Source organism: Leptodactylus fuscus, chromosome 5 (assembly GCF_031893055.1).
Source record: "Leptodactylus fuscus isolate aLepFus1 chromosome 5, aLepFus1.hap2, whole genome shotgun sequence".
In the NCBI taxonomy this organism is placed as follows: domain Eukaryota; kingdom Metazoa; phylum Chordata; class Amphibia; order Anura; family Leptodactylidae; genus Leptodactylus; species Leptodactylus fuscus.
Window position 1 is genome coordinate 201,284,752 of NC_134269.1, and position 144,179 is coordinate 201,428,930.

Consider the following 144,179-nt stretch of genomic DNA (forward strand, 5'->3'; position numbering starts at 1 on the left):
CAGATTTGGAACAATGGAATGACTGCTGTTATGTTAATACATCTAATTATACCTGTGTCTATATGCCACTGGATGATACTCCCCTTCGTAACATTAATATTGCTACTTTTAATATAAAGCTATTATCCTGATGGCTTCTGATCCAGCAGGATCCTGAGATACGTGTATCGGGGGAGCGGAGGTCAGTCAATGACTGACACATTAGGTAGGAACGGGGAGAAGACATGAATGGTACTGAGAGATAATGAGCATGGCGGTGGGGGGACAGAGAAGATCTCGCTGGGGGCGAAGAACTTGCCAAGAGGGAATAAAAGCAGAATAAACAAAATGAAAGTTGTATCCAGTAAGGAGATGAACCGACTGTGGGTGTAGTGTTGTAGTGAGGATGCAGGTCTTCTGGAATAAGTCCACTATGAGATGGTTACTCTTGTAGATCAGAACACTTTATTCCATGTTCCATCATGGCTCCCTGTCTAACAACTCCTCCCCCTAAGCTCAGCTCCTCCTCCATTACTACCTCACTGTTGCTAGGCAGACAAAGCAGAATAAGTAAGCAGAACAGAACATACAGAACATACTTATAACAACATCACATCTCTCCCCTTCTTATAAAAAAAATAAATAAAATGCAAACATTATAAATGAACAATAAATAAAAGGTCCGAACTGAAAAGAAAATTTTACTGCAGAACGTAGTCCCTGAGGTGCGTTGGTGGCCTTCGACTTATCCTTGTCGGGTAGCGTTGAGACATCTCGTTATCAGAAACAGTCTGTGAATTTTCGGAGGTGTTTCTTGTTGGTGTTGCTGAACCAGTTGTACCTGGTGAAATGTCCTCATCATCTGTCTCCTCTGCACTTGCTCCTGGATTGTAGTCACGAAGCTTTTTAAAATGGGAGACATTTCGTGTCACTTGATGACCCTGGCGTTGAGCAGTAACCATGGTACCTTTGACATGTGTGACTTGAAAGGGTTCTGGATGATAAGGGGATGAGAACTTGTCACTGGGTCTCAGCCTTTTAACAAGGACCCAGTCTCCCACATCCAGCTGTTTGAAGCGACAACTTCTCTTATCTGCATATCTTTTCATCCTGCCTTTGGCAAGGGAATCATTGAGGACCAATGGAGTCTGGACGTGAACTACTGGGATGTTTGGAAGCTTAATGCGCAAAGGCCTGCCGAAAAGCGCAGTCGCTGGCGGAGTTCCTGTAGTAGAGTGCGGGGTGGCTCTGTACTGTCTAAGGAATCTGTACAATTCTTGCTGCAAATCCTTGTGTTCCATGGTAGCAATCCGAAGAGTTTTGTTGATTGATTGCATGAAGCGCTCCACTTCACCATTGGCTTGAGGCCAGTAAGGAGTTATTTTCCTGTGGTTAAAACCAAGATAAGTTGCAAAAGACTGAAAATCTGCACTATTGAAAGGTGGCCCATTGTCAGTCTTCACTGTTTAAGGTATGCCATATGCAGAAAAGATTTTGTCCAGTTTTGGTATGACAGCTCTTGCAGAGGTGGTGGAAACGGGTTCAATGACTGGAAACCTAGAAAAATCATCTATGACAACTAGTAAATAGGAATGATCTGGCAAAGTGCAGAAATCAACACTCACAGCAGTCCATGGATTGTCTGGCAGAGGTGTCATTTGTACTGGTGCTCGGCTATGGTCCACCGTAGTTGCTTGGCAAGGTATACATGTGGCAATAAGAGCTTCCACTTGTTTATCTAGTCCAGGAAACCATACTTTCTCCCTGAGTAATTGCTTTGTTTTAACTATACCTTGATGGGCCTCATGGGCCAGATCGATCACTCTACTCTGAAGTTTCTGAGGAATGACCAGGCGGTTGTCACGTAGTAGTATGTTTGAGTCAGATACAGAAAGAGAGTGTCTTGCATTAAAGAAGGCCTGCAAATATGCTGTTTGGCCCTGCGGTTGAATACGAGTCTCAGCTAGAAAAGAGTTCCAGTTCTTAGACCGAACAGTGTCAATTACCAACTGAAGTTGGGGATCAGAATCCACCGCATGTTTAATTTCTTCGAGGGTCATTGCTCTTGGCACAGAGTGAGTAACAATGAAATTTACATGCTCCTCAGCTAAGACAGTGGCAGGCAAGTCGTCTTTGGTAGACTGTGGTGAAGGGTGTCTTGAAAAATAGTCTGCAGGGTTCCCAGCTCCTGCCTCATATCTCAAGTGAAAGCGATAGTTCTGCAGGCGGAGTAGCCAGCGTTCAAGTCGTGGGGGTGGCTTTGATGAATGTTTATTGAAGATTGGAATGAGTGGTTTATGATCACTGACCACTGTGAATGGACGACCAAAGAGGTAAAGATGAAAATGAAGGCATCCCCATACAACTGCGAGAGCTTCCCTCTCAGTTTGAGAATAGCGCTGTTCCGTTTCTTTTAAAGCCTTGCTCGCATAGGAGACTGTGGAGATACTGCCAGTTTTGGACACCTGAGTTAAAATTGCACCAAGGCCTACAGGACTGGCATCCACAATGAGCTCAGTAGACTTTAGTGGGTCAAAATAGGCCATGACCGTGTCACTAGAAAGACTGGACTTTAGTGTATCAAAAGCTGATTGATGTTCAACTGTCCATGACCAAGGAGTATCCTTTTTAGTGAGTTGTCGTAGGGGTTCAGAAACAGTAGCCAGATCAGGTATGAATCGTCCACAGTATGTGACCAGACCAAGAAAACTTCGAACATCTGAGACATTTTGTGGCTGGCTAGCAGAGGTTATGGCTGCTACTTTCTCAGGGTCTGCAGAAACACCATTTTCAGAAAAAATGTAGCCAAAAAAATTCAATGACGTCTTGTTGAACTCGCATTTTGATGGATTAACAGTTAAATTGCAGGTTTGCAGTCTTGTACACAGTTTTCTGTAGCAGTGAAATACCTTTAGCTGATTATTCTTAATCCTCGTCGCCAACTGTAGTGTTGTAGTGAGGATGCAGGTCTTCTGGAATAAGTCCACTATGAGATGGTTACTCTTGTAGATCAGAACTCTTTATTCCATGCTCCATCATGGCTCCCTGTCTAACAACTCCTCCCCCTAAGCTCAGCTCCTCCTCCATTACTACCTCACTGTTGCTAGGCAGACAAAGCAGAATAAGTAAGCAGAACAGAACATACAGAACATACTTATAACAACATCACAGCGGGAAATCAATGAAATATGTTATTACTCATTGGTCCCCATAGCTGATATGTCTCTGGTAATATATATCACGGGAAACATCTACTAAATAGGCTACAAATAATATGTCTTCAATAAAAAAAAAATTATATATTCTTACGTGAGGATGAAGTTTTTATAGAACTTTTTATTCTACATGAAGCATTTTCACAATCTCCTCTGTTAGGCCCGGTTCACATTTGCATTTGATATTCCATTTGAGCATACATCCCAACTTTTGAAAAGCAGAAAGAGGGACAAAATTTGGCTCCGCCCACTTTTATGTTGACCCCGCCCATTCTCATTCATTTTTCACGTGCTGCCACACAGTATAATCCTCCTACAGTCACCCGAAAATTATATGTCCCCCCTCTATCTCTCCCCCAGTTTTATATATACCCTTCATCTGCCCCCAGTTTCATGTCCCCCCTCCATCTCTGCCCCCAGTTTCATGTCCCCCCTCCATCTCTGCCCACAGTTTCATGTCCCCCCTCCATCTCTGCCCCAGATTCATGTCCCCCCATCTCTGCCCCCAGATTCATGTCCCCCCATCTCTGCCCCCAGATTCATGTCCCTCCATCTCTGCCCCCAGATTCATGTCCCCCCATCTCTGCCCCCAGATTCATGCTCCCCCATCTCTGCCCCAGTTTCATATCCCCCCATCTCTGCCCCCAGATTCATGTCCCCCCCATCTCTGCCCCCATATTCATGTCCGGACGCAGATCTGAGTTGAAATCGGGACATACCTCCCTCCAACCGGGACCGGTGGACACGTCACCGAAATCGTGAATGTCCCGCGGAAATCAGGACGGTTGGGAGGTATGTGTTTGGGGAGTTGGCTTGGGGACCCCCTGAACGGATTACTGAACAAACTGACAAGTGGTGAGTTTATGAGAGCACACAGACCACAAACTACTGTATAATGGGGTCATGTTTTTTCCGTGCAGTGTCCGCACAAGTCATGTCAAGTTTTTCCTCTCCGCATGACTCGTGAGGACGCCGTGCCAAAAACACATGGACCCCATTATAGTCTATGGGGTCTGTGTGCTTTCATAAGCTCATGCTTGTCAATGCGTTCGGTATTCTCTTTGGAGGGTCCCCAAGCGGATTCACCAAATGGAATACCAAACACAGATGTGAACCAGGGCTTACCTCGATTACTTTAGCGGGTAATGGTCAATATACACTTGCTAGAGATGTGCAAACCTCTCAAGATTCGTTTTGGGTTTGGCAGCTTACCATTCGTAGCTGTCAATGGCGAATGCTGGCTATATAATACATCCAGCATCCACTGTGTATGGAGAGAGTTCAGCTCCTGAGCCCAATTCATATATCCCCATACAGGTACATCATTGGTCATTAAGTGGTTAAAAAATTAAAAGGGGTCTAAAAGTGAAGCTGGAAACTATAGGCTGGTAAATTTGACTTCTTTGGTGGGTAAGATATTTGAAGGTTTTCTAAGAGATGTTATAGTTACATAGTAGATGAGGTTGGATGAAGACATCAGTCCAAGTCCAACCTATAACCCTACAATCCCTACAGTGTTGATCCAAGGGAAGGCAAAAAACTCCATGAGGCTTATCCTGGAGTATCTCAATGTGAATAATCTTATAACACCCAATCAGCATGGGTTTATGAGGAATCGATCCTGTCAGAATAATCTGATCAGCTTCTATGAGGAGGTCAGTTGTAGACTGGACATGGGTAATGTGGTAGATGATACTGTACCACATAAATGAGAATGTTGGGGCTGGTGAACAACATAGGTGTTTGGGTTCATAACTGGCTCATTGATAGGAGACGGAGGGTGTAAATACTGGGTCACAGTCACCAATGGGTTGCCACGGGGGACCTCTCCTTTTTAATATGTCTATGTTGTCTAGAAGAGGGACAACTTCACCAGCAACATAGACAGAGATACCTCAAGTCTATAGAACGCACTGCCAAATGATGTGGCGATAGTGAATTCATTGTGCAAGTTCAAGGAGGACCTGGATGCTCTTCTGGAATGGAAAAATATTTCAGGCTATGGGTTTTAGATTTTAAGTAAAGACAAGATTCAGGGTTTTAATCTGATGGTTGGATGTGGAGTTAAGAAGGACTTTTCCCCTGATATGGAGCAATTGGGATCACCCTCATGTTTTGGTTTGTTTTTTTTAACTTTCTCTCTAGATCCACACTATAGATTTATAGCTTGGACTTCATGGACCAATGTCCTCATCAAACCTCATCTATTATGTAACTGTGAAACTATTTGGGGGCTTTATACTGTGTGGGGGCCAATAGGGGCCCTAGTCAAAAGGTTGCTATGGGGTCCGGTATTTCCTGGTAATTTTGCTACTTCTGAAGAGGTATTTTCTGCTGCACTGTAGTATTTGATCGGTGCTGCTGAGGGGGGTTTTGCATTGCACTTTGGTATTTGTTTGGTGCAGTTGCGTATTTGGTGGTGCTGGAGGGTATTTTCTGTGGCACTGAAAAGGTAATGAAGGATTATGAAGATAATCTTGTTTCCCTTAGTCCTAACAGCGGCACAAGACCCATATTGTGCCGCTGGTAGGACGACAGGGAACTTGTGTTGCACTGTGGTACCTTTTTGACAATTCCAGGGGGATATTTTGAGGTTTTTGGTGTTGCTATGACTTAGTGCCCTGCATGGTGGTATATGGTAGACTCTGCTATCAGTAATATTGCCAATAAATAGCGGTATTTGGACTGGAAGGGCTAGTGCTCCACAAACAGGAGTGGGTTGAGATCCCCCTTTGACTCCTAAGCTACTAGTTGGAGACCAGTTGACTTGACCTATTTTTTAGGCATCTTATCCCTTCCTTTGCGTAGTGTCCTCTTTTGATCTATAGTACTGCATATCTCAATATACAGAACAGAACTACATTCACATCAGCTACACGGTCACATTATGTAACGCACGACATTCTCCAGAAGGAACATGTACTTTCTCAAATTGGTTTAATTGTTATCTCGGTAAGTAGATCATTAAGTAAAAAATAAAGTGTGTCTTGCCTTAGGCAATGACATCTATAGACAATGTTAGTGTTTTAATGTATGTGTTCTAAGAAATGTAATACTTGTATCGCCGGAGGCTATAGAGCAATCTGTGTGGATGCCGTTCGGAAATGAGAAGGGAGCTAAGCATGCATAAGAGTCTAAGATTAGCGAAACGCTGTGGAAATCAACATTTATTTGTGGCGGATGCCCGAAGCCGTCAGTCATCTATCTGCACATTACTATGGCCGACTAGTGGGAATTGGAATCACCTATAAAATGAACAAGTGTATTCTAAGTATAAGGACTGAAATATGGCTAGTGAAAGTTGTAGAAGAACCACTTAGATTTTTCATAAATATGTATGCAAATATCTTTGAAGTTCCTCCACAAGTATTTATCATAGGGAAAGACATTTTTTTTTCTTCCTTTTCCCAATAATCCCATTGATGAATATTAAAGTCAGCGTGAAACGGCTTACAGCCATACGTAAAGGAGTTTTCACACGTATATAACCCTATTTACATTAGTAGCCCAGAAAAATCTAATGCAATGAAAATTTTTCGTCGCCTCCTAAAGGGTGACAGAATTTTGCAAATTAGTATGAGAATGAATACAGGAACTTTTTATGGTCTGGGGCTTTCATGATTTTCTTAGGTTCCATGCACATGTCCCGATGAGCCATCCAAGGGGGCGTCCAATGGTCTGATCAAATAGAGCAAGTCCAATTCTGATCGGTTTCATTAGAACAGACTTAGGACTTAGCATCCTTAGGGTGCCGATGTAGTTAAAATAGGACATGCAGACATGAAAAAGGACCCTTGGTGGATCTCCACCTGACCCTGGATGGCAAATACTTAAAGGGGACCTTTCATGTCCTCGGGCGCCTGCAGTTTTATATATATACCGCTAGAAAGCTGACAGTGCCCTGAATTCAGAACACTGTTGGCTTTCGTGTTATGTGCCCCAAGGGAAGAGCTATCTGTGCCGTTATTGATAGTTCTTTACTGTCAGAAGGGTGTTCCTGACAGTCTAGCTGGGATAGAGAGGAACACCCCTCCTGATAGTACTGTCCATAGCGCTGTACTGTCAGAGGGGGCATTCCTTACTGTCCAGCCATGACGATGAGCGGTGAGGAACGCCTCCTCCTCCTGACAGTACTCGTCCATAGACTAGTACTGGGGGGCATAGCTGGGTGGTAAGGACAGTATAGCACTATGGACAGTATTATCAATAGGGGCGTTCCCAGTTAGACTGTCAGGAACCTCCTTCTGCCAGTGAAGCGTTATCGGTAATGGAGCCAATAGCTCTTCCCCGGGGCACATAATAGGAAAGTCAACAGCGCCCTGAATTCAGCGCCCTGTTGACTTTCTAGCGGTATATAAAATCGCATGTGGTGCCTGAGGACACGAAAAGTCCTCTTTAACTAAGGGTCTACCCTTTATACATAGCACAACATGCAATCCTAGAGCCTACTTTCTTTTGCACCTCTATGGTACCTTCCTTCACATTCATGTTGCTGAATCAGAGGTCTGGTGGATCACTTGCTTCCGGGGCTTTTGCCTTAAATTTCATCTACAATGCAAGAATAGGCAACTTCACCCCTTTGTCCTAGAACATGACCTTCTGGTTGGGTCTTGTACCCCACGGACAATGAGTTTGTCCTCTTCCCATCTGGTTGCATTTTAAATCATTGTCCCCTCTCTCTCTATACATATATAAATATATATATATTGCATATAAAAATTTATATGACACCTCCATTTTCCCATAGAAAGTATTTTGGAAGAATAGATACTTGGGAAGAAGAAAAGTTGAGGTAATTAAGGAAGTGGAAAAACCTTCCGAGTCTCTGTTCTATTAATTGTTCATTAGTAATGCATGACTTGAGATTTTAACAAGTATTCCCATCTGCTATTTGACCCCCTACTTCGAGCATATCATGTCACATTTTACAGTAATTACGTTTTCTATATTGAAATTGTAACCTGGCCAATTATTGTTCCCAATTATATCCTCAGACACATATTGGTTACCCTGTATATCTCTGACATTACCATTATCTATGGAAGAAAATCATAATCTCGTCTTCAGGACTTCAAGAATAAAGATTTGGTATAAAAAGCAATGGATACGGTGTGTTACTTCCTATAAGGCAGTTTAGATTTATGCGGGGTTTTTTATACTTGGCTTGTTCTGCTTTTACAAGAATAACTTTTTGCTCAGGTGACTTCTCGCCACTGAATAATCTTACTTTGTGTCACATTCAATTTACCATAGAGATATGACCAGCGTGGAGTGTGTGCGAGATCCCCAAGGCTTTGTTGGAATGCAAAGAATGTTCTCTAAGGGATTGGTCAAGTCAAGTGTATTCCACAGGAGCAAGAAAGCAAAAAAAAAACAAAAACAAAAAATTGCCTTTGATAGGTTAATTGCATATGGCTAACAATCCTAATAAGAGATTAGGATTGTTGTGAAAGCACATGGACCTCAAAGACTATAATGGGGTCCATGTGTTTTATGCGCGGTGTCCGCACAGGAGATGCAGAGACAAAAATACTTCATGGACTACTCTCCTCTCCGCATGACTCGTGTGGACACTGCGTGGAAAACACACAGACCCCATTAAAGTCTATAGCAGGGGTGCCCAATACGTCGATCGCGATCTACCAGTCGATCGCGAAGGATGTATGGGTCGATCGCGGGATTCAGCCAGGGATCCCCGGTGTCTGCTTGTTCACAGTGCAGGCTGAAAGTCGACTCTCAGCCTGCGCTGTGAACAAGCACTCCGGACACTTTCAGGCCGGGCAGCAGCAGCTCCGGGGGATTACGCGCTCCCTACTCTTAGGGATGGAGGGAACCGGGGTGCTGCTTGTTCACAGCGCAGGCTGAGAGTCATCTCCGGACACTGGCACGCTCCGCCCAACCCCGGACACAGGCCCGGCCACGCCCACATGCCCGCCCGCAGGCCTGCCCCGGCCCCGCCCACAAGAAGTGGGTAGTAGATCTTTTGCCTTGGTCAGTTTATAAAGTAGCTCACATGCTGAAAAAGTGTGAGCACCCCTGGTCTATAGGGTCCATGTGCTTTCAGTGCTCACTGCTTGTCAATGTGTTCAGTGCGGACTCCCCTAATGGAATACCGAATGCAGATGTGAACCAAGAGAAAAGTATTACACTGAGCTGTGTTGCCACAGCACCACCTGCTGGCCAATTCTGGTTCTGTACCTTAACAACTTAATACAGCAACATTAATATAAACCACAACATGTGCTACCTTGCTTTGATTCAAGACTTACAAAAGAAACAAACACTTGCACATATGTAGTTTTGTTTCACAACACAAGCATAGTCCATACTAATGTGCACAACAGCCACTTAGTTGCAGTCCCTATTATCATAGTTGCCAACTTATGGTTTTTGTAGTACTCAATGATATAACGTAGACTTCTGGAACTTTCCAGGCTTTTGAAGCTTTTATCATGATGGTGCTATTTTCTGGGTGGCGATGATCCTGCCAAATATGCCAAGACATAAGAGTAATGGATTGGGTAGTATGTAGACAATGGTGATGGGGCACCCTGTGCAATGTAGGTGTCAGGAGATGGTATCAAAGACCCGAAAAATGATTTCATTAAACACGGTTCTTTATACTGGTAATGTTGCAGAAAACTATATATATATTCAGTTCATATTACTATGTCAAAGCAGTACAGTTCACTTTACACCACAGAGGGCTCTGAATACTCTCCCCGGTGACTACATTTTACTTTCATGCACTTCATGTGATTTGGCATCAATTGTATCTACTCCCTGTAGCCATATGCTTTCTAGTCTCTCACATCCACAACTACACAGGATACAGAGCGTCTCCTGTCCATCTTGATGCCTTGTGGTTTTGAGCTCAGTCTGTCAGGGCCTTATTTATAGCTCACACTGCCCTAGGCCTAAGCCTGACTATGCTCCACTGAAACACATCAACATTTGGCAATTCTATCATTTATTTGATTTGGTCTATCATAATGATCGACCAGTTTTGGGGAGCCTTTACATGTACTTTAGCAGGCATAGGTATACTATGTGATCAAAAGTATCCAGACACCCCCGAAAACATCCGTTTTTCCTATTAGGTGCATTGTGCTGCCACCTACTGCCAGGTGCTCCATATCAGCGACCTCAGTAGACATTAGACATTGTGAGAGAGCAGAATGGGGCGCTCCGCGGAACTCACAGACTTTGAACGTGGTCAGGTGATTGGGTGCCACACATCACGCAGGTCAATGCTAAACGACGCCTCGCTTGGTGTAAGGAGCGTAAACATTGGACGATTGAACAGTGGAGAAACGTTGTGTGGAGTGACTAATCACGAAACACAATGTGGCGATCCGATGGCAGGGTGTGGGTATGGCGAATGCCCGGTGAACGTCATCTGCCAGCGTGTGTAGTGCCAACAGTAAGATTCGGAGGCGGTGGTGTTATGGTGTGGTGGTGTTTTTCATGGAGGGGGCTTGCACCCCTTGTTGTTTTGCGTGTCACTATCACAGCACAGGCCTACATTGATGTATTAAACACCTTCTTGCTTCCCACTGTGGAAGAGCAATTCGGGGATGGCGATTGCATCTTATAACACGATGGAGCACCTGTCCATACTGCACGGCCTGTGGCGGAGTGGTTACACCACAATAACATCTCTGTAATGGACTGGCCTGCACACAGTCCTGACTTGAATCCTATAGAACACCTTTGGGATGTTTTGGAACGCCGACTTGGTGCCAGGCCTCAGCGACCTACATCCATACCTCTCCTCAGTGCAGCACTCCATGAAGAATGGGCTGCCATTCCCCAAGAAACCTTCCAGCACCTGATTGAACGTCTGCCTGCGAGAGTGGAAGCCGTCATCAAGGCTAAGGGTGGGCCAACACCATATTGTATCCAGCATTACCGATGGAGGGCGCCACCAACTTGTAAGTCATTTTCAGCCAGGTGTCTGGATACTTTACATCACATAGTGTATTGCTTGTATACTACCAATATTTGTGGGGGGGAAACAAAAAGACAGAGTCCAGGTATGGTTTATAACAATGAATGTTACCCATGGTGGGTAATGCCCTTGTACTAACACCCTTAAGGTAAACTGTAATCCTATCAATTGTGTCACCCTAAGAAATCATTGATAAATCTTGCTTGTTTAGGTTTTGGTGATAGTGGCGTGGACTGTGTTGCCCAAGAACCATGTCTTAGGCCAAGGCCCCACGTTGCGTAAATGCAGCTTCTTTAATTGCAGATTTTGCACAGATTAGCGTCATTGCTGAGCAGTAAGGAACGCCCCTTCTGACAGTACAGGGCTATGGACGGCTACTGTTGGAGGAACGTTCCTCACTGCCCATCTAGACTGTCAGGAACGCCCTTCTGACAGTGCGTAGACATCAGGACCGTTATAACGACACCGATATCTTCAGCCCTGGGGCACAGAACGGGAAAGTAGCAGTATATAAAACTGCATGTGCCCGAGGACATGAAAGATCCTCTTTAAAGGACACAAGGTGCACTATTCATAGAGGAGGAACACAAAGGCTTTACTAAATGAAGGGGGCACACAGGGAGTATTAATCTAAAAATGCACACAAAGGTCTTAATAATCCAGGGGATTTTTATATTATATATTTTATCATTGGGAGTAGCAGCAGGATGGGGACTTTGTGCAGGTGAGGACAAGGTGGGTCAGGTGTCTGAAAAAGTGAGGAACCAAAGATGTCTGGGTAGCAAACTTTACAGAGACAAGTCACAGCTGGAAGAAATGGTCAAGGTGGTCCAGATGGCGGTCCAGATGGCGGAGACGGAAAATGAGAACGATAAGTCAGAGACGTCACCTGTAAGCAACTACATTTTTCATGTGCTTGTTCACTCAGATAGTCTGCAGACCTCCACGTAGTACCAATATCTATCACTATATGGTCACTGTATGGGGGTAAGATTGGGCGGCCCACTTGGGTATGTTTGATCCCCCTGTGATGAACCTTTAGCTACACCTCTGATGTCAGGCACATGTGTAGTAATATGTCTCCCCGTCCACAGTGGCGTAACTAGGAATGGTGGCGCCCCAAGGCGAACATTTGACATGGCCCCCCAGCCCCTTGATCCATAGTGGCCCCTGCACACAGTATTATGCCCCATAGTGGCCCCTGCACACAGCATTCTCCCCCATAGTGGCCCCTGCACACAGTATTACGCCCCATAGTGGCCCCTGCACACAGTATTATGCCCCATGGTGGCCCCTGCACACAGTATTATGCCCCATAGTGGCCCCTGCACACAGTATTACGCCCCATAGTGGCCCCTGCACACAGTTTTACGCCCCATGGTGGCCCCTGCATACAGTATTATGCCCCATAGTGGCCCCTGCACACAGTATTATGCCCCATAGTGGCCCCCTGCACACAGTATTATACCCCATAGTGGCCCCTGCACACAGTATTATGTCCCATAGTGGCCCCTGCACACAGTATTATGTCCCATAGTGTCCCCTGCACACAGTATTATCCCCCATAGTGGCCCCTGCACACAGTATTACGCCCCATAGTGGCCCCTGCACACAGTATTACGCCCCATAGTGGCCCCTGCACACAGTATTATGCCCCATAGTGGCCCCTGCACACAGTATTATCCCCCATAGTGGCCCCTGCACACAGTATTATGCCCCATAGTGGCCCCTGCACACAGTATTACACCCCATAGTGGCCCCTGCACACAGTATTACGCCCCATGGTGGCCCCTGCACACAGTATTACGCCCCATGGTGGCCCCTGCACACAGTATTATGCCCCATAGTGGTCCCTGCACACAGTATTATGCCCCATAGTGGTCCCTGCACACAGTATTATGCCCCATAGTGGCCCCTGTACACAGTATTATCCCCCATAGTGTCCCCTGCACACAGTATTATGCCCCATAGTGGTCCCTGCACACAGTATTATGCCCCATAGTGGCCCCTGCACACAGTATTATCCCCCATAGTGGCCCCAGCACACAGTATTATCCCCCATAGTGGCCCCTGCACACAGTATTATCCCCCATAGTGGCCCCAGCACACAGTATTATGCTCCATAGTGGCCCCTGCACACAGTATTATCCCCCATAGTGGCCCCTGCACACAGTATTATCCCCCATAGTGTCACCTGCACACAGTATTATGCCCCATAGTGGCCCCTGCACACAGTATTATGTCCCTTACTGGCCCCTGCACACAGAATTATGCTCCATTTGGACCACCCATGAACAATTATTTTACTCGGGGGGGGTCTTTTCAAATATTTTTTTGACTTTTAGTAAAGTTATTTGGTAGGGGTGCCATGAGGCTTTTTGCCATGAGGAAGTGTCAACTTCTGTCCCAGACTTTGTTCAATACGGTTTATGCTCCAGACTCTTTAATGGCACAAGACATCTTGTCTTTCGTTGCTCTGTAACTGCTCGCTTCAAGTGAAGTCAATTATATTTCTTTTTCTGCATTTGTACAGTGCCCACAGTCTCCTCGCCATTCTCCACATGATTGTGCTGCCCTCACATGGTAAGATGTTGCATTGCATGGATGTATATACACAGTAGACTATTGGGAATTTTACCTGATAGGAGAACTATAACCTTCAGACACCTTTAAATAAAACACACAGACCTTGATGTGGTTAAGCTGAGGTTGGCCACAGCATATTTAATATTAACAATAATTTAACCAATAATAATACATTACAACTTTAACCCTCGCATGTCCCGCCCCTCTTCCTTGAAGTCCTGTCGAAGCAAGCCCACAGACGGACATCGGGCATGTGGGCAAATACCATCCTGGGGCGGGGCATGTACCTTCCGCCACGCTGTGACAAAAAACTGCGAAAACAAGAAAGAAAAACCAGCAAAAGGCAGAAAAAACAAAAGAAAAAACCAAGCAGAAGAAAAAACCAATAAAAAAACGCATGGGTAGGGTGGGAGGGAGTTCTTCCCACCGCGATCCGGCTGAAGGTGGCTGGCTCCGCCCACGTACCCAAGTTTTAACACTTAAGCTCCGCCTTCTGGGCACGCCCAGACTCCGCCTCCCCATCTTCCCGCCATTCGCGAAAAGAGCGCGAAAGGCAGGTGGAAGAGGATAGGGGGAGGTGAGGTGATAAAACACAAGATGTCTGATTAACCCCTTCTTTGCCAAAACCATCACCCAACAGTCTCTGCCCCTTTCCCTAGGCGGTTCACGGGCTACCAGACTATTGGGAATTTTACCTGATAGGAGAACTATAACCTTCAGACACCTTTAAATAAAACACACAGACCTTGATGTGGTTAAGCTGAGGTTGGCCACAGCATATTTAATATTAACAATAATTTAACCAATAATAATACATTACAACTTTAACCCTCGCATGTCCCGCCCCTCTTCCTTGAAGTCCTGTCGAAGCAAGCCCACAGACGGACATCTGGCATGTGGGCAAATACCATCCTGGGGCGGGGCATGTACCTTCCGCCACGGGAGAAGGCAATGTATGCCTACATTTGCCTGCGACCAACCCCACCAAACAAAACCAAGGCCCTCTCCACACCCTCCTGCAAGCCGGCTAGGAAAATGTCCGAGCCGATCGCATTCAAGTGAACTCCGTCGGATAGAAGCAACTTGCTATTATCCCCTTCAAGCTCCGTATGACGAATCGCGACACCCCCAATGGACTTAACATAACGGGAAACCCGGAGATTCAAAAGCCTCCTGGCCCTTTCTAGTGCCGCCATATCACGAGCACCCCTCCAGTATTTGCGCGGCACCACTTCCGACCAAACCATTACAACCCGATCAAAACAGTGAGAAAAACGAAGGAAATCTTGTTTGACTACCGCAATAAGATCCCCCAATTTAACCTGTCCCAAGTCGTTGCCCGCCGCGTGCACCACTAGAATGGCTCCCCCCGATACACCACGGCTTAGACGAAAAACTTGGGGAAGCACATTGACCCATCTCAAACCCCGAATACCTGTCCAAATGACGTCAACGCCGTCCAAACCCAAAAACAAGCCGCCAGGGCGAACGGCAGCACGCTTGTGAGCCCAGTATACGTAAGAATGTCCCAATATAAAAACCGGAACCGGGCCAGAACCTGCAAAACAAAAACACAAAAATAAAGAGAAACAAGAAACAGACCACCAGAGGAAGGAGTGGAGTGAAGAACTAGGGGAAGGAGAGGGAAGGGAAGGAGAAGCATACTTAGCCAAGCATCAGTCAGTAAGTAAATCGGGGCGTATATAAGAACGGTAGCATTCAGACCGCCATCTACCCAGTCGTTTCACACCATCCCCATCCATGCCGCAAGCATACGCAACAGTCGCAGCACCAATCCGGAAAGAGTGCGTACCGAATTCAGAGGCATTCAACCCAAGACTGACCAGACAACGTTTGAAAACAGAAGAGAACTGGAATTTAGTGAGCGCAAGACCAGACTCATGAGACAAAAAACGATCACCCAAAACACGCACGTTTAAAAAATCACGTACACACCTAAAAGGACAAGACATACCACCCACACTGTGCAACGTCAACCACGTACCCCTACCAAAAACATCCGTCTTCGACCTACGCACACAAATACGCACAGCGTCAGAACAAATCAAAACGTCCCCAAAACCAAGACCCCCGGTGCCTTTACCACTACTAGACACCAGCTCGCCTATACGCAGAGCACCATAGAAAGCTATAGAAAAGGCGGCCCTAAACAAAAATACCTCGTAACCATCACGACTGACGACGTCCAAAATAGCCATCAAACGCTCTAGAAGGGGCAAGGAAACCGGACGCCTAGAATCTCGACCCGCAACCTCTCTGGACCAGCCCTTAACGATTTGCTTGACCAAAAATTGCTTAGTCACATCCACACGTCCGTGCATCTTCAACATGAAAGCAACGCCAGCCAGACCCTTTTTAACCATCACTGCCGAGGCGCCCCTACGGCGCAAACAGCTCAGAAAATCCAAGGTGATTGAAAGAAGACAGGAATCCTCTGCGGGTACGCCACCGCCGGAGTAGGAAAGCCACTCCTCCCAAAATTTCTGATGACTGCTCCATGTGGAAGACGCTATCGAACCTTGTAATAAACTAACTAAACAGGATCTACCAGCCTCCATAAGTACTCCGGGCACTCCGTTCCCACCTCCTCCGCCGACGGATGCAACAACCGGAAATCCTGAAAATTGGAACGAGACAAGGCATCAGCAATTGAATTCCGAACCCCCGGCACGTGCCGAGACCTAAACCAAATATTAGCCTGTAAGCAACGCAACACTAGGTGACGAAGCAAAGCCAACACCGGCAAAGAAGAGGACGACTGACTATTAATGCATTGCACTACAGCCGAATTGTCCGACCAAAAACATACTCTACAATTACTGAAGAACTCGCCCCAAATTTCCACAGCGACTATAATCGGGAACAATTCCAGCAATGTCAAATTCTTGACAAGGCCGGAATCCCTCCAGGCAGAGGGCCAAGCCCCCCTACACCATCTGTTACCAAAAACCGCTGCAAAGCCATCACCGCCAGCAGCGTCAGTGAACAAGGAGAGCTCAGAACTAGAAACCTCCGAAGACTGGCAGATAGCGGAACCATTGAAAGAAACCAAAAACCGAGACCATACCAACAAATCCTCGCGCAGAGGCCTCGTAATTCTAATAAAATGATGAGGCGATTGAACGCCCTTTGTAGCCAAAGATAGGCGACGACAGAAAGAGCGGCCCATGGGAATGACCCTGCAAGCAAAATTCAATAAACCCAATAAAACTTGCATCTGGTGCAGAGTAACTTTCTTCGCACGGGCCGCTCCCTCCACCGCCCCAACCAGGCGAGACAATTTGTCCGCCGGAAGCCTGAAAACCATAAGCTCCGAGTCTATCTCAATACCTAAAAAGGACAGACGAGTAAGAGGACCCACCGTCTTTTCCTGCGACAAAGGCACGCCAAAACGCTCCATTATCACTCTAAAAGAATGTAGCAAATACGCACAAACAGTAGAACCCGAGGGACCAACAAAAAGAAAATCGTCCAGGTAGTGCAGTATTGACGAAAAACCCGTCTCATACCGCACTACCCATTCTAAAAATGAACTAAAAATTTCGAAGTAGAAACAAGAAATGGAACAACCCATTGGAAGACACATATCCACAAAAAATCTCCCATCCAGGCAACAACCCAAAAGATGGAAACATTCAGGGTGGATAGGCAACAACCGAAAAGCAGATTCTATGTCAGATTTGGCCAGGAGGGCACCAGGTCCCGCACTCCTGACCAAATCCACCGCCTTGTCAAAGGATGTGTAGGAAACGGCAGCATCCTCTTTAGGAATACCATCGTTCACCGAATCACCCCGGGGAAAAGAAAGGTGGTGAATGAGGCGGAACTTGCCTGTTTCCTTCTTGGGTACCAAACCCAAAGGGGAAACCCGAAGGTTCGCATAAGGAGGGCCATCAAAGGGGCCCGCCATACGCCCAAGCTCCACCTCCTTCAACACCTTCTCCCATGCCAAGTCAGGGCGTTCCAAAACTGATTTCAGATTAGGACACAACGAGGAAGCCGAGGAACCAGAGAAGGGTATGAAAAAACCGGACTCAAAACCATCAATTAACAGGCCTGCCTCCCGTCTCCTGGGATACAGGCTTAGCCATGGCAACATGGCCTCCCTTCTCACTGGCGTTCTCCGTGACACCGGCGGGACCCAGTTTGGATAACTGTTTTCCACGTCGGGCACACTTAAGGGCCGGGTGCGAACCTCCACAAATGGAGCATTCGTGCCTGAATTTACAAGCCGAAAAGAACCGGCAATGCCCTTCGTTATAGAGCCAGCAGGAACCCGTGGCTCTATGCGGAAGGGACCCGTGGGCCGAACCCCCTCCCGCGGGCCCCGACGGAAAGGAACGCTGGGGACGTTGGGAGAGAATCAACTGAATCCAAACGTCAGTGGCTTTGGTAGCCCAACCGACCGCCGGAGTCAGAGCCAGACGACGCCTGAATTCTTCGTCATAGCGCCACCAAGCCGCACCTCCGTGCAGCTTGTGGGCGCTATAAATGGTATCAACATAAGTGAAAAGGTCAGGCCCAACAGAAGGTGAATGTTGACACAAAATATGAGACAGGATGGAGAACGCCTGCAACCAGTTGCCAAACGTCTTGGCAACCTTCGGCTTGCGATCCGCACCCCGCTCAAAAGTCCTCTCTTTGTCGACGGTACTCATGTCCGGGGACAAAAGGGACCAGATATCAACGTACTCGTAACGAACAATCCTCTCACGAGCGTCCGCAGAAACATGCGTTCCCAGCGGAGCCACCCCGCAAAAGATTGAGTCACGAAACGTAAGACCCTGCGGCAAACCCCCGGTAGGGGGAGGAATATCACCGGACCCACTAGCTGAGGCCGGAGTACTCGCAGGGTTTTCCAAACGGGAAAGCATATCACGTAACAACACGGCAAAATCAGTAGGAGAAGCAGAAGTCGGTAAGGCAGGCCAAGGTTGAGAGCAAGAAGACTTACCGGCAGACCTGGCCCCTGTCTCAACTGGGATTGGCGGTGGAATCACATCGTCGACAGCGGGCTGTTCCGCAGGACCCTGGGGCGTCCCCGGAGAAGGGGGCCGGGGCGAGCGTGTGCGAAGATCACGGGAAACCACAGATGAGGAAGACTTGCCACGATGTCTGGAAGAAGATCTCGAATGCCTGGATAAGGGGCGAGAAGAAACGCTGGACGATTCCCTCAAACTTCTGCGCAAACGATGCGAAGACCCAGTAGGACCCCGGCTCCGGCTGCGTGAAGAACTCCGCTGACGACGTCTGGAGATGGAACGCCTCCGAGAGTGACTCGAGTGTCCGCGATGGCGGGGGCTCCGAGAGGGGGGGCGGTCACGACGTCCACGGTCACCTCTCCTCCCACTGCAGGAACCTGCCAAAACAGAAGAACGAGGGACAGAGACGTTGCGCGGAACATTGTGCCTAGAAGGAGGAACCCCTGCACTGAGCATACCACTCTGAACTCCTGCTTGCCTAGCCGGCACAGAGGAAACAACGGAAATTGGCACGGCAGAAACATCGCCAGTTAACTGAACAGACGGAGAAGGCAAAGAGGACATGCTCTGAGTATAAATAACTACAGGTAACAATTCCCCTCCCCCTCCCCCCATCACATAGCCGACAGACTGCAAAGCCCCACCCCCTACCTGCGAACCAGCAGCGGTAGCCACCGACAAATGGCTGTCGCCTGCCGGCCGCATCACGGCCTCAGCAGACGACGGAGGCCTAGCGTCATCAAAAAGCAAAGGGCTGCCGGGCGATGCCCCACGTTCCACAGCCGACTCACCAAGAGCGGCACCTGTCCCCGCAGCACCAGACGTACATGGAGGTAAGTTAGGCCCTGCAGACGTCTCCTCCACACCGGGCCTTGAGGCCGCCACTGCCCGGTCAGCTCCGACGTACTCCCCCTTTGAATGGACCGCAGCCCCCTCGCGCCGGGACTCCTGAGGGCCTGAGGGGACCCGGGTCACAGAATTGCCACCAACCCGAACACCGGATGAAGAACCCGGACCCTGCAGAGGCAGCGAGCCACCCTGCAGTGACCGGCGCTTACCTCCTCTGAGGGGACCTGGGCTGAGTCTTCTCGTAGGCCGCGCCTCCCGACGTGGACGCCGCGATTCCTCTGCCGCTTCACCCGACCGGTCCTCCCGCGGCACGGAACGCTGCTCCCTCGCTCTCCTCAGGATTTCCTCGATCCATCCCTCGCCGTCCTCGCTGATCTTCTGCAGCAGCATGCCTTCCAGCTCGTCCGCCATATCGCAGGTCAGCCGAAGTTCTTCCCACCGCGATCCGGCTGAAGGTGGCTGGCTCCGCCCACGTACCCAAGTTTTAACACTTAAGCTCCGCCTTCTGGGCACGCCCAGACTCCGCCTCCCCATCTTCCCGCCATTCGCGAAAAGAGCGCGAAAGGCAGGTGGAAGAGGATAGGGGGAGGTGAGGTGATAAAACACAAGATGTCTGATTAACCCCTTCTTTGCCAAAACCATCACCCAACAGTCTCTGCCCCTTTCCCTAGGCGGTTCACGGGCTACCATACTAGGCTGACACATCTGTAAACCACTTGACTGAAATCGCTTTGGTTTCCCGTGACTTTAATATAGGATTCTATAGGATGTTAGAGTAATGTGCTGAACTAGCGGCATCGTAGATTACTTTGGCTCCTTAGTGTGTGTTTTACGGGCTAGTTCCACTTTCCAGCTTTATACTGAATACTTGGAGATATTTTGCAGAAATGTAAAACGCACATTGGAGTTTCCGTGTGTCTCAGGTGGGTAAGTTTAGGGGTACATTGCTATCCATTGGCGGTTCTCTTATTCTTCCTTTGGCTTGGTTGCGCACAGCCTTTTCCTGTTGTCAGACACTGCGCCATTTATATGCATCGCAGGATGTGTAACTCTAATAGGTGTCGTGTCTGATCAGTGGGGTCCTAGGACTGAAATTGCCATCAATCACATACACAAGGTCCCATGTTCTTCTGTCGCAATGGATTGGTGTTGACGTGCATCGCCATTCCATTCAAAGTCTATGGGACAGATGACAACAGGTGACCTCTGACCTCCGCTACCGCCATCAGTTCCATCCACTTCGTACAGGGCAACAGTGCGCTCACTCATCCACCACATATTGAGATGGGAGAACATAGGACACCTGACCTAATGTGACACGCAACGTTTATGGCGGCTCCAGAAATGTGCCAGAAAACGGAAAACAACGTAATCTTTTAATCTCATCCACAGCAGGTTAATTTCTGGAGAATTACCACATTTTTAATGGGGAAATAAACTGCAGAGAAAAATGCAGCAAAAGCTCAATGCAAAACGCTGTGAAAAACTGGGTTTTTGCTGCTTTTTTTTGCTGTTTGGCCTAATCCTTAAAACAGTTGTCCAAAAATTTCAGTTTTCTGCAAGGAGGCCGGGGAAGGTGAAAAAATAAAACCCACTCACCTTTCCCTGGTTCTCCCATGGATGTCGGCTCCAGGGGGGCCCCGGGGCTTGTTCCAGTGGCCGTTCTAACAACACATAACCACTGAGGTCAATCAGTGACCTCAGCAGCTTAAGGAAAGGAATTGGGATGTCACTCACATACATCGCCTATGATGTCACGTATCCTTTTCTTAGGCCGCAGTGACTTGCGGTGAGGACTTCCACCAGAACAAGTCATCCCATCTGCCGCTGGACCGGACATCCACGAGAGACACCAGGGATAGGAGAGTATGGATTTTCTTTTTTCTTATTTTTCACCTTTCCCAACCTCCTTGCAGAAAACTGTAATTCCTGGACATCCCCTTTAACATCTCAATATACTGAGCATCACACTACAAAACAGAACTCTGGAATAATTGTCATTTTATGGACATGAAAATAAACCATCAATTGCACCGGGTGCAGAGCTTTGCCAAACACAGATACTACCAGATGTCATGGCACCCTCTCGGACCGTGAGATGAGATCGATGTCCCCGCAAAGAGATGTGCCAGAGGGATGGTGATCTTGCCCCTGAGACTCCATTGCATCTGAGCTGGGTTATAAGATCAGTATCCATCTCTTAAGCAAGGTCAGGAACCATCATACAATCAGTCTGCTCAGGCTGGGGACTGTAATACAAGTCCAAGTAATAAGTCACTGGGTGAAGAAACTGGCAAGGATTCCTTTGGAACAAAAACGCGATAATCAGGGAACGATCTCACAGATGGTCAGATAAGTTTTCCTCTTCCATGGAATGGGCCACAAACAGGATCTGTACGTATTAAAAAATCTGTGAAAATAGGAACACAAACAGAAATTTCTTACTGGAAAGTTCATCACAACCGTATCTTACAATGGATATGTGGAGGACCTGCACCGACATCCAAATACAGTCCTATGAAAAAGTTTGGGCACCCCTATTAATCTTAATCATTTTTAGTAGAGATGAGCGAACAGTGTTCTATCGAACTCATGTTCGATCGGATATTAGGCTGTTCGGCATGTTCGAATCGAATCGAACACCGCGTGGTAAAGTGCGCCATTACTCGATTCCCCTCCCACCTTCCCTGGCGCCTTTTTTGCTCCAATAACAGCGCAGGGTAGGTGGGACAGGAACTACGACACCGGTGACGTTGAGAAAAGTAGGCAAAACCCATTGGCTGCCGAAAACATGTGACCTCTAATTTAAAAGAACAGCGCCGCCCAGCTTCGCGTCATTCTGAGCTTGCAATTCACCGAGGACGGAGGTTTCCGTCCAGTTAGCTAGGGCTTAGATTCTGGGTAGGCAGGGACAGGCTAGGATAGGAAGGAGAAGACAACCAACAGCTCTTATAAGAGCTAAATTCCAGGGAGAAGCTTGTCAGTGTAACGTGGCACTGACGGGCTCAATCGCCGCAACCCAGCTTTCCCAGGATCCTGAATGGAATACACTGTCAGTGTATTCCCGTATACCCGATATATACACCCGATACCCGTTCCAACGGTGTGCCCCCCCACCTTCACCCCAGAAATACCCTGCAAGTCCCCTAGCAATAGGATTGGGGCTATATACACCCACAATTTTTACTACTGGTATACAGTGCCATTGTCTCACTGGGAATTCAAAGAATATATTGGGAATACATATAACTTCAATTCCAGGGAGAAGCTTGTCAGTGTAACGTGGCACTGACGGGCTCAATCGCCGCAACCCAGCTTTCCCAGGATCCTGAATGGAACACACTGACAGTGTATTCCCGTATACCCCATATATACACCCCAAATCCCCGTTCCAACGGTGTGCCCCCCCACCTTCACCTCAGAAATACCCTGCAAGTCCCCTAGCAATAGAATTGGGGCTATATACACCCACAATTTTTGCTACTGGTATATAGTGCCATTGTCTGACTGGGAATTCAAAGAATATATTGGGGTGACGTGCACCCACAATTTTTGCTACTGCTATACAGTGCCATTGTCTCACTGGGAATTCAAAGAATATATGGGGGTTATGTGCACCCACAATTTTTAATACTGGTATACAGTGCCATTGTCTGACTGGGAATTCAAAGAATATATGGGGGTTATGTGCACCCACAATTTTTACTACTGGTATACAGTGCCATTGTCTGACTGGGAATTCAAAGAATATATTGGGGTGACGTGCACCCACAATTTTTAATACTGGTATACAGTGCCATTGTCTGACTGGGAATTCAAAGAATATATGGGGGTTACGTGCACCCACAATTTTTAATACTGCTATACAGTTCCTTTGTCTCACTGGGAATTCAAAGAATATATGGGGGTTATGTGCACCCACAATTTTTAATACTGGTATACAGTGCCATTGTCTGACTGGGAATTCAAAGAATATATTGGGGTTATGTGCACCCACAATTTTTAATACTGGTATACAGTGCCATTGTCTGACTGGGAATTCAAAGAATATATGGGGGTTACGTGCACCCACAATTTTTAATACTGCTATACAGTTCCTTTGTCTCACTGGGAATTCAAAGAATATATGGGGGTTATGTGCACCCACAATTTTTAATACTGGTATACAGTGCCATTGTCTGACTGGGAATTCAAAGAATATATGGGGGTTATGTGCACCCACAATTTTTACTACTGGTATACAGTGCCATTGTCTGACTGGGAATTCAAAGAATATATTGGGGTTATGTGCACCCACAATTTTTACTACTGGTATATAGTGCCATTGTCTGACTGGGAATTCAAAGAATATATGGGGGTTATGTGCACCCACAATTTTTAATACTGGTATACAGTGCCATTGTCTGACTGGGAATTCAAAGAATATATTGGGGTTATGTGCACCCACAATTTTTACTACTGGTATATAGTGCCATTGTCTGACTGGGAATTCAAAGAATATATGGGGGTTATGTGCACCCACAATTTTTAATACTGGTATACAGTGCCATTGTCTGACTGGGAATTCAAAGAATATATGGGGGTTACGTGCACCCACAATTTTTAATACTGCTATACAGTTCCTTTGTCTCACTGGGAATTCAAAGAATATATGGGGGTTATGTGCACCCACAATTTTTAATACTGGTATACAGTGCCATTGTCTGACTGGGAATTCAAAGAATATATGGGGGTTATGTGCACCCACAATTTTTAATACTGGTATACAGTGCCATTGTCTGACTGGGAATTCAAAGAATATATGGGGGTTATGTGCACCCACAATTTTTAATACTGGTATACAGTGCCATTGTCTGACTGGGAATTCAAAGAATATATTGGGGTTATGTGCACCCACAATTTTTACTACTGGTATATAGTGCCATTGTCTGACTGGGAATTCAAAGAATATATGGGGGTTATGTGCACCCACAATTTTTACTACTGGTATACAGTGCCATTGTCTGACTGGGAATTCAAAGAATATATTGGGGTTATGTGCACCCACAATTTTTACTACTGGTATATAGTGCCATTGTCTGACTGGGAATTCAAAGAATATATGGGGGTTATGTGCACCCACAATTTTTAATACTGGTATACAGTGCCATTGTCTGACTGGGAATTCAAAGAATATATTGGGGTTATGTGCACCCACAATTTTTAATACTGGTATACAGTGCCATTGTCTGACTGGGAATTCAAAGAATATATGGGGGTTATGTGCACCCACAATTTTTAATACTGGTATACAGTGCCATTGTCTGACTGGGAATTCAAAGAATATATTGGGGTTATGTGCACCCACAATTTTTACTACTGGTATATAGTGCCATTGTCTGACTGGGAATTCAAAGAATATATGGGGGTTATGTGCACCCACAATTTTTAATACTGGTATACAGTGCCATTGTCTGACTGGGAATTCAAAGAATATATTGGGGTTATGTGCACCCACAATTTTTACTACTGGTATATAGTGCCATTGTCTGACTGGGAATTCAAAGAATATATGGGGGTTATGTGCACCCACAATTTTTAATACTGGTATACAGTGCCATTGTCTGACTGGGAATTCAAAGAATATATTGGGGTTATGTGCACCCACAATTTTTACTACTGGTATATAGTGCCATTGTCTGACTGGGAATTCAAAGAATATATGGGGGTTATGTGCACCCACAATTTTTAATACTGGTATACAGTGCCATTGTCTGACTGGGAATTCAAAGAATATATGGGGGTTACGTGCACCCACAATTTTTAATACTGCTATACAGTTCCTTTGTCTCACTGGGAATTCAAAGAATATATGGGGGTTATGTGCACCCACAATTTTTACTACTGGTATACAGTGCCATTGTCTGACTGGGAATTCAAAGAATATATTGGGGTTATGTGCACCCACAATTTTTAATACTGGTATACAGTGCCATTGTCTGACTGGGAATTCAAAGAATATATTGGGGTTATGTGCACCCACAATTTTTACTACTGGTATATAGTGCCATTGTCTGACTGGGAATTCAAAGAATATATGGGGGTTATGTGCACCCACAATTTTTACTACTGGTATACAGTGCCATTGTCTGACTGGGAATTCAAAGAATATATTGGGGTTATGTGCACCCACAATTTTTACTACTGGTATATAGTGCCATTGTCTGACTGGGAATTCAAAGAATATATGGGGGTTATGTGCACCCACAATTTTTAATACTGGTATACAGTGCCATTGTCTGACTGGGAATTCAAAGAATATATTGGGGTTATGTGCACCCACAATTTTTACTACTGGTATATAGTGCCATTGTCTGACTGGGAATTCAAAGAATATATGGGGGTTATGTGCACCCACAATTTTTAATACTGGTATACAGTGCCATTGTCTGACTGGGAATTCAAAGAATATATGGGGGTTACGTGCACCCACAATTTTTAATACTGCTATACAGTTCCTTTGTCTCACTGGGAATTCAAAGAATATATGGGGGTTATGTGCACCCACAATTTTTACTACTGGTATACAGTGCCATTGTCTGACTGGGAATTCAAAGAATATATTGGGGTTATGTGCACCCACAATTTTTACTACTGGTATATAGTGCCATTGTCTGACTGGGAATTCAAAGAATATATGGGGGTTATGTGCACCCACAATTTTTACTACTGGTATACAGTGCCATTGTCTGACTGGGAATTCAAAGAATATATGGGGGTTACGTGCACCCACAATTTTTAATACTGCTATACAGTTCCTTTGTCTCACTGGGAATTCAAAGAATATATGGGGGTTATGTGCACCCACAATTTTTACTACTGGTATACAGTGCCATTGTCTGACTGGGAATTCAAAGAATATATGGGGGTTACGTGCACCCACAATTTTTAATACTGCTATACAGTTCCTTTGTCTCACTGGGAATTCAAAGAATATATGGGGGTTATGTGCACCCACAATTTTTACTACTGGTATACAGTGCCATTGTCTGACTGGGAATTCAAAGAATATATTGGGGTTATGTGCACCCACAATTTTTACTACTGGTATACAGTGCCATTGTCTGACTGGGAATTCAAAGAATATATGGGGGTTACGTGCACCCACAATTTTTAATACTGCTATACAGTTCCTTTGTCTCACTGGGAATTCAAAGAATATATGGGGGTTATGTGCACCCACAATTTTTACTACTGGTATACAGTGCCATTGTCTGACTGGGAATTCAAAGAATATATGGGGGTTATGTGCACCCACAATTTTTAATACTGGTATACAGTGCCATTGTCTGACTGGGAATTCAAAGAATATATTGGGGTTATGTGCACCCACAATTTTTACTACTGGTATACAGTGCCATTGTCTGACTGGGAATTCAAAGAATATATGGGGGTTACGTGCACCCACAATTTTTAATACTGCTATACAGTTCCTTTGTCTCACTGGGAATTCAAAGAATATATGGGGGTTATGTGCACCCACAATTTTTACTACTGGTATACAGTGCCATTGTCTGACTGGGAATTCAAAGAATATATTGGGGTTATGTGCACCCACAATTTTTACTACTGGTATACAGTGCCATTGTCTGACTGGGAATTCAAAGAATATATGGGGGTTACGTGCACCCACAATTTTTAATACTGCTATACAGTTCCTTTGTCTCACTGGGAATTCAAAGAATATATGGGGGTTATGTGCACCCACAATTTTTACTACTGGTATACAGTGCCATTGTCTGACTGGGAATTCAAAGAATATATGGGGGTTATGTGCACCCACAATTTTTAATACTGGTATACAGTGCCATTGTCTGACTGGGAATTCAAAGAATATATTGGGGTTATGTGCACCCACAATTTTTACTACTGGTATACAGTGCCATTGTCTGACTGGGAATTCAAAGAATATATGGGGGTTACGTGCACCCACAATTTTTAATACTGCTATACAGTTCCTTTGTCTCACTGGGAATTCAAAGAATATATGGGGGTTATGTGCACCCACAATTTTTAATACTGGTATACAGTGCCATTGTCTGACTGGGAATTCAAAGAATATATTGGGGTTATGTGCACCCACAATTTTTACTACTGGTATACAGTGCCATTGTCTGACTGGGAATTCAAAGAATATATTGGGGTTATGTGCACCCACAATTTTTAATACTGGTATACAGTGCCATTGTCTGACTGGGAATTCAAAGAATATATTGGGGTTATGTGCACCCACAATTTTTACTACTGGTATATAGTGCCATTGTCTGACTGGGAATTCAAAGAATATATGGGGGTTATGTGCACCCACAATTTTTACTACTGGTATACAGTGCCATTGTCTGACTGGGAATTCAAAGAATATATTGGGGTTATGTGCACCCACAATTTTTACTACTGGTATATAGTGCCATTGTCTGACTGGGAATTCAAAGAATATATGGGGGTTATGTGCACCCACAATTTTTAATACTGGTATACAGTGCCATTGTCTGACTGGGAATTCAAAGAATATATTGGGGTTATGTGCACCCACAATTTTTACTACTGGTATATAGTGCCATTGTCTGACTGGGAATTCAAAGAATATATGGGGGTTACGTGCACCCACAATTTTTAATACTGCTATACAGTTCCTTTGTCTCACTGGGAATTCAAAGAATATATGGGGGTTATGTGCACCCACAATTTTTACTACTGGTATACAGTGCCATTGTCTGACTGGGAATTCAAAGAATATATTGGGGTTATGTGCACCCACAATTTTTACTACTGGTATATAGTGCCATTGTCTGACTGGGAATTCAAAGAATATATGGGGGTTATGTGCACCCACAATTTTTACTACTGGTATACAGTGCCATTGTCTGACTGGGAATTCAAAGAATATATGGGGGTTACGTGCACCCACAATTTTTAATACTGCTATACAGTTCCTTTGTCTCACTGGGAATTCAAAGAATATATGGGGGTTATGTGCACCCACAATTTTTACTACTGGTATACAGTGCCATTGTCTGACTGGGAATTCAAAGAATATATGGGGGTTACGTGCACCCACAATTTTTAATACTGCTATACAGTTCCTTTGTCTCACTGGGAATTCAAAGAATATATGGGGGTTATGTGCACCCACAATTTTTACTACTGGTATACAGTGCCATTGTCTGACTGGGAATTCAAAGAATATATTGGGGTTATGTGCACCCACAATTTTTACTACTGGTATACAGTGCCATTGTCTGACTGGGAATTCAAAGAATATATGGGGGTTACGTGCACCCACAATTTTTAATACTGCTATACAGTTCCTTTGTCTCACTGGGAATTCAAAGAATATATGGGGGTTATGTGCACCCACAATTTTTACTACTGGTATACAGTGCCATTGTCTGACTGGGAATTCAAAGAATATATGGGGGTTATGTGCACCCACAATTTTTAATACTGGTATACAGTGCCATTGTCTGACTGGGAATTCAAAGAATATATTGGGGTTATGTGCACCCACAATTTTTACTACTGGTATACAGTGCCATTGTCTGACTGGGAATTCAAAGAATATATGGGGGTTACGTGCACCCACAATTTTTAATACTGCTATACAGTTCCTTTGTCTCACTGGGAATTCAAAGAATATATGGGGGTTATGTGCACCCACAATTTTTACTACTGGTATACAGTGCCATTGTCTGACTGGGAATTCAAAGAATATATTGGGGTTATGTGCACCCACAATTTTTACTACTGGTATACAGTGCCATTGTCTGACTGGGAATTCAAAGAATATATGGGGGTTACGTGCACCCACAATTTTTAATACTGCTATACAGTTCCTTTGTCTCACTGGGAATTCAAAGAATATATGGGGGTTATGTGCACCCACAATTTTTACTACTGGTATACAGTGCCATTGTCTGACTGGGAATTCAAAGAATATATGGGGGTTATGTGCACCCACAATTTTTAATACTGGTATACAGTGCCATTGTCTGACTGGGAATTCAAAGAATATATTGGGGTTATGTGCACCCACAATTTTTACTACTGGTATACAGTGCCATTGTCTGACTGGGAATTCAAAGAATATATGGGGGTTACGTGCACCCACAATTTTTAATACTGCTATACAGTTCCTTTGTCTCACTGGGAATTCAAAGAATATATGGGGGTTATGTGCACCCACAATTTTTAATACTGGTATACAGTGCCATTGTCTGACTGGGAATTCAAAGAATATATTGGGGTTATGTGCACCCACAATTTTTACTACTGGTATACAGTGCCATTGTCTGACTGGGAATTCAAAGAATATATGGGGGTTACGTGCACCCACAATTTTTAATACTGCTATACAGTTCCTTTGTCTCACTGGGAATTCAAAGAATATATGGGGGTTATGTGCACCCACAATTTTTAATACTGGTATACAGTGCCATTGTCTGACTGGGAATTCAAAGAATATATGGGGGTTATGTGCACCCACAATTTTTAATACTGGTATACAGTGCCATTGTCTCACTGGGAATTCCACAAATAATTTGGGGATTCATTCACCCTACATCTCAGGCTCTTGCCATATTCACCCAGGTTGTCAGTGCTGCACCAGCTCGTTCCCAGACAGCTCGGCCCGAAAAACACGTTACCTATATAGAGGATTTGGACAATGAAGACAACATGTTCTAAATCTAATGTCTGCACCTTCTCCAGAATTAAAATAAAGGCAGCGTTTAACTTTCAAATAGCACTGCACAAAGGAAGAGCTTATCAGCTTGTCTCATGACATGCTACTGAAAAGTTTCATTTGTGTATCTTAATGTAAATATAGTTGTATAAGCTTTTTGGGTTTTAGGCACTGCCAAGTTATTTATTACCACCCGCTCCCTTATAATGATGATGACGCCAAAGTCACTGTGGGTGTTCAGAGCTCACAGCTTTGGGTGACATTTGTCTTGCTCTCTGTCGGTACCAGCTGTCTTTTTGGATACCGTAAAGTTATGTTGACTTTATTAACAGCTATAGAAGCTTTAGCCAGGTTGTGACGGTGTGTAACCCTAACAACACTAAGTGGGATACACATTAATAGTCAGTCTATGTACGCTAAACGTATCACTGAAGTAATTTTTTTTCCCTCTCCCCTAATATAAGAAAGGAACAGACATTAGACCTAGACCGGGGTTCGAGGCTTGAAAAAATCCAGTATTATTTGTTCTTCATGATGTGAAATATGTGTTGAAAAGCAACCCAAGATGAAGTCAGCCATGTGTGCCAGTGTGTTACTTGGCATGCCTTTGCTGGCCCCAACTGTAAGGGTCACTCTCCATTTCCTCCATTTTCCACTCCCCTTCACACCATTTGTGGTGAAGCAATGGGATGCACTGAAGTGCACCCTCTAGCCTCGTGTGGGATAGGGACATCAGATGCCACTCCAACCCCCTCGTCTTCCTCCGCCAGCCAACGGTGCGAAGATGAGAGGAGTGTGCTCTGAATGTTTTCTGCCTAGCAGAGGCTAGTTCTCACTTACGAAAATGGCCCCACTTTGACCTGTATATCAGGCACAATGGTGTAGGTTTCAAAGAAACATGGCACCAACAAGTTGGAAAACGTGGGCCATGCGTGGACCGTGTTTGAGTCTGGCAAGCTCCAGATCTGCTACCAGGTTCCAGCCATTATCACAGGCGCAAAAATGCCAGGCCCCAGGTGTAGCAGGGAAAAAAAAATGCCATCTCAGCCAGGATGGCATCCCTGACCTCGGAGGCACTGTGCTGTCTGTCCCCCAAGCTGATCAGTTTCAGCACGGCCTACTGACATCTCCCCATGCCAGTGTTACAGTGTTTTCCGCTAGTAGCTGGGGTGGAGGTTGCAGCTTCGTAGGGTTTCAGTCTACTCCTGCCATGAATTTTGGCCTGGGAGAGGAGATAGGCCACCCCAGTTTGCACCCGGGGAACAGACTCCACCACATTCACCCTGCCTGTCATTAAAGATAAGCACTGCAGCATCCCTGACCACAGGCGCTTGTCCATGTGTCGGTGGTCAAGTGGACCTTGCAGCAAAGCGCAGAGCTCTGGGCCCGACTGATGTTATGGGACACATGCAGGCGCAAGGCAGAGACAGCACACCAAGAGAAGTAGTAACGGCTAGGCCCAGCATAGGGAGGTGCCCCAGCTGCCATCTGCTGACGGAAGGCCTGGGTCTCCAGAAGCATAAACAAACACCAACATCTCCAGGGCCAGCAGTTTATCGATGAGGCTGTTACAGGCTTGGGCATGGGGGTGGGTTGTATTGTACTTCTGCCTGCAATGAAAAGCTTGGGAAATGTGGAGTGGCTGGGAAGAGGCGCATGATGGTGCAGGCCAAAAGGGCGCATGAGGGTGAACTCCCCAATGTGTCAGAGATAGGTGTGTAGGTGTCCTTGCATCATATACTTGCACCATATTTGGCTTTGGAAGTTAATTTTGTGCCAAAAAGTGGTTAAGACAGCGATCCCTCAGCTACTCCCGTTACACTGTCTATTGAAGTTACCATCTGTGGAAGTGGACCACCATTTCTAAGATCCCAAAGGAAGCAGGCAAGAGATGTGCAGTTCAGAAAAAAAGATGAGAAAATAAGTTTAGGCTGTAGAGCACAGAGGGATCGGAGAGGACAGAGCTGGTGTCGGCCAGGTATTCCCACAACATGCGCCTATACTTGTCCCTCCTGGTGACACTAGGCCCCTGAGTGGCAGTAATTTGTCCAGGGGGGCCATTAACGTGTTCCAGACCTAGGAATAAGTCTTCCAACAGGGTAGAGTTTTGCATGCCTTTGCTTCTACCCACTGTTTTTGCTGCTTAGCTTCCCTCCACATCTACTCTGCTTTCACCCCTAAACATCACCCCAGTTTATGCCTTTGCTTCTACCCAGGTTTTTTGTTGATTTAGCTTCCCTCTACATCTACACTGCTTTAGCCCCTAGACATCACCCCTGTCCATGTGGGGTCGGTGGCCTCGTCATCCACCAACTCCTCTTCCAATTGCGCACTGCCCCCTTACTGCAAACCGCACATGACCACAGCTTGCCTTGATGGCAACTGTGTCTCATGATCCCCACTTAGGTCCAGACAAGTCGGTGGCGGGTCCAAAACCCCAAAATTGGAAGGAAATGGCAGATGCTGCAGTATTTCTAACACCTGTTCCTGGTGCTCGGGCCTGGTCTGTGTTGTACCCTGCACCCTGCTTAACGCATCTGCCATATCCGAAGTTGTGCTGAGCGCATGCTAATGTTTCGTGTCCAGTGCAATGGATGGGATGGGATTTCACATAAGTCTGCCACCCATGGCCACTCATGGTTGAGCAACTGAGGGAGTTGACTTTGACGAACCCGAGGGTTTTGGAGTTGGAACTACATCAAAGGTCTGTGCTGCTCACACACTCTGCTCAACACATGATATGTTTAGTGCCAGCAGTGTGGAGACGTCGCACAACAGCCGTTGTTCCAGCAGGTACAGGCGTTGTAGGAGTGCATAGAGGCTAGCAGCGGCAACTATACACTTTAAAAACTATCCGCACAAGCGCCACACTTTCACCAGTAGCTCAGGAACATTGGGGTACCTTTTTCAAAAGATTAGCAGCAATGAGTTAAAAACGTGGCCCAGGCATGGAATATGTTGCAGGCTGCCAAGCTACAGAGCCGATCCCAGGTTACGGCCATTATCACACATGACAACATGCCTGGGCCCAGGTGCAGTGGCAAAAACCACATTGCCGTCTCATCGAGGATGGCATGACTCACTTTGTAGGCAGTGTGCTGTCTGGCCCCCAAGCTGATGAGCTTCAGCACGGCCCGCTGACGTCTCCCCACACCAGTGTTGCAGCGTTTCCAGCTCGTAGCTGGGGTCAATTTAACAGCGGAGGAGGGTGGTGTTTCAGCCCTCCTCCCAGGAATGTTGTGTGGGGAGACAAGTCAGGCCACCACATTTTGCGACCCGGTCCACGCCTCAACTACATTCAACCACTGTGCCCAAATTGAAAGGTAGCGTCCCTGTCCGCATGCACTTGTCCATTCGTAACTGGTCACATGGAACTTTAGGGCTAAGCGCTGAATTTAGGGACCGCCTCATGTTTGGGGGAAAGTGCTGGTGTGGACGGCACAGTGCGGTGGCGCAGTAGACACTCTGCCCAAAAAGGGCAGAGTGTCCCCCAGCCGGGATTCCAACATCTCCTGGGCCAGATTTCTTGAGATGAGGCCGTTGAAGCCTTGGGCATGTGGGTGGGTTGCGCTGTACTTTAGCATGAAATGAAAGGCTTGGGAGATGGGGAGTTGCTGGGAAGAGGCGCATGATGGCGCGGGCAAAAGGAGAAATGGCAGGAAAAGGTGAGGATAAGGGTGAACTCCCCAAAGTGTCAGAGGCAGATGTGGAGGTGTCCTGGCTCCTGGTCTGGACTGCAGCGCCAGCCCTGTCAACAGTGGAAGAGGCAGTGGCCGCCAGGCCAAACGACGATTATCCTGCGCTTGCTCTCACCCACTGAGCCCAGGGCTTGCCTTCCAAATGATGGCACCCGCAAGAGGTGGTGAGATTCCTCTCCGCAGATCTCCAAACCATCTTGGACTTGCAAATTGCACTAAATTTGTCATGTAACTGACATGTATATGATGAGTCTATCCATTGTCTGTTCATTTTGGTGAAAGTCAGCCTGTCAGCTGACAGACAGCTGTGCTTGTCAGTGATGATGTCACCGGCTGCTTGTACCCCCAGTTTTTGCTGCTTAGCTTGCCTCCACATCCACACTGCTTTTGCCCCTACACATCACCCCTATCCATGCCTGTGCCTCTAGCCATAAGTCTGCCACCCATGGAAACTCATGGTGCAGAAAGTGAGGGAGCTGACTCTGAGGAACCCTTGGGTTTTGTAGCTGGTACTCCATCAAAGGTCTCTGCTGCTCACACACCCTGCTGAACATACGGTATCTAGGGTTAGAGCGTGTGGTGACCTCGCACAACAGTAGGTGCTTCAGGCAGATGTAGGCCTTGCTGGAGTGTATTGCGGCTAGCTCCAGGTACTGTAGACTTGGGAAAGTGGGTGTCCAAGTGCCGCACTTTCACCCTTAGCTCAGCTAATTTGGGGTATGTTTTTAAAAATCATTGCACCACTACATTGAACATGTGGGCCAGGCATGGAACGTGTTGGAGGCTGGCAAGCTCCAGAGCCCTCCAACAAGCTAAAAAACCTGGCCCCAGGGGCAGCGGGGATAAACAAATTGCCATCTCATCCAGGATGGCATCCCTGACCTCAGAGGCAGTGTGCTGTCCGTCTCCCAAGCTGATGAGCTTCAGCCCAGCCTGCTGACGTCTCCCCACACCAGTGTTGCAGCGTTTTCAGCTCGTAGCTGGGGTAAATCTAACAGCGGAGGAGGAGGAGGGTGGTGTTTCAGCCCTCCTCCCAGGAATGTTTTGTGGGGAAACAAGTCAGGAAAATTCTTGAAACGGGAGAGTTTTGCATCTTTGCCCTTGCTGCCTATGGACATCCCTTTGCCTCTAGCCACCATTTTCCCTGCTTTGCTTGCCTCCACATCCACACTGCTTTTGCCCCTAGACATCACCCCAGTCCATGCCTTAGCTTGTACCCCCAGTTTTTCCTGCTTAGCTTGCCTCCACATCCACACTGCTTTTGCCCCTAGACATCACCCCAGTCCATGCCTTAGCTTGTACCCCCAGTTTTTCCTGCTTAGCTTGCCTCCACATCCACACTGCTTTTGCCCCTAGACATCACCCCAGTCCATGCCTTAGCTTGTACCCCCAGTTTTTCCTGCTTAGCTTGCCTCCACATCCACACTGCTTTTGCCCCTAGACATCACCCCAGTCCATGCCTTAGCTTGTATCCCCAGTTTTTCCTGCTTAGCTTGCCTCCACATCCACACTGCTTTTGCCCCTAGACATCACCCCAGTCCATGCCTTAGCTTGTACCCCCAGTTTTTCCTGCTTAGCTTGCCTCCACATCCACACTGCTTTTGCCCCTAGACATCATCCCTATCCATGCCTCTTCCCCTAGCCATAACTCTGCCACCCCTGGAAACTCATGGTGCAGAAACTTTGGTTGCTGACTTTGAGGAACCCTTGGGTTTTGTAGATGGAACTCCATCAAAGGTCTGTGCAGCTCACACACCCTGCTCAAGATATGGTATTGTAGGGTTTCAGCGTGTGTGAATGACGGACAACAGCCTGTGTTTGGACAGATGTAGGCCTTGCTAGAGTGTTTTTAGGCTAGCAGCGACTCCTGTGCACTTGCAAAAGTGGGCGCACAAGCGCCGCATTTTCAACAGTAGCTTCGGTACATTTGGGTATGTTTTTAAAAAACTTTGCACCACTAGGTTAGACGTGGGCCAAACATGGAACGTGTTGGAGGCTGGCAAGCTCCAGAGCCGCTACCAGGTTCCAGCCATTATCACAGGCGTAAAAATGCCAGGCCCCAGGTGTAGCAGGGAAAAAAAAATGCCATCTCAGCCAGGATGGCATCCCTGACCTCGGAGGCACTGTGCTGTCTGTCCCCCAAGCTGATGAGCTTCAGCACCGCCTGCTGACGTCTCCCCACACCAGTGTTTTAGCGTTTGCCGCTAGTAGCTGTGGTGGAGGTTGCAGCGTCGTAGGGTTTCAGTCTACTCCTGCCATGAATTTTGGCCTGGGAGAGGAGATAGGCCACCCCAGTTTGCACCCGGGGAACAGACTCCACCACATTCACCCTGCCTGTCATTAAAGATAAGCACTGCAGCATCCCTGACCACAGGCGCTTGTCCAAGTGTCGGTGGTCAAGTGGACCTTGCAGCAAAGCGCGGAACTAAGGGCCCACCTGATGTTGAGTGACACGTGCTGGTGCAAGGCGGGGACGCCACACCGGGAGAAGTTGAGACGGCTAGGGACGGCATAGTGAGGTGCCACAGTTGCCATCAGGTCCGGGAAGGCGGGAGTTTCAACAAGCCGGAACGCCAACCTCTCCTGGGCCAGCAGTTTAGCGATGTTGGCGTTCTAGGCTTGCGTGGGTGGGTGGTTAGCGGTGTATTTCTGCCGGCGCTCCAATGTCTGAGAGATGGTGGGTTGTTGTAAAGAAGCGCCTGATGGTGCCTTTGATGGTGCAGGAGAAGGAGATAAGACAGAAACAGGGGAGGATGAGGGAGAAGTCAACAAAGTGGCGGAGGCAGATGAAGTGATGTCCTGGCTCGTCCTCTGGAGTGCATCGCCAGCACTGTGAGCAGAGGCAGTGGCATGAACGGCGGGCGACGTTTGTCCTGCCGTTGCTGCCTGCCACTGATTCCATTGCTTGGATTCCAAATGACGGTGCATTGAAGTGGTGGACAGGTTGCTCTTCTCAGGGCCCCTACTCGATTTCGAGAGGCAAATTGTGTAGACGACACTATATCTGTCCTCGGCGCATTCCTTGAAAAAACTCTACACCTTCAAGAAACGTGCCCTCGATGGGGGAGTTTTTCTGGGCTGGGTACAAAAGGGAACATCTTCGGACATTCCGGGTCTGGCCTGGCTTCGGCAAAGCAGCTGACCTCTGCCTCTGGACATGTCTCTGCCTCTAGCTACCCTTTTTGGTGCTGCACCTGCCTCAACATCCACACTACTTTCCCAGCTTGACATCTGCCTTGTCCAGGTGGGGTCGGTGTCCTCGTCGTCCACCACCTCCTCTTCCAACTCCTGTCTCGCCTCCTCCTCCTGCACAATGCGCATGTCAACTGGCTGCCCTGACAGCAACTGCGTCTCATCATCGTCGATGAGGGTGGGTTGCTGGTCATCCGCCACCAAATCGACCGGAGATGGAATGGAGGAGACTCTAGTGTTTGAGCATCTGGACACAGATACTCGTCTGTTAGGTCCGTGGAATCGCGAAATGGAGGGGCAGGTTGCGGTACAGTCAAAGGAAGGGAGAACAGCTCTGGGGAGCAGGGACAGTTGGGGTTATTGTTCTGAGAAGATTGGGAATTTTGGGTGGAAGGAGGACAAGACTGTTGGGTAAGAGGAGGTAGAGGCTGACTGGCTGGTGGACAATGTGCTTTAAGCGTTATCCGACAGCCATTGCAAGACCTGTTCCTGGTTCTCGGGCCTACTAATCTTTGTACCATTCAGCCTAGTTAATGTGGAACTTTTGTGCAAAGCGCAGAACTTAGGGCCCGCCTGATGTTAAGGGACACACGCTGGTACAAGGCTCAACTCACCCTAAGTGCCAAAAACACTGCTGGTGCAAGGCTCTACTCATGCCAAGGGCCTCAATCTCTGCTGGTAGCTCAGCTTAAGGTCCTGTAACTTTGTTTGGAAGGGCTCATGTTAAGGGCTAGAAAAGTGAATTTTGGAAGGTCTTACCACATCACACACACACACACACACACACACACACACACTCAAAATGACAGTTAAGGGTGAGGGCTTTTGGAATTCCCATTGCCTATTCCATTTGTGGTTGTCATGGGGAACGTGATTTAAAGGGGTGGTTGTTACTGTTTGTTGAGCTTAAATTGGGGTTTGTGTCCATCCATTTGGGGAGTAAAGAAGGTTTCCAGGTATTTTCCCACTTTGATAGAGGTTTTTTTGAATGTGGAAAGTGTGTAGTTGTTAGGCAGTGATGTTGGGGTAATAGAGGGTCTTTGGTGTGTTAGATGCCCCCAGGCATGCTTCCCCTGCTGTCCCAGTGTCATTCCAGAGGTGTTGGCATCATTTCCTGGGGTGTCATAGTGGACTTGGTGACCCTCCAGACACGGATTTGGGTTTCCCCCTTAACGAGTATCTGTTCCCCATAGACTATAATGGGGTTCGAAACCCGTTCGAACACACGAACATTGAGCGGCTGTTCGAATCGAATTTCGAACCTCGAACATTTTAGTGTTCGCTCATCTCTAATTTTTAGTTCTAAATATTTTGGTATTTGCAACAGCCATTTCAGTTTGATATATCTAATAACTGATGGACACAGTAATATTTCAGGATTGAAATGAGGTTTATTGTACTAACAGAAAATGTGCAATATGCATTAAACCAAAATTTGACCGGTGCAAAAGTATGGGCACCTCAACAGAAAAGTGACATTAATATTTAGTACATCCTCCTTTTGCAAAGATAACAGCCTCTAGTCGCTTCCTGTAGCTTTTAATCAGTTCCTGGATCCTGGATGAAGGTATTTTGGACCATTTCTTTCTACAAAACAATTCAAGTTCAGTTAAGTTTGATGGTCGCCGAGCATGGACAGCCCGCTCTCAAATGATCTGAAAACAAAGATTGTTCAACATAGTTGTTCAGGGGAAGGATACAAAACGTTGTCTCAGAGATTTAACCTGTCAGTTTCCACTGTGAGGAACATAGTAAGGAAATGGAAGACCACAGGGACAGTTCTTGTTAAGCCCAGAAGTGGCAGGCCAAGAAAAATATCAGAAAGGCAGAGAAGAAGAATGGTGAGAACAGTCAAGGACAATCCACAGACCACCTCCAAAGAGCTGCAGCATCATCTTGCTGCAGATGGTGTCACTGTGCATCGGTCAACTATACAGCGCACTTTGCACAAGGAGAAGCTGTATGGGAGAGTGATGAGAAAGAAGCCGTTTCTGCACGTACGCCACAAATAGAGTTGCCTGAGGTATGCAAAAGCACATTTGGACAAGCCAACTTCATTTTGGAAACAAAGATTGAGTTGTTTGGTTATAAAAAAAAAGGAGTTATGCATGGCGTCCAAAAAGAAACAGCATTCCAAGAAAAACACTTGCTACCCACTGTAAAATTTGGTGGAGGTTCCATCATGCTTTGGGGCTGTGTGGCCAATGCCGGCACCGGGAATCTTGTTAAAGTTGAGGGTCGCATGGATTCCACTCAGTATCAGCAGATTCTTGAGAATAATGTTCAAGAATCAGTGACGAAGTTGAAGTTACGCTGGGGATGGATATTTCAGCAAGACAATGATCCAAAACACCGCTCCAAATCCTCAGGCATTCATGCAGAGGAACAATTACAATGTTCTGGAATGGCCATCCCAGTCCCCAGACCTGAATATCATTGAACATCTGTGGGATGATTTGAAGCGGGCTGTCCATGCTCGGCGACCATCTAACTTAACTGAACTTGAATTGTTTGTCCAAAATACCTTTATCCAGGATCCAGGAACTGATTAAAAGCTACAGGAAGCGACTAGAGGCTGTTATCTTTGCAAAAGGAGGATCTACTAAATATTAATGTCACTTTTCTGTTGAGGTGCCCATACTTTTGCACCGGTCAAATTTTGGTTTAATGCATATTGCACATTTTCTGTTAGTGGTTAGGGTGCCCAAACAGTCCATAGGACTGTATATCCCCTACCATGGAGACCTTTTGGAGGGTGGAACCGTACCCGATAGGACTGTAGTCTATTACAACAGGATAGCAATATTTCCCAAGGTAAGTTTTCAATTTCCCTATACCTGGGAGAAGGTAGAAGAAATAGTTTTTCTTGTAACCACACTCCTAAAGGTTAAGATTTATTTGAGGGCAGATCTGGAGAGTGAGAAGAGGCATCTGGGTCTGTCCTGTTAGGCCTGGTTCACATCTATGTTTGGTATTCCATTAAGGAAGTCCACATGGGGACCCTCCGAATACTGAACGCATCGGCAATCGGTGAGCTTATGAAAGTACACGGACCCCATAGCGTCATACGGAGAGATAAGTAGTAGAGATGAGCGAGTACTGTTCGGATCAGCCGATCCGAACAGCACGCTCCATAGAAATGAATGGATGCACCTGGTACTTCTGCTTTGACGTCGGCCGGCCACTTAACCCCCCGCGTGCCGGCTACGTCCATTCATTTCTATGCAACCGTGCTGTTCGGATCGGCTGATCCGAACAGTACTCGCTCATCTCTAATAAGTAGTTCATGAACTACTTTCCATTCTACATGACTTGTGCGGAGACCATGCGGTAAACACACGGACCCCATTATAGTCTATGGAGTCCATTTGCTTTCAGTCCTCACCGCTTGTCAATGTGTTAGGTATTCCGTTTGGGGACCCCCATGTGGACTCCCCGAATGGAATACCGAACGCAGATGTGAACCAGGCCTGACTGAGTCTGGTGAGACTGTGCCGATTTGTTCATGCGACTGTTAGTAAGCCACACGTATAGTTAGCTTATTATTATTGTTTAGTTAGTAGCTCGGACGAGCAGGTTTTTGTTTCTTATTGTTTTGCCAAAGTTAAGGCTGTATTTTATTTTGCTCATTTTGTGCCTGAAGTCAAGGTTTATTTATTTTGCTGTGTTGCAAATAAACCAGTTTGCTGCAAGATTTGTGTCTCTGTCTCATTGGCCACACGGTTAGCTTATTATTATTGTTTAGTTAGTAACTCGGACGAGCAGGTTTTTGTTTATTACTGTTTTGCCAAAGTTAAGGCTGTATTTTATTTTGCGCCTTAAGTCAAGGTTTATTTATTTTGCTGTGTTGCAAATAAACCGGTTTGCTGCAAGATTTGTGTCTGTCTCGTCGGCTCTGCCGAGCTACCTTTCCCACGCTACGTAGTGTCTTTTAAAGTCAATATATGCAATGATAGACTCCCTTTAACCTTCATTGCACTGTATTTGCCTGCTCCTGCCAGTATTGTTGTTGAGTCCTCGTGCCACTTTCCATTTTGGCGCTTTGGGTGTAGGATGGCATGAAGATTCTCCAAAAAGGAATAACACTGTTGTGGGCCCCATGCTAAACTTTAGTCTGAGTCTTTAGCCACACCAAGAAGAATACACCGTATAAGTTATACATTAACAACCTAAATTTTTTGTTTTTAGAGACGAGATCACATATTAACTTTATTAGCTTCCAAAACCTTGGTGCACACAGACCACAGCAGAAAGAAATATTGACAAGACTGGTATTTATTGCACAAGAGTTGCCCATAAAATTGGGTTTAGTAATATAATACAGTGCATATTATGGAAAAATATTTACAATACAGGAAGACGGCTCTGTACATTATACACATGATTCATTCGTATCATTTAAGTAAGCAAACAGACAATTCCACGAGTGCTTTCCTGGAGGAGCAGATATTACACACACGCAGCAGGAGCGGGGATTTTCTTACAGGAATTTAAGACAAATGATCCAGAATTTGGTCAAGGGCAGGAGCCTGTACAACCTGCGCTGAACGGGACTACAGAAGGTAAGATCTAGACTCGTTTTGCCTATTCATGTCTTGTTATTGGTTAACATAATCGTAGAATGCAAAAAAAAGAAGACAATAAGTGGTTAAACCATGTAGACCCATAACGCTCATCGTTCCATGGCGCAAAATATAAATTTCTATTCCAAAGTCTTATGTAGTAAACGGCAAGTAAAGGAGCTTGAGGAAGACCCAGGGATCAATCTGCATCTTATAAAATATACTGACGTCAGATACAGAAAAAAAAATAGAATAATATACGCACAACGCAATAACAACCAAAGACCTAACCTATGTAGGAAGCTACAGGGCTACAGGGTCAGCTAGCTACATGCAAGAAAACCGGCAGGACTGCCACGTTCTTACCTGGTATATGAATCACCAATGTTAGTTGAATGGGTTGGATGCAAATATTGGGGGCAGAAGAAGATGTGGGCTCAGCCATAGGCAATATGGGCACAAGTCCTGGTAGCATATAGATACCTTCAGGGTTACAGTGAAGATTTTATGGTTTTATTAACGTAGTAATAGCGCCGTTTCAATAAGAATGTTTCCACGTTGCGGAAACGCAGATTTTTTTTTGTAGCAGATTTTGCTGCGTTTTTTTTTAGCCAAATCCAGGAGTGGAGAAGTATAAGAAGATTCCTATATATGTCCCATTCCTTATGTAGCCATTCTTGGCTTTGGCTCAAAAAACTGCAACAAAAAAAGCTTTAAAGGGGTTTTGCCCACGTTTTACAGTAAGGCCAAAGTGGGCTCCGTTCTCATGTGCCTTAGGCCTGGGCCCCACTGGACGGAAACGCCACAATTTGCCCTCTGCGGGAAAAATCATGGCGTTTTACCGTAAGGGTAAAGTGAATGGGATCTAGTGAAGCCCATGCCCACTTTGCAGTAAAAACCACGGAGCGGACACACCACGATTTCCAAAGTCGGCGCGGTTTCGGAAATCAGAGCATGTCAATTATATCTACGGAAATGCCAGCGGTTTCCCCATAGGTATAATTGTAGCGTCCACAGAGGAAAACTCAGCGAGCTTTCTGTTTAAAGCGCTGCAGGAAGAACCGCGACGCGTTTTTCCCACAGAGCTTTTTTTTTTTTTTTTTTTTTTTTTTTTTTTTTTTTTTTTAACTGTGGGATGTCCCATGGGGCCTCAGCCTTAATGTAAAATCTGAGGCAGTAGCGCCGGCTTACTTAACCTGTAGATCTATGGGATCATTTCCTATAGATGTAAATGTAGATTTCGTATAGATGTAAACTAGTGACATGTCTTTTATGGTAGTTCAGAAAATAAAACTCCATTACTAAGAAATTATTCTTCCATTAAAGCTACAGATGTGACAAGTGAAGGGAATCCAATATTGTGGATCACTGGCGATCACAGAAGAGAATACCGATGGAGCGAACGTCAACTTGACAGACGACACCACAATATTAAGGTAACGCATCATTGTGTTAGTACAGAACGCCAGCTATAAGCTATCAATACATCCCTATGAGCTCGGCCACATCTTCTGTCTCTCGGTTTCCATCTACCGTAGGTTTAGCATCTATCCTAAGAACAAGTTATAGTTTATCGTTAAGAAATAAAGTAACTTGACTGATCTCCATTTTGTAATTTGTTGATATATCTGATTTAGGTTACCGTATATACCGTATTTTCCGGACTATAAGGCGCACATAAAATACTTCGATTTCCTCAGAAATCGAAAGTGCGCCTTATAGTCCGGTGCGCCTTATATAAGGCTTGAAGCGGCGGCACGCGAGGAGTTAAGCGGCGGCACGCGAGGAGTTAAGCGACGGCCGCCGGCAAAGTCTGCATGCCGCTTCCATACATTGCAATGGGAGCGTGCTATTCAAATAGTATTCGTTCATCTCTAACTATTTGAATAGCGCGCTCTCATTGTAATATATGGAAGCGGCATGCAGACTTTGCCGGCGGCCGCTGCTTAAAGAGATTCTACTAGAGATGAGCGAGTACTGTTCGGATCAGCCGATCCGAACAGTACTCACTCAACTCTAGATTCTACCATTAAAAGAACCTCTTCCCCCTAACCACGTTGGAATAGCCTTAAAAGACTATTCGTCTCTTACCTTTCCCATAGCCAGCGCCGCCTTCTCCCTGAGCTGTGTTCGCGCCTTCCGTGTCGTCTTCTTTGGGCCTCATGGATGACGCATGCACAGTCGGCTCTGGCTGCGAGAGCCTGTTAGAGCCGACTGCGCATGCGTCATCCATGAGGCCCAAAGAAGACAGAGACGGAGCTGCGGAAGAAGGCGGCGCTGGCTATGGTAAAAAGGTAAGGAGATTATTCCGACGTGATCAAGAAGGAAGTTCTTTAACTCCTCGTGTGCCGAGCGCTTCCATTCATTTCAATGGAAGCGTACCATTGAAATGAATAGAAGCGGCTGGCACGCGGGGGGTTAAAGTCTGCCGGCCGCCGCTTTCAATCATATAAGGCGCACCGGAAAGCGCTGCGCCTTGTAGTCCGGTGCGCCTTATATATGGACCTAGGCAGGACTATAAGGCGCTCATGGGTAATGCGCCTTATAGTCCGGTGCGCCTTATAGTCCGCAAAATACGGTACTCGAGTATAAGCCGAATTTTTCAGCACAGTTTCTGTGCTGAAAAAGCCCCCCCTCGGCTTATACTCGAGTCAATAAGTTTTCCCAGTTTTTTGTGGTCAAATTAGGGGCCTCGGCTTATATTCGGGTCGGCTTATACTCGAGTATATACGGTACAACAAAAAGGGTTAATATCACAAGTACATATATACTGTAAATGAAATATAGTCCATATGATATTCGTAAAAAAATTATAAAATATTGGATACAATACAAATCTGTATTATAAAGGAGACGCTTGTTGTCGGCTGAAAGTCACAGTTTCACAGCGCTTTTGCGATCGGTCTACATAGGGATTAGGTTTATTGCTGTATTATTATAAAATCATGACGGTATAAGGTAAGTGGTTTCCTTTTTGCTCCACGTTTCATTTTGTTACAATAACCGAGAATATTTAAGAATATAGGGTTAAAAATATAAAAGTTGGAAAAAAAAAAAAAAAACACTTTCGTTCAACAGAAGCAGATTATACCCTATAGCATGATATACTGGGGAGAGGGGTGTACGGCATATTATTGTTTTTTTTTTAAATGGGAAATACACATTTTATGGCGTACTTGCCCCCTTGTTACAGTTCCTCATTTATTCCTCCTGGAAATGTAAAAGCCCAACACCTCTGTGCGAGCAGAGGTAACGCGCCCTGGTTGTCAATCTATACATACATTTCTAGGAGGAATAACTGAGGAACAGCCCAAAATATGCCATTATTGACTAACGCAGAGACCCACAATACAGCCCCCCCTCGCTTTGTATAGGAAAGATGAATTTTAATGCGAGTTGATGGTGAAATCATCCCCCTAGTAAAGAGCCACCGATTACGGTTTGTTATAATGTCATTACATTTACGAGGTTACAATAAACCTCGCACATTTTTGGTAACGCCCTTTATTCGAGGGCAATATTTTCTTCTTTGCGTACTTGCTCGTCCAGCACGTGAAAAAAAAGTGAGACTCGTAATGTAGAAAGCAGCCGTTCAATCGCACGCAACGTTTTGTTCACTTCTCACCCTATTTACAAAAATAATTCTCAAAAAGTTCGTACAAAGTTACAAAGATGAAGAAAAAAAAAAAGTTTCTCTGGAGTCTTTAAAAATGTCTGAAATGCAAATTGTAATAAAGGACCCAAAAAAGGTACTTCTGTCTTCCTTCCATCTCGACTCCCCCAAAATGACAGGAGGAAAATCTCCCGCAATGTGATTATCTTCCTGAATATCAGAAGGGGGCGCTAGACAACTGTAGAGTCTGTTCCACTGCTACTACCAAAATCTGCAGTAAGACATTGTCCTCTCCATCATAGCTCATGGTGTAATAACGCGTTCCCTTTTACAGAAGGATCTGTGCGACATACGGAGAGTGGGTGCTGGCGATTGCCGCAAGTAACGGAAGATCATTGGATTCGATTCTGGAAAAAAAAAAAAGAAAATAAAAAAACATTTCACTTACTGCACTGAACCAAAAACATGAATAAAGATGCATAATGGCGGTCACAGTAAAGTCAGACATCTTGGCTGAAAGACAAGAAACTGCGGCGAGGGGTGAAGGGTCTGTTCAAAAGGAGTTTTTTGCAGGCGGATTTTCGGATTTTGAAGCAGAGTCTGCCTCAAAATCCACCTGCAAAACCATCCCCCACCATATGAACTCTCCGCGTGGCTAGCCCCTGATGCAGTGCACCGGCATCCCGTTCCTGACTAGGCCCTAATCGGGAGTGAGTCTCGTGCCGCAGATGCCGCAGCTGTCTCATCTATGGAAAGAAAGAGTACCGTATTTTACGGACTATAAGGCGCATTGCCCATGAGCGCCTTATAGTCCGTCTCGGTTCATATATAAGGCGCACCGGACTATAAGGCGCAGTCCGGTGCGCATTATATGTTATTGAAAGCGGCGGCACGCAGACTTTGCCAGCGGCCGCTTAACCCCCCGCGTGCCAGCCGCTTCTATTGGAAGCGCTCGGCAGGCGAGGAGTTAAGGGGCTCTATCAGCAAAATCATGCTGATAGAGCCCAACCGTAAAAGTTATATTAAACTACCCCCCCCCCCCCCCCCCCCCCCCCGCGTTTTAACATAAAACCCTGAAACAGAATGTGAAACTTACCGAACGGTGCAGGGTGGGCGGGCATTCAGGCCTCCTCTTCCTCCGGCGCTCGCGAACTGATAATGGCCTGGGCGCATGCGCAGTAGTAGTAGCATTATGATATTGCGCATGCGCCCAGGCCATTATCAGTTAGCGAGCGCCGGAGGAAGTGGTCAGGACATCGGAGGAAGAGGAGGCCTGAATGCCTGCCCGCCCGCCCTGCATCGTTCGGTAAGTTTCACATTCTGCCGGACACTTCCCACTCATTTCTATGGGAGCCGGCATGCGAGCGCTCCCCATAGAAATGAATGGACTGCTTTTTTCCATTCATTTCTATGGGGAGCGCTCGTATGCCGGCTCCCATAGAAATGAATGGGAAGTGTCCGGCAGCCCTGCTGTCACGCCGGCGTGTACGGCTGTGATACACGCTGGCGTTCCGTAGTGTGAATGCACCCTTACGGTGCCTTTTACGTATGTATGGAAGCGGCACACAGACTTTGCCACCGCTTCCATCCATATATAAGGCGCACCGGACTATAAGGCGCACTTACGATTTCTGAGGAAATCATAGGTTTTTATGTGCGCCTTATAGTCCGGAAAATACGGTATGTCACTTCAAACAAACAGGAGCCTTTTTTGCAGGCGGATTTTGAAGCGGATTTCACGTCAAAAAAACTCAGTGTGGACCTACCCTTAGATAGCCACCATTTTTGAGAAGAACTGATGGTGTACAACAGCTTGCCTCCATGTTGGAATCTTAAACTTTTACTTGTAGGGTATAACTGATGTTAGAGGTAACATTGTTATCTCAAGAACAATACGGTCTAGTTCTGAAGAAGCCGTGTCAATTGATGAGGGATCTTACCCTAACACCATGCTGAGCTCCTTCACGTGGACTCTGGTTTGTCCTTTCAGATATTCGGAAAGCATCCTGCTTTTGAAGTAGAGTTCCTGCAGGCGGTCTTCCAGGTGCATGATGCACTGATGGGGAGGAAAAGGTTAGGTTAATACAACTGTAGCTTCTCTTTTGGAGCCTTTCAAAGCAGGTCCCAACACACACACACACACCCCAAAATCAACGGAGGTCCCACCACACACACAACTCCACTAAAATCAATGGAGGTCCCACCACACACACAAAACTCCACTAACATCAACGGAGGTCCCACCACACACCACTCCACCCAAATGGCATTGACTCTACTTACGAAGTTTGCTGATAAGTTGTGTTTATAAAGCTGGAGCGTGGAATGAAGAAGGCTGGAGATCAGGCTGGATACCAGCACCTCCTTGCCTAACTTGTTATCAGTCGTCCTCCTCTGACTACTGGCCACTTGTACCGACCACTTATCCACGTCTGCAATAATGCAGACAGCCTCTGCAATGGGTTCATCCAAAACCGGATGCTGTGGAAGGAAACCAAACAATTGGCTACAGTAACAGGACATAGATGACCCGCCATCATCTAGGAGATACCCACAAGGTTCCAAGACATGCGCCATCAGCTCTTGGCCTCTTACATACCTGTACAGCGTGCGACAAGTCTGACATCAGGCACTGCCTTAACTTCTCCTCACTTCCTATTCCTTGCAGAACAAAGTCTGGTACATAGGACGAGCAATAGCCAGCTAACAAGGATCTTCCAAAGTTAGCGATGTTAGGCTTTACGGAGTTGACTTCCACCAGTTTCGATCTTTAAAAAAAACAAGAAAGCATTTATAAAAATGTATCTACCAACCAGGCCTTGATGTACGAGCCATAAATTTCAAGTGTTTTCCATCCAGTGACGATTGACAGTGCGTCATATCTTTATCTATCCAGTGCAAGGTGGTCCCTAAAGTCTGCGCTGATCACAGTTCATGGGAGACCTATCAAGCCCTGAAACTTTTGACAAATCCAAACCATTTCCAATAAGCCCCACTCAATTGTTGGACAGGGCAGACAAAATATCAAGCTTCAGGCCAACAGGTAGAAGAGATACGCTCCTTCTGCACTGCAAAATCACCCAGGAACCTCCCCCAAATTGCAAAATTTAATCCGGGTGATGTACTTTATTTGCGCGAGATGCCTTTAGGCTGGGGCTGCATCGAACTGGGATCGCCGGTCGAGTGACCGCTGGTCGTACGGAAATAAGTGGAATTAAGAGCATATAGCTGCTGTGCCCAGGGATGATGCGCTCCTCATATAGGACTTGATCAACACGCCTTGAAGTCTGGTTTAACAGGCTCTCCTTATATATAGATAATGCGTTTCGGGGTTTGTGATCACATACCAAGCTTCTACTCTAGGCGGCAGAGATCTGATGAAGTGGTGGTTATTGCTTGTATGCAATCAAACCCCGAAACGTCTTATCGATATGTAATAAGAGCCTGTTAAACCAGACTTCAAGGCGCGTTGATCAAGTCCTATATGAGGAGCGCATCATACCCCCCCCCCACACACACACACACTTCCTAGACTAGTATTGTAGAGATGCAGGAAGTAGGCGGGGCTTGGTGCGGCTGGAGAGTGTGGGCGGGGAGACGTGAGTGCATCACTCACGTCTCCCCTCCCAGTACGCACCTACACTCTAAGCCCCGCCTTCTCTATAATACTAGTCTAGGGAGGCGGGGGCAGGGCGCAGGGCACTCTGAAGCCACATGAAGGACAGAGGACCGGACCAGTAGAGGGCAGCGGCATCAGGTAAGTTGAGCGAAGTTCACGAGTACATAGACAAGGCAATGTACAGTAGTATCTATCTACTCATGAACTTGCCTCGTTGTCCTCACAGCAGCGCGGCACACAGTGATTCACCTGCTGCATTCAGACTATAAGACGCACCACCCCTATTTTCCTCCCATATTTGTCCGAAATATACGCACGCAAAAACAAAATGTTTGTGTTGCATTGGTATAAGGCCTCATACATAAGATTGACTTAGTGCCAATTTTTTAACAAGAGGTACTCCGCTCACACGGAGATGATATGAGAAAGCCTTCAATTATCTCTCTGGGGAGTTCTGTCCCATTCAGATCCAATATGGTGGAGCAGGATAGGACCTGCACTATAATTTTTGGATGTATCGGGGCATCTATCGGACAGCACACTTGGTCATGTGCAAGGGGCCTAAGTGACTCTCCTATACACACAGCCAATATACACCTGTCTGTCAAACATTCTCTGGGTAAATGGGGCCAGACTGATTTTGGACCTTTTATGACACAGGTAGCAAAAATGGGCATCTCCCATTATGCCAGTATTGGGTAAGTAACTGTGTGTACCATCATGTAGACATCTCCTCACCCTGGAAACTGGATCTCGTCTTCCTCCATCCATTCTTCTTGCTCAGCCCCGTAGTAGTTAATACTTGGTGTGAGAAGCTCCTGGCCCGTGTCCTCGCTTTCGCTGTCACCCAGGGCACTATCTGAGCTCTCATTCCTTGGAATGTCCCAGTCAGCACCCACTGCTACTTTATTTTCAGATTTCTCTTTATCCCCATGGGGGACAGATACAGAGACTTTGTCTCTTTGGTCCTGCTCAGCAAAGCAGTTTTTGCATAAATTCGGAAGAACTGAATTTGTTACGCCAGAAGACGGTTTAACGGTTTCGCAACGTTTGTTGGAGAACCCCGAGTCATTGTCCTGATCAGACTTTTTTGTACCTCCTTTTGGAATTTCCTCGATGATCTTTGCCTCGATCGAACCGTCGTCTGGAAAATATTCATCGAACATGCTAATATTTTCGGGATGAAAAGGATTCCAGTTCTGGATTTTGCTGGCCACTCGGGGAAGCTTCTCGGATGACCCACCAGTTTTTTGGTCCTCGGCGTTTGGTTTTGCCACACTGAACTGGTGATCGGCGGGCGTCCTCTGCTCCTGCACTGGATTTAGTTGGTGCTTTTGCATCTGGTCTGCTACATTTTGGATTTTTATCTCTATATCAGAGTCTGGTGACATAGAATCGCCAATCTGAAATTTCACCTTGTTTAGAAGTTGACCAGAGCCACAAGGCATTGCGGCGGACTTGTCAGGAGGTTTCTTCTCTATGCCAATTTCACTAGTTCTTATGCCTTTCACGCTTAGGCTTTCATCCTGTGGGTTTTCATTTTCCAAACCCTGAACTTCCGGCTCAAGGCTACCCACCGCCAAGACACATTTGTCTAATGGAGCTGTCCCAATGTTAATGACAGTCTCCACCTTGGCATCCAGACAAGGTCTTGATTTATCCTTGTAGACTTTGGAATAACCGTTGTCCTCCTGGCTGGATGACTGAGAAATCTCATTGCTGGCCTCAACGGATTCGGAAAAAGAGTCAGGATTGCTTTCCTGATGCAAGTCGTTGTTCTGCTGGTCGGTGAGGGGACACTGGCAACACTGACATCTGTTCTCAGTAGTCCGGGTTTCCTCGGGATCTCTGCTCAGTAAGCAGCCCTTATTCTTGTGCATTGTGATCAGCACATAGTCCGTCTCCTCCACCTCTCCTTTCTGCAGCATGGTCGTGATGACTGTACCGGGCATAACAATGGCTTCATCTTCTCCACTCTCCAAGAGGTGAGTCTCCTGGAGTTCAGAACACCGGATGAAGTAGGTAAGAAAATACAGTAACCTCTGCACCAGATCTTGCCTCTTGCCTACGACAACTGTTCGTGATGACCGTACAGGAGATCCAATGGCGCCATATAAGTCACCTACGCAGATGAGAGAAAAAGGTTCAGTAAACATATTACAATGCCAAGATAATAAAACCGCCTAATGTTTTTGTGATTCTGGACTCTTGCCCTCTGATACATTTCCTTATTACTTTACTTAGTATCAGGAGTTTACCCAGTCGTACAACAACACTCTTCACAAGGTCGCCTTTTCTTAGGACTGTAACCATTCTGCACCAATAACTTGCTAAGGTAAATGTGAAAACCCTTTATCTGGTCATACATATTAGATAGTTGTCAGCAGGGGTGTAACTACCGGTGTAGCAGCGGTAGCGGCCGCCACAGGGCACGGGACATCAAGGGCTCGGCGACAGCCACTACTGCTGTGGGGGTTTTTTTGTTTTAATAGGCAATTACCAGCTGGAGTTATTCCTACTCCTACTTACTTACCGATCCTGGCAGAGTCCGAGATTTGTAAGTGACGTCACGGACCCCACAAGCACTATTATACTCAGGGGGTCTTTTCAGACCCACGAGTATAATGATCAGAGGCCCAGGAGAGGAAAGGGAACATAAAAAACACTGTTACTTACCTCTCCAGGCAGGCTTTGGGCCTACTTGCTTGATGTCATGTGACCGGGACATGCGTCACGACACAGGTGCCCCGGTCACATGAAGTCCCGGACGTTATTGAAGATGGCCGACAGCGGCGGAGAGTGCAGCAGAGCCAGGGAGAAGTAAGTAACAGTGTTTATGTTTTTATCCCCCCTGGGTCTATGATTATTATACTCTAGGGTCTGAAAAGACCCCAGAGTATAATAATTGTTCATAGGTGTCCAAAATGGAGCATAATACTGTGTGCAGGGGCCACTATGGGGCATAATACTGTGTGCAGGGGCCACTAAGGGGTATAATACTGTGTGCAGGGGCCACTATGGGGCATAATACTTTGTGCAGGGGCCACTATGAGGCATAATACTGTGTGCAGGGGCCACTATGGGGCATAATACTGTGTGCAGGGGCCACTATGGGGCATAATACTTTGTGCAGGGGCCACTATGAGGCATAATACTGTGTGCAGGGGTCATTATGGGGGATAATACTGTGTGAGAAATGGGGGGGGGTGAAATCGGTTGGTCAAGGTGTAGGTCGGGGTGGGGGGGCCCCATATCAAAAGTTCGCCACGGGGCTGAATTCTGGTTTGGCCATCAGTTACCCCTCCCAACCTTCCTTAGGGGGCGTTCACACTTGCGCCCTTGTCCACCCGCTGGGTCTCCATCCTATTTCCTGGGAAAACTACATAGGGGACGGCCAGTTTTAAAACCCACCCCTATCCAGTTTACCCGGGAAATAGGACGGAGACCCGGCAGGCGAACATGGGTAGGGCAAGATGGTTGCCACCTAACCATGTATAGAAATAAAATAAAAAAAAAAAAAATAATAAGTCTATATCTGCTTTTAATTTCTAAAAAAAAAAAAAGAAAAAAATGCTAGAGGTATGTTCCCTTTAGCAAATTTGAATTCTCACACTGCCAAAAAAAACTAAGAAAATGTTCTCCTTCATGCAAAAATAAAGACAGTAGGGGGCAGCAGAATATAAGAAACGGCAGGCGCACCACACCCACGCACACCACTTGGCCGAAAAAAAAAGGGAAAAGAAATGGAGCAATATAGGGACTGTATGTCTCCGGTAGTGACAAATATAACCCTAGTGTCTCGTATACAGATTTAATACCTCATTTTCCGTCCGTTACGAGATTTGCTTCACAATGCAGCCGTCTCTTCTGCCAGTGTACCCACATAGTAATTATGCCCATGAAATCCGTGTGCCCACACAACAATTTCTAAGGACAAATCCTACACAATGGTGCCACATAGCGAGCCGGCCCACACAGTAGGCATGCTCACCAACTTCTTCCATTTACCGTATACCGTATATACTCAAGTATAAGCCGAATTTTTCATCACAGTTTTTGTGCTGAAAAAGCCCCCCTCGGCTTATACTCAAGTCAGCAAAAAAAAAAAAAATTATATTTGGGTCGGCTTATACTCGAATATATACGGTATACTCGAGTATAAGTCGACCCCCCCTAATTTTACCACAAAAAGACAGGGAAAACTTATTGACTCGAGTATAAGCCGAGGGGAGGGGGGGAATGCATAACATTGTGTTTGTGCTCCTGTTAATCCAAGCTGGCTTCAGGCCTGTATGGTAATATCCCAGATGCCACGTGGTCTGGGATATTACCGTATAGGCCCAAAGCCTGTGGTAGTAGTAATAGCCTGCCATACAGGCTTTGGGCCTGTATGGCAACAGGCTGCTACTGCTACCATAAGGCTTTGGGCCTGTATGATAATGCCCCAAACGTCATATATCCATGCGGCTGTAACACACTGAATTTCCCCACGATGAGACTTGTAGTACCATACTGTACTACATGTTCTATATTTCTCTCCACCTGTGTCAGAACTTACCCAGTTGTGCCCAGAGAGGGTTGTATGGATGAGTCTTTGCCAACATGTCTACACTTTGCGATGAGTGTTTTTCAAGGAAGATTTTAATGGGAGGTTGTCCATTGGGCATCACAGTAGGAACCCATGCCAGATGATTTGTGAGGATAGCGGTGATGAGAGCTGGAAGGAACCTGAAAGAAGAAACGCGTAGGTTTAAAATACATGTGAAAATATGCGCCAATGCACCAAAATAATGTCCTGTCTTGTAACAGTAAGTTAATGGAACAGATTTATTAATACGAAGATAAATTTGACAGGTCAACTTGTAATTTCTCTAAATTTAAGACAGTGGCTCGGGCTGGGTGAAATATTTAGCAGGTCTGCTATGCCGCCCCTTGGCTTCTGTGCAAAAAGTTGTTGCAGCTTTCCCGTACCGTAAACACTTGACCATGGCGGTAAATGGCATGGGCGCTAAAATTTTGCCTAACCCAACGATCCCAATATCTCACAACCGAAATGCTCTGCAATGTCCTGATTATTATACTGTTGTTGGTTTTAATCCAGGATTTTAATTTCGTTTTGTTCATTTTATAGAAAAGCAAATCGTAAACTAAGAACATTGTTTGTTTTTCTAAGTGTTTTCATGTGTTTACTCCCCTAAGGTAAGAATACGGCGGGTGTGCTAACAAGATGGTGAAGACCTGAGGCGAACACGTCCTACTAAAGTCATGTAATGTTGTTTAATCACATTAGCAATATGTGTCAGTGTTACGGGTGCCAATGAAATCGAGGCGTGAACCAAGTTAGACATTATTGTTCATGGGTAAGCTACCTTCAAACAACGTAGGACTGTGTCCTAGTCTTTACTGCATGCTCCGTACAAGGGTTACCTTCATTTAAACGAGTTGCATAGGTCGTGGATAGTCGATCAGTGGGGGTACAACTCCTGGTACCACCGCCGATCAGCTACTTACAATATTCCAGATCTATACAGCTCTGTAAAGTGTTGCAAGCAAAGACCCATTACTGGACAATTCTTGGGGACAACTCTTTTATTCTTTTGCCTTGTATACAGTCGACTCCTTGGTCAATCATATAATAATTGGATCTGACTGTCGGCATCTCCAGCAATCATCAATGTGGGTATTCTAGATGCCCAATATGAATGGAAAGGTAGGTCGTGCTCCATGTATCACTATGGGATCGCTGCACATCATGACCTGCCACTCCTTTCATACAGAGCACATAGGACCTCTGTTATAATGACCATGTAGCTGACCTACACAGTTTACATAGCCTCAGTGTTACAGAAACATCGTACCTAAATATGCTATGCTGTTTCTGTAGGTACCATTCTCCTCTATGGGTGGGAACAGTGTAGTGTAGGACTGCTTGCCTCTTCCTAGGCCTAGTGGTCAGGACTTGGAAGAAGTTATTCTCATCTCGGCAGTGATTTGCTAAGATGGTAATCAAGTTACGACAGCTGGATTTGTTACTGACTGTTGTAACTTGATCTAGTCACTCTGACAGGCCTGACAGAAGAGAGAAGCTGAGGAGTGCGGACAGCAGATTAGGTAGAAATTTGGATGGGATATTAATACGTATATGTCATGCGCTTGTATGTATGTATGTAGCGTGTTTGAAATGTATATACCTGTGTATAATATCTGTATCAATGTCTGAGCATGTACTTGTAGTTTCCAATACTCGATCACTAATGACAAATATAGAATTCCTATATTGGAGTAACATTGCCTCCATACAAAGGAATATAAAATATGGCAACCTCCATTGCTTAGCAGGGAATATAATCCGATCACCCTCCATAGATGGCGGTGGTAAATACTTAATAGCAGTGACCAACCACTACGAATATATCCAGCTATATAAGGCAACAATAACCACGCTGAGGGATGTGACCGGAGGAGCAAATATCTCACAAAATCTCACCCTGGTGCATGTGATGAGCTGTCCCGCTCCAAGATGACAGATAATCTGCTCTGGCTACAGGTGCTCATGGGAATATTGTAGCAAACATAAGCAAGCTTGATTTACAGACTATTTATTATAGCAGTCCGCTCCAAATACTCTGCCCTGACAAACAACATACTGTATACGTGCATCATATCAGAATATACCGCACCTTCTGACTTTTAGTAAATACGTAATGGTACGCCGCATAGCATATCAATTCTGCAGCGGCTTTTCTTAGAACTATGATGTTGCTGTTATTTCTATTGTAATTTCAAGAATAAATATATTAAAAATTAAGAGAAAATATGTTCGGGAAATACAAGTATTTACTAAACCAGACGTGTCAGGGTCGTCTTGCAAAAATAAGGATTTTACTCTGCACTATTTGTGTCTGTTTACATTGGACTCCCCTTCCTAGTCACAATGCTGAACTTTGGGATACGGTTTACGATGGGGAATATTTGTGACATTCTCTCTGCTGGAGACCTTCCCAAACCCTAAAAATAACTTTGTGTTTGGAGATCGTCTGGCACTCCAAAGTATTGGGAAAATAAAATTTTACCCGTTGCGTTGGGGCGTAAACTAAACAAAGGCTGCGGTGCAATAGGTCAGCTTGGGCCCACCAGCGTAACTCATCCTCGTGGCCATCAGCCACGTCCAATCCATACATTATAGCAGCATTCATATTTGTCTTCCCTTCTCTATCTGGGCCTAGACAGCTATGAAGACAACATTTCTGCGCACACAAGCTTCCCATCATGTCTGTGTTCTCACATACTATTCATGCCCCCTTTTGTGCCAAAGACCCCCTCAAAGAATCTCTCCTTGACTAGATCCTGCTGACCAACAGCTATTTTTCAGGGTTAACTTTTTCTCCTTTCTGACAGTGGAAGGCTATGCATCATAAATCTTCTCACTCCACTGCACCAGACAGTAAGGATAATACAATTATGAGGCACAGACTGCCAGTCATCAATGGAAATCAGAAAGGAGATCGAGGAAATTTAACTAGCCCTAGCGGATTGAGAAATTTTAGATGGATAATGTAGGCGATAAACCTACAAACAGACTCTTCTGTTACTGACTGAGGAGCCCAAAATCTTGTGTATGAAGAAACATGGAGTGGGAGAGGGAGTAACAAGAGAGCACTATATTATGGTGGGCACTGTCCTGTTTAGGGTATTATTCATGGAAACTCTCTCAGATCATTCAGAAGGGTGCAAAAAAAAAAAAAAAAAAAAGGGGGGTCACCTCCCAGAGTCCCAGAAGTGTGGACAAATCTCCTTGGCTTGTCGGAATACACCCATGGAGACCCCCTGAACGCATTGACAAGCGGTGAGCTTATGAAAGCACATGGACCCCATAGACTATAATGTAGTCCATGTGTTTTCCAGACGCTGCCCGCACGAGTCATGTGAAGAAGAAAGTACTTCCAGTTTCCTCTCTGCATGACTCGTGCGGAAGACACACAGACCCCATTATAGTCTATGGGGTCCATGTGCTTTCAGTGCTCACCGCTTGTCTATGCGTTTGATATTCCGTTCAGGGGTCCCCATGTGGACTCCTCAAACGGAATACTGAACCAGGCCTTAATATTCAACCAAAGATCATGCTGTCACATAAACAGTTTAGTCAGCTGCCATATACATGTCATGTAGTAATAAATAGGAGACATTACTGGTTTTTTGAGGTGTACTCCATTAGGAAGGCGAACTCTTTCATAAACCGCTGACACAGGTGATTCTTCTCTGGCGATCCTGACATCATAGTTAGCCATACTGGTTCGGATATCCGGGGCATGGTGTACAGGTTACAGATTGTTGTCCTGCAAATTAAAACACAAACTGGTTTTAGATCAAATGAAAAGACTGTATGCGAAGAATACCATACTGACTATTTCTCATTATTGACCTTGGTCTATAGTCTCTCACTCTGCCAAATCAGTATCCCTGCGCTATGCTGAGGAGGTCCAAAAGACCGAAACAGTGCTGTCCATAGCTGAGAATCTGCTCCTTTTGAAATAGAAATACAAATTTGCCAATAAACCTCGCATCATGTCAGTAGGCTTATTAACTGAGTCATGCATGATGTTAAGGGGGCTGCCCCTAGAGGGCGGCATACAGAGGCACTGTTCTCCTAATTACATCCTGGAGAATAGATTTGCATATTTTTTACCCAGAATCCCTAGCAGAGCAGGAATGACTTGTAAGTCTCCATACGCCTATGTAGGCAAACACTCTCCCTAATGTGTATGATTATCCCCTGACCCTCATTATTGACCAGGCAAGTAAAGGACAAGATCATGTGCAACAAAGACATCAAGGAGTATTAATAGCAATAAATGTAAAGAACTCACATAGGGCAAACCAAGTGCATTCAAAGTCCATCTTTTTAGAAGGTGTTAAAGCGTGTTTGCCCAGAACAGAAAGCCCGAGTCTTGTGATACATTATTTACTATTCTGGTAACCCTGGCTGAATCTGCTGCTGATAGTGTTTCCTCCAAGACAGATCAGATTCCGCTGGCCGCCCTCCAGCAGACATGTGACTGCAATAAAGGGAACCCTCGATACCAGAAATGAGAGCATTAATGGCTCACGGACCAAGGGCAGGGCGCACGGCTACGTGTATACTCGCTCACACCCTATTCCCCTGGATCTTTTAACTCTTTAAACAAACTTCTCCAACCTTCGCTTCACACGTTACATGGAAGGTATTCAAGTTACAGAGGGAAAGGATTATTCCGGGAACATTTCTATTTACACAAAGCGTGAACAATTGAGCCCTGCTGTCAGTAGAAGTCCCACCATGTTCTGCTATTTTTAATAGCTGTATGCCAGGGCGAAAACAGACCGAGGATTATGGGGTACGACATGAAAAGGCACTTATGGTTTCTTCTATTAAAATCAACTTCCCTTTTAGGACAGAACAGAGTCACAATGCAGCGATTATCATGTTAACAATAGAAACGTCACGCTAATGGTCAGGCGCTCACAAACAGCTGCCTTAGTATACGGTGAACGTACACATTGCAACCTGCTTCCTGTTATTGAGAAGCTTCAACACCTCAATATTAGACCCTTTACTGACTGGGACAACCAAATAAAGAAGTGGGTTCCAAACGGAGTCCCATGAAATGTTCTCAGTGGGTATCAGAGATGAGCGGTAAGAGTTAAAAGGGTTTTATCATGGTTAGAGAGGAGCGAACACTATTCGAAACAGCCATTTCGAACAGCACGCTCCCATAGAAATGAATGGAAGCGGCCATGAATGGAAGCGGGAGTGTGCTATTCGAAACGGCTAGTGTTCGCTCATCTCTAATCATGATCATTATTATCCTCTATACACCGTACCCCCCAACAAGCGGTATGAATGTCCCCCATGCATGCGAATATAACGCAAGCGCGTTCCATGACCGTACTCCATTCTATGGGTGTCTGGACTAGAAGACCCAGGTAGCACTGGAATGGAGAGCTGGTCAGTCTTGTGCACTGGCTCTTCACTCACATGACGTCGCATTGAGGAGTTTTAGGCCCAAGTGATCTGACACTTTGTCACCCCTATCCTGTGGATAGAAGATAAGTAACTTTATCGATAAATAAAAACCCTTTAATGGAAACGTAGTGTCTGTGTCATCAATACAAACCAAAAACGGACATGGGACTTGCCATACTGTACATGTTACTGTATCTGTGGGCAGGCTGGTGTAGGTCTCGAGCAATGCAGCGGATTGAGAAATCGTTTTGTGTAAAGGGATCCAGAATATCATTTATTTTTATTTAAGATTGAAATTTACTGTATAGGGCTGCGTACTGGGTACAGGCCTCATCCTCCAGTAGGCCGTGCGTGGAACTGATATCTACACAAGACTGTAGCTGCCTTAGGGTTAAGGTCTCTGCTTTGTGGGTTTCCGTCTTCTGCCCAAGAAACTGGACAGGAAACGGAAACCTGGCAATCAGTGTCCGCCCATGAGCGTCTTCTGCCTGTCCGCGGCGAAACAGGTTTTTGTTTAACCGGACACAAAGTCCTGCATGTCCGACTTTGTGTCCGGTTAAAAAAACGGTTTCACTGTGAAGAGGCAGAAGATGCTCATGGGCGGTCACTTTGCAAATCCATTCAAGTGAATGGGTTTGAAAACTGACCGCCGGTTTCCATCTCCTGTCTATTTTCTCGGGCAGAAGACGGAAACCTGCAAAGCGGAGACTGAGCACAGGTGTGAACCCGCCCTTAGATTTTAAGTATCACTTACAACAGAAAACTGTATACGATGATGGATCTGGTATCCCTGGCAGCCATGCCCACAGCAGCCCCAGTCACGCTTCCTTTTCAGAAAGTGGCAAGGGCGGTGTAAAAACTGCACTTGTAACTTGTCCAACCTGACAGGTTTAGTATTTCATTCTTTACACTGTTATTATGAGTCACCATCAATGGCTACTGAGACTATAGGAGCAACGTTACGATCAGCGCTATCAATAAAATTGTGAACAGGGCGGCTACAGATTGTAGACTAAGTGGCAGCACAACCTACGTGATACACAAGTCCAGTTATTAGGAGTCTTCAGGCCAAGGTAGCAATTGTACCCTATATTTTTGTCCCTTTCATGGTGGTAGGAAAGATCAGTCCAGGTCTTCACCATCAAGAGTGAAAGAAGTGTAGGTCCATAACTTATAACACCAAGGCCATAAAGAAACCTACACGTCTTGGCCTACCATCCCCAAATGGATGTTCGCTTCCTTGTTGTTCTGTATGCACTTCGGTCTGAATTCCTTCCATTTTAAGATACTCTTCTTTATTACAAAACGCTTGAGCGTAAGGGCCTTTAAGTGCCGCCTATCCTTATCCTAATCTCGCGCACTCGAGTCTTGGAGGATGTGACTTCTCCAACATTTTATGACCACTTGGCCACAATACGCAGTAGACCGTCTATGAAGTTTAAGCAGTCACCTTGCACAACTTTCCCGCTCAATATCTTTACGGACAATTTTCCTCCATTAATTTTTAAGCCTTTTTGGGCATCGCTCAATGTAGAACTGGACCAGCAAATAACAATATACCAGTGGTCTCACGTGCCAGGCCATTACGATACCATTAGTATGTAACCAAACAAGGTCTAGAAGTAGGTTATGGTTGTGTTCACATCTGTGGTGGAGTCTCTGTTGGTGTGGCAAGGACTTTTACCTACAATGGCTTCAGTTTAAAAACGACGAACTCACGACAAACCCCATCATAACCAACGGGGTCCACCGGCTCCGTGTGACTACTGTTTTAGTGGTACACCTCTCTGTTGGCAGAGTCCACCAATGACCCAAAAAACAGTGAGGCCACGTTATTGTGAATCTAACGTAAGAAGATGCACAAAGAGGAGCAAAAACAAAGTCTTCTGTCATGTTACACTTATATGGCGGTTATATGGACAATTTTTTAATTTCCCGATCATTTGATCAAGATGAGAAATCTAATTTTTGTGACTCCAAATATCGTATTTGTGACAAACATGGCTCTTCACAAGAAAACAGATTGAGTCATTCGCTCTGCCTTCACCCAGTAATCCATGAAACAAAGCATCTCAGACGGCCATGACAATGAACAGTAAATGTTCTGCTGTCCTGAGGAGCCATGGAGGGCATCTGAGGTTATTGGCCACGTCAGACCTCCTAAGTTATTTCTTGGTAGTTAAAGCCATCTGTCTGCATTCGTACACCTCGTGAGTGGCAGTACTCCATTGCCGATAAACAACACGTGGCGTGATCACTGCCGAGGTACGCAATCCTGCGCCTATACCTAGCTCCTCTTATGGGAATTTTAGGTAGCGCAGGTCGGTGGCCAATTGCCCTTGACCTTAATGAACGGAGTCAGCCAAAAATCAGATTGCAGGAGATTACGCTTTTGTCACCGTTCGTACGCGAAACTTAAATTTAGAGAGAGATTATAGGAAACCGGACTCCGTCTCCAGTACTTGCCAACACATCCGACTGTAAGCCTAGGACGTACGATGTCTACACCTGCTATCTGTTTTGTACAGGCAAACATGGGGCAATATAACGGCAAAGCAAACTTACAATTGTAAAGACCTGTTCAGACAGCGGAACATTGAGAGGTACAGAGACCCCAAGACTAAGACTCCACGTTGCAGAAAAGCTGATTTTTTTGCTGCGTTTTTTTTTTTTTCCAAAGCCAGTTGTAGATTGATCAGAAGGGTCCATTCACATGGAGTTTTTTGGCGAGGATTTTGGCACTGAATCAACGTGGAAAAAAACACCTCCCCATAGAGTTGTTTGGGTTCCGCCAGCTAGTGGGAAAAAAAAAAAAAAAAAAGCTTCCTTCAGGAGGATCCCGCCTGCAAAAACCAACGCAGTCAATGGGAGGCGGAAAATCCACATCGCGGAATTGGGAAAAACCACTAGCATTTCTGTACCGTAGGGCCTCAACCCAAGGGCGGTTTCGTACGTAGTTTCATACAATTTTGTTTTCCTAAATTCTACTGGTATGCGATTTTGGGTGAGCGGCGTTTCTTTCAAAAGGTGTCCTGCTCTGGTCAAAAATACATAGCAAAAATTTTAAAAAAATTCATAGTATTCTTCATACACAAGTATACAATTGCTCATACACTTAAGAGCTTATGCTGATACAACAGAGGATCACACGTCCAACGAGTGATCATATTACCACGTGGGTGTCTTGTTTGGGAATATAGCACTTGTTAATTGGCATAGCTTACCCCATATGATAATCTCAGTAAGAATTCCCTAATGTCACCTTCAATTCACAAGCGAGTGTGTGTGCGTAGCAAATACACGGATCATATTTTATATGAATGGCTTTTAGTCTAGCGCCTAACACATCTACACAAAGCGACAAAGGGGATGCAAAAAACAAGCCCATCCAGCACTATATAATGGAAATTCTTAGAAAAAAATGCGACCTTAAGTCAGTTTTGTCAACCTGAGGGCAGCACAGCCTAGCTACAGGTCCATATAAAGAATATCCAAAAAATGTTGTGTCGTTGGACATTCTTGTTGAAAGACACTTCGCGATAAAATTATTTTTCAAAGGGCCAAAATTTTACGGAAACATTTTTTCTGTCCTGCTACTAATAGCAAAAAATTGTCAAGTTTTGCAAAAATGTTGCTTAAGTGGATCTTTACAGAAGGAAACACAATTCACCATCACATGTCCTTAAAAATGTGACCGAGCTGCAAAATCTGAACATCTCATGACTTCGTTTAGTGCTGATATTTATGGCTCCGAAGGCACAAACATGCTGGAGAGGGGAAAAAGTACAAGACAAACAAAAGGCAGGTTAAGCTATTTTCCAGGCGCCTTTGCAATTCTCGTCTGCACCTGAAAGCAAAAGGCGACTGGAGACGGCCGTTATGGCCACGTGACATATCTTAGAGGAGATAAGAAAAGGTGCATGCGAGTAGAAGGGTAAGTTCACACAGGGTTTTTTTGGTCAGTATTTTGAGGCAGTACCCTTAGAATTGAGTTCAATGGGAAGCAGATTTCAGGAGGAATCTGCTCCGGATTTGGGGGCGAAATCTGTGGCAAATTTCTCTGGGTGAACACAGCCTAAGGAAAGGATATATACCGGGAAAATGAAAAAAAACTCTAAAAATATTACAAAATAAAGCGCCCCTTACCGGAACTCATTCAGAGCTTCCACTATTCTATTGTACGCCAGGCTTCTTTGACTGGCGTCAGCTGATCTGCGGCTCATTTTCATTGCCTTTAGGAAAAAATTTTAAGAATTATTGCAGGCATTACATAGAAGGTGCTTATTATTGTTCCTTGTATAACTTAATTCCTCTTTCATGTTACCTGCTCAATGGCGCACTTCATCTTGTTCATGTGACTCTCAAAAAGAGGAAAATGAGAAAAGAAGAACTCATGGAACTTGCTGGTTTCATCCTCATCCTTTGATAAGGAGAATATGACACCAATGGCGATCTTCTTCTTCCGGGTAACACCCAGGTTGGGCCCACAGCTTTCATCAGACATGTTGAAGCTCTCCTCTATCGACCTAGGATATAGGAATACTCATAAGCGGTCACCATTTTTAACTCCAAAACCTGGGTGAAGGAAGAGTCGATGAAAACATGGTGATTCCGAATATGTGATTTCTGTCTTGGTACTCGCTGGGCATTTCCCTGTACTTAGCTCACAAAGGGTCACTCTGCTGAAGCACTCGGGCATCCACCTCACTGTAATGCAGAGATGAGGAGTCCTAGGTATGTATTAGGAGTCCTGAAGCACCTGGACAGCTAAGGAGTCCTGGATATGTATTAGGAGTCCTGAAGCACCTGGACAGCTTAGGAGTCCTGGATATGTATTAGGAGTCCTGAAGCACCTGGGCAGCTAAGGAGTCCTGGGTATGTATTAGGAGTCCTGAAGCACCTGGACAGCTTAGGAGTCCTGGGTATGTATTAGGAGTCCTGAAGCACCTGGGCAGCTAAGGAGTCCTGGATATGTATTAGGAGTCCTGAAGCACCTGGGCAGCTTAGGAGTCCTGGATATGTATTAGGAGTCCTGAAGCACCTGGGCAGCTAAGGAGTCCTGGGTATGTATTAGGAGTCCTGAAGCACCTGGACAGCTTAGGAGTCCTGGGTATGTATTAGGAGTCCTGAAGCACCTGGGCAGCTAAGGAGTCCTGGATATGTATTAGGAGTCCTGAAGCACCTGGGCAGCTTAGGAGTCCTGGATATGTATTAGGAGTCCTGAAGCACCTAGACAGCTAAGGAGTCCTGGGTATGTATTAGGAGTCCTGAAGCACCTAGACAGCTAAGGAGTCCTGGGTATGTATTAGGAGTCCTGAAGCACCTAGACAGCTAAGGAGTCCTGGGTATGTATTAGGAGTCCTGAAGCACCTGGACAGCTAAGGAGTCCTGGGTATGTATTAGGAGTCCTGATGCACCTGGGCAGCTTAGGCGTCCTGGGTATGTATTAGGAGTCCTGATGCACCTGGGCAGCTTAGGAAGTCCTGGGTATGTATTAGGAGTCCTGAAGCACCTGGGCAGCTTTGGAGTCCTGATGCACCTGGACAGCTTAGGAAGTCCTGGGTATGTATTAGGAGTCCTGAAGCACCTGGACAGCTAAGGAGTCCTGGGTATGTATTAGGAGTCCTGAAGCACCTGGGCAGCTTTGGAGTCCTGATGCACCTGGACATCTAAGGAGTCCTGGATATGTATTAAGAGTCTTGAAGCACCTGGGCAGCTTAGGAGTTCTGGATATGTATTAGGAGTCCTGAAGCACCTGGACAGCTAAGGAGTCCTGGATATGCATTAGGAGTCCTGAAGCACCTGGGCAGCTAAGGAGTCCTGGGTATGTATTAGGGGTCCTGAAGCACCTGGACAGCTAAGGTGTTCTGGGTATGCGTTAGGAGTCCTGAAGCACCTGGGCAGCTTAGGAGTCCTGTTTATGCATTAGGAGTCCTGAAGCACCTGGACAGCTTAGGAGTCCTGTTTATGCATTAGGAGTCCTGAAGCACCTGGACAGCTTAGGAGTCCTGGATATGTATTAGGAGTCCTGATGCACCTGGACAGCTAAGGAGTCCTGGATATGTATTAGGAGTCCTGATGCACCTGGACAGCTAAGGAGTCCTGGGTATGTATTAGGAGTCCTGAAGCACCTGGGCAGCTTAGGAGTCCTGGGTATGTATTAGGAGTCCTGAAGCACCTGGACAGCTTAGGAGTCCTGGATATGTATTAGGAGTCCTGAAGCACCTGGACAACTTAGAAGTCCTAAGTATATATTAACATATATCGCAGAGGAATACCAGTGAGTACAGCGAGCAATATCAGATATTCGGAATCAGAATCAGCCATTACATTTAGGAGGGGGTTTCCATGGTGAGCTATTCTCTTTATTTTATGCATTGTGCAGTCGTAAGGGACAATGCAAATAATAACTGAAGGTTTCATAATGAGTTGAGCCAAATGTCAAAACTCAGCTTTACAACATTTCGGGTATAAGTAAAAGTGGTATACACTCATGTAACATAAGGAATTGGAGTCAAAATTCTTTCTAAGCCTCTCATAGACAAGAAGCAAGCTTTTCTTCCATTCCAGTTCAGAAGAACATCATTGCCTCAACCCAATGCAAACCGGGCAATACATACTAAAAGCACAACATTCACCATTTAATATTGTGTGTTCGCTTTTTTTCAGATCTTTCACATCCTGTACGGAGTCAAAGTTCTGTTTTCCTAATCCACCATCCAAAATCCCCTGTATAGCCATAGCGTTAAATTAGGAACTTCGCACTTCTGCCGCCAACAGGGGGAGGTAATGAGCCTACCACGTAAGCAATATGCGCACATACTAAGAATAATATAACAAAACCACAAGTACACCTCAACATTTTTTTCACAAGAGAATTCGAAAAGACAACGGGAATACAAAATGATTTCTCTCACCATCGTGGAAAAACTCCGTTCTCCAAGCTGGTAGTTTGGCTACGACGCCACCGTCGCTGGTAGCTGCTGGCACAGCTGCTATTGAGTGAAGAGCTTGGCGATGGAAACGGTGTGATCAGGAGACTACTCAGAGACGCTACAGACATAGAGGGTAGAGACGTCAGCCAAACAAACCCAACTCAAGCCGACATAGTCCACACGGCCATATGTTACATGCTCTCACCTGATCTTGCTATGCCACTGTCCCGGTCATCATTAAACCCACGTCCTGGCATATCCATCGGATTGCTATGGACTGGAAGAGAATTCAGTACTTGAGTTAGGTCAAAGAATTCCTAAACTTGGACACTTTCACCCAGCAAATAATCAGCATCACCTCGGGAATTCCAGGAATAACGTGAATACACATTGTAGATACCAACTGGGTGAGAGATCTGAGTGAAATCGCCATGCAAACCCACCACCAAAAGCGGCAGCCCAGCTGAACAAGTAGGACTTCTTCTCAGACTGAAAAATTCCTGGATATTTTAGGATATTTCTACGTATGTATTACATTATATATATATAACTATATCATACATGCTACAGGCAATGTGAGAACTGCAGGCATTGTATAGGATGTCTACGTAGTCTATAGAAATCCTAGTATTTTTTGTGGCCAAGGATGAAATAATAATAAAGAAGGGGAGGGGTACTTTACTAAAGAAGCACTCCAGCAATTTTTTTGGTCCATGTGTTTGAAAATATTCCTGTGTAGTGTAACGTTACTGAATAACTTTGTGAAGTTATATGCTCCCCTCTGGAGCGCTGACCTCCTCACTTCTCCTCCGATACACACTTTTTCTTCTAGGAACAGGAGGTCAAACTCACAATGCAGATCCATGGGAGTCAGATGAAGGCTCTAGTAGACTTGCATTGTGACTTTGGCCACCTGTTCATAGAGAAACGGGATCAGAGGAGCAAAGAGGAGGTCAATGCCTCAGATGGGAGCATAAAACTGTCAATGGGGACAAAAATAGTCGTGTGGTTCATAAATGAAATGAACCTTTGACAACACAAACTAAATAAAAAATTATTTCATGCCTGTTATCTCTGTTCCGCCTACACGTGGTAACGCCACGTTTGTATGTACAACAGCCTCTATGCTCAATATTTCTAAACTCTATTTTTCGCTTTATTGTCTCACGTCATACACAGTAAGCTAAAGCTACTTCGCCTGTTGTTTTATATTTTTATTTGATAGAATTATAAAATGTGTGCACTTTAATTTATTTTATGCATTTATGCGACGTTCGATCATTTCCCATACTCCCTATAACATATAGAATACTTATGTTGCCATACATTTTTAGATATTCTATAGAGTATCTAGGTATTCTACACCATGCCTGCATCACCCACAGCCTGTAGCACACATACTGCTTACCAAGGTCAGTTTTCAGGATATTCGGAGATACCCGTCACTCCACTTGGTGCTCAAGTAGGGTTTTACCCCTTTCATGTACAGTACAAGACAACTTGGCACTTAGAAAATTGTTGTGCACAATCTGAGCTCTGAGCCAAGTTTTCTTCTACTGTACAAGGTCAATTTTCAGATATTAAGAAAAGTAATTTTGGATAATAACAATAAGGGAAAAAAATCCCATTGTACATGAATAAAAAGTATAGTCTGTATAATTTGCGCTGGCGAATTTGCTACCATTTATGTTTGAGTCCTGTTCAGCTGGCCTGGATACATACAAAAATGACAGGTCAAGTGCTGGTGAAGGAATCTAGAATATCAAAATTGCAAAATTACCGTAAGCATGCAAAAGGTGTATTGACAAAATTAGCCATTGGCTGTGGAAATAAGGTCATCTTAGGTAAAAACTGAATTTGGAGGAGTCTATAAATCATGAGTTTATTGCCTTAGGATACAAATCTATATTTCTTATTTCCACAGTGAAGCCAAAAACTGAACATGCATAGAGACACACGGGCTACACTACACGTCACACGGCAAGCAGCACACCTGCAAAGAAAGAAGCACTCCGGATGAGTCGGAGCGGGCCCTGCTCAGAGAATGCCCGTCTGGGGCTGCAGAGCTGAGACAGACCTACATGTTGGAATGCAGAATACAGATGGAAGAGAAAATAGTTAATAGGGAAATGTGTGGCCTGCAGAAGAAATAAAACGGACAGGAAAAGGAGACAAAATTAAAAGACTGTGGCCAGTGTATGAGAATATCATGGAAGCCAGCGCACACTTTTCGGATGGTCTATTGGTTCTAGACTTGATGGCCCCGCACTATAGGACTGAGGTTTTGTGAAGGAGCTAACACAATATTTAGAATAAGGTTATGGGGCAACACGGTGGCTCAGTGGTTAGCACTGCAGCCTCGCAGCGCTGGAGTCCTGGGTTCGAATCCCGCCAGGACCAACATCGGCAAAAGGTTTGTATGTTCTCCCCGTGTTTGCGTGGATTTACTCCCATTCTACAAAGACATACTGATAGGGAAAAAAAGTGCATTGTGATCCCTATATGGGGCTCACAATCTATATTAAAAAAAAAAATTAAAAAAAATAGGATAAGGTTAATGTTCACATCTGCGTCGCAGGCTCCATTAGAATCCTATGGCCAAAATCCGGGACGAAAACGGACCTTTTTATCCGGCAAAAAAAATGGGTACCGTAATGGGTACTCAACAGACCCAATTATAGTCAATGGGATCGGAGTGTTGCAAAACCATGATCTGGTGCTGGTGAGTGGATGCCACAAATGTGTTTGCTACATATACCGTAATAGTGACGGTATCCATGATCATTCACTATGTACTGCATTTGGAAGTTATTTCTCCAAAAACAAAGTTTTTTGGTTTTTTTCCCATTATAGCAGATAGTGTTATAGGTATTCTTACAACCGGATGTTGTGCTCGCTCCCATGATCGTATAGCTACGATATTACTAATATTATACAACTGACCGAGCCGGAGGTTACAAAATAATGTTTGTATTCCAATATATAAATGAATAGTTCACTGACACAGAGCGACAAAAAGCACGGAATTACAGTACATGATGTATTAGCCGAGGTATGAGAGTATTTGGTCTGTGCTGTAGAGGTTCCCTTGTGAAAATTCAAAAACATGATCTATGCCATGGAAACAAAATAAATCTGATACTCTCATAACTTGGCTAATACAGAAAATGTTATTGTTGCCATACCGAAATTATTATAGAATCTGCAAAAGAAGGCAAAGCAAACAAAACATTCAGGATTAATACCATTCTCCACCCTTTGTTTCTACATGTACCATAGCAGGAACGTAACATTTAATCCATTTCATATACATTGTGGTCCTCGATCCCATCCCGGAGTAGGGTACGAAAAAGTAAAGGAAGTGATCTGATCTACTGGTGTGGGCGAATGTCGCCTTCTGCATCCTCTAGCTTTTATCCGCAAGGCCCTAGTGCTTTGCACCACAAATACCTAAGAACCAGTACACGCCGTGAACAATGGTGTTTGGCCTAGTTCACACGGGCCAGTGACCGCGTATTTTGGTCCTGATTTTGACATGGGAAGTCGCATCAGATACCTGCGACTGTCGTGGATTCCGACGGTTGCAGCTTCCCACTCTGAAGTAGGCCCAAATGAATGGGCCTAGTCCGGAGGGATTGTCTTGACGCGGACACGCCTCAGGATAGGGCAGCTCGCTTCTTTTTTCCACAAGCGGGAACAAACCGCTAGCGGAAAAACAGATTGCTAGTAGAGATGAGCGAACACTGTTCGGATCAGCACGCTCCCATAGAAATGAATGGAAGCAGCTGGCACGTACACTTTGCCGGCGGCCGGTCGCTTAACCCCCCGCGTGCCGGCTACGTCCATTCATGTCTATGGGAGCGTGCTGTTCGGAACGGCTGTTCTGAACAGTGTTTGCTCATCTCTAATTGCTAGCGGTCTACATAGACCTCTATGGCGAGGGGGCGGATTTTGAAGTGGATTCCGCGCCTTCTTGCCCCCTTAGACTTCTATTATAGACATTCACTGTAATGTTTTGCAGTCAACCAGTTACTACTCCAAGGATAAATGGTTATTCTCTGGTTTACCATTGACTGTATCTTTTAGGATGACCTACAACTCATAGTTTGTTGGAAGTGCATCCCCTCGTGTACAGGCGACAATCATGGGAACTGTATACTGTGTTCACAGCGGACCAGTCACGTGCTCAGCAAAAGGACCGTAACACTGCATTTAGGCAAAGCCTGATGAACATGGTGGACACCTCCAACGTTGTTCTCTTTCAATGCAATTGGACTAAAAATTAGGTATGGTTATCATCCCCCCCCCCCCCATACTCCGCTGAAAGCCCCTCACCTATATTCCCAAGGAGACCATTCATGATGCTGCTGTTCTCGGCCTTCAGTGTGTTTTCATGGCTTATGTTCTCAAAGCTGTCCTGAAGTCTGTAAGAAACAAACACATCGATAAAGTCATCTCAGATCATCCAGACTAGAATAACCCTGCAAAGGACTCTCTCTGCAAAGGTACAACACATAACAAGCCATGAGCGGTTGATCTTTCTTGGAGAAGGGGAAGGGATATAGATCACGGTTTTGGGGCATTCTTGTCGTTTTGCTAATGGTGCCACAAGTGTTAACAGTCCGGCTTGAGCTGGTGCCCGTGCCACCGCCGTGGCCTCCACAATAGAGAATGACATCATTCAGCAGCTGTTGTACTCAAATAGAACGACCCGAAAGCAGATAAACCCCTGTAATCTTGCGCACGTCGTATATAGAATTAGTAGGTCTTCCTTTAACCAATTTGTTCCAAGCTGAATAGGCATGAAGTCAAAATAAACTCACGTGTTGAGACTCCCGTAGATGCTGCTCCCTGTCCGTGCAGTGAAGACTTTGCTCAGCATGAGCTGGGGAGGCGAGCTGGATGTAGAAAGGAGAAAAAGCTTAAACTGGCTGCAATATAAAACACTATATGGTCTATACAAGGGCAAATTGCAATCTTTGAAGATATTGTCAAGCCTTCCACTGGGGTCCTGGGTTCAAATCCAGCCAAGGACAACATATGCATGTAGTCTGTATATTCTTACTATGCATTTGCTTTCCCCCTTCAGTTGCCTCCCAATGATGAGTATGGGTCAGAAAAAAATTGACAACTCAGTTTAGACTTACCGAATCTGGTGAATTTTGAGAGTGGAGCCTTTGTAGCTCATAGCCACAGAGCCAAACATCATTTCTCCGAGCATATTGGCATCTGAGAGACATCGAGAGCCCTGACAAACAAAGTGCAAAATTGGTAAACTACGAGGATAACTGCATTGTCATACACCAGGAAAAATAGCTGATTTACTAATAGCATGGCTGAACGATAAACCTGGTGACTCCTAAGAGTATGCGTTTGGTATTCAGTTCGGGGAGTCCACTTAGGGACCCCCCGAACAGAAACCTACACCGATTAAAAAGCGGTTAGCTAATAAACCACACGGACCCCATAGACTATAATGGGGTCCGCGTGGTTTCCGCACGAATCATGCGGAGAGAAAAGCTTTTTCTGACTCTGACCTAAAACTGTCCCCAACTCTGTCTCCACAGCCCTGCTTTTATGATAAGCCTAGAGCTGGCACCGGGTACCGGCTGTGATATAATGTTTGCGTCAGGTGACTCCGGAGGTTTCCATACGGGTTGGCGTTTTTCCATGGATCATTGGAGCAGAATAATAAAGGCAATGGGCAGACTCATTAGAAGACTTGTCACTCACCATTTAATACGTAATAGCTGAAACGACTCCAAACATAATAAAAAATCATCCCCGGGGCAAAGCAAGAAATGAAATTATACAAGCGCTGCGCCACTCTGGTATGCAGACGGCCAGTCACATAGCATAACTGGTGTTAAAGTGTAACCCGCAGTGGGGTGGCAGTCTGGGTTATAGCGGCAACTGCTGCAATGGGGAAGAGACAGAGTAATATATCCAGAAAGTGTGATGTATATAAAGTATATGTTCCTACGCAAGAGGTCTTATTAGGAGGATTTGCCTTCCCCACCTTGCATGTGTTCTCACTCATCCTTGCAGGCTGAGAAGTCATTCAGTGTAAAATCTGTCAGAATTGCTCACTGATGGCTTTACTATTTTCCTTAAAGGGATTCGATCATTAAAATGTTTTAATTCTGACCAACACGTAGGAATAGACTTAAGAAAGGCTAATCTTCTCCTACCTTTAGATGTCTTCTCTGCACCGCTGTTTGGTAGAAATCTCGGTTTTCTTCGGTATGAAAATGAGTTCTCTCGCAGCACTGGGGGCGGTCCCCAATGCTGCGAGAGAAATCTCCAGCAATGTGTCTCTTCTTCTGGAACGGCCTCTCCCCGTGTCTTCCGGTGCTGGGGTCAAACTTTTACGCATAAGTAGTCAGCTCTGCCATCGGGCCTCAGGCAGAGCCAACTGCACATGCGTGCGGCCATTTTCTTGTGGCCACTTACCCCAGCTTATTGTGTAAGCGGCCACAAGAAAATGGCCACTTACACCAGGCGGGCATGCGCCATTGGCCTAGAAGTTTGAAGCCAGTGCCGGATGAAGATGCAGGGAGAGGCCGTTCTAGAAGAAGATGGAAGTATCGCTGGAGATTTCGCTCACAGCATTGGGGACGCCCACAGTGCTGCGGAATGCCCCCAGTGCTGCGAGAGAACTCATTTGCATACAAAAGAAAACCGGGATTTCTACCAAATTGCGGCGTGGAGAAGACCTCTAAAGGTAGGAGAAGAATAGCCTATCTTAAGGCTATTCCTACGTGATATCGAGAGAAAAAAAATGTTTTAATGATAGAATCCCTTTAATACAAATCTAAGGTGTTAACCTTACCAACAAAAATATAAAATAAAGTGAAATCCAAAGATATGTCAGCATTATGAGTGTTCAGGAGATCAGTGAGAGGGGTTATAGACTGAGCCATCAGACAGCTTATCTGTACAGAATGGAACGGAGCAGCCTGCAATGTATGAAAATCCTATATTATTATAGGAACACAAAAAATGTTTTTTAAAAGCTGTTACTATAAAAAATAACAATAACATGATCGTTCCTTATAACGGTGTAAAACTAGGTAGATAGGCAATACAAGTAAATTTAGGTTAGCGGAGTATGATACGGTATGAGACATTGTAGACCGTTCTACTAATGCGAATTTACAATCGAGGGCTGGGACGACACTCACATTCAGTATCTTTAGGTTTGTTTTTTAACCTATCGTCTACTGGATAGCAGAACTATGCGCACTATCCATTTACGAGCTTACAAAGCAACGTCCACGAAAGCCAACCGCTAGAATAATACGGTACGGTAAGTCGCAGGAAACGTATCCCTTGTGTAACAATGGCTCGTTCCGCCTTCCTTATAGCGAGACAAACCTACAGCATTACAAAGAAGCGGCGGCGAGTTTACAGCACTATTTTGGGGATGTTGTAACCAGAAACTTGTGATCTCTGCAAGTTCACTTGACAGGAAGAATATTTATCTGTGTCAGATGACTGCCTTCTCCTCCAGCCAAAATCCCTTCTCTTATGTAAAATGTAACTCAAGCCAAGAGAGGAGATCCCAGACCAAGAGCCAGAGGAACAACTCAGCATTTAGCAGTCACATGCTCTTGTCATTTTTAACTCTTTTGGGTGTTGGGGGGAGGGTAAAATGCCAATCATACTTGGCGAGGCTATTACAGTCAGCACTTTGTGGCAGGTCTACCATGACACTAAGCTTCTGGATTATAAAAAAAAACAAAAAACTAACTAAACTATGGAAATTTTTTATGAAGGCATAGTGTTTTTCTATAGGACTTTCTCGGTCCATGTTCATTTTGCATGTGATTTTTTTAGGACTGTGATATCGGCCTCTTAACGCCATGGTAGTAAATAACATAGGACGTAGCGATTTACATGAAATCAACAGGCGGTGAACAAAACCCCGCAACATGCCGTTTTATGCGGGGGGGGGGGTTAATGATCCGTCAGAAAGGATTGCATTGTACGAATGGTTTTCTTCACTTGCTGGTAGATTCTTTAAATAAACCAGTGACGCCACAGAGAATTTTTTTACCAACCTGGTACTTTGGACATTGTTCCTTTGTGTCAGAAGCCAGTGAACTGGCTGAACTGTCCAGAGAAGTCGAGCTGTCTCCTCCAGGTCTGAGCTGGCAACACTTTCCAAACACCCGGACTGGAGTGTCGCTCACGAGTTTCTGCCGAGTGGAAAAACAAATGTTAGCTTTTCAGTTCTAAACATCTTTGCAGAAAATTAAAGATTAAAGAAAGAAAAAAAGGTCACCGCAAGGACTTGTGTATCTCCATACGACAGTGTGCTACATATACCACTCAGTAATGGCTCATGCGGTTTATACCGCTAGAAAGCAGACAGTATTCAGCGAACTGTCGGCTTTCCCTGTTATGTGCACTCGTAATGGAGTTATCGATGCCGTTACCGATTTCTGCCCACTGTCCGAAAGGCGTTCCTGACAGTCTAACTGGGCTGTGAGGAACGCCCCTCCTGACAGTACTCGTCCATAGTCCTCATAACTTAGCCTCGCTGGGCGGTAAAGAACATCCCCTCTGACAGTACAGGGCTATGGACGAGTACTGCCGGGGTGCCGTTCCTCACAGCCCAGCTAGACTGTCAGAAACGCCTTTCTGACAGTGGATAGAGATCGGTGCCGAAACTAACGGCACCGATATCTCCAGCCCCGGAATTCAGCGCACTGTCGGCTTTCCCCATTATGTGCCCCCGGAATGGAGTTATCGGTGCAGTTACCGATCTCTGCCCACTGTCAAAAAGCATTCCTGACAGTCTAGCTGGGCTTCGAGGAACGCCCCTCCTGACAGTACTCGACCATAGCCCTCATAACTTAGCCTCGCTGGGCGGTAAAGAACATCCCCTCTGACAGTACAGGGATATGGACGAGTACTGCCGGGGGGGATGTTCCTCACAGCCCAGCTAGACTGTCAGGAACACCCTTCTGACAATGGAGATAGATCGGTGCCGATATCTCCAGCCCCGGAATTCAGCGCACTGTCGGCTTTCCCCGTTATGTGCCCCTGGAATGGAGTTTTCGGTGCCGTTACCGATCTCTGCCCACTGTCAGAAAGGCGTTCCTGACAGTCTAGCTGGGTTGTGAGGAACACCCCTCCTGACAGTACTCGTCCATAGCCCTCATAACTTAGCATCATCGCTGGGCGGTAAGGAACACCCCTTCTGAAAGTACAGGGCTATTGCGAATACTGCCGGGGAGCGTTACTCACAGCCCAGCTAGACTGTCAGAAACGCCCTTCTGACAGTGGGTAGAGATCAGTGCCGAAACTAACAGCACTGACATCTCCAGCCCCGGAATTCAGTGCACTGTCAGCTTATTAGCGGTATATAAAACCGCACGTGCATGAGAATGTGAAAGGTTTTCTTCAACTATGTAAGGTGCAATGAGTAATATTGTGGTTCAGCACCTAATATAGCAATATATGCATTTTAACCGGCATGTTAAACTATATGCATGATATGATGTTAAAAGGATTTGACCTTTAGAATAATATTTTCACCCTCTTTCAAGTAAACACCAGCACTATTTAGCTCACACATCACCCACATAAGGTCCAGAAATAGAAGCTGGCTATCAGAATACTGAATAATGTTTCAGAAGCTGGCACAAGTCGGTGGATGATGCTTGCCACGTGCAAGCCGATAACATCAGAGCGTGGCACTAGCAGGGCAGTACAGGTTGGCAATATCTCAGGAGACTATGTTTTCTTCCATCGCCAATAAACCGCCTGAGACTAGACCAGTGACGTCATGTCCATTGGTCACCTGGCCAAATAAATGAAACGGAGGTGCAATGGAAAACCCCGCACCATCGCTCTACACTGCATGCAGCGAAGGGACTGCAACACTCGTCTGAACACCACGGCTCAAACTGGGCGTGTCGGGAGTAGGGCTCTAATACTGATGGCAAATTTAAAGTAGAGTAAAAAAAACAAAACAGAATCATTCTGTGGCGCATGCAAGGTCACAAAAAAGCAGCACTGACATGGTCGAATTAACTCTAAAGACTGGATTATGTGCCCTGACTGGTAAACAGGTGGTGGCAGCTCAGAGTCTGGACGCTACTTGGCCGGGGCTGTGGGGATTAAACGTGTGAACATTGCACAGATCATTTTATTTTAGGTCTTTTACATTCCACATAAACATTTTTATAAGATGGCATGATAGAAATGGCTGGAATATTAGTATCCCTCTATTACTATAAATCATCCATCATGTTATTCAATGTGAAAGAGCGAACGCGAGATACGCAGATCAGGAGATAGTTATAAATAATTAAATAAATAAATATCTATACACATATATACACGCACACACAATATAATATATTTACAGGAATCAGAGCCTTTCCATATCATTTTTATCAACCAGACAACTCTTTGAAACCTTCAACACCGTAGGGGTTATTATCTCTAGCCCCCACCATTCCTGAGCAATCATTTCCTTTTCGTTTCAACACCCAAGTGGACACCCTACTGTCAACTGGGTAGCCTCAAGCTATTTTCTCCAGACTACGCCCGCCCACCTGACGGCAAAGAGCATTGCTGTGCTGAACCTAATGGAAAGGATTGCTCAGGAACGGTGGGGGCAACAGAGAAAGAGGTTGTGAAAGGTCCTCATTTTAGAGTGAACAAAACTACTCTACAGGTACTGTGAATGGAAAGGTGGAACCGCAGTATAAAGCATGGGACAAGTCTTTTGAGAGAGGAGTTAGATCTTAGACTACCATAGCCTTACAAAAGACAATACACCTACGTTGCAGTCACGTTGCCACAATATTAGAAGAGGTCAGTATTATGAGGGCTATGGACTCCAGACAAAAATTACACTGTATAAAGTCATACAAGAATAAAATCCAGTATATATGATATAACTCATTTCACGTTTTGGATCCTCAGACATTGGCAGAGGTAAAAGAAACCCTCAAGGAGCAGAAACAAGAGCGTTTCCGTTTTTAAGTGGCCCTGGGTTTTATTTTGCAGGGTTGCTAAGAAAGGAATCCTTGACATTATTTTATGTAAGAGGAGACTTTCTGCATTTTTTTTGTGGTGTAATGAAAAATCCTGAACGGCTTTCTTCAGAAGCCTCATCTCACATGCTCCTATGACTCACAACCTCATATGACTATATCATGGACGCTTCCCCCTCTCCGTGATACAACTGGTGTCGCAGAGCCACGTTCCTCTTTCAGACAGGCAGTGAGTGAGTGATACCAAATGGATTGTGCAATGCAGAGAGGACAGAAAGTGTCTGTGATGTGTAAGAAGTGGCGCGGAGCAATGGTTACTACTCTGCTCCAGGGTGGAGTGTGTGCGAGCAGTCATATGATCACGCTGCAGGCTGTCAGCTACAACCGACACTTATCTCTGACCTAACAAACAAACTTTCTGGCCGGGCTCAGCAGGCATGTGACAGGCACCGCAATCATTCTGCTGGCTACAGAAAACTTGTACATACAAAACCACACAGTCCACAACAACAACAGCATGTAATAAATGATATAGATAGATAGATAGATAGATAGATAGATAGATAGATAGATAGATAGATAGATAGATAGGAGCTAGATAGATAGATAGATAGATAGATAGATAGGAGATAGATGGATAGATAGATAGATAGATAGATAGATAGATAGGAGCTAGATAGATAGATAGATAGATAGATAGATAGATAGATAGATATGTGTGTGTATATACGGCTAATCTCCTCGCCACCTCGACCCATGGGGGAGAAGGCTTGGACATGACCTAGATCTTAACCATTTTATTCCTCAGGTCTCCTGATATATATCAGGTATTTTATAACAGATCTATGTTAATGAATAGTTGCATCACCCATGAAGTAACAATCATGGGCAATCTTTTCTATTATTATTATTACTACTATTATTTATTATTATTATTATTATTATGTATTAACTTTGTTATTATATAATATTTTATAATAAATTAGTTTATTAATTATTTAATAATGATATTAAATAATAATAAAGTTAATATAGTATGTATTTTTTATTATTGTATAGTATTAAATATTATTAATATATTAAATAAAATTAATGATATTTATTAACGTTATTTAAAAATATATAATAAAAAATAACAAATAATAATAATAATAATAAATAATAATGAATATATATTATGACAAACTAATATGTATTAACTTTGTTATTATTATTATTAATATTCTATAATTTTAGTTATTTAATATTATTAAATAATAATAATAATAATAACAAAGTTAATATATTATGTATTATTCTTATTAATAATATTATTGTATTAAATAAAATTAATGACATTAACTTTGTGTATTATTTAAAAAATTATATATTAATAAATATATATTAATAATATGTATTAACTTTATTATTATTTAGCAAATATTCTATAATAAAATATTTGTATTTAATATTAAATAATAATAACAAAGTTAATATATTATGCATTATTTTTTATTAATAGTATTATTGTACAGTATTGTATAGTATTAAATATTTTTAATATATGAAATAAAATCAATAATATTTATTAACTTTGTTTTTTTTTAAATATCATTAAAAAAATTAAATAATAATAATAATAATAATAATAATAATAATCTTCTTCGAGGAAGTTATTCCTCCTCCCAGAAATATATATAGAAATAAATTGACAACAAAATATTTCACATCGTGAGATGTGTCTCTATACAGTCTGATACCGGCAGCACTGATTATATAATATCAGGTGGTTTAGGGACACAACACCCCATTGCCACTTTATTCAGAAATATTTTGGATGAATAAGGGTAAGTTCACACAGAATTTTTTGCATACGGATTGTTGAGGTGGAATCCATCTCAAAAAAACTCAATGGGGAGCAACATGGTGGATCAGTGTCTAGCACTGCTGCCTTGCAGCGCTGGAGTTCTGGGTTCTCTCCGTGTTTGTGTGGATTTCCTCCCATTCTACAAAGACATACTGATAGGAAAAATATAAAAAAATAAATAATGTGATCCCTATATGGGGCTCACAATCTACATTAAAAAAAAACTCAATGGGGGGCAGATTTTTTCAACTAGAGAAGGAGGACAAAAACACGCACAAAAGAAAAACCTAAAAGCATCATAACCCATCTGCAGACAAATTCTGAAGAGCCCATTGACATGAATGAGAAGCAGAAAAAGGGCACTAGTTTTTTTGGGGGGGGGTTAAAGTGTTTTTAGGGTTTGCAAGGTGGAATCTGCCTGAAGATATGGTACGTTCACACAGAGAAACCGCCCAACAAAGAGAAGGATCTAAATAACTGTTATACTAGGTCCTCTTTAAAGGAAGGTACACCAAACGCGTTGTGGCTTCTATCAGATCCTTCACACAAAGGATTACAAAACATGGCTACCTCTACCAAAAAACCTGCAGCCACGTTTTTCCAACCCAGAAAACCTCTTTAAGTCACTGAATAGAATATCAGTAATGCACTTTGAGGGGGGAGGGGGGGTTTATTGCTCAGAAAATGTACTTTTAAGGCCTAAACAAAATCCGCCAAGCACGATCAAGTGTCTTGAGAAGGTCACAAGATCTACTACTAGAGAAGTCGGTGCAGCAGGTTCACAGGAGTTCAGTCCACTGCCACATGATCCTTAGTGTGGAATAGTTGGAGTCCTGCGGGGCCCCAGTCAGCATATTCAGGATACCACATGTCAGCGACTTCCAAGCTACAAATCAACGCTAAAATGTAGAACCTTGGCAAGAAGTGATAACCCTGGGTTTTTTTTATATATCTTGGCTTCAGACTGGGCCTGATCTATCTAGAAATATCTTCACATTGATACCAACATGATTGACTACATGGTGTTTACAGTAGTCATCCTAAGCCGTCACTAAAGATGCCAAAAATGGAAAGTTTTTAGAGTCAGGGACTAACGTAGACGGGCTAATTGAAGTGCAATAACTTGTTTTTAGGCTAGGTTCACATCGCCGCCGGTATTAGTATAAACTGCTGTTTAGCGGACGGGGTCTCCGCCGAGGGGCCTGAACAGCAGAGAGCCCAACGCTAGTGTGAGCGTAGCATCCGCACAGCGATTGAGAAAATTAAAAATAGATAAATGTAAATGATAAACATTCCACTATGACAGCAAAACTAGAACTTTATTTGCAATTGCGGATAAAAGTGTGGACCCATACATTTCTATGGGCTCATAGGCACATCTGTAATGTTCTACTGGAGCCCGTAGAAGGGGCTCTGCAAATTTTGAAGCATGTCCTATACTTGGCTGCATGCCAGTGTAATGGATCTATAGAAGTTATTTTGTGGATTTGTGATTGACATGCTGACATGTTTTTGCAGATTGCTGAACAGTATTTGCAGACAGTAAAACCATTACAAGTCGCGTGCATGTAGCTACGTACAAATTATTTGGGCTAAAGGTTAAGATAACAGAACTGTGCCAGTGTGTAGGTGTATACTATCAGTGGAAGAGATGGCGGGGTAGTTACTGGTATGGTCTGGTCATGGCCTGAACACGTAATGGCCTAATGTGGGCACCAAAAAAGTGGGCAATGTACCATGTGTGGAGGGGGGGCTGGGCATAAAATGGGACAGTGTACTGTGCAGGAACCATAGAAAGGGCAGCGGATGAAATAGGGGCCATAAAAATTGTATTAGGCTGTGTGTGGGCAGTTATGGGGGCAAAATATTGTGCATAGGCCAATAAAGAGGACAATATACAGTGGGGGCCAATAAAAGAGGCAATATATTGTTGTGGGGGTCAATAAAAGGGGCAATATAGTACCGTGGGGGTCAATAAAGGAGAATTTTTTGACCTGCAAATGAGTGGGCAGTTCTGGTAAAGAGGAGGCCAGTGGCATAACTAAACTCTTATGGGCCCCGGTGCAATCTATTGTCCGGGGCCCCCTACCTCATCCCTATAGTGGATTCTTGATAGTGATGGTTACGGGGGCTAAGGAGTTTAATCATCCTTAGTGTGGTTAGGGTAATCTGTGGGTCTCCTTGGCTTATGGGCCTCCTAAGGCTCCTGGGCCACGGTGCCACTGTACCCCCTCAAATTACACCACTGGAGGAGGCATAGCCTAAAAATTGATTAGGGGAATGGGTTCCCAGGCATCTTTTTGCTTGAGGCCCTCGAAACGACAAGGCCACCCCTGGCTACCAGCTACGTTGGTGAAATTCTGATCCCTTTGCCAGTCCCCAGCCAAAGATGGAGCAAATCAACGGAAAAATGAATATCTTTTGTCTATTCTGAGTATCTAAAAGCGATGACAATTATATTTCTTGTTTAGTTGCAGCGTTCAGTTCTAGGTTTAGGGCTCCTTTAACAAACACTGTGGTTAGTAGCTTATTAGGTTTTATTATTTGCTTAGTGCCTCTTGCATTTGTACACATCCACTAAAGTCAATCGCTTTCTTCTTTTATGGAAAATATGATGTGCGTAAAGCTCACCCAAGTGGTAAACAGTCGAATAACTGCACCGAGAATAATCCAGAAAGTAGAATAATCTCAAAGAACCCCGTAATGATATAACCATATTATCAAAAGAGAAGGCGCTCACCGACACAGACAGATCCTCAGTCTTGCGTTTAGCACTAGAGTCAAACAAGACATTTCGTCCTCGCTTCTCGCAGTCCTGGTAGACGATGAGGCGGATCTGGCTCGGGTCAAATTCATATGATGGCCAGCTGTAAAATAAAGGAACGACAAATATTAATTTCAGTACGCCAACATTTTGGAAAAAAGAAAAGAGTCATGGACTGCACATGCCGGTATTATATCATATTCAGCTCTACTTCTTAGCAAAATCTACAAAAATTAACGCGAGGTTCTTAGCATGCATTTTGATCATGGGGTATCAGCCCACTGGCCAATTTGCGGCAACTTCTGTATAGAGGGTTCGGCACCATATGGCGTTTGCGACCACCACAAGACAGTACTAACAGAGGGAGCGACAAACCAGCCCAACACCACCCCTCTTGGCCCTGGGTCACACCACCCCAAGTAAACCATGGGAACAAGTCTCAAAATGTCCACCTTAGGTCCCCGTTCCATTCTGGGAGTCCACTTGGGCACCCCCCAGAATGGAAACCCATGGACCCCATAGATTATAATGGGGTACGGTGGTTTCTGTACGAAAAATGCAGGAAGAAGCGCTGCTTGCAGGACTTTTATCTCCGCATATTTCATGCAGAGAGGGGAACGGGATGGCCCCAACCCAGATGTGAGCCGGGCCTTACCATGTGGTTTCAGATTTTATTTGGTATTTTAATATAACCAGCCCAATCTAAGAGGCAACTCGTTGGCTCGTTGGTTATCACTGCAGCCTCGCAGCGCTGGAGTCCTGGGTTCGAATCTCGCCATGAACAACATCTGCAAGGAGTCTGTATGTTCTCCATGTGTTTGCGTGGATATATATATATATATATATTATATATCCAATCTATATACTTTTATATTCACAGTTCAAGGCGGATCATGCGAAGACTGGACTCAATGACTGCAGGGTGAAGGACAACATAAGACAATAAGATGAATCAGGTGATAGCAATGCGAAGGCCGCATACCCTTGTGTGAGAACGAAAATTACCAGTATATAAACCCCAGTCAATGGAAGAATTAAGCCTAAAAAGAAATTAAGCTTGAAAAAAAGAACGTCAGGAAAACTTGCTGTAGGAAAAGTACAGGTCCTGAAGTCATCATTACACGGGATTCTTATTTCATACAATGATGTCCTTGGTTTCTGGTCATAAGACCGGAGTAGAGCATCATTTACTGCCATAAAGAGCTGACATTAGCATTTAGCCTAAGTGTTGTGACTATATGATACCCCTGTTAAATACATTTGGAGAAGTCTCACGGAGGTAGAAACCTGTTTACTCCGATAGTGCTCGGATGGCTCATATGACCACGATGCAAATCTATTTAGAGAAGAAATGTTTCATGCACCAGATCCAACGTGGTAACGGTAGTACAGAATCCACTGATCAAAGTAGAATAATCCATAGCGTGAGATATATTCCATATTACATCTGCGCCTTCTGGTTGACGTACTGCTCCATATAACAGGAGACCCGACTCCTACTGCCGGAGATGAGTGACGATGAAACTGGTCAATCAACACCAGCTCGATTATCCGTCCATGTAAATAGGACTTCGGTCACAAGCGTGCAAGATACTGCCACTTGCTATATCCATTAGATGTTTCATTGGTTATTCCAGTGGTCTGAGTCAATGAGGACATAACTGGGGAGATCGGCCAAGGAACACTCATTGGCCTAGGTTTCCCAGGAACTATTGCCTGAAAGTCTGACTGTCATCAGTTGACCATCTACAAGGAGGAACCGAATTTCCAAGAACTTTGTCTAAGGGCCCACTGACCTATATTGGATGATGTAGATACAGGTGAATGGGGTTTCTTCAACCCAAACTGTACATCCATTGAATCAGCACCACAACGCCGACCATCAGGCTGGATTTCTCTCTGATTTTAAAGGGGCATTTTGAGAATTTTTTTCCGGCTTATCATTAGGATACGCCAAATATATCTGATCGATTGCAGAGCGCGACACTCAGCCCCCCCACACACACACCGATCAGCTGTCCGGAAATGCTGCCAGGCTTGATTCTATACAGTGTACAGAGCCAGAAGCAGTGTGTACAATTAAGCCACGCCATTATATCTCAGCCTCTACTCATTTCAATGGGAGCCGGGCTGTATTATTGCCGCACGACCACTATACAAATGTGTGAGGCCACCTGCTTCCGGCTCTGAATATTGTTTAGCATCGGGTTGGACTCAGTTTCCAACAGTGTTGCCCTTCAACTGATCAGTTATTGATGGTCTATGCTAACAAGAGGCCATCATAACAAAAAATCCCAGAAAACCGGAGTCTTTAGGCTAAGGCCCCACGGTGCGGAAAAGCAACTTTTTTTGTTGCAGTTTTTTGAGCCAAAGTCAGGAGTGGATAGAATTTTCTACACATTTCCCATTCCTTTTGTAACCATTATTGGCTTGTGTTTCCGCAACGTGGGGCCTTAGCCTAAATGTTTAAGCCTAGACAAGCAGAATCCTATTATGTACCGAGAAGCAAAATCTCCAAAACCCTGTTGCCTACAAGTATCTCTGATTTGGCCGATATCTCTAGTCAAATCTCAAGGTTCTTTTATGGATTGAGCACTTACCGACAAGATGGCTACCAGCGAGTCCTCAGAACACTTCCTATGCTCAAAATACGGCTGAAATAACCCAGATATGATAAAGACTGGCATGGATTTACAGAGGTTTGGCTGTACAGCAACCCTCGTGATCACGAAAAGACACCAAATCTATCGATGCATGTACGCTAGTCTTACTGACAGATGGTAACACCAATACAAGTGTGAACAGAGCGCTAACGCCTCTATATTTCCAACTAGAGAATGGAAAATTCTAATTCACGCTGAAAACAAAGACCTGGCACAAAGGTATCCCGTAAACTTCATGCCTTAAAATACTGAATAACTTGGTAGGCAAGTTTTGCCAACGTGAGGCCAAGTAGAGTTTATAGCTGGTCATAGTTGGATCCACTATTACTGTTACTAGTAATAGTCGATCATGGATTTATAGGATATAAATCGCCACACTAACTTGACCATTTACATCATTCCCATAGACCCTACATGGTTATGCTGTTTGTCCATATCTCAGATAAAACTCCTTGTGGTGGTTTTGAGGCTGGGAAGATGGAAACCAAGGCAAGAGAGACGCCCGTGAGTGGGACTACCATTCAGATCAGTCTAATATCAAGTCAAGGGCACTCTCTAAGAGCGTCCCAGTCTGCAGTGCATTATCTCTCGTGATCACATGAAGTAGCTTTATCATAGTCCGCCCATATGAACTCAATGGCAACGTGCTCTTCTGACTTCTGGGAATTCTTTCTAAAAACGTACTCCATGGTGCGTGCAGATAAAGCTATGGGATGTGTGAGTATTTAAGACTGCATTACTCTGGTTAGAGACACTTCTCTTGATGGACAAAGACTATTTTTATAGAATCTACGCACTGGCTATATTTATAGATCGCAGCAGCTTATCTACTTTCTCAGCACGGCAGGGTAACATTATTCTTGAAGTTGGAAGATCTGCTTTTAAGAAACATTATGCTGAATTTCCAAAAATGAAATTTCCATTGCAAAACGAGGTAATGTTAATACAATTAAATTACGAAGAGATTTAATGGTTAAACACGAAAAATTTACTTTATAGTCACAATGACATACAAGGAAAAACAGGGCATGGTATGAAATGACAAGTGACACAAGGTATAACTAACTTGTAGGATTCCCATTACCTGCTCTGCATTTCGTGGAGTTGGCGGCGTCACTTTCGCCTGAAATCTCTCGGAACAAAATCACCCAGACGTTAAAAATAGCAATAAGCTATACCCAACCGAATCAGAAAGGTTGGCATGTGGCGAACGGAGAGCTGTGGCTTGAACAATACGCTATCCATGTTGTATAAACTGCACAGCACCATCGAGATCAGAAGAGCCACCGAACACACATCTGCTGCAAGCGGCAAAGTCTTTACTTTAGCACCAAGGGCCATTGAAGCAGCTTTGAATCTTGAGAGGCTCTTCTCGGAGTCTGGTGGAGGATGCGGATGCCCTCGGACTGTAATAATTAGCAGGGGCACAACTCGATGCTGCCTGCACCGTGTGCCAGCTGAGCTTCTCTCTCGCTTCTTAAATGAATCTCATGTGTCTTCAACCACCTGACTAGGTTCTCTTGGCAACTGTGACAATGCACCTCCTCGGCCAAAAAGTGTCAGACGGCTCAAAGGGAAGGGAGTGAGGGGGCTGTAAGATGAAGATGCCTTTGCTGTAATTCTGTCCTCGCTGATTCCCCACCTTCATGGGTGACATTCTTGGGAGTAGCAGGATGCCTGCAGTCAGTGCTGCGGAGTAGCGAGCCAGACAAGTAGGAAAGCAGGCACTGACAGCTGCCATGTGACATGGAGCTGTCAGTGCTTGCCACCTGGATCCAAGGCACGACTGCCAACCAATCCCTGCAATGCTTTCTCTTCATTTCAGGCTCTCGATATCTGTTAGCTAGAAACTGGAGCTAGCGGCCACAGGCGAATATATTATTACTAGACCACAAGTCACACATTATTAGTTCACTGCACGGATATAGAATTATATACAGGCACCATATGATATTGTACAGCTTAACTCATGTACACACAATAACTTAATTATATATATGTAACTAGCAGAAGAACCCGGCTTCGCACGTTTATATTTAATTTTTTGTTTGTGTAGTAGCCCCATAAGAATTGCCCTGTACATTGTATGTTGTTTGTGTGTGTGATCATGTGTATTTCCCGTTTGGATATCAGTGAAAAACCTGCGATTGGTTGTTATGAAAACCTGGAGTAAAGCTGTGTGTATGTGACCTTGTGTAACAGTATCATCCACAGCGCCCTGCCCCTTTACAGCTGACATACAGCACTGAAGAAAAATGGCTGGGTTATTATGGAAACCTGAAGTAAAGCTGTGTGCATGTGGAGAGTCTATTGGCTGATAACGGACATGTGACCATGTATGACAGTTGGAATATGAGTGAAATATTTGCAGGCTTGTATTAGCTAATGCAGGTCATTGTTTTGGAAATGCTGTATCTGAGGAACGGTACATCCTAGAGAGTTGAGACCCGGTCTAAAACCTTCCCGGACGCCTGATGTACCAGTGTCCCACATTTGGTGAGGATCGGTCAAGTCGTTTGGTCACGCATAAAGAACAAGCAGACAGAAACTCATTTTTATCAATATTGAAGATATAGTATAATACCTATATGTCTATACAATACTGCAAGATCCCAGTACGTATACCTAAAACTCTTGTAGATGCTGACATTGCAGCTGAAATAACAATGTAATCCTTCTTAGTAGAAAAGCTACATTCCCAGCATAACTACATAATTCCAGATCCACACCTATACCAGTAGCCAGCTTTGTGACACCTATCCTATCCCATGAGACCCCTTCAGTTTTTAATAACATTCGGGGGTAAAAATCGTATCATAATTCAATATCAAAAACAAGCAAACCGATAATGTAGATATTTCCATATTTCCGCATCAAATCATTGTCATGGAAAATATCTGGTAAAACTTTACGCTAGATACATATAACTTACATGCTGGACAAAGGCGCTATAACTGATGCGAAGGGGGTTTTCTTATAAAGTGACAACATGCGACTCGCACAGGCCAACAGTTTAAGATCAGCGGGGCTCCTATTATTTCTGCAATTGAGTTGAGGCCTCTTTCTGGATGATTGCTGAAGTCAATAACTGCACATTTAGGGTAAGTTCATACGGAGATTTTTGGACCGAAACCTAGGGCGGAGGCCGTCTCAGGTTCCGGTCCAAAAACCGGGTAGCCGCAACTGCAAGCCGATGCACTGCACTGGCATCCAGCTGCGCACTCTGCTCCAGATTAAGGCCAATGAATGGGCCTAGTCCGGAGGAGGGAGTGTCTACAGGCCGAATTGCAAGGCGACTCGGCCTGAAAAAATGGGCATCTCGCTTCTTTTTTCCGGGAGCTCCCAGAAAAAACTCATGAGCGGCTCCCATTGATTTCAATGGGAGCCTCTTTTTGGTCAGGATTTTGAGGCGGATACGGCCTCAAAATCCTGACCAAAAAAACTCTGTGTGAACTTACCCTTAGAAAGATATGGTGTAATAGGAAGTCTCCATACTTAGCCTGTGAAGTAGGTGAAAACCTACAGTCCCACATGCAGTCCCGGCAAGTCCCAAGTAGTCCCTGTTTGCCACCATATAGTGACTCACGATCATATAAGGCAACATGCCGTGGCTATGTTGTATTTATAATCATATGGAATCGGTGGGAATAAGCTGTACCTATATACTGTATGAAAACAAAGCAACAAGGGTACAGTATGAGCCCATGGACATCAATGGGTGACATATCACGATTCAGTGATATAATACGCTACACAATATACTAAAGAGTACATGAAATAGTATATTATATTAATACAATAGGAAATTGTATTTTTATTAGACAATAATTAAAGAGTTATTACAAATAAGTAAATTTAGGGATTATCCAGTAAAGCCAAAAGTGGGTTAAATCCCACCTTCTTATGGCAATGCAACATATAAAATGTGGAACCATCAATCAGACATTTTGGCATGTCAATGTTAATACAATGGAATACCCCTTCAAGTTTTATTTACGCGAGTTCCGAAAAATCCAAGGACTGCTTTCTAGCTAACAAAAGAGTCACAGAACCACAAGCTATTACGTTCTTCAAGATGATACGTGGTCTTGTGTGTGTCTTGAGTGAATTTTATTTATTTGTGCTTCCCACAATGTCATTTTTAACAAGCGGATCATTAGTCCTTGTTGTCAGACAGTAGGTGATGCTAAATATAACAGAGCTGACAGTCATGTGCTGCCCTGACCTCTATCCCAGCTTGCCGGAAAAGAAGAGGAAGTCTTACGCTTAGATGGCTGCTACAAGCGCTGGAAAACCGCAGAGTGATCATTAGTGAACCCGAGGACAAAAATAAACGGACATTGCTAGAAACACTCGTGACACTCCCGATGTTCGCGTGCCTACTGGAAAGTGGTGGCAGCGAAGAAGAAGGACAGACAAGTGCACCTGCCTCTATCGCAACGCAAGCAAAAAAGCGAAGATTTATTCCAAAATTCACTGTAAAAAGGGACAAATGAGTAACATAGGAAATGACATTAAAAAGACAAAGTAAATAGAACATGTTAAAGGGGTTCTCTCAGGAGTAAATAATAAATTACCCTGTTAAAGGGGTTTTGTCATGATGTAGGATATGTATCAGCTTGCTAAGGAATGGACTGATGGGGTTCTAATAGTCCCCCAGCGTTCTGCCCAATGGGCACTCCATATACTTCTATAGGGCTTCCAGGACCACTAGTCTCTGGAAGCTCCATAGGCGTAAATGGAGGATTAGTCAGGAAAGTACAATGGTCCTTCATTCTTACGGAGAACACGGGGAAGCCCAAGCAGCCAGACCCCCACTTATTACCCATAATAGTGGATAAAGGCCTTTAATGTCAAAATCCCTTTAAGATTAGGCCAACTATAATAGGTCTTCAGTGATAATCACTTACAAAATGGTCCTCCTTTCTAGATATTATGGTCCCCCTAGTGTTCTTTTGATTCCATCTCAGTATGTCCATCTCGAGTTCAGGGCCTGTGGTCGCACATGCTCAGTAGCTTAGTCAAAACCACTGGTACAGTGGAGGGATTCTTGCAATTGTATAGGCCAGGCTATAAGAATTGGTGAATTAGGAGTTTACCTCAAATAAATGAGGATGGGCTGCAAACCCAGGAAAAGCCACAATAACATGAATGGTGATGTACTTGGTAAGCAGAGAAGAGGCTATAGGGCTCATCTGAGGCATGAGATCTTCAATCAGCTGATCGCTGGAGGAGTCACAGAAAATCCCTTTAAACTCTACGTAGTCCTCCTGCTCCAACAACTGATATCAAGGAACCAGTGGACAGGCAGAAAGTCCTTAATATAAAAGTTCTTCCAGGTCCCACAAGAAAAGGTCAAACATCATTGTGTTTGACCTTAGGTGAGGTCCACACGGGGTTTTTTGGTCCGGAACCTGAGGCGGAGGCCACCTCAGTTTCCGGTCCACAATATGGGTAGCTGCGACTGGATGCCGATGCAGTGCACCGACATCCAGTCGCGCACTCCGCTCCGGATTAGGCCCAATGAATGGGCCTAGTCGGGAGGAGGGAGTGTCTTCAGGCGAGGTGACTCCGCCTGAAGAATGAGCATGGCCGTTCTCGGTTTGTTCCGGCTCCCGGAAAAAAGAACTGACCATCTCCCATTGATTTCAATGGGAGCCGTCTTTTTGGTCAGGATTTTGAGGCGTATACGGCCTCAAAATCCTGAGCAATATACCCCGTGTGAACTCCTAAGCCTAAGGGAGCATTCACACGGCGTAACGTCCCGCGAGATTTGGCACGTGTACGCCGCGTGACCCTTTGCGTGCCGTACACGCTCCCATTCATTTCAATGGGAGCGGGGAGAGTATGCGCCGCGCTAGTTTGCGGCCGTGAATAAATGCACGGCCGCAAACTAGCGCGGCGCATACGCTCCCCGCTCCCATTGAAATGAATGGGAGCGTGTACGGCACGCAAAGGGTCACGCGGCGTACACGTGCCAAATCTCGCGGGACGTTACGCCGTGTGAATGCTCCCTAAGTCTACTAGACTATCCCATGGTAGGTCCAAAATATGGAAAATGGACCGATGCTAAAGCAAAATACTGTCATGTGAAATGGTATACGGAGACCAATAGGACAATACTTTGGCGTTAATCTGACTATATAGCCCTACGGACACATTTTCCAGCTTTTTTGCACTAAGCATAAATCACAAAACCCTGCCTTTAATAAAACTAGAAAACCCCTTTAAATCAAGACATTACACTGATTTTTGCTTTCCCTCTTGACATTCATTACAGTGAAGATTTATCACTTCCTTACAGGTCACACACAAGACAGTTATGTCCACGGCCCATTATAAATGAACAGACATACATAATACCAGCTGGTACTGGGAGACAATGGCGCCTTTATCCGACACGCTGAGGCAACCATTTAGCTGGACGGTCTATACTATGGCGAAAGAATAAAGCGTCTTTCCACGCAACAGATCCAACTCTACACAAAGAGTCTTTTCTTTCCAGAGCCCCCCAATACAAACACGACTTATTTGGGGGGATTAGTGCCTTCGACAAGGTCGTCTGATATGGTCTACGTTATGTGTTGTCTACCCAAACTCTTCCTAAACCGTGAGTGGAAGTGACTGAATAGAAAAGCGACCAAAGCCTATATACCAGGGGTCTCAAACTCAACTCAGCATGTGGGCCGCAGAGCAAGATCCCAGCCAGTCAGCGGGCCGCACCGCTGCAAATTTAGCTCCACCCACTTTTATGTTGACTCCGCCCATTCATTTTTCATGTACCCCCACACTGTATAATCCTCCTACAGTCACCCGTAAACTATATGCCCCCCTCCATCTTTCCCCCAGTTACATATACACCCTTCATCTGCCCCCAGATTCATGTCCCTCCATCTCTGCCCCCAGATTCATGTCCCCCCATCTCTGCCCCCAGTTTCATGCCCCCCATCTCTGCCCCCAGTTTCATGTCCCCCCATCTCTGCCCCCAGTTTCATGTCCCCCCATCTCTGCCCCCAGTTTCATGTCCCCCCATCTCTGCCCCCAGATTCATGTCCCTCCATCTCTGCCCCAGTGTCATGCCGTTCTCCCCCCTCCCTTCGTCTGCCCCCAGTGTCATGAGCCCCTTCATTCCACCTCAAAAAAAACACTTATACTCACCATCCAACGCTCCCCCGCCGCGCTCTGCAGTTTCACTAATAGACCTGTAGGCGCGATGTGATGATGTGACGTCATCACATCGCGCCTATATGTCCACTAGCCGGAACGTAGCGGCTAGTCACACTAGGGACGCCGGATCCGCGTTGAATACATTGCGAGATGATTATATCCGCTAGTGGATATAATCATCTCGCAATGTATTCAACGCGGATCCGGCGTCCCTAGGCTTGTGCAGGCCGCACAAAATTGTTTGGGGGGCCGCATGCGGCCCGCGAGTTTGAGACCCCTGCTATATACCCTCGCTGTCCCATATGCCACAACTTAGGACCTTATAGCCATATAGTGTCCATGATGAGTGCTGCACCCCAAGACATTGTAGGCGCTCAATGGAGGAGTCTTCATCTGAAGGCGCAGATTTCTGGCAACTTCATCGCTAAAAAACACGTCGGAAAGTGCTGATGCCTATTAGTAAATCTGGGCTATTGTCAAAAAGTGCGGTATTACTATGGCGCACTATGATGCTTATGTTTAGTGGGGATTTAGCGCACGAAATGTTGGCAAAATAACTTGTTTTGGCTTGTTCCATCTATAACTCACTTGTGACTAGATCAGATTTAACAATATGAGCCTATGCCAACAAAATGTTTGCCGCTGTCCTCAGATGCCAAGGCGCGTCGGCCTTGGGAAAACAGGAAGACCTTACGTGCAGATGAGGAGGGGTACAACGGACCTTAAATGCAGCTGGGGTGGAAATAAACACTAGTGTCTGGCACGGGGAGTCCATGTAATTGTTCTATATTCATTCACGGTTTGGACGGTTGCAGGAATTGTGTATTGTTCCTGTATTTCAGGGTTTACACTGAATATCTTAACACTCATGTATCCAGTTATGGTCCCAAAATCCCAAAGGGACCATGTGTGATAACAGAAGAGCAATGCAATCCGGGAAGAGGAATCTAGAAATACTAGACAGGCAAAATCCATTCAACTCAATAAGTTAAGGGGTTAACAGATCACTATTAAAGGGATTCTATCATTGGAATCCCTTTTTCTACAAAGGCCACGTTGGGATAGACTATTCTTCTCCGAGCTTTCTTTTTCTGATCCACCCCGCCGTTCCTGAGAATTTTCTTTTTTATTCCTTATGCAAATGAGTCGTTGCTTGGCTTATTAATGCGTATCGTTATTGAACAAGGAAAACTTTATTTGGCATAAAGTCTTGATTTGGATCAATAAAGTTAATTTAAGCTACCACTATGTGATCGGTCCTTACACGCCAAGCCAAGACGCAAATAACATAAAGGAGGAATGACGCTATAAGGCAGGTGCTACAGGTGACATACCCGTTTTCCGAGGGCTCACTTACTAGGATAAATTGAGGGAAGGTGGACACTCCCAGACCCTCTTCACACGCCTCGTTCACAAGGGGCACGGGACCGCGTATTTTAGTCCAGATTCTGGCCGCGTCAGAATAGGGCCAAAATGCGTCTACAGTGACTGTTGCGGCTTCCGACAGTCGCGGCTTCCCACTCCGGAGTAGGCCCAAATGAATGGGCCTAGTCCGGAGGCTGCTGCCACGAGGTGGACGCCGGGGCTGGCTCAGCCGCGGAATCCGCCTGAAGAAAGGGCAGCTCGCTTCTTTTTTCCGTGAGCTGGAACACACCGCTCACGGGAAAAAGGACACTAGCGGTCTAACATAGACCTCTATTGTGAGGGGGCGGATTCTGAGGTGGATTCGGCGCCAGAATCCGCCCCCTCTTGCCCTGTGTGCACGAGACCTAACTCCGACTTATCTCCCCAAGAACAATAGCATTGAGATATGTAGATATCCAACAAGCTCAAAGCTTCACTCCCCAAAATCTATTATTGAGGGAGAGTCAGGAGGCCCCATACAAATTAGATGGTCAGTTGGTCCCACCAACATATGATATAAGATAACCCTTTAATGTTCAATGTGGTACACACAAGGACACAGGACAGAGGTTGAGTCAACTTTAATCCATTTTAACTGGCTGCAGGTGTGATTTAGTTATTGCCACCTCCTGTTAGGTGCCTCAGGTAAGTAACAGGTGCTGTTAATTACACAAATTAGAGAAGCATCACATGATTTTTCAAGCAGTGCCAATACTTTTGTCCACCCCGTTTTTTATGTTTGCTGTGGAATTATATCCAATTTGGCTTTTTGACAATTCTTTTTGTGGTTTTCCATTGAAGACAAATTAAATGAAGATAATAATACCAAAGAATTTGTGCTTGCAATCATTTTCTGGAAGAACATGAGTATTACCTGACAGAATTGCAGGGGTGCCAATACTTTTGGCCAACACTGTATATAGCCACTCTAGGCCTTAATGTGTACACTGGCTTCAATAAACTTTATTCATACAATTAAGACCTCATTTTCAGCGTACTTTGCAGGAATACGAAAGGCAACCATGTGCCAAATCATACGATAATAGGAAATATACTTGTAGCTAGGCTAGTAAGGGCATATACGTAGAGAATATCCTGAGATTTGTAGGAATGGATACTACATTGGGGCTTATTCACATCTGTATTTGAAATCCATGGCCCATTTATTAAACCCCAAATCGGTCAACATGAACCAGTTCCAAGCCAAAGCCTAACTTAGGGTCCAGTGTGACCATATCTGTGTGCGTGATAGCTCTCTGCAGATCGGCCATTTTGTTTCGTATATTACTCCGTGTTAAACATGGACTTGTAAATGTATCCTCTACACACCACACACATCCATATATATTATATAGGTCTAGACAGACGTGTCATACACGTAACTACATGCGTACATCCATATACACAGCAGTAAACAATGTGGTACAGCATGCAGACAGCACTTGACAAGTATTATCTCAGGAATCTGAAATTAGACTATGAAGAACTTCCCATTCTGTCTGACATGTGACCTGAAAAGTTGGAAGTTGATTCATTCAGTCATGAGACAACAATTGTCAGGGAGGAAACTAGGGCACTAAGGATTACGCATCAAAGAACAGGAAAAGACAGTCGTATCTATGAGCGAGACTGCCGGGGACTGGAGAGGAGCCGCTTCACATATATAGGGATTATATACAATGACGTCATTACTAATCATTCAGGTTTCATGAATAACATGTCAAAAGAGCTTTACTAATAAATAATTTACAAGGCAAAGTGTTTGTCACAGGTACCGTAGAGCTCAGTCGGCTCTGCCATCGGGCTTTGCGCATGTCCGTTCGGCCATTGTACGGGGCCACAGTATAATGGACAAATAGACATGCGCAATTGGCTCTGCCCAAAGCCCGATGGCAGAGCCGACTGAGCGTGCACAGGAATTGCATCCCAAACACAGGCTCGGCCCGGGGATGACGACACAGAGGACACGGCTGAAGGAGATGGAAGTGCCACTGGAGGGTCTACTAGCAGCACAAGGGACGCCCCCTTTGCTGTCTGGAGACTCCTTTGGATACCGAGAAAAAAAACGTAACATCAACAGAATGGCGGCGCAAAGCAGAATTATAAAGACAGGGGACGAATAGCCTTTCTTAAGGCTATTCCGATGTATTACCGTATATATTAGAGTATAAGCCGAATTTTTCAGCACAGTTTTTGTGCTGAAAAAGCCCCCCTCGGCTTATACTTGAGTCAAGCAAAAAAAAAAATTATTTTTTTGGGGTGGGGATCTATGACCAGCCAAAAAAGTAATGTATAGAACCTCCTATAAAATAGTTAAAAAAAAAGATTAAAAAAAAAAAAGCTTTAAAAAATGTAATAAGAAAATATAATAAATAAAAGTTGTAAATCCCTCCTTTCCCTAGAATACATATAAAAGTAGAACATGACTGTGACACACAAACACATTAGGTCTCCCTGTGTCTGACAGTGCCCGGTCTACTGAATATAGGGGATCTGTAGTGCTCCTGTTCTGTCGGGAAGGGGTTAATAGGAGCACTGCAGATCCCCTATATTCAGCCAGACTGAATTCCAAGTGGGGGAAAAAAATCCAGTCCTCAAGCTCAGGGAAGGGGCAGACAGACAACCAAAACACCCCCTCCCCTTCCCCAGCATCTACTGCACCCAAAAACCATTTCAATTTTTGAAATTTTCCAGTAGCTGCTGCATTTCCCCCCTTCGGCTTATACTCGAGTCAATATGTTTTCCCAGTTTTTTGTGGTAAAATTAGGGGCCTCGGCTTATATTCGGGTTGGCTTATGCTCAAGTATACACGGTAACTCAAAAAGGGAGTCTAAATAGAATCCCTTTAACCCCTCTATAACTAGACTATTCTAGACTTCAAGCGGCTCTCTCATAAGAGAGTGAACTAGTGAATGTGGCATCTGCTGCGCTTCTTTAGGTCGCTATTACGCTCAATAGTTTCCGAAATTTCCGGAAATTGTACAGTAGGGTGCCAATAGGGGTGAAAGTACAACTATCTAACCACATAGATGTGCGATCATTACTTACTGCAGCATCTAAGAGGTTACTAGTGCCAATTGTTCCCGTCACTGGGTCACCATACCAAAGGCCGCTATATCAGAACTTGTTGGGTAGTGAGCAGGAGAGCAGAATTTGAGGCCACTGGGGCCATTGGCTGGCTGCATACGTAAGTCGTCATGTCATCGCAAAGTAACGAAAGACCAACAAAGACTACTGGAGTGGCAGGGCAGGAACGGCAGGGTGTTTATTATATTGAACCATTTCCCAAGATTGGCTAAATTTTGTGTGACGTCTTTAGGCTAAGGCCCCACGTAGTGACACAGCAAAAAACGTTACGGAAAAAATGCAGCAGAAGCAGTTTTTTCCGCAGCGGTTTTAATCCTCCTCTTGAGCATCTTCCACATGTGAGACAACCAGAATTTCTCGATTACGGTACACAGGTCTTTGTGCATTCTTCCTATTCCAATCATTACAATTCTCATGGCAATAAACTAATCCACGATTGTAACCCAAACACACGATGCTCATGATGACGGACACGAGGAGAGTATTTGCCTGGCAGAACATACTAGCACTTCTTGTTTACACTCAGCGAATGTCTCCAGAAACAGAACTTTCCGGTGTAGTAAGAAGTAGGGGTGATTTCCAGAAACAATACTTCCTCTCGCAGGCAGGACATACCACGCTATTGTGCAGCTATACGAGATCTGCACTACCCGAGATAGTAGGCAGCAGGATCATACACTTCCCTCTTCAGAAGTTTCACCAACGAAAACCACTAAAAAAGTAAGATGAGCCAATAATTCCCATTGACAGGTCATTCACGTCAAGGCCAGACATGATGGTCACTGGAAAACGCTACTGACAGGACGAAGAATCTTTCCATTAGGTGTACAGTATCACTTCCTAAAGGTCTTGCCCGATCCGTCTTAAGGACATGAAATACTAAACCGCTGTTACTTAACTACGGCTCTGTTCACAATGGCGTTTTTTTTCCCTCAGCTCCCTTATTTTTATGGAAAAAAAACAAAAAAAACGTATATACTCGAGTACAGTATAAGCTGAATTTTTCATCACAGTTTTTGTGCTGAAAAAGCCCCCCTCAGCTTATACTCGAGTCAAGTAGGGTGGTGGTGGGGGGGCTATGACCAGCCACAATATTAATGTATAGAATCTCCCATAAAATAGTGGGGGGAAAAAAATAGAAGCTTTAAAAAAAAAATAAAAGTTGTAAATCCCTCCTTTCCCTAGAATAGACACAAAAGTAGAAAATGAAACACATACACATTAGGTATCCCTGTGTCTGACAGTGCCCGGTCTACTGAGTATAGGGGATCTGCAGTGCTCCTGTTCTGTCGGGAAGGGGTTAATAGGAGCTCTGCAGATCCCCTATATTCAGCCAGACTGAATTCCAAGTGTGTGTGTGGGGGGGGGGAAAGTCCTCAAGCTCAGGGAAGGGGCAGACAGACAACCAAAACACCCCCTCCCCTTCCCCAGCATCTACTGCACTCAAAAAACATTTTAATTTTTGAAATTTTCCAGTAGCTGCTGCATTTCCCCCCTAGGCTTATACTCGAGACAGTAAGTTTTCCCACTTTTTTGTGGTAATATTAGGGGGGGTTGGCTTATACTCGAGTATATACGGTATGAATATATATATATATATATATATATATATATATATATATATATATATATATACACATATATATATACATATACACACACACACACGAGGGTAGTCTGAAAAGTTTCCGACCTCCACTCGTCAACCAAAGTTGGGGCGTTTGTTCGCGCATTTGTTGGAATGTGCTCACAAAAATTTCAGCCAGCGTTTTTTCTTTGACCGTAGTTGTAGTGTAGTGTACCACCATTAAAGCTCTGTCGCCACTGTTTAAACGCAATAAATCTGAGTTTTGGCGCCAATGGATGAAACCATTACACCCCAGAAATAAAAACAGTTAAAACAGTGGACTAAACTGCGCCAACAGAGCTTTGCAAATTGTCATCCAAACACGTTTTTTGGTCCAGAGTGAGCAATCGCGGCACCCAGTACGTGGTCAGCTTTCTCATCCCTAAATTTTCAATCAATATGTGGTAAACCCGTTCTTTTGATTGCTCATAGCCTCTGCTATCTCTCTAACCTTCATGCGACGGTTCTCTAGCACAGTTTGGTGAACTTTAGCAATGTTTTCATTCGTGGTTGCAGTTTTAGGCCGTCCTGAATAGAGATGAGCGAACACTAAAATGTTCGAGGTTCGAAATTCGATTCGAACAGCCGCTCACTGTTCGAGTGTTCGAATGGGTTTCGAACCCCATTATAGTCTATGGGGAACATAAACTCGTTAAGGGGGAAACCCAAATTCGTGTCTGGAGGGTCACCAAGTCCACTATGACACCCCAGGAAATGATACCAACACCCTGGAATGACACTGGGACAGCAGGGGAAGCATGTCTGGGGGCATAAAAGTCACTTTATTTCATGGAAATCCCTGTCAGTTTGCGATTTTCGCAAGCTAACTTTTCCCCATAGAAATGCATTGGCCAGTGCTGATTGGCCAGAGTACGGAACTCGACCAATCAGCGCTGGCTCTGCTGGAGGAGGCGGAGTCTAAGATAGCTCCACACCAGTCTCCATTCAGGTCCGACCTTAGACTCCGCCTCCTCCGGCAGAGCCAGCGCTGATTGGCCGAAGGCTGGCCAATGCATTCCTATGCGAATGCAGACTTAGCAGTGCTGAGTCAGTTTTGCTCAACTACACATCTGATGCACACTCGGCACTGCTACATCAGATGTAGCAATCTGATGTAGCAGAGCCGAGGGTGCACTAGAACCCCTGTGCAAACTCAGTTCACGCTAATAGAATGCATTGGCCAGCGCTGATTGGCCAATGCATTCTATTAGCCCGATGAAGTAGAGCTGAATGTGTGTGCTAAGCACACACATTCAGCACTGCTTCATCAAGCCAATACAATGCATTAGCCAGTGCTGATTGGCCAGAGTACGGAATTCGGCCAATCAGCGCTGGCTCTGCTGGAGGAGGCGGAGTCTAAGATAGCTCCACACCAGTCTCCATTCAGGTCCGACCTTAGACTCCGCCTCCTCCGGCAGAGCCAGCGCTGATTGGCCGAAGGCTGGCCAATGCATTCCTATGCGAATGCAGACTTAGCAGTGCTGAGTCAGTTTTGCTCAACTACACATCTGATGCACACTCGGCACTGCTACATCAGATGTAGCAATCTGATGTAGCAGAGCCGAGGGTGCACTAGAACCCCTGTGCAAACTCAGTTCACGCTAATAGAATGCATTGGCCAGCGCTGATTGGCCAATGCATTCTATTAGCCCGATGAAGTAGAGCTGAATGTGTGTGCTAAGCACACACATTCAGCACTGCTTCATCAAGCCAATACAATGCATTAGCCAGTGCTGATTGGCCAGAGTACGGAATTCGGCCAATCAGCGCTGGCTCTGCTGGAGGAGGCGGAGTCTAAGGTCGGACCTGAATGGAGACTGGTGTGGAGCGATCTTAGACTCCGCCTCCTCCAGCAGAGCCAGCGCTGATTGTTCGAATTCCGTACTCTGGCCAATCAGCACTGGCTAATGCATTGTATTGGCGTGATGAAGCAGTGCTGAATGTGTGTGCTTAGCACACACATTCAGCTCTACTTCATCGGGCTAATAGAATGCATTGGCCAGCGCTGATTGGCCGAATTCCGTACTCTGGCCAATCAGTGCTGGCCAATGCATTCTATTAGCTTGATGAAGCAGAGTGTGCACAAGGGTTCAAGCGCACCCTCGGCTCTGATGTAGCAGAGCCGAGGCTGCACAAGGGTTCAAGCGCACCCTCGGCTCTGATGTAGGAGAGCCGAGGGTGCACTTGAACCCTTGTGCAGCCTCGGCTCTGCTACATCAGAGCCGAGGGTGCGCTTGAACCCTTGTGCACACTCTGCTTCATCAAGCTAATAGAATGCATTGGCCAGCGCTGATTGGCCAATGTATTCTATTAGCCTGATGAAGTAGAGCTGAATGTGTGTGCTAAGCACACACATTCAGCTCTACTTCATCGGGCTAATAGAATGCATTGGCCAGCGCTGATTGGCCAGAGTACGGAACTCGACCAATCAGCGCTGGCTCTGCTGGAGGAGGCGGAGTCTAAGATCGCGCCACACCAGTCTCCATTCAGGTCCGACCTTAGACTCCGCCTCCTCCAGCAGAGCCAGCGCTGATTGGCCGAATTCCGTACTCTGGCCAATCAGCACTGGCTAATGCATTGTATTGGCTTGATGAAGCAGTGCTGAATGTGTGTGCTTAGCACACACATTCAGCTCTACTTCATCGGGCTAATAGAATGCATTGGCCAATCAGCGCTGGCCAATGCATTCTATTAGTGTGAACTGAGTTTGCACAGGGGTTCTAGTGCACCCTCGGCTCTGCTACATCAGATTGCTACATCTGATGTAGCAGTGCCGAGTGTGCATCAGATGTGTAGTTGAGCAAAACTGACTCAGCACTGCTAAGTCTCTGCATTCGCATAGGAATGCATTGGCCAGCCTTCGGCCAATCAGCGCTGGCTCTGCCGGAGGAGGCGGAGTCTAAGGTCGGACCTGAATGGAGACTGGTGTGGAGCGATCTTAGACTCCGCCTCCTCCAGCAGAGCCAGCGCTGATTGGTCGAGTTCCGTACTCTGGCCAATCAGCGCTGGCCAATGCATTCTATTAGCCCGATGAAGTAGAGCTGAATGTGTGTGCTTAGCACACACATTCAGCTCTACTTCATCAGGCTAATAGAATACATTGGCCAATCAGCGCTGGCCAATGCATTCTATTAGCTTGATGAAGCAGAGTGTGCACAAGGGTTCAAGCGCACCCTCGGCTCTGATGTAGCAGAGCTGAGGGTGCACAAGGGTTCAAGTGCACCCTCGGCTCTCCTACATCAGAGCCGAGGGTGCGCTTGAACCCTTGTGCAGCCTCGGCTCTGCTACATCAGAGCCGAGGGTGCGCTTGAACCCTTGTGCACACTCTGCTTCATCAAGCTAATAGAATGCATTGGCCAGCGCTGATTGGCCAGAGTACGGAATTCGGCCAATCAGCGCTGGCCAATGCATCCCTATGGGAAAAAGTTTATCTCACAAAAATCACAATTACACACCCGATAGAGCCCCAAAAAGTTATTTTTAATAACATTCCCCCCTAAATAAAGGTTATCCCTAGCTATCCCTGCCTGTACAGCTATCCCTGTCTCATAGTCACAAAGTTCACATTCTCATATGACCCGGATTTGAAATCCACTATTCGTCTAAAATGGAGGTCACCTGATTTCGGCAGCCAATGACTTTTTCCAATTTTTTTCAATGCCCCCAGTGTCGTAGTTCCTGTCCCACCTCCCCTGCGCTGTTATTGGTGCAAAAAAGGCGCCAGGGAAGGTGGGAGGGGAATCGAATTTTGGCGCACTTTACCACGTGGTGTTCGATTCGATTCGAACATGGCGAACACCCTGATATCCGATCGAACATGTGTTCGATAGAACACTGTTCGCTCATCTCTAGTCCTGAACATTCATTGTCAACCAGACTGGTACAGCCAAGTTTAAATTCAGCTGCCCAAAATTTGACGGTGGTGCATGATGGTGTAGAGTCCCCGTAAACAGCGTCCAACTCGTCTTTAATTTGCGAAGGCGTATTGCCTTTCAAAAACTAAAGTCTAATGACAGTTCGATATTCCATTTTATCTATTTTCACAAAATCACTTACATCAACTCACTACTCGACTCACGACTGTCAAAGAAAAACAGCGGCTGAATCTGCCGCGGCACGAGACTCCCTCCCAACTAAGCCCACCCATTTTGGCCTAATCCGGAGCCGAATGCCGCTACTGTGCCCCAACATCCGGTCGCAACGAGCTGCAGGAGGCGTTTTTTTTGGAGCCAGATTCTGAGGTGGCCTCCACGTCAAAATCAGGTCCAAAAAATTCCGTGTGAACTAAGTTTAAGTGTCACTGACTCTGCTGCAAAATTGTCCTCCCTCTTTGGATGGCACACTTGGTCATGTGCATGGGGCCTTAGACATTGGGTGCACTCTTTCAAGCCAAATGTATGGAAACGGTGCACGTGAAAGCACTGCAACAAGGCGATGGTACCAGCAGCGTTTCCCGTGACTCTTCCTGACCTCCTGCAGAATCCCTTTGCAAGTGGAGTGAGTTTTATGGCACCTATTCACATGAACAGTGGGCCATTCACGTGAGCAGTGGGCCCGTTTATTTTACAGTCTTGCTCCTTGTCCTGTAAACTGCACTAAGGCCTTAGCTGTGACACCGACGAGACAATGCTACGAATGAAACCCTCTGCACGTGGTTCGCCCAGATCCCAGCAGCTTAAGCTAGTAGAGACTAGTTTCCTTACCAGAAATAACACTTGAAGTGCTGAGCAGAAACGTAGGAGCCACCTTAAGGCCAACGCTACATCTTTACGTGTTCCCTATCACCTGCGCTATGTGCTGACATAACAGTGTGGAAACGTCGCAGCAAACAAACTTGTAAAAGCCTCCACCAGCCTGAGCCGAAATATACGACCTTCCGCTTACTCCGATGGGTTTTCTGGGAAATGATATTCCAAACCAACAGCGCAAGGATAAAGTGTTCACAGATGGGCAAGCGATTTCTGACCTAAGGACACGCTAATGTTATGGCTGCTCAGAATGAAAAACATTTAGCAAAACAATAAAAGGAAATATAACTCTTTAGCGGTAAGAATTGATTTGCCAATTTTCTTGATATTTTGATTATTTTACCATACTTAGGCTCTGTTTACATCTCTGCAGAAAATCGGCAGAGAAAAGAGACCTGCACTGAGGACTTTTTCCTCTGTCGGTTTCTGAAAACGGCAGATACCCGACGCACCTCATTATAGTCAATGGGGTTCACCGGTCCCCAAACGTAACCGCTGTTTTAGCGGTCCACCTCTACGTTGTTGTTCCGATCCCCCGACAGACCTGAACAACGGAGATTCAGCACTCGGGTGATCCTAGCACCACTTACGCGTTTTAAAGGTGTGAGCCCCTGAATCATCTATGTGTATTTAGGGCTATGACTAAGGGGCTCATGCCTTGAAATGCGTAAACCAAACTAGATCTATCACGTAGTGTTCAGTTTTTGTTTTTTGTCATGTGTGTGTGTTTTTTTGGATTTTGGAGTTTCTCTTCCTTTGTCTTCTTTTGGAATTGTCTGATTGATATATTTTGTGCCATCTACTTCTACGACTATTAAAAGTTAAGTTTTACAAAAAATTTTCACGAGTCTTCAAGGTGCTAGAATATTTTTATTTTTTTTCCATTTGGTTCATCATAGGACATCTGATCCTGGCCAATCCCTTTAAAGACCTATATAAAGTACTTTGGAACTGGAGGAGCAGAGCGAAAAAATTTTTAGGGTGGGTTCACACCTATGCCCGATCTCCATTTTAGCCAATCCGGCGGGTTTCAGTTTTCTGCATCGAGAAACTGGACAGGGGAAGGAAATGGGTTTGCGGCAAAACCAGTTTTTCACCTGGACCCAAAAAAAAAAAAAAAACCTGTTTTGCCGCAGAGAGTCGGAAGACGCACATGGGCGGTCACTTTGCACACCCATTCAAATGAACGGGACTGAAAACTGACCACCGGGTTTCTGTCCCCTGTCCAGTTTCTCGGGGCAGAAGACGGAAACCTGAAAGCGGAGACCGGGCGCAGATGTGAACCCGCCCTTACAGTCTTTCCTGTATACATCTGTCTTAAAGACAAAAATCTCCTTTTTTTCAATCCAATCCTAGTTTTTGGAACCAATTTTCAATAGTCTAAAATAATCATTCCGACCAAATATTTCACAAAGACTGAACGCACCTTGTATTAGAATCACGATCATGAAAAACCTTCACATTTTGGGTTTGATATGCCTTTAAAGATTAAATGGAGATGGCAGATTGCCTTATCGTGGAGATGTTAGCCACCAAAGCAAACAGAATAGGTGTGTACACATCCTGTGTGCTGCAGATTGTGAGCATTTACAGCAATAGACTCAACTATTCCCGGAACTCTTATCACTATAGCACAAATCCGTGGCTCGGGTCGTGACCTCAACCCTGATCTGGCATCTCTATACCCGACCACAAGGAGCACTGGCACACAAGTACAGGACAACCTCGACTGCTCTCCACACGAGCGGTGAAAAACAAAGTCTGACTAAGAGTCTCACCTTGCGAAAACATTCGCAAGTGCTTCATTGTACATGTCCTATTCACTCCATGACTGCATCGCTACAGGAGCCAAATGTTCCAAGCCAGGTTCTTAAGAAGATCTAAGCAGCGGACTGGCCAAGCCTTTCTGTTTAACTGACAGAAATAAGATCCCGGGACAGCTGTACATCATGTTCACCCAGACAGTACAGCTAGCTTGGCAGATGTACAGAGTTCGGGCAAGTGGAATAAACCTGCGTATAAAGGACAGCTTACCACTAAACCGGCCCATACTTACCAAGGCTCCTCTGAAAGAAAGGAAAGTCAGAGTCCCTAAATGAACCCGCCCTCGCAGAGTTAAAAGCAGCCAACACTAATAATAATAATAGGGGCAACACGGTGGCTCAGTGGTTAGCACTGCAGCCTTGCAGCGCTGGAGTCCTGGGTTCGAATCCCACCAGGAACAACATCTGCAAGGAGTTTGTATGTTCTCCCTGTATTTACATGGATTTCCTCCCATTCTACAAAGACAAACTGATAGGAAAATAAACGTACATTGTAATCCCTATATGGGGCTCAGAATCTACATAAAAAAAAATATATATATATATATATATATATATATATATATTAATAATAAGTGTGTACACATAAATGTAATGGGGTACTAGCTAAAGATAAGGCGTATCGCAGGTAAAACCAAAACTAGAAATCCACTAGAAACGTATTTATTATGTAAACAGGAAGAAATAAAATTTAGAAAAATCTGTATTTTTATTTCTATTTTTATTTCTAAGCATTAACATGCAATGTGCCATGCAGGTTTTAACAGCCATGTGTCATACATGTAGTTGAGGTGCTGCGTGTTCACAACCTGTAGCCCTTGGAATGATAGACAAATGTTTGAATGGGCAATGAACGAAGGTATATATCCAGCCTAAGGCCCGGTACAAATCTGTATTCTGGTTTCCGTTCAGGGAACCCTGCGCAAACGGAAACCTATACGCATTAAAAGGCGGTTACCTAAAGAAGCCCACAGACCCCATAGACTATAATGGGGTCCGTGTGGTTTTTGCACGAAATATGTGGAGAGATCAGTGCTGCTTGCAGGACATTTCTCTCCACATGTTTCGTACAAAAACAGAGCGGAAACCACATGGACCCCATTATAGTCTATGGGGTCCGCGGGTTCCCAGGTAACTGCTTTCTAATGCATATTGGAACCCATTCAGGGGGTTCCCAAGCGGACTCCCGAACGCAGACGTGAACCGGGCCTAAGACATGTTCACAAGCAGCAGAAATTCGCCTATACTTCATGCAGATTTAGCAGTGGAGTCCATTCAGGAGTTTGCACCCAATATCACCATTTTCATTACAAGCCCATGTGAAATCCAGAACTAGGACATTGTTTGCAAAATCTGTAGCATACCCTCAGATCGACCCAAACGTTTTATCTTAGCCAGCGTGTTACAGGAAAAAAAAAAAAAAAAAAGTGCCTTCAAATACACTAAACTGTTCCAAGTTATCGACTTTAGGAGGAAACATCTGCGACAAATGCTCCACATGTAACACAGCCTTACTCTACCGCACAGATACTCAGACACTGGTTTTCGATTCTACATTTACAGGCATTTGCCTAAAACCACAAAAACAAACAAAAACAACTACTAAAGGATTATCTTATCTTATCTGGGTACCTTCACTCAGACAGAAAGAAGTATTCATATGGAGACTGGACTATGTGCGGTTTACTGACAGAGGACTGTAAGTTGGAGAAGTCACCCTGTCAGTTTATCGATATGCGGAAGTGCTAAGCGTTCTGCACATCAATGAGCGCTCAATGTCACGAGACCATTTCTTGTAACCGGTAATGTCCAATATGACATAAATATGATAGAAACTGATCTGCATGGTCCTCACTGATACACGTTATTGGTGTCAATGATCTGCCTATATTCAACAAATTGCTGCCGTCAATAATCCACCTGCTCCGGTGTTTTGGCAGCTCTCAAGCTGTCCCTGCTACTAAATTTGTTCCTCACGCTGTGCCTGTGATTGTTCCAGCATCTCAGCAGCTCACTGGGACACCATATAATAAGCGGGTTGTTGGGGGGTCTATAATCCCCCTGAGCTCCACTTGAGGAGAACTCTGTGACTTCTGGCTACCTTCATAGCTGTGGTTGTTTTAGAATATTGCGACAAATTAGATTTTCTTTTTCCCGGTATGTTTAAAAGTAGCAAACTGCCATTTTGGATTAAAGGTCTTTTCCCATCCAGTGTGTCAGCATGTTGCCTGGAGCAGATCAGATAATATGCAAATGCTTGTACACAATGGACTCAGGGTTAGCTGAGTGTTTACATAGAGAGATAACAGACCTGGTTTATCAGAAGCTGAGATAAGCTGCTGCAAGAGCAGTGTACTATAGAATGTGAACATAAATTCATAACAGTTATGAAGCCATGTCATTTAGCCTATGTATTAATCGAGGTTACAATCTATCTATGTGCCAAATTTCATTCATATCTGTTCAGCTGTTTTTGCGTGATTGAGGAACAAACACTTTCACATTTATAATATTAGTAGGATATATTTAAAAAAATAAAAAGTCAGAAGCTAGAGATAGACTTTAGAATTATAATCTCTTCTCACAAATCGTAACACTAACCTAGCATCTGCATATTTCATAACAAAACAGGGATATCTGATATCTACTGAAAGCCAAGTGCCTTGCAGGAATACAGCCTCTTCACCCCGTCCGTCCACAGCCATTGCAAAACATTTTTTAGTATCCAAGTCTCCTATTTCAAATTTAGTTACAGTTTTTTTACGGGAATTTTTTTCTTATGAAATGTATCCCAAGAACGTTGCGTCCAATCCCCTGTGATCTCACCTGTTGTTGTAACAATATAATGGAGGAGACTAGCCCAGACTATAAAAACCTTACTTTAAAAATATATTCAGCTCGAATGACCTACATTCTTCCACTTTGCCAAAATCTAAAATTTCCAGCTTGTCTAGAAGCCCATCCATAAATCCTGACTGTCCTCACTAGCCTGGCCACAGATTGCTGCTATACAATACTGTCCTTCTTCAGTCTTCCTCTTCTAGCTTTATGCTAGACTTAAATAGGTTTTCCGGGCAGAAAGTCTTTTTTTTATTTTTAGGAAGGTGTGTTAGTGCTAGTAATGGGTTAATAAGTACACCCATATACCTTTAGCAGTGTTTGGAGTGATTTCTGGGTGTCTCTGATTGCTGCTGCATCCTCTGCCTTTGTTTTGATGGTGTAACTTCCTGCTGTGCAGCTTCCTGTGTACGTTCCAGACTACCTCCCTCTCACTGAGCCCCTCCTCTCACTCTATTACAACCCTCTGAAAAGCTATCCCGCCCACTAGTAGCCCCTCCCTGTCTCATTAGCTAAGCTATCCTGGCCATAACTAGCCCCTCCCACATATCTCTAGCTAAGCTATCCCATCCATTACTGGTCACACCCACCCTCCCCAGTTTCTCTAGCTAAGCTATTCCGCCTACTAATGGCAGAGAGGAAGAGGGAAGGAGCCGTTCCTGGACACAGGAAACATGGTGAATAATGATGGGGATTGGGGGGGAGAGAGAGTAATGGAGACGTTCCATTTCAGAGGTGGTGAAACGAAACGTCACTGGATTATCAGAAAGTGTCCCCGGGGTGGTCACATGGGTACTTAGACTTTTGTTTAATTCAAGTAAATTAGAAGTTAGGCAGGAGGAGGGGGTTTAGTTTAGAGGTTAATTCTTACTCTATGCTGGACAACCCCTTTAAGATAGTAACATACTACAAAAACTAATGCAAAGGAAAAAGTAGGGCAGGTGCCCATGCCAACCAATTGTCTTTATTTTTATTATTTTTTTATTTATCTATTTAAATGTTTATTATATATAGAAGATATCCTATTAGAAAGACATAACACCATTGACTCGCCATTCATAAAAGATGTACTAGTACTGTAGGTGTCATTTTAGGAAGTGAAAGAGCTCCTAGTTAAGCAGACACACTGTCCTGTCAACACCTGACTATAAGACCATGTGAATACAGAGTGTTTGTTTATCAGTGAAATTAGGTACACAATGTACTGGTTCTATCTTTTCATCTGTCCTCTTTCATGGTCAAAGACGCCTCAAGGAACAACTAGTCCCCCAGGGACACACTGAATAGTCTACATATGTGCCAATGGAAAAGTTGTGGTGACCTACCTAGCCCCGATTCAGGATAACAATCTAGTATCTCCCAAATCCTTCACTCCATTTATTTCTTTAGCTGTGATCAGAATTGTTGTTGGGTTGTTGGACATAAAAAGTCTACCATCAGCTATGGTGAATGGATGGTTGAAGTACCTTCCAGGACTGTGAAGTTGGTAGGTAGCCCAACTTCAACCCAAACTCCTGCTTTGACCGACTCCTTCATAAATGGCTGAAATCTATTGTGAGACAAAGGCAGCTCCTCTAATACATTAATAAGACAGAGATTGAATCCCATTGGATTCATATAGTTATAAATATATCTCACATACATTCAAAAATGTGTTTCTGTCTGTTTGTTCTTTATGCGCGACCAAACAAATGGACTGATCCTCACCAAATTTGGCACACAGATACATTAGGTGTCCGGGAAGGTTCTAGACCAGGTCTCAGCTATGTATATATGTCTCTGATACCACCTCTGGCTTCGGAATAGAATGATTACATATTTGTAATATTCTGTAATTAATTAGATGTATACTTTATTAAATATATATATATATATATATATATATATATATATATATATATATATATATATATATTTTTTTTTTTAGATATTTATTTACTAACAAAGTATACATCTAATTAATTACAGAATATTAATAATTATATAATATAATACAAATATGTAATCATTCTATTGCGAAGCCAGAGGCGGCATCAGTTACTTTCTTCCCCAACTCCATGACTCTGACTCCAATGTCCTGGTACTGGTCCTGGGCAATCGTTGGCCGATATGGTTGACTGTCAATTTTACATGGGTAACACAAGAAATTTAGTAAAGAGACATATCAGGAATAATGACCGGTTGCTTTACATTATAGTCACACAGGCTGTACATGTCTAAATGTACATCCGCACAAACTACACCCAATAATCCATCTTAGGGTGCAAAATTCCTATCGATATGCTGCAGGTTTTAGGCCCACGCGGCAGATCACATTATGCTGCACTATTTCTGTGCACGGTGTGGATGAGATGTCTTCATCAGATCTTAAAGGGATTCTACCACTAAAACACTTTTTTTTCTAGTTACCACGTCGGAATAGCCTTTAAAAAGGCTATTCGTCTCTTACCTGTAGAAGTGCTCTCCGCCGCGCCGTTCGTTCAAAATACCGGTTTGTACCGGTATGCTAATGAGTTCTCTCGCAGCGATGGGGGCGTCCCCATTGCAGCTCGAAAACCGACCGCAGCGCCGCCTCTCTGTTCTTCTGTATCCTCCCCTTGCCTCTTCAGCGTCTGTCGGACGCCTGCGCAGTATGTTCTCTGTTCGGCGAAGATTGCCGAATGTACTGCGCATGCGCGAAAGTGCGGTGCCCGCACTATGGCTGGGACCGCAATTTCGCGCATGCGCAGTACATTCAGCAATCTTCGCCGAACAGAGCGTACTGCGCAGGCGTCCGACAGTACGCTGAAGAAGCAAGGGGAGGACACCGAAGACCAGAGAGGCGGCGCTGCGGTCGGTTTTCGAGCTGCAATGGGGACGCCCCCATCGCTGCGAGAGAACTCATTAGCATACCGGTACAAACCGGTATTTTGAACGAACGGCGCGGCGGAGAGCACTTCCACAGGTAAGAGACGAATAGCCTTTTTAAAGGCTATTCCGACGTGGTAACTAGAAAAAAAAGTGTTTTAGTGGTAGAATCCCTTTAAGCTTCACAACGTTGCATAATGTAGCCGAGCATCGCAATCTGGGTGGACATGCAATGTGACCAACAGCTCTGTTCTGAAACTACTGATTCCATTAGGGGAAATCCGCACACGGCAGATGTGTTGCAGAAAATTTTTGCAACTGAAAAATCTGTTCCATTCATCTGAACGGGGTTGTTTTGATGTAAAGCACATGGATTCTACGGGCTCTTGACTGGTACATCGGACCGTGGACGAAATTTCAGCAAAAAGAATCTTTTGTGCGGGAATCCACTCTTACACTTGATCTGATATATATATTTATGTGTGTATGTATGTAGTTTTATGGTATGCGTGACAACACCGAATGCTGTAACCCTTGAATGGAACCACAAGATAAATATAAAAATAAATTCTAAACAAAAATACCGGTATGAATAAAAAGAGCTACGTGGCAGAAGAAGAGACCGAGGGATTTCCCATCAGTTTTTGTACATCAGAGCTTATTATTTATTAACAGATACTTGTAGGACATGTAAATTACCTTACTGATAGTAGTTATATTACTCTGATTCACCACGCAGCTTCTCTTCAGACCGCTGGAGTCCCTAGTTCTGAAATGAGTGAAGGAGGAAATTCCTTCACGTGGTAATGTGTATACAGCCCTAGGTGTAAGAGCCTGGCGTACAGTATACGAGACGGACTCCACAGTGACAACTGGACATCCAACATCAATGTCTTCTAATATGTGATAAATTGTACAATAAGTCTGAATTTCCCCATGGTGGGATTATTAAAGGGATCCGATCATTGGATACCCTTTATTTCTGACTAACACGTAGGAATAGCTTTAAGAAAGTCTATTCTTCTCCTACCTTTAGATGTCTTCTCCGGGCCGACGTTCGGTAGAAATCCGAGTTTTCTTCGGTATGCAAATGAGTTCTCTCGCAGCACTGGGGGCGTCCCCAATGCTGCGAGAGAACTCTCCAGCGACGCCTCTATCTTCTTCTGGAATGCCCTCTCCCTGTGTCTTCTTCCATCCTGTGTTTCAATCTTCTAGGCCTCGGGCAGAGCCGACTGCTCATTCCCAGGCCACAAGAAAATGGCCGCCTACACAGTAAGCTGGTGTAAGTGGTCATTTTCTTGTGACCCACGCATGCGCAGTCGGCTCTGCCCGAGGCCTAGAAGATTGAAATCCAGGACAGAAGACGACGCAGGGAGAGGATGCTCCAGAAGAAGATAGAGGCGTCGCTGGAGAGTTCTCTCGCAGCATTGGGGACACCCCCAGTGCTGCGAGAGAACTCATTTGCATACCGAAGAAAACCGGGATTTCTACTGAACGGCGGTGCGGAGAAGACATCTAAAGATAGGAGAAGAATAGACTTTCTTAAGGTTATTCCTACGTGTTAGGGAGAGAGAAAAAAAGGGTATCCAATGATAAGATAATCCTTTAAAGGGATCCTATCTTATTCCTTGTGAACATCATAAGTCAGCAATATTTCCACAAATAATAAGACACACAGAGCCCAAGCCTAAGGCAATGGTGGACATCGATCAAAGGTGGGATCACTTGGACAACATCAACAACTAAACTGCTCGATCCGTGGGCGTTTTACATCAGCCACGCACAGCCAGATTAAGGCTCCGTTCAGACTGGCACCGCGACATCTATTAGGACCTCTAAAATATTATTAATTATACACAATGCTTTGATAACATGCAATATTTCGATCTGCATTAGCAAAAACACAAATCCTTCTGTTTTACACAGGCTGAGAACAGACAACTCCGCTTTTACCTGGCATGGCTGACATCAGGTTGGCATAACACACATGCCTCAGAAAATCCACTCTGGGCCGGTTAGGATGTTCTTCAGGTTACACAGTTTATGTTTTGTTATGCTGAAGAAAGCCTCATTGTTACTCCAAATGTAAGGAAGTTACACGGACCTGAATAGATGCCAAGACCTCATGTTTACCTAAACTGCGAGGCTTGTGCCTTAGAATAACCCTGCAACACTTTCTGTCCCAACGTTAGAAGTGTAAGTAAAGAGTAAAATAAACAAGTAAACGGAGCCACGACTTTAGAACCTCGAAACGACAATACCGCTAAAGGGTTAACCACTGATTTAGAAGAAAAGCACATACCTATATCTATAGATAGGGCTCCCATCTGCATCTGGCTTTATTTTTTTGTATTCCGTCCTTGGAACAGAAAAACCGGGAGCAAGTCAAAAAATGACTTGTAACATGGTAGATACCAACAGTACCGGATGGACCCCACTGACTATAATGGTCTTGTTGGGCAGCTGTCCCTTTAAATGGCATAATAGCTTACCATGCTGTGCTATGTTCCCATTTGTGACGTAATCTCATAATGGATCCTCCAACGTTCACGTGTGCATAGTCTTAAGGGGTTACGCCATGAAAAGTAGGACAGCTGATTGGTGTGGGACTGACTGTTAAGATCACCACCGATCCTGAGATCAGGGGGTGTTCTACAGTTGTCAATTCAGCCTGAATGTAAGTGTACGTGTAGGGCGGACACATTCACGGTCTTATTAACTTCAATGGAAGCGCTGGAGATAGACAAGTGCTGTAAGTTCAGCTGTCGCCGCTGTCCCCATTGAAGTGAAGAGGAGCAAGGATGCGTCCTGTCCTGTACAGTCAAGCCGAATTCACAACAGAAGTGAATAAGAGCGAGGATGCGTCCTGTCCTGTACAGATAACCCGAATTCACAACAGAAGTGAATAGGAGCGAGGATGTGTCCTGTCCTGTATAGATAAGCCGAATTCACAACAGAAGTGAAGAGGAGCGAGGATGCGTCAGGTCCTGTACAGATAAGCTGAATTCTCAACAGAAGTGAAGAGGAGCGAGGATGCGTCCTGTCCTGTATAGATAAGCCGAATTCACAACAGAAGTGAACAGGAGCGAGGATGCGTCCTGTCCTGTACAGTTAAGCCGAATTCACAACAGGAGAAAGCAACCTACATTTTCAGGATCGGTGGAGTCTCCTCAGCCAAACCTCCGCCTATCAGCTATTTATCCTCTATCCTATAGATACAGGCAAAATATTTGGTGGCATAACCCCTTTAATGTTAATAGGTTATGTTTCTTCAACAATTGCTGGTAGTTCAGCTGTACTTCAAGGGGATAATGTGACCCTCTCCACTACATAACCAAGGCATATTTCTGTCTGGCAACCCATAGTATGGAAGATAAGATATTATGTCATAACAGCACAGAAAATTCCCATCCTGTAGTTATAGAATTAGACGCTGTACAGGATTTCAGGATCTAACTAACAAGGACCACAGCTTAGTCCATTAACATAATTCTTAATGTTCGAGAAATGCAGGTTATCCTAAGTAAGGCTCTGCTCACATTTGTGGAACATATTAAAAGCCGAAAAAAAGACTGTAGGGCCATTGGTCACATAGTGGACACCACATGACCACGAAATAAACTATAAGATGCCCCTGGACAATGAGAAGCTTACATTCAATAACGTGTGGTTGCAGCATTCTCTGTAACATGAAGTATATAATTTATATATAGAAATTATACACACACACAAACAAGAGATTGCATGTTTCACACTCCATTCTGAACCGAGTAGTGCCACTGCTTACTAGTCTTCCAGAAACTAAGGGCGGCAGAAAGAGGTCAATGTTTGTAAACTGCTGATGTGGTGTGCGCTTCCCCGCGACTTCTACAATCTGAGACACACGTCAAGTGAAATGTGGGCAGAGAACAAGAGGTGGGCGACGCGAGCTTATTCTTCTTTATAGCTTCCATAAATCACTCATCTCTTACAAATAGTCAGTGTCAAGACGTCAACCAAAGTTATTCTGAGTAACGGTAAATTCCCCCATAGAAACCTAAGGGCAACATACTGTCACTATGGAAGATTCACTTGCACAATGAATAAAACAGCACGCATACCACACTACCGAAAAGAGATAAACCTCGCAGTGCAGGGCGATCATCACCCATATCAAAAATGATAGATCATTGAATGAATATTTTATCTCCATTATGATTATTTTAGGTACGCGGTTGGGTATTAACAGGTCACCACCCACCCCGAGAACAAGAACTAATTTACATACAATATTCCGGGCGCCATATTGTTTTTTTTTTTGTTAGCATTTCGTACCAGGTCTTGTACTGACTCTCATGCAAATATAGTTCATGTTTTGCCAAAAATCTGTCCCCCAGCGTGTACTCATACTCAGACTGAACAGGCAGATCCGCAGATTAAAGCATAAATCACACCTGCGGTCGTCGTCCAGTTTGTGCAAACCGTCGGGTTTCTGTCTTCTGCCCCGCGAAACTGGACAGGGGACGGAAACCCGGCGGTCAGTTTTCAAATCCATTCACTTACATGGGTTTGCACACGGGCGGTCACTAGAGATGAGCGAGTAGTAGTCGATCGAGTAGGTATTCGAAATACTCGTACTCAATCGAGTACCACTCGCTATTCGAATGGGAAAGTTTGATGCAGAACCAGCATTGATTGGCCGAATGCTATACAGTCGGCCAATCATCACTGGTTCTTCTCCTACCTTTAGAAGTCTTCTCCGTGCAGCGTCCCAGCGGCGTCTTCCGGCTCTGAATTCACTCTGCCAGGCATCGGGCCTGGGCAGAGCCGACTACGCATGCCCGCGCTACAAGAAAATGGCCGCTTTGACTGCAAGCGGCCATTTTCTTGTAGCGCGGGCATGCGCAGTCGGCTCTGCCCAGGCCCGATGCCTGGCAGAGTGAATTCAGAGTCGGAAAATGCCGCAGAGACGCTGCATGGAGAAGACTTCTTGGAGGATCCAGCCCGACCCTCACTCGTGGACTTGGTAAGTGTAATTTGATCGAATGTTGCCTACCCCTGAAACGAGCATTTTCCCCCCATAGACTATAATAGGGTTCGATATTCGATTTGAGTAGTCGAATATTGAGGGGCTACTCGAAATGAATATCGAACATTTTACTGTTCGCTCATCTCTAGCGGTCACCTTTGGTCCGTTAGAAGTCCGTTGCCCATAGACTTCAATGTTAAAAAAATAACAGACACTTGCTGATAAGTCCTGCATGTAGGATTTTTTTTGTCCATTCGAAAAAAACGGAGAGGAGTGTAGACGGACACAAGATAAAATCCCATTGAAATGAATAGAAATTTCAGACGGACCAGTTGGTAAAATCTTGTACAGACAATAGCCATGGACACTGCTGACGGAATCCAATGGTAGTGTGAACGCCCCCTACCACTTTTTAATGCGAATAGATTTCCGTTCGAAATACACGAAAACACGAACGCAGATGTAAATGGGGCCTAAAGGCAGATTCTATCACATCAGGATAAACCCCCCCAGTAGCATGCAGTACCCCCTCATGTCTCTTCCTCGCTCCTTAACACCATCTTATTGAAGAGTTACATTGTTTGGAACTTAATAGAAGCCCCTCTGATTATAATTATTACTGACAGATTAGATAAGCGGTCGCACTAATAATAAAGCAATAGACATAGACTAAGCACATGACAGGCATTCTGGCACTATACAATAAAACAATTTATTCACTACAGTGTGCATAGCTGGGAACCTGATCCCCCTTCAGCAATGGGAACAGTATGTGAAGGGATCTTATTTCATCAAGATCTTACAATTATCACGGACAAGAACTCACAAGCTGTCATTATAGGAGTAACATTAGTCGCCGCCGCCATCACACAGCGCTGTACCCCAATATCTTTATACAATCATCAGTAACTAATAGTCTGTATATATATATATATATATATATATATATATATATACACACACACTATGTGATGTAAAGTATCCAGACACCTGGCTGAAAATGACTTACAAGTTGGTGGCGCCCTCCATCGGTAATGCTGGATACAATATGGTGTTGGCCCACCCTTAGCCTTGATGACGGCTTCCACTCTCGCAGGCAGACGTTCAATCAGGTGCTGGAAGGTTTCTTGGGGAATGGCAGCCCATTCTTCACGGAGTGCTGCACTGAGGAGAGGTATCGATGTAGGTCGGTGAGGCCTGGCACCAAGTCGGCGTTCCAAAACATCCCAAAGGTGTTCTATAGGATTCAAGTCAGGACTGTGTGCAGGCCAGTCCATTACAGAGATGTTATTGTGGTGTAACCACTCCGCCACAGGCCGTGCAGTATGAACAGGTGCTCCATCGTGTTATAAGATGCAATCGCCATCCCCGAATTGCTCTTCAACAGTGGGAAGCAAGAAGGTGTTCAAAACATGAATGTAGGCCTGTGCTGTGATAGTGCCACGCAAAACAACAAGGGGTGCAAGCCCCCTCCATGAAAAACACCACCACACCATAACACCACCACCTCCAAATTTTACTGTTGGCACTACACACGCTGGCAGATGACGTTCACCGGGCATTCGCCATACCCACACCCTGCCATTGGATCGCCACATTGTGTACTGGGATTCGTCGCTCCACACAACATTTTTCCACTGTTCAATCATCCAATGTTTACGCTCCTTACACCAAGCGAGGTGTCGTTTGGCATTGACCTGCGTGATGTGTGGCACCCAATCACCTGACCACGTTCAAAGTCCGTGAGTTCTGCGGAGCGCCCCATTCTGCTCTCTCACGATGTCTAATGTCTACTGAGGTCACTGATATGGAGCACCTGGCAGTAGGGGGCAGCACAATGCACCTAATATGAAAAACGGATGTTTTCGGGGGTGTCTGGATACTTTTGATCACATAGTGTGTATATACATACATACATACATACATATATATATATATATATATATATATATATATATATATATATATATATATATATTTTTTTTTTTTTTTTATGTGTTTGTGCTCTAATTATTTTACTTAAAGGGGTTGTCCAGGCAAAAAATTAATAATAATTTTTAAATAAGCCGGGGGCAGTGAAATAAAAAATAATCACACTCACCATTCCCCCAAGGTGGTCTAGTCCTACCGTTCTATTGTTGGAAGTCCCTGCCGCATCTGTGACGTCCCAGGATCCCTTCCTGCGGCCGTTGATTGGCCTCAGTGGTCACGTGACCATTGAGGCCAATCAGTGGCTTCAGTGGAAGGGATCCAGGACGTCACAGCCGTGACCAACTTCACTATTAGAAAACACCAGAGCAGCAAGACCGGACCATGCTGGGACACCAGAGCACCAGGGACAGGGGAGTATAATTTTTTTTTATTTTTTTTTCACCTTCCCAAGCCTATTTTCTAATTTTTTTTTTTTTTTTTTGCCCTCTTTAAGGGCTTCGGAGCCAGGTCCATAGAACTTTCATAGAGATTAGAAACCCATTAAAATATATACATGGTGTGTGTGTGTATATATGTATATATATATACACACACACACACACACACTGATATATATATATATATATATATATATACATATATATATCAGTCCTGGCCGCAGATATCTAAGCTCGTTGCTCTTTGCCCTAGTTTACAAACTTTTGCACATCCAGCAAAAAAATCCTTTTCTTCACACCGGCCCATAAATATCTGCAGCCTGTACAGTAGCAATGAAGTGGATGAGATTATATCGGGGTTCAGTATATGGAAGATAGGTGTGCAAACCCAATACCTTGTCCTATACAGCACTGGGATCAGTTACATACTAATAAATGGGGTGCCATATATTATACAAATCTACATAGGCTAGGTATATATAGGTAGATATGTCAAAACATGCTGCAAATTTCATGTATTGCATTGAAATCCGTGGCAAATCCATTACAAAAGCTGCAACAAAACCACGTCATGTTTTTCGTGATAGAAAATCCCCAATATATCGGAACATATCCCGTGTAGACCAACGCTGAACGAACAATAGATTTGGAATATACCACTGATAATCTTCAGTTTTTAGCCTTTACTACAAGAAATCCTGAAACCGTGAAATACCGTAAGATACATTCCAGCATAAGAATCCTACAGCGGGCAGAAGCTTGAAGGTTAACACATCCCTTGTACATGGAAAGCATCTGACAGCCACGTCTGAATCACTACAGATACCTATGTACATGACACGACGTAGGAGTATGGAATTCATGTGATGCTGAGGTCATCCTAGCTAATAATAAGCATGGCATACTGCGAGAACCCAATGACACATCCTAGGGTAGTGCTGCCATCGGGGGCCCAGGTAAATAACTCGCCTGTGGGATTGTTACCTACCAGGCACTACATAGGAGAATGAAGGGGCCGTCATAAATTGGACAAATTGGTTCCCCTCCATATGGACTCACTAAACATATGTTGTGGATCTAGGAGGTTGTGTGTTATATTGCAGCATACCCTACACCCTTATTATAGCGGGGTGTTACTGACCCGCCAGTTGGCAGTTGCTTTACACGATCATAGGTTCGCGTGAACCTAATACTAGCGCACCCAACTATATCCACGTATACAAGGACCCCTGGCTCACCATCCTTGGATATGATATTACCTAGTAACATACCACTATAATCATGACATCTGTCGCCGTTTATGCCGCCAAACATGGGTTGTCCTATATAAGTAGGTGCTTATATGGGACAACCTTGCACAAATGAGAGCCAACGGTACGTGATAAAAAACTGTAAACGTATAAGGCTCCAATCACACTTTGCATTTATCCCGGATGAAACAAGACTTGATGAAATAATCGGGTACTAAGGGATGGGGATCCCACCAGATTACCTGCCAGGAGATCCAGCATCAGGACGGATCTACTCCTACACCTTCCAGTTGAACATCACAGAGCGGCACGTCAATAGGCAGCCAAGATGGCGACACTTAAAGGGGAATCCCTGCACAGAGCCAAGATACACCAAAAGAATATCTGACCATCCACGTGTTCTGTACCCACATAGCGCCCCCACAGACAAAACTAGAAATTACACTGCGTCCAATGAAATCAGATGGGACGTGTCCGCCACCAATATGTGACCCCTGACAAACGTCATCTCTGACTAATGACTGTATCCACACCGAGGACGTTGATGGGACGTATCATCACCTGCCCCATCCTTCTGCCCCAATCGGCACAGACTGGTCACACTGCTTAATTGCACACTAGCCATGGGCAACTATAACGACTAGAAATCGGAAACCCTTGCCGTAAAACGAGCGTGCAGAATTGAGAAGTAACAGGTGCAAGGACTGATGCCATCTGCAGAAGGGCACAAGGCTGCGCTGGCACCGGCTCACTATACTGGAGTTTGCTACTTGCAGGATACCATAACAGGACAGGTCTCAGTACACTGGCACAGCATGCTGGGACTTGTAGTTCTACAAGCCATAGAGCAGTCACCTGACTCCTGATAGAGGGAAGAAGACAGAGCAGACCTACCTGAAGGCATAGTCCTCCCTCGGGTCCCGGCTGGGGGACAGCTGCCCGCTCCTCTTATTGAAAAGCTTTTGGAATAGAGTGGGTGGCATGGTGCAGCTGGGCACGGAGAGCCTGGCAGCGCACACCTAGCTCCAGCACTCCATCACTGGACTAGTCATATGACTGCTCTGACACCCGCTGCTGCTGTCACATGGGAGGGGCGCAGTGGGCGGGGCCATGGCCGTGACGACGATACACCACTCCTAGGGCTTGCCAGCCACTTCCTGGACAGGCGCGCAGCGTAAGAGCCGCTCTGATTGGTCGCTTCGTCAGGCCCGCCTGATTGGACGACAGATAGTTGTTGCTGTTGTGTGTGTGTGAGGGAGAGCACGGCGCGGGGTCACGTGACGCGGACAACAGCGGGCCTGCGGTGTGTGTGTGTGAGGAGTTTCCTCGTGCGTGGGTGACGACATGCCCACTCACTGCCCCGGCACCCGACTCGTCGTCACTGCCACTAGTGAGGAGAGGCTGCCCGAAGGCGGGGATTTACCTCAGCGGAGAGCTGAAGGATGACCCGGGTGTGCTGGAGAACACAGGCGATATGGGAACGTCTGTCACCTCAATAGGCATTGGCTAGTATTAGAGAAAACGCCATGAATAATCCATCTGCAAAGTAGCCAAAATGTAACATAATAACTACAGGTCTCCCCATACCGAAAGAGAAGCAAATGTGGCGAGGTCAGAGGTCATGACAAATACTAATATTCTCTAAGGCGGCGTTCACACTTGCGACTGTCTGCCCTCCGTATTTCCGCCTAATCACTGAAGAAACTGGACAGGGGACGGCTTCACAGCGGGCAGCAAATCGCCGGTATCCGAAGACAGTAGAGATGAGCGAACAGTAAAATGTCCGAGGTTCGATATTCGTTTCCAGTAGCCCCTCAATATTCCACTACTCGAATCGAATATCGAACCCTATTATAGTCTATGGGGGGAAATACTCGTTTCAGGGGTAGGCAACGTTCGATCAAATTACACTTACCAAGTCCACGAGTGAGGGTCGGGCTGGATCCTCCGAGAAGTCTTCTCCGCGCTGCATCCCTGCGGAGTCTTCCGGCTCTTCATTCACTCTGCCAGGCAGAGCGTACATGCGCAGTCGGCTCTGCCCAGGCCCGATGCCTGGCAGAGTGAATGAAGAGCCAGGGGACGCTGCGCGGAGAAGACTTCTAAAGGTAGGAGAAGAACCAGCATTGATTGGCCGACTTTATAGCATTCGGCCAATCAATGCTGGTTCTGCATCGAACGTTTAGGGCTAGTTCACACGGAGTTTTTTGGTCAGGGTTTTGGCAGAAACCCTGACCCAAAAAACGCCTGACCATTGAAAGTATAGAAAACGCTTCTTGAGTCTTTGCCGCTAGCGGCTTTCCCGCTAAGCGGCCCAAAAGAAGCGGCCCACCTCGCGGCTTCAATGCAAGTCAATGAGAGCTGGTTTTTGCACAAACCTGATAAGGAAACTCCACAGGCCTTTTCAGATCAGGTTTTGACAATGTCAAAACCCTGACCAAAAAACTCCGTGTGAACTAGCCCTTACATTCAAACAGCGAGTGGTACTCGATCGAGTACGAGTATTTCGAATACCGTAGTATTTGATCGAATACCTACTCGATCGAGTACTACTCGCTCATCTCTAGTAGACAGCCTTTCCACCTGGAAACTTTTTTTTTTTTTTTTGCTCGGACATGCAGGACTTTGTGTCCTGCATGTCCGAGCAAATGATTGGGTTTTAAAACTGATCGCTGGCAAGTCGTCCCCTGTCCAGTTTTCCCAGGGACTAGGACGGAAATCCCTGGGCGGACAGCAGACGCTAGTGTGAACACCCACTTATCTGTAGGACATGATGTCACGTGGTAGTGCGCGTCAAACTGTTCATTTCAATCTTATCTGTCTCTGGTGGTTCCATTAAAGGGATTCTACCATTAAAACTTTTTTTTTGTGGATAAGACTTCGGAATAGCCGTTAGAAAGGCTAGTCGTCTCTTACCTTAAGACGTGGTCTCCGCCGCGCCGTTCCTCAGAAATACCGTTTTTTTTATCGGTATGCAAATGAGTTCTCTCGCAGCGATGGGGGCGTCCCCACCGCTGCCAAATAAGTGTCTCCAAGCACCGCCTCCTTCTTCGTCCGCCGCGTCATCTTCAATGTCTTCTTCTGGCGCAGGCTCGTAGCAGAGCAAACTGCGTAGGGTCACAGGAAAATGGCCGCTTGCACAGTATTGTTAGCGGCCATTTTCTCGTGGCCTGTGCGCCTGCGCAGTCTGCTCCGCTAGAAGTTACGAGCCTGCGCCGGAAGACATTGAAGATGACGCGGCGGACGAAGAAGGAGGTGGCACTTGGAGACACTTCTTTGGCAGCGGTGGGGACGTCCCCATCACTGCGGGAGAACTCATTTGCATACCGGTATTTCTAAGGAACGGCGCGGCGGCGATCACATCTAAAGGTAAGAGATGAATAGCCTTTCTAAAGGCTATTTCGACGTCTTATCCACACAAAAAAAAGGTTTTAATGGTAGAATCCCTTTAAGTTTAGGCAAATTTGCCTAATGACATGTTGCAATAGCCATTAGAAAGGTGTCCGACTAGGAAAGCCCACGATCAGCGTTAAAGGGGTTTCACGGGCAAAAAAAACCCCCTTGTTTTAAAAAAGGTATTTTAGTGCTATTAATGGGTTAATAATTGCATCAAAATACCTTTAGCAGTGTTTTGAGTGATTTCTGGCTCTCTCTGGGACTTCCTGACATCTTCTGCATTCGTTTACTTGCTTCCTGCTGACCTAGCCCACAACTCCCATGATCCCCATCTCTCACATCCCCTCCCTGTTACCCTAGCTAGCCGATGGACTAGTAGCCTTATCTATCTACCTACCTCACTCAGCCCCAATTCCCCCCCACAATCATACTTACCTTTCTTCTGTGTCCTGGAGATCAGCGTCTTCGGAGCCGTCAGCATCTTCTTCTGTGGACTTCTTGCGCATACGTGGTATACACTCTTTGCTTCTGCCAGCGACTGTAAAATAAAACTTTATTGCGCAGGCACCGGCAGAAGCAGAGGAGCTGCCAGAAGAATGAGGATGGGTAAGTATGGAAGGGGCGGGGAGTTTTGGTGATGCTTCATTTCCGGAAATGTGCAAATGAAATGTCACCGGATCATCAGAAAATGTGCCTGAGGCGGTCATGTGGCTGCCCCAGGTTTATAGGTACACTAGCTTCTGCCCGCGACTTTGTCAGCGGGTTGTTGGCATTGATGATCCGCCTATATTCAGCAAATTGCTGCCATTGATGGTTTGCCTGCTCCGGCATTTTGGTAGCTCTCAAGCTGTCCTGCTGCTGACCTTGTTCCTTGCGCCGTGCCTGTGATTGTTCCGGCATCTCAGCAGCTCGCTGGGACGCCATATAATGAGCGTGTTGTTGGCGTCGATGATCCCCCTCAGCTGGAGAACTCTGTGACTTCTGGCTTCCTTCATATTTGTCGTTGTTTGCGACAAATTAGATTCTCTTTTTCCAGGCATGTTGAAAATTGGCAAACTGCCTATTTGGATTAAAGGTGTTTGCCCATGTCAGTGTGTCAGCACTAGAGCAGATCAGATAATATGCAAATGTGTCTACACACTGAGGGTTAACGTGTGTTTACACAGAGAGATAAGAGCCCTGGCTTTCTCAGAAGCTGAGATAAGAGCAGTATAATATAGTATGTGAACATAAATTCATAACAGTCATGAAGACATGTCAATTACCGGGATAAAAAGTAGCCGATGTTTTAATCGAGGTTACAAACTATCTATGTGCCAAATTTCATCCAAATCCGTTCAGCCGTTTTTGCGTGATTGAGGAACAAACATCCAAACACTCACATTTATAATATTAGTAGGATATAGATATATTATTTTTTAAATATAAGGTCAAATAGAAGTTAGGGAGGGGGGTTAGTTTAGGGATTGATTTGCTATTTATCCCAGACAACCCCTTTAATAGTTAACTAGTGCAATCATTCCACAGACTAGTCTGACTAGAGTCAGTCATGGGAAGAATATGCAAATCTGACTTCCATGATGTAATTAGGAAGCCAGTGCCTCAAGAATGCACACCAATAGATGGCGCTCACTGAGAATGTGCAAGTCTATCTTTATGTAATTAGGAAGACAGAGTCTCAGTCAAGCAAACCAATAGAGGGCGCTCCCTTTAACATCATGCCGACCTTCTCAGAGGCCTTTGTTTGCAATGATGTTGGGATTTTACCAGGTACAGTCTCTCAGCCAAGGACAGCTATTTCGATGTGTTGCATCTCATCAGCTTGGCGCAGAGAGGACTGACCTGGCAGAGGTGAGAGGATTAGACAGGGATGAGGGGATATCGTCACTCCATAGGGAGAGAACCACCATTTAGGTGTGTGGAGTTTTAAGCCATGAGTGCTCCACTGTGCAAAGGAACATGGGAAGAATATGCAAATCTGACTTCCATGATGTAATTAGGAAGCCAGTGCGTCAAGAATGCACACCAATAGAGGGCGCTCACTGAGAATGTGCAAATCTATCTTCCAATCAGTTCAGTTTATTGCGGTGGTTCCCAAACTTTCTGAGGCTGGGACCAAAATTTAGATGAGAATTTTCTTTGGGACCCCATCTACTGTACTTAGTCTCATTTGAAAAAAGATAAAAGTACCTATCTGTATTCTACTTCTTATGCAGCTGCTTTCTGCCTCTTACACCACTGTGTTGAGCTATATATGCCGATGCATTCTGCCTCTCACATTGCTGTGTCCCGTCTCTTATGTCGCTGCATTCTGGCTTTTATACCCTTGTACACAGATGAGCACCCCTTCAGCATCTATTGAGATGTTTCATAGTGTCCTGTCCACCAAACAGTTGAAGCCTGCCCACCAGCTAGCTGAAAAATACAGGCAGTGAGAAGAAGAGAAAGCACGTAAAAGAGGTCAGCGAGTAAGATGGGAAAACTCTTCAGACTGGAGACCTGGATCGGCTTTGTTAAAAATCATTATAAGATCACAGTTTTCTCTGAAGACACTGGAAACTTTTTATACTTGATATCTGTTTTTCATTACACTTGCTGCATTGACTTCTCTATTGTATGCTGTACTTGTGATTGTTTCCCTATGTGTACAGCTTGTCCTCATCAGAATCTTCCACCGTCATTGTTCACATGTCCATTAGCTGGAGGCCTGCAAAAATTGGCTACAAGTCCAAGACTAATGAACATGGAGGGTGGAGCTTAACAGCAGATCAAGAGCGAGAATCTGTTACACTGGTCCTGAATTGGCATATTTTGTGGTTCCAAACCCAGTGAACAAGTGTGCACCCCAAAGTTAAAAACAATGATTTGGACAAAGTCCTGCGACGCCAATTCTCAAACAGTTATCCAATATCCAAATGAAGGTACATCACATGGGGAAGAGCATCAAGACTACTTAAAGGGATCCTATCAGACACAATGTTTTCTAGGTATCACGTCGCAATAGCCTTAAGAAAGGCTATTCATCTCCTACCTTTCGTCGTCTTCTCCGCGCCGCCGTTCACCAACAATCCCGGTTCTTGTCGGTATGCTAATGATCTCTCTTGCAGCACTGGGGGTGTCCCCAATGCTGCAAGAGCACTCTCTCCAGCGCCGCCTCCTCTTCTTCAGCAGCGTCATCTTGACCTGCTTCTTCCGGCAGTGGCTTATAACTTCTACGCCTCTGGCAGAGCAGACTGCGCATGCCCACAGGCCACGAGGAAATGGCCGCTTGCACAGTATTATAAGTGGCCATTTTCTCATGGGCTGTGGGCATGCGCAGTCTGCTCTACCCGAGGCCTAGAAGTTATAAGCCACCGCCGGAAGAAGAGGCTGAAGATGACGCTGCTGAAGAAGATGGAGGCGGCACTGGAGAGAGTTCTCTCGCAGCATTGGGGACACCCCCAGTGCTGTCTGAGCGCTGGGGCCCACCCCAAGTGCTGCGAGAGATCATTTGCATTCTGACAAGCCCCGGGATTGTAGGCGAACGGCGGCAAGAAAAAGACGACGAATGGTAGGAGACGAATAGCCTTTCTTAAGGCTATTCCAACGTGTTACTTAGAAAAAATTGTGTCTGACTGATAGGATCCCTTTAAGGACACAAATTATTCTCCTCAACATTGAAGTTGCAACAGCAAGAAGGAAAAGTCTTGGAATAATGGAAATCAAACATTGAAAGACATATCAAGGATGTGCAAATAATGAAAATTGGAAGCAAAATATTCAAAACTTCTCAATTTTTTCAGTATCGAGTAAGAGCACTCCGCAGAGAAATACCCACAAGTCTTGGCATGCTATCAATGAAGTTATTAATGGTTGAGGAGTCGTATGCCATGCTGAATGCACTTGTGCACGTAAATCATCAAGATTGGCTGCTGGCAGCTTCCTTTGCAATTGCTAACCAATGATATCCTAGATGTGCTTGATGGGAGACAAGTTTGATGAGTGCAGGCCATGATCGCAGGTTTATTAGACCATGAGCACTGCTCACAGCAGCACAAGCAACATGGTCCCCGAAATCCTGCTGCTGAAAACTGCACCTGGAATTCTTTGGAGAAATGGTCGTACCACTCAATCCACTACCAAGTCAATACAACATTGAGGTGTTAGTGTAGCCGAAAGGAAGACTAGAGGGATCCATCTACAAAGTCCTCTCAGCTGTTGGATTTAGATCAAGGACTGCAGTTAGGCTGTGTGCACATGGAGGAATCTGCCACAGATTTGGGGGCAGATTCCACCCCCGAATACGGAGCAGATTCCTTCCGGAGTCCATCTCTCATTGTTTTCAATGGTAGGCAGAGATCACAGCAGGACGCGGAAAAAAGAAGTGTCTTGCTCTATCTTGCTGCGGACTGCGCAGCTGATTCAGCCATGGTGTCCAAGGCTTGAGGCTCCCGGATGATTAGGCCCATTCATCCGGGGATTACTCAGTAGTGGGATGCCACAACGGAACGCCAATGCACTGCATAAGCATCTCGTCACAGCTGGACTGCAGCGATAATGCTAACGGCAAAAAGTGAAGAGGAATTTTGTGTGCTAGCGGTAACATTGCAGTGAATACAGTGCAGTAACATTTTGTGACTTACTTGAGACATCTGCTCACACTTACCATCTCTTCCCTTTGGACCGCCATGACCACTTCTTCCGGCCGTGACTTGGGCATAATAGAGGTTGCAGTTGACCGCTATGGGGCATAATGACGGTAGCAGAGGGCACAATGGACCATGCAACCATTATCATGCCCTACAGTTGCCCACCCATGAACTATTATTTCATATCCCAGAGTATAATAAGAGCCCCAGGGGAGGTGAAGAAACATAATAAACACCATTACTAACTCCCCTCGCCTGGATCCAGGGTTACTCCTAGCACAGGCTTCGGGCCTTAAAGAGGACCTTTCATGGGTTTGGGGCACAGGCAGTTCTATATACTGCTGGAAAGCAGACAGTGCACTGAATTCAGCACACGGTCGGCTTTCCCCATCTGTGCCCTGGGTGAAGAACTATCGGTCCCGGTACCGTAGCTCTTTACAGTCAGAAGGGTGTCTCTGGCAGGAACATCCTTCTGTACAAGCAGCGCCAATAGCCCTGTGCTCGGAGACCGGTGAGGAATGCCCCCTCCCGCTCCTGAGAATACTCATCTATGGACCAGCACTGTGAGCAGGAGGGAGGGGGCGTTCCTCCCCGCTCACACTGTACAGCGCTAAGCACTGCTATAGAGAAGGACGTACCTGACTGTCAGGAACGCCCTTCTGACTGTAAAGAGCTACGGTACCGGCACCGATAGCTCTTTACCCGGGGCACAGATCGGGAAAGTCAACAGTGCGCTGAATTCAGCGCACTATCAGCTTTCCAGCAGTATATAGAACTGCCTGTGCCCCAAACCATGAAAGGTCCTCTTTAATGGTAAGGTCCCAGACGTCGCGTGGACCATCCATGTGATGTGTGAGACATTACCATAAAGGCCCGAAGCCTGCTAGGAGTAAACATCGGATTCAGGTCAGGTGAGTGTTTTTTTTATGTTCCCTCACCTCCCCTGGGGCTCCAATTATTATACTCCGTGGTCTGAAAAGGCACCAGAGTATAATGATATCGATAGTTGTTGGGGTTCATGGGTCTGCAGGGGCCGGCCACGAGCAGGCCCAGAGAGGTAGTTAAATAGGCAGTTACCTGCTGGGAATACTCCAGCAGTTAGAGGCCTATTTTAAAAAAATATATATATATTTTTTTTTTCTTCCTCACCTACCTTGCGATCCCTTGATGGAGTGGCTGCCGCTTCTTCACCCAGCTGTACATAAGACGTCTGCATCTCAGCGCAGTAGACATGATCACGTCTTATTGTTGCCGCCTACACTGGGACGCAGAGGTCTAAGCCAGCTCAGGACAGTTCTGCTCAGTTTTTCAGAGCGGCCTGTCATGGGCTAGTTTAGAAAAAAATAAATAAAGTAAAAAAAAATTGTCGCCCCACCGAAAGTGCCACCTCACCCCGGTGCGTCCATGTGTGTGACCTCACTGATAGATATGGCTTCATAGTAACTTGCAACTCTGTGCGCCACAAATTCACCAAATGTTTGAGCCAATTAAGAGTAGTAAAGCTAGACTAGACAGCCTAAGAATACACCAGATTCATCAACCAATATCCGACATTTTGATAAACCTGGCCCGGTTTAAGATGGTCTAATCTGAGTTTGCATGGTCTAGCTCAGGGATAGCGAACCTTCGGCTCTCCAGCTGCTGTGAAACTACAACTCCCATCATGCTCCATTCACTTCCATGGGAGTACCAAGAACAGCAGAGCAAGTATGCATGCTGGGAGTTGTAGTTTTGCAACAGCTGGAGAGCCGTACGTTCCCTATCCCTGGTCTAGCTTGTAGACAGTGTTAGGAAATCTTGGCTATAGTATATACCTTGTGCAGCATGTAATTGCTCTGACAAATATAGATCATTATATGGGAAACTATTACTTCCTGATCGGGGGCAGTCTGACTACTGGACCCCCAGTGATCCACAGCACTAGGAGTGACACTGAGAGGTACAAGGTACGCGGTAGAAGGTGCTAGATCACAGGTAGGGAACTTTCAGCACTCCAGCTGTTGTAAAACTACAACTCCCAGCATGCATACTTGCTCTGTTGTTCTTGGAACTCACATGGAAGAGAATGGAGCATGTTGGGAGTTGTAGTTTCCCTGCAGCTGGAGAGCCGGATGTTGCTGACCCCCGTGTTAGATGATACTTCTTCCCCTCTGTTCGCTGTAATAACTATAAGAAAGGTTACACGTCTGCAGTATTTACTGCTCCATTCTTCTGTACTACTGATATTCCGATTACTTGAGAACTGTATACTCACCTATGGAACGTCTTTGTTACTCTGTTCATCTATTATTGGATTTGCATTTTTGAAAAATAAAAGATATTCATATAAATTACCGGCATTTTACTGTATTTATTCAGCATCTTCTCTGACACCTTCAACGCTTTCATACATGTTAGAATAGGTGGGGACTGACCAGTCATGGTCAAGAAGCTGAATCATATCCCTCAACAGATGTACGCCATCTTGTGGAAGACAGGGCACACCACACTAAGGCAAAAGTGGTGACTAGATAGCAATGCAAGTTTTTGAGCTGAAGATGGAAAATAAGGTATAGAATAGAAGCAATACAGGACAGCGTGGGAGACCAGGCAGCAGTCAGGACAAGGGCATTACAGCTATATGTAACTGATAGTGTACATGTGTAGACTGGGGTGGGGGGGTATAGAGTCCTCCTTGACACCATCACACTAAGGGTAAGTTCACATAGAGTTTTTTGGTCAGGATTTTGAGGCAGTATTCACGGCAAAAACCCGACCAAAAAAAAAAAAAAACCGGCTTCCATTGATTTCAATGAGAGCCGGTCAGGTGTTTTTTCCGGCTCCCAAAAAAAGAAGCGACATGCTCATTCTTCAGGCCGAGTCAGCTTGAACACTCCCTCCTTCTGTCTAGGCCCATTCATTGGGCCTAAACCCTACAGGCTGCATGGAGGACCTGTCAGGAACCCAATGGACCCTATTATACTCTGTGAGGGTCCGAACGATGGAGACCCGAATGCTAGTGTGAAGTCCCACTTTGCAGACCAGTTTCTTTTTCGTTGCAGATTTTGCTGTGTTTGGCCAAAGTCAGGAGTGGCTTCAAAATAAAATGTGAAATCTAAAATCACTTACACTCTTTGGCAACAAATTTGCACCAAAAAACAATGAGTTTCCACAATGTAGGGCCGCAAAACTCAGGTCCGGTCCTATTCCTGTCCAGTTTTGCAAAGAATGGGGCTGCGGAGGCTTAGCCGGTGCACAGCCAGCACATGGATGATATCTGTGTTCAGATTGAACACTTCAATCACAGCTTGAACAAAGTATTGAGCATGAGCCCTAAGGCCAGGGTTCTCAGGGTAATGCTTTATGGGACAGTAGTCCTATGGTGAGTAGTCACACTCTAGTTAGGTACCCTGCACATGGGCTTTTGCGTATATTGGCCATATTTCCCATACTGCACTCTGTCTAAAGACCCAGACTCAAAGTATGATGGTCACCTATGGTGCAAAGAGTCACTGCTGGACTACTGCCTGTGCTATAATCCTGATGGCTCAGTAGTCCCGTAGTGACTCACAGCATCGTACATCAATACCGAGAGTCCATAATACAGTCTGGGTAATACGGGCAGTATATGAGCCATATTTTCTAGCCTCCTCCTCCTCTATTTATCACCTGTATATGGCAGCTGTGGCCATCTCTTCAAACAGCATTAAAGTCAGAAGACCAGTTCTGGAGAATAGTTATGATGAGAATAGTCAAGAATATTTGGAGATGTTTCTGCTTTGCACTGTACTGTATAGTAACCCTACTTGTATAGTAGAACGCTGGCAGAGAACCCTTAAAGCCCCAAAAACCAATAATTTCCATGATGAATTGGACACATACCATGTTAAAGGAGAACGCAGACACATCATTGCAAATCTATAACTTTTTAGTATAACACCTTAATGTAACAATATAAAACACACACAAAACATTTAAACGGTTGTAACACAGTATACATGGAAGAAAATAAGAGGCAGTAACTGTGGGATAATACTGCAACACTGAGGATATAAGCGATGGTGTATATAGAAGCTATAGGATTTATCAGTTAGATTGGTGTGGATCCAAACACTACACCCATCAACAACACCAAACGGGTTTGCACCGTACCTCTTAATAGAAGTAAATGGGAGTGTTACTTGTCTGTGATGCCCCTCCTTAGTTGGGTAGAGTGGGTGCATAAGTGTGGCAACACTGCAGGAATACTAAAAGATATGTACACCTATAGACTTAGCTGAGACTGTCCCAACATCTTCTGGCATATCTTTATGGTGACAGCAGAGGACTAAAGATGGACATAACTTTTGCCCCTGTTCTAGACATAATAAATAAAACAATGCAATGAAAACAACCACAAGGCTAACACTATTTTTCAGTACTGTAACTTGCATATAGAATATAAATATAATATAATATATAATAATAGAATTCGTGAAAGGACAGCATGATCTTGTATACTGGTCTAGCTTAACAAGCTTAGTCCTTCATTATCTCGGGCACCTCAGAAAACGTACCTAGAATGAAAATGAAAAAATTATGAATTTTCCCCGTTTCATCTACCTACAGTATATGTCCAGGTACCAGGGATTCAATGTTACAATAAACGGTTCCAGATTTATCCATAGACACCGCCATACTAAGCTTGATCAATTAAATTAGTATTTTAACACGAGAACCCAGATCAGCTCTGAATTCTTCTAAAATAAATATTTTATATATATATATATATATATATATATATATATATATATATATATATATATTTTATACTGTATATCATGCAGTTAAATGAAAACAAATAAAATTCAAAGTAAAATAATAGAACCAAAAAAAAAAAAAAAAAAAAACATAACACATACCTCAGAGTATACTAATCAGAGACCCGGTAAAAACAAACACTGTTACTTACCTCTCCCTGGCACAGCTGCACTGTCCGCCACTGTCATCTAGGACGTCACGAAAGTAGGCCCGAAGCCTGAAGATGTAAATAACACTGTTTTTTATGTTCCCTTACCTCTCCTGGGCTTCGGATCATTATACTCGGGGGTTTGTAAAGATCCCCCCCCCCCCCCAGTATATTAGCCCTTGTCTGAGAGTCAGATGCATCTATCAAAAGAGCCACATCTGGCTCGTGAGCCATAGGTTCCCGACCCCTGCTATACATCATAGCAGAGCTGCCTCCGCTATTCCCGGCGTCGGCCTCGATACGAATAGTCACTTTGGCCATTTGAGTTTAGTGCCAAAGCTCTAGGGCAGTTTGGTGTCCGTTTTAATTTTCATTTATTGTACCTGGACAGATAAGACGACTGACCTTAGAAATATTTTGTACCCGTCTTTTCTAGTATACGCAGAATAGGATGATGGAGGAACATCCCCTTTGATGTAGCGCTCAGTTCTTTGACAATAGCGTAAACTTCTGCCTAGAAAGAACATAGACATATAATGTATATTTATACCATCCCCCACATTTCTATGATCCTTTAATGCACTTACAATATATATATATAATATCTAGCTATAATTTACCCTTGTTGGAGGCAAAATGGATTCGGAGTCCATATCCGTGGATTTAGCTTCGTCATCTACCTGTAAGAATGTAAGACATGTTTTACCGGATAGCACACTGACCCATTCATTTCTATGGTCCAGTACATAACTGTAAATTACACGGTCACGTGTGCGGGGCCGACAGTCTGGGCCGCAACATATAGAACAGGTTTTATTCCGGTCCTATTTTGCTGCCCTGTTTACGTGGATCCTATTCATCTAATGAAAGGGGCTGCGTAAGCATGGCCGGGTCACGGGTGGCACATGGGTGACATCTGCATGTACCCCGTCCCTTTAATTCACGACCGGTCGAAAGCACACGGTGGCCTGTAACCGGTCTAAGTCTTATAATGATTATTCTGGCACCAATTCTATAACATTGTTATAAAGGAACCGGTATCATAGAGGACTCCTCCAAACCTAAATCCGATTAAATTGTATGATTTGGAGGCATCTGTTGATCTAATGTGAAAAACCCCACTAAGGGTCCATTCACACGGAGGAAGTTGGAGATTATTCTGGCGCGAATCCGTGCTGAAAAGAAAAAAAAACCTCCATTGACTTCAATGGGTTCCATTTTCCGCGCGGAACCCATTGAACTCAATGGGAGCCTTTTTTTTCCCCATTGATTTCAATAGAAAACAGAACCCATTGAAGTCAATGGAGGGTTTTTTTTCAGCGCGGATTCCGCGCAAGAATCAGCTCCAACTTCCTCCATGGACCCTAATAAAGAAGCTACACTTGTGAGAGTTCACTAAATAAATTAACCCCACGTATACCACTTAATAAGGCACATACAAATCCTTGACTAACCTTTTTTTCAGTTTATGGGTTACTTACATCATTTCTTGGAATTTCAGTAGTCAGTGGGTCGCAAAAACGCACATTTTTGATGATTCTAGATACAGGTTTAGGTCCAGAAAGCCTTTGCAGACGCTACATAGATTAGATAGGATCATATTTTACAGTGCACGAGACCAAGCCATAAAAATCCTCAGAACATGTACAAGAAAAGGAAAAGCCAGAATTCGTAGAATAAAACTTGTGCTGTGCATGTCAGCGGATCCCACCGACCACTCACTTTATTTCGTGGTTGTCCAGGATTTGATGAAGGTTTACCCTTAAAGGCTATGCTGTTTCTCACTTTGTTAACTGGGTTCTTAAAGCCAACATCAGCGTTCAGGATCTGAAATGAAAGATCACAGCAAATGTGACTTATACTCAACGAGTCGACAGTACTCATGGCCCATACTAGCCATCTTCTATGACCAAGGTCAGCAATATCCGGCTGTGCAACTACAACTCCCAACATGCTCCATTTACTTCTATGGCAGTTCCAACAACAGCACAGCAAGAATGCATGTTGGGAGTTGTAGTCTTACAACAGCTGGCGTGCCGAAGGTTACCTATCCCTGGTTTAGGAGAAGACCACACTGTGGATGTACAGGAAACACGAGCCCAATCCACGGCGCGCTTACCCGGCAACTTACGGGATGTCGTTTCACCCTTCCTGGTGCCAGATAACAGAGGACACCTTCAACCTTGTCTTTTTAGAGCAGTTTCATTACCAGGGAAAACTACACAATATTAAAAAGAAAGATACAAAAATACCTTTTCTTCTGAAGTCATACTGCCACAAGGATTTGGGTTTGCGCTGTTGTGACTGCACTTGTCATCCTTCCGAATTTTATGCAAAGATTTTCCTAAATTAAAACAAAAAATAATAATAATAATAATAATCCAATGTGGCCTATCCACGAATAGCCAAAAGTGATCTGTGTGAAAGCATGGAGGCCAAAATTGTACATCCTCTATATCAGGGGTAGGGAACCTTTGGCTCTCCAGCTGCTGTGAAACTACAACTCCCATCATGCTCCATTCACTTCCATGGGAGTTCCAAGAACAGCAGAGCAAGTATGCATGCTGGGAGTTGTAGTTTTGCAACAGCTGGAGAGCCGTACGTTCCCTACCCCTGCTCTAAAGTGAAAGAGCGGAGGATTGTAGACAACAAGCAAAAGGTGCCCCTGGCCTAGTGAAAACCCTCATCATTTTGGCTAAATTTTTCATAACGCTGGTATCTGCTAGTTCACTATAAATTATCCTGCTGGGTGTTTTATGTAAGCTATAAATAAATGGCTCTTTCTATTCTTGCATCCTTAGGATAGGCCATCAATATTAGATTTGCAAAGATTCGACACCTGGGACCCCCCTGCAGATCAGCTGCTCCAGGACAGCACAGCTCCCAGTAATCACTAGGATCACTCGTCTGGGGTCTCACATTACAGTCGTGCATACCACCGCACCTTTCCATGCCCTGGGTCAGTCAGTGAAAGAACAGCGTCTTCTGATATAAATAATTCATTGATACGAGATAATACAAAGCCTGGAAAAGCCAAAGCTCTCAATATACTCACTACAGCTACTACGCTGGCTATGTAAAGCTCCATTCATAGTTACTTGGTTCAATACTAAGGAAACAAAACCAGTATTCTCATTGCGTCCCACTGAAGGGCTGCTTGCCAGAGTGAGGTACCTGATACGAAAGTCGAAGGTGAAGCAAAGTCCTTTGAAATCTCTTTCCATTGTCTTTGGGATCTGAAAGAGATTTTGTTATCTTAGAAGACTGAATGATCTATAGAGTACTTGTATATCCAAGTTCAAATAAAAACTACAGGACTCCTCTGCTTCCATGACAAATGGAATCTTAAGGCTGAGTTTTTTGGTCAGGAATCCACCTCAAAATCAGCCTCAAATTCCGGTCCAAAAAACGGGTAGCTGCCACCGGATGCCGATGCAGTGCTCCGCCATCCAGTCGTTGCACTCTGCTCCGGATTAGGCCCAAATGAATGGCCTAGTCGGGAGGAGGGAGCGTCTTCAGGTGGATGTCACAAGGTGAATCCACCTGAAGAATGAGCATGGTGAGCCGGAACAAACCACTCCTGAAAAATAAAAAAAACTGACCAGCTCCCATTGGTTTCAATGGGAGACGGGTTTTTTGGTCAGGATTTTGAGGCGGATTCCACCTCAAAATCCTGACCAAAATACCCCGTGTGCATTCCTGAAACCAAACATTATACATTTTTTTTCTTATCAGTATGTCTTTTTAGAATGGGAGGAAATCCACGTAAACACAGGGAGAAGATACAAACTCCTTGCAGATGTTGTTCCTGGCTGGATTCGAACCCAGGACTCCAGCGCTGCTAGGCGGTAGTGCTAACCACTGAGTCACCGTGTTGCCCCATACTTTGCAGGATTGACCCTCTGCACCCTACATGACTGACACAAGTGAGTGTGTGGTGAAATTACACAATAAGTTACATCTGTTACCTGTACCTTTCTTCTGGAAGTGATGCTTCAGTAATGAAATCTGTATTATAAAAACAACATAAGATTACATAACCGCAAATGTGCACATGAATTATGTGATCAAAAGTATCCAGACACCCCCGAAAACATCCGTTTTTCATATTAGGTGCATTGTGCTGCCCCCTACTGCCAGGTACTCCAGATCAGCGACCTCAGTAGACGTTAGACATTGTGAGAGCAGAATGGGGCGCTCCACAGAACTCACGGACTTCAAACGTGGTCAGGTGATTGGGTGCCACACATCACGCAGGTCAATGCCTAACGACGCCTCGCTTGGTGTAAGGAGCGTAAACATTGGACGATTGAACAGTGGAAAAACGGTGTGGCGTGACGAATCACGGTACACAATGTGGCGATCCGATGGCAGGGTGTGGGTATGGCCAATGCCCGGTGAACGTCATCTGCCAGCGTGTGTAGTGCCAACAGTAAAATTTGGAGGCGGTGGTGTTATGGTGTGGTGGTGTTTTTCATGGAGGGGGCTTGCACCCCTTGTTGTTTTGCGTGGCACTATCACAGCACAGGCCTACATTGATGTTTTAAACACCTTCTTGCTTCCCACTGTTGAAGAACAATTCGGGGATGGCGATTGCATCTTCCAACACGATGGAGCACCTGTTCATACTGCACGGCCTGTGGCGGAGTGGTTACACCACAATAACATCTCTGTAATGGATTGGCCTGCACACAGTCCTGACTTGAATCCTATAGAACACCTTTGGGATGTTTTGGAACGCCAACTTCGTGCCAGGCCTCACCGACCTACACCGTTACTAACCACTTGGATGCTAAAATCACTATTGATCATGACATCTAAGGCACAGGTGTCAAACACAGATGCCAAATCCAGCCTGCAGCCTTGTGTTCTGTGGCCCGTGATGACACGGTTGCATCTACCATGTGGCATCCTAGGGTGATGGACTGAGGAGCGGCAGTCTTTTTAATCAGCTGCTACCTATTCAACTACTACAACAGGTTGCAGGCGATAATTTATCATGCTTGTGCCAAGAGCGGCCTCTACTGCTGCCTCTAGGTGGGGCTGTACGTTGCGTAATGATGCTGAAGAGTGTTCCTCAACATTAGGTGCAGCGCACCATCATGGTGGCAATGGAGTCTAGCTTGGAAAGTAGAGCAAAATATTGTCTCCTACCTATTGCTATATTACAATAGGTAGCATCCTAATATATCACTGTGTATAGGCCGGAATAAAAAGGCGCCATATACTGTGTGGGGGCAAATAAAAAAGGGAGGTCATACACTGTGTGGGTGAGGACAACGGAAGGCTGGGTCTGTTCATCATAACATACCGTATATACTCGAGTATAAGCCGAATTTTTCAGCCCAGTTTTTATGCTGAAAAAGCCTCCCTCGGCTTATACTCGAGTCAGCAAAAAAAAAAAAAAAAAAATTTTTTTTTTTTTTAGGAGGGTGAGGGGGTCTATGACCAGCCACAATATCAATATATAGAATCTCCCATAAAATTGTGCAAAAAAAAGATTTAAAAAAAATAAAAGTTCTTAATCCCTCCTTTCCCTAGAATACATACAAAAGTAGAAAATGACTGAAACACATACACATTAGGTATCCCTGTGTCTGACAGTGCCCGGTCTACTGAATATAGGGGATCTGCAGTGCTCCTGTTCTGTTGGGAAGGGGTTAATAGGAGCACTGCAGATCCCCTATATTCAGCCAGGCTGAATTCCAAGTGGAGGAAGAAAAAACTCAGTCCTCAAGCTCAGGGAAGGGGCAGACAGACAACCAAAACACCCCCTCCCCTTCCCCAGCATCTACTGCACCCAAAAACTCAGACCATTTTAATTTTTGAAATTTTCCAGTAGCTGCTGCATTCCCTCCTAGGCTTATACTCGAGTCAATAAGTTTTCCCAGTTTTTTATGGTAAAATTAGGGGCCTCGGCTTAGATTCGGGTCGGCTTATACTCGAGTATATACGGTAATAATAATAATAATAATAATAATAAGGAACTCATTTTATTTCTTAATACATTGTTTTCTAGCATTTGACACCACTATAACATCTACCTAAAAAAAACCTCTTCTATGTCTTACCTGGCACTAAAATAGAAGCCGGGTCAAAAAGCTTCTCCTCATCCGAATGACTAAGAGAGAAGGAAAGTTTAAGAAATTGACTGACTTGACAATTATAAAATACAGCATTATGATGAGATCTTTTGGCGCCTCCATGGGTCGCTCTGTCACACTTGTCAGTAAATATACCGCGGCATGCTGTGCAATTCCTTCTGCTGAAAAGGACACAAACCAGGATGAAAACCCTGCAGACCCATTATATGTCAGTGGGGTCTGTCAGGCACAGCTGGTGTTCATGATGGAACAGAACAAGGCAAAGTTAGTGGAAATGTGAACTGAGCCTTAAAGGGATTCTACTACTAAAACAGCATTTTTTTCTTATTACTACGTCGGAATAGCCTTTAGAAAGGCTATTCGTCTCCTACCTTGCTCAGTCACCTCTGGCTCGCCATTCCGTAGAAATACCGTTTTTTTACCGGTATGCAAATGAGTTGTCTCGCAGCAATGGGGGCGGGCCCCAGCGCTCAAACGGTAATGGGGGCATCCCCACTGCTGCCAGAGAACTCTCTCCAGCGACGCCTCCATCTTCAGCTGCAAGCTCCCCTTCTCTCGTCGTCTTCCGTCTCAGTCAACTCCGATGCCTGCGCAGTCGGCTCTGCCAGTGAAACACAAGTAGAGCCGACTGCGCATGCCGGCCGGTGGCCATTTTTTTGAGGCTGCAATTGCACGCACGCTCCTCTAATTGTACACCGAACACAGCGTACTGCACATACTCAGTATGGTCTGTACAAACCCTCCGAAGCCTGGATGACTTCACTCGCACGTCGGAAGGCTGTACAGACCATACTGAGCATGCGCTCTGTTCGGTGTAGAATTAGAGGAGCCTATTGCGCATGCGTGCAATTGCAGCCTCCAAAACATGGCCACCGGCCGGCATGCGCAGTCAGCTCTACTTGTGTCTCACTGCGCAGGCGTCGGAGTTGACCCAGATAGAAGACAATGAGAGAAGGGGAGGATGCAGCTGAAGATGGAGGCGTCGCTGGAGAGCGTTCTCTGGCAGCAGTGGGGACGCCCCCATTGCCATTTGAGCACTGGGGCCCGCCCCTATTGCTGCGAGAGAACTCATTTGCATACCGGTAAAAAAACGGTATTTCTACGGAACGGTGGGCCGGAGGCGACTGAGCAAGGTAAGAGATGAATAGCCTTTCTTAAGGCTATTCGACATGGTAAATAGAAAAAAAAAAATAATTAAAAAAAAAAAAAAAAAAAAAAAATGTTGTTTTAGTGGTAGAATCCCTTTAAAGCAACATCCACATAAATGCCAGGACAAGGTTTCCTAGCAGAACATTACACTGCCTCTACAGCGTCTTAATACAGTTTAAGCCACGTCTTCCCCAGGTAAGTGATGCACACAAGCGGCCAGATGTGTCGCACACGAGGGGAAGGGGGCCGCGGCCGCTAGTCTGCAATAAAATTACCTTTGGTCCAAATCACTAAGATATTCTTCGATAACGGGACCTGTGTGAAAAAAACAAACAAACGAATGTTATGAGTAACTGTTTCTGGGGAAAAAGCAAACACACTATCTTTTTTTGTTATTTTAGGTTTTGTCAAACTCAAATCATGTTCATATAATGTTTATTGCAAGAAAATCTCCCAATATACGCAGCGGGTTTACTTTATGCTAACCAACCCGACCTTCATCAATACAGAAGTGAAGACACTAAACCCCCAGGCCTTAAGGACATGTGTCTCAAATCAACCGGAATATAAAATAAAGGGAAGACATACTCACTTTTGTATGTCCCATGGAATCTAGTCCCCCATTCACCGTCACATGACTTGGGAATTTTGCGCTGTTCATGCGCATAGGAGTGTCCAACGCCTGAACAATTAAAAGGGGAGTACATTTTTCTTTATTTTTATAGAATTTCTGCCTGTAATCAATTTTCATATATCAGACAACCCCTTTAAGAGACAATACTTACTAATTTCCGAAATATTCAGAGGCCCCGGCATCTCATGAATCGCTTGTGCTCTGCTGACGTCCATCAGAGTAGAATTTTTATTGCCATGTATTCCCTGACCTACTGTGGACTCCTCACGATCAATCTGGGAGTCTTCTGTTAACAATGGACAAAATTTATAATTAAAAAAAAAAAAAAAAAAACCTCAAATGTTCAGCCAAAAATCAATCAGTAAATATTAGATCTGCAAGGGCCTGACACCCAGTACCCACACAGATCAGTTGCTTTGGGATATCAGGGTGCCCAATAAAGTTTACAGGTTCTAAATCGCACAAAGTGAAGACGTAGGTTTAGATACTTTATGGATAATGCGACAGCTTTGAGCCCTATGTGAATGGATGTCGATGAAAATACAACTCAGTTTTACTGATAAAAAATTGTCTCTTAGCAGACCTTCAGCTTCAATGACTTGCTCAGGATAAGACTGGCTGCAATCGGGTTCAGAGTCAAGAGTGCTGAAGTCAAAGTCTTCATATGAGGTATAACAAGAAGAAACACTGGAGGCCTGGTCATCTGCAAAGTAAGGATTTGCCTTAGAGGTGTCACCATGTCATACATTTAGTGAATATACACAAGTGGCCCACAAAATGGCAGCACTAATGAGAAAGAAACAGATAATGGAGAGGTCCTGGTGGTGTCATGTACTACAGGGATTTACTTTCCCTCTTCTGTGATCAGAGTCCCAACATTTTATAGCGCAGGCCCGGGACTATCACAGGCTACACAGTTTCTTGTTTCCCGTGGAAGGAGTATTTCAAGTATGTGGTATCGAAAGAAAGTTCACATTTGCTAGATTTTGCATAGGGACCACCAGTGGTGTAACTAGGAATGGTGGGGCCCGTGGCAAACTTTTGACATGCCCCCCACCCACCGCCGAAGACCTCGACCAACCCCCTCCTACACATTCCAGCGTTCTCTATTATGTCCCATAGTGGCCCCTGCACACAGTACTATGTCCCTTAGTGGCCCCTGCACATAGTATTATGCCCCATAGTGGCCCCTGCACACAATATGTCCCATAGTGGCCCCTGCACACAATATGTCCCATAGTGGCCCCTGCACACAATATGTCCCATAGTGGCCCCTGCACACAATATGTCCCATAGTGGCCCCCTGCACACAGTACTATGTCCCATAGTGGCCCCTGCACACAGTACTATGTCCCATAGTGGCCCCTGCACACAGTACTATGTCCCATAGTGGCCCCTGCACACAGTACTATGTCCCATAGTGGCCCCTGCACACAATATGTCCCATAGTGGCCCCTGCACACAATATGTCCCATAGTGGCCCCTGCACACAATATGTCCCATAGTGGCCCCTGCACACAATATGTCCCATAGTGGCCCCTGCACACAATATGTCCCATAGTGGCCCCTGCACACAGTATTATCCCCCATAGTGGCCCCTGCACACAGTATTATGCACCATAGTGGCCCCTGCACACAGTATTATGTCCCTTAGTGGCCCCTGCACACAGTATTATGTCCCATAGTGGCCCCTGCACACAGTATTATCCCCCATAGTGGCCCCTGCACACAGTATTATCCCCCATAGTGGCCCCTGCACACAGTATTATCCCCCAAAGTGGCCCCTGCACACAGTATTATGTCCCTTAGTGGCCCCTGCACACAGTATTATGTTCCTTAGTGGCCCCTGCACACAGTATTATCCCCCATAGTGGCCCCTGCACACAGTATTATGTCCCTTAGTGGCCCCTGCACACAGTATTATGTTCCTTAGTGGCCCCTGCACACAGTATTATGTTCTTAAATTCCTTAGTAGTCTAGGGTGCAGAAAGGGTGGACCCCAAACCCTTGTGGCCTGTGATCGTGAAGGGGTTAATGTTGGTATCCTTGGTGGTTGAAGGCAGAGAAGTGGTTGAAATGGATATTCTCCCATTATCAAGAGTGTGGGGCAGAAATACTTAACACAACCAAGGCCTGTATACAATGGAACAAAGGGGTGTATGGGTTCTTTATAACCTTACTGATTTTTTTATTAACCTGGACACTTACCTTCACGGACTTGCTCAGGAGAGGAGAAGCTGCATTCGTTTTCTCTGTTAACTGTACTAAAGTCAAGAGAACTGCTCGAGATGGTACTGAGATCTGTAAAAATAAGAATTTTCTTCGGATGTGTTTCCATCTGAGATAAAGTTTACCTAACTGAGAACAAATGGAATTGGTGGGTGCGACCGACATGTGTAATGTGTATGGCCTACTTTATGCCATTTTTTGCATTTTTCCGCCATTATTATATCAATATAATTGTACGAAGGCTTATTTTTTCAAGACAAGTTGTAGTGTGTAACAGCACCATTTTGGGGTACATCTATCTCACTTTATCAATGAAAAAAAAAATTTTGTCTGAGGTTATGCACCAAAGTAAATTAAAGGTTGAAAAAGTGCACTAAAATCTAACTTTTATTGGTAAAATTAAAAGCCTAATAACCACACGATAAAATGGTCAAACATGTATAGGGCAATTGGGATCTGTGTGTGAATGCTGTCTGAATTGCTCAAACAAACAGATTGGTGTGAACCCCCGATTAATTAGATTGGGTCCCTCCGGACTTCTACCTCAGTGGTAATTCTTTCTGCAGAACCTAAACTGAGGGGAACCCCTACAACTCCTTCATTAGGATTCTCACACAATCAAAAATGAAGCATTCCTATACTGAATCTGCAGCTGCCGAATCCAGCACTAAAGCAATTGAACCAGAGATGGTGATTAACTGGTTAACCACACACACACACGCACACGCCAACACACTCAACTCGATCCCCTCTTGATATAGGAGGAGATCCGCCCTCAGCCGCGTCATAGGTGGGCGTGTATCCGCACGGACACGCCCATCCCTCCAACGCAATCCTATCAGTGGTGCTCACGGGCGGCAGACCCCCCACTAGGCTCCGCCCCCTCTATGACGCTGGCTTGAGTCAGAAGCAAAAAAATACAGTCTCCTACCTCTTAAAATCTTGCTACTTGAAGGAGCAGAATTCACTTCGTTTATTTCCGGTTTCTGCAAATACCAATAAGAAATAAGAAATTCAGAACCTTATGACAAATGTAAAAAAAAAAAAAAAAAAAAAAAAACAGACTAATGTATATTAAGGCCAGACCTCTGCTCTTCACTATGGGTGTCCTCTGGTCACTACAATGCTGAATGCTTTTTGGGTGTATTTTTAGTCTCTGTTAGGTCCCTGTTCATACTACCGCTATTAAAGGGATTCTACCATTAAAACCTCTTTTTTGTGGATAAGACGTCGGAATAGCCTTTAGAAAGGCTATTCATCTCTTACCTTTAGACGTGGTCTCCGCTGCGCCGTTCCTTAAAAATACCGTTTTTACCGGTATGCAAATTAGTTCTCTCGCAGCGATTGGGGTGGGCCCCAGCGCTGATGTGGGCGTCCCCACTGCAGCTCGAGAACACGCTCCAGTGACGCCTCTATCTTTTGGCTGGATCCTCCCCTTCTTTTGTCATCTTCCTTCTGCGTCACCTCAGATGCCCGTGCAGTTGGCTCTGCCAGTGAGACACTAGTAGAGCCGACAGCGCATACCGGCCGGCGGCCATTTTTGGTGTCTCACTAGCAGAGCCAACTGCGTTGGGGTCGGAGGTGACGCAGAAGGAAGACGACGAAAGAAGGGGAGGATCCAGCCGAAGATAGTGGCGTCACTGGAGCGTGTTCTCGAGCAGCAGTGGAAATGCTCCCATAGCATTTTCAGTGCTGGGGCCCTCCCTCATCGCTGCAAGAGAACTAATTTGCATACCGGTAAAAAAACGGTATTTCTAAGGAACAGCGCAGCGGAGATCACATCTAAAGGTAAGAGACGAATAGCCTTTCTAAAGGCTATTCCGACGTGTGATCTCCAAAAAAATTCATTTCGATGATAGAATCCCTTTAATGTCCATTGCAGCCATCCATCATACACATGCAGCATTCATCTGACACCAAATACATGAAATAAGCATGGGTGAGCTACGTAGGACCCTAAGGAACATGCAATCCCAACGGACTGCTTAAAGGGGATGTCAGAGCTCACTAGGAAGCTGAGGGTGGTGTACATCATGGATCCATATAGCCGTCATCTATGTCCACAGTCCTAGACGACCCCTTTAACAAATCATGACAACTAAGGCTACATGGTGACTTTGGCTTAACTCTAACCCCCTCTTATTACAATAACCATGTAAAGCCCAAGGGCTACAAGTTAAAGGCTTAGCCTAGTAACTTACTTAAAACTGGTGGGAATGCTTTTGTACGGACTTTTCCATACTGACCCAATTTTTAGGACATGGACGGCTTTCCCACATAAGTGGGTTAAGATTATTTGATTCAAAAATTTACTCTTGCGTTTCTGACTTGACACCGTCATTAAAATGACATTTTTGGCACAATGCGGTGCATCTAGTTTGGGCTAAAACTAAATGGGAATACTAGACATGAGGGAGTGGATTCTAAGAAAGAGGACGTGTGTCTTAAGTGCGCCCACGTAGTGTCAAAAAATTCTGGCTCAATGTAAGCCAACTAAAAAGATGGTATAAGATACAGCTTCAGTCACTGTGATAAAACTGGTGTTTTTTTTCAGACTGCCTAAGTTTGCGTCATCCATTAGTAAATCCAGGCCATAGTGTTGCGCCTTGGAAGGAGTTGGGGGTGATCCCCTAATACTAATCAAACAGCGCTCCTCTATCACAGCATCCTATGGAAATATATCAAAACAAAGGTCACATTAGACTTCCATTTTTAATGAACTTCTTAGGACCCA

The 144,179-nt window shown here is 45.0% G+C and overlaps 1 protein-coding gene across 3 annotated transcripts; it reads right to left on the reverse strand.

Moving 5' to 3' along the window:
• Positions 1–44,007: 44,007 nt before the first annotated feature.
• On the reverse strand, positions 44,008–119,423 carry FNIP1 (folliculin interacting protein 1). Of its 3 annotated transcripts, none has more exons than XM_075275006.1 (18): positions 119,276–119,423; positions 81,527–81,653; positions 73,989–74,126; positions 71,073–71,173; positions 70,749–70,823; positions 70,261–70,349; positions 67,919–68,002; positions 66,131–66,202; positions 65,908–66,043; positions 63,315–63,516; positions 63,137–63,222; positions 57,177–57,323; positions 53,546–53,715; positions 49,726–51,109; positions 47,968–48,136; positions 47,652–47,849; positions 47,309–47,424; positions 44,008–45,775 (listed from the first exon to the last, which is right to left on the reverse strand). In XM_075275006.1, the coding sequence occupies exons 1-18, from the start codon at positions 119,362–119,364 to the stop codon at positions 45,697–45,699; spliced, it is 3,462 nt and encodes a 1,153-aa protein (XP_075131107.1). In that variant the 5' UTR covers positions 119,365–119,423; the 3' UTR covers positions 44,008–45,696. The 3 variants fall into 3 exon arrangements, with proteins under 3 accessions (XP_075131107.1, XP_075131108.1, XP_075131109.1); XM_075275007.1 differs by lacking the exon at positions 119,276–119,423 and adding an exon at positions 85,298–85,941; XM_075275008.1 differs by lacking the exon at positions 67,919–68,002.
• Between the last annotated feature and the right edge of the window lie 24,756 nt (positions 119,424–144,179).

Bases quoted from the DNA above. Each gene is read 5' to 3' on its own strand.
- FNIP1 (XM_075275006.1), bottom strand. From the start codon at position 119,364: ATGCCACCCACTCTATTCCAAAAGCTTTTCAATAAGAGGAGCGGGCAG. The intron at 81,654-119,275 runs GTAGGTCTGCTC...TTTATTTTACAG, and splicing joins AGGGAGGACTATGCCTTCAG to CTGGCCATCATATGAATTTG. The intron at 48,137-49,725 runs GTGAGGAGATGT...TTTTTTTTAAAG, and splicing joins GACGAGATCCAGTTTCCAGG to ATCGAAACTGGTGGAAGTCA.